This window comes from Hylobates moloch, unplaced genomic scaffold (assembly GCF_009828535.3).
Source record: "Hylobates moloch isolate HMO894 unplaced genomic scaffold, HMol_V3 SCAFFOLD_1, whole genome shotgun sequence".
In the NCBI taxonomy this organism is placed as follows: domain Eukaryota; kingdom Metazoa; phylum Chordata; class Mammalia; order Primates; family Hylobatidae; genus Hylobates; species Hylobates moloch.
The window spans coordinates 62,357,190-62,501,368 of NW_026652276.1; the positions used below are offsets into that span (position 1 = coordinate 62,357,190).

At 37.0% G+C, this 144,179-nt stretch overlaps 1 protein-coding gene and 1 non-coding gene across 5 annotated transcripts; both read left to right on the forward strand.

Annotated features, from left to right (window-relative positions):
* Nucleotides 1-10,095: 10,095 nt before the first annotated feature.
* On the forward strand, nt 10,096-73,760 carry CWC22 (CWC22 spliceosome associated protein homolog). 4 transcript variants are annotated; one of them, XM_032755251.2, is made up of 20 exons: nt 10,110-10,303; nt 24,047-24,186; nt 28,828-28,895; nt 30,640-30,750; nt 35,444-35,689; nt 39,116-39,244; nt 43,680-43,848; nt 44,233-44,286; nt 46,668-46,803; nt 46,899-47,105; nt 47,191-47,253; nt 51,787-51,891; nt 53,165-53,246; nt 58,691-58,751; nt 62,735-62,812; nt 63,412-63,564; nt 65,191-65,318; nt 66,849-66,950; nt 67,043-67,263; nt 72,071-73,760. In XM_032755251.2, exons 2-20 carry the CDS (start codon nt 24,160-24,162, stop codon nt 72,652-72,654), a joined length of 2,724 nt encoding a protein of 907 aa, XP_032611142.1. In that variant the 5' UTR covers nt 10,110-10,303; nt 24,047-24,159; the 3' UTR covers nt 72,655-73,760. The 4 variants fall into 4 exon arrangements, with proteins under 4 accessions (XP_058296577.1, XP_032611142.1, XP_058296573.1 ...); XM_058440590.1 differs by lacking the exon at nt 10,110-10,303 and adding an exon at nt 11,098-11,118; XM_058440587.1 differs by lacking the exon at nt 10,110-10,303 and adding an exon at nt 15,579-15,652.
* A 9,478-nt stretch (nt 73,761-83,238) lies between these two features.
* Nucleotides 83,239-83,376, forward strand: LOC116809915 (small nucleolar RNA SNORA43). The gene has a single exon (XR_004370079.1). It is a non-coding gene; the product is annotated as a small nucleolar RNA SNORA43 (small nucleolar RNA).
* The last annotated feature ends 60,803 nt before the right edge of the window (nt 83,377-144,179 follow it).

The following is a 144,179-nucleotide window of genomic DNA, read 5'->3' on the forward strand; positions in this document are numbered from 1 at the left end:
TACAGGAACTGTGAGATAATAAATGTTGTTTTAATGTGTTGTGCAGCAACCAATAACTAATACAGTTGACAAATTTAAACTTAGATAACCTGGCTTTGAACACCATGTTATAACCACCATGTTCCACTGGGAATCGGTCCCCTTGGCTTCCCTTACAGAGACTAACATTTACAGCCAGGCCTAGTGTGCTGCCTCTGCTTCCCAGGGGCCCAGGTGATGCTGGGAGTCTAGCACACAGCATACAACACAATCAACTGTAAGGTACTAAACAAAGATTCCTGTCTTCTTGCTTGCACCACAAGATTATTATTGATCATTCCTTTTGGATTGTGACTCAGAAATGTCAACTCTTCTTACCATTTCATTTTCCACTTTCTTTTTTTTCATTGCTTTCATACTTCGTTTTGCTCTTTTCTACCCTTAAATCTATTTTCCTCTTCATTTCTATCTTCTCTCTCCTGTAAACTGTTTTCTCCTACTTCTGCTTTCACTTACAGAAGAAGGCACTATTTACTTTCTGGAAATATTAACATTGGTCTGAGAAGGACTGTTTTTTTGGAAACAGCATCAGGAAGAAAAGCACAGGTGGGGGGTGGGCTAGGGGTGGGACAAGAGAACCCTCTTTAGTGGGTTTTTTGTTGTTGTTTTCGTTCCCACCCAACTCTCATATCAAAATATCCCTTATGGCAGTTAAAAACTGTTGGCTACCCCAATTAAAGTGTTTTTGTAGAAACTGTCAGAAATAGTTCCAAGAGCACTTTTAAGTTATTACATGTGGGTTGCATAAGCACTGCAGACTCATTAAAACATTCAACATATGATATGAATTAAGTGACAAATCAGTGAGTCAAAGCTTTAGCTTTTCAGTGTGACTAATGCGATCCTCTGAAATTTAGGTGCCCTGCAAAAAAACTTATCGTAAAAAAAAAAACAACAATTAAAGAGTATGTTTTGTTCCCTCTAGGAATCTATACTCCCAGCTTTAAAAAATATGGATGTAACTATTTTGCATTTGGATTAATCATGCTTTTAAATATATCTGTAACTAACAGAACCAGTCATATTACAAATTGGATCTGGGACACAAAGGTAATTATTTTGTTTAAACAAATCTTATCTTCCTTAAGAGCTCCACCCACTGGGTTGTGCAAAGGGGAGGAAAAGAAATCTATTAACCCATTTCCCTAAATCCAAAGGACTGTAAGATTTAACGGCACCTTTCCATATTCCTTATGATAACCCAAGGGGCATACTGGGTGGGACATTTCTTCCTAGAGCTGCACAGACATTTAGTACCTGTACTTTTTCCCTTACCCTACTTCCTTCCCCTACAAAATGGCAGCAGCTGCCTTTCCTGGCATGGGGGCAACCTTAACTGACCTTATACATTTCCAAACACCTGCTTGAGGGTAAGTACTGCCCTCCCCACTAAACAACAACAACAAAAACTCTAACTGATGCTGAGGTATTTCAGTAAAGCTTCTAGCGTGTCCAATCCATCCTTTCCTGCCTCCTCTCCAAAGTAGCATCTGAACTTTACAGGAAAAGGAAAAAAAAGTGAGAGTTCTTTGATGAGTTCAATGCCCCTGGGTGCTCTGGTCTCCAAGGAAATGGTCATTATTCAGCTTACTGACCTTCCCAGTAATGACAACAGCTGGTGTCATTTATGAGCTGGTCTCCACAGATAAAGTCAACTCTTGTTCATATATACTTAAATGAGAATTATTTTCAAATGTAACACTTCAAATATAGTCTCACTGAAAAATTGATTTGTCCAATTATACCCTGGTAAAAATGAAGACATATTCTTATTTATCCTATGCAAAAATTATATCGCTATGAAAAAGTAAAGAGACTTGTAAAAATAATTTTCTCAATTCTTATATGTCAGTGAAAATCAAACCCCAAAAGAAAGAGTCTACTTAATTGAGGATTTAAGATAGCTTCAGAAGAAAAAGAATCTGTTATGTATCTATGAAAAAATAGAACATAAAATTAATACCAAAAATATTCTGAATAAACCACATTAAAATTTCCCTCATTAGCTTAAGTATGCTGTAATTAATTCTTATTCCACTAGGCCTTGGATCAAGCAGTTGGATTTGATAAAGCATAACTGTTTCTGAACAGAAAGGGGTTCTGGAAATCCTGACTTTGTCCACTAGTACAGCCTGAAAGTTTTCTAAGCAATCTTATCTTGGAGGATTATACTCAAGACTATTCTTTGAAATATCCATAGTTCAGAGTACCTAGCACAGTCTTTTCTGAAGCACTCTGAGATTATATTCTCTGGAGAAACAAAGCCTAGCCTGTTGCCTAAACTAGGGTTTTTTAGGCAAGCTTCAGAGGGAAACAGAAATCTGCTTGAGAATTAGGCTGAACAGCTGTGATCGATTTATTATAATACCAATATTATCAGAATGAGTTGGAATAAAATTTTCCATTAGTATTTCATAAGTGTTTAATCAATGCTTCCTATAAAGTGAGAACTTAATATGAACAGTGAGGGCAGTGATAACTCTCCGGAGTCTTCCCTTAAAATCTAAAATCTCTGAAATGTTTATACTAACTGAACCTAGGGGAGGCTGAGTATCTCTTCCGATTTGACAGCTCTTCCCATGCAACTCTTATAATAGTGTTGAGCTAGTTTAAAAATATGGAGTATACCAAACTTATCTAATTACTTCTAGCATCTCCCTATGCTAATACCTATTGTGGCAGGCATAGAAATGCACCCTTCCGGTGATCAGACTTGTGGCCTCCAGCTGTTAACTCCTTCAGATCTGCCTCAGAGCCCGGGTCGTACTCTTCTTGGGGTATAATGATGTGTTAGTCTGTTTTGTATCACTATGAAGGAATACCTGAAACTGGTAATTTATAAAGAAAAGAAGTTTATTTGGCTCACAGCTCTGCAGGCTGTATAAGCAGGGGACCGGCATCTTCTTGACTTCCTGTGAGGCCTCAGGAAGCTTTTACGCATGGCAGAAAGCAAAGGGAGAGCAGGCGGGTTACATGGCAAGAGAGAGAGCAAAAGAGAGCAGGAGGGGGCACGCTCCTTTTTTTTTTTTTTAAACAACCAGCTGTCACATGAACTAATAGAGCAAGAACTCACTCATTTCTGTGGGGAGGGCACTAAGGCATTCATTTGGGATCTGCTGCCATAACCCAAACACCTCCCATCAGGCCCCACCTCCAACATTGGTGGGGGAAGGGGGGCCACATTTAAACCTGACATTTGGAGGGGACAAACATCCAAACTATATTAAATGGCCTAAAATTTCACCCAATGTAAGACTCTTCTAACAGGAAATCCTTGCTCTGGACATCTCTGTTGGGCTTTCAAAGACCTGTCAGATTTTCATCATGATCTGCTGAGTTTTTCTGCTCAATCTTGCTTTCTGTCTTTTCCTTTCACAGGTATTACTTTCTAATACACCTTTGACACCCCTGTTTCTATCTCAGTATCTGCTTCTTAGAGGATCCAATTGATACAGTGATTCCAGGAATGATTCAAAAAAATAAAAACAAGTGGTAAGTTGAGACTTTGACACTGGACCCCTCATTATCTGAATGACAAAAAAGAGCCCACTGCAGGTGGCATATGGGGCACAATTAGTCCCTGGCACAATATAGTAGCCCAGCTGCGAAAATACTTCACTGGTAAATAGTACTGGAACATAATACCAGATAAATAAGAATTTATTGACATTGGGGCACTCTCTTGGGATACAAGATTAAACTCCCTGGAAAGGATCTGAGGAGGTAGAGCAAATTTGCTGCTAGGATACCTCTAGACACCGGGAGAAAGTGATGGCCCATGCTGAGGAAAACTAAAATGCCTAAATTGTCACAGCAGACAATGGAGGAAGGCAGTAAGAGGACCAGGAAAGCGGACATGCTGGAGTGGATGTGAGATCAGAAAGCCTACTAGAAAAAATTATTTTCCACAGGAGGCCATGAGGACACATCATTCCCCAAGGTCATCAGGAATTTGCTAGTAAGCGGGGCACCAACATCACCAAGACATCCAGTGCTGGCTCTTCTCAACAGGTCAGTGCTGACTGTAGGAGAGGCTGTCATAGAACTTGGCTCCTTAGTAACAGTGAGGATCATGGAGCCCAAGAGCAAGAGAGGTTGAAGTAAAACTTAATCCTCAATGCTGGGGGTGGGGTGGGTCACAATTATCATTGTGCCCAACAATGTCAGAGCAGCAGCTAAAAGAGAATTGTGAAGACGGTTAATAAAACATAGTGTCACTAGGAGCAAAATACATGGGCTTCCAATGAGGATGCTGCTTGATACATGCAATTAAAGGAAAGAATGGATGAACAGGAGGCTGAGGGTGGTCACACCAATAAAAAGTCACAATATCTTGCCCACTTCCTGGATCTGTGCCTGTTGTCAAGCTATCAAGACTTGTCTGGGTCTCAGGAAGAAATATCCTGTGATATCAAGTCAAGTATGACATGTAATGATTCCCCTAGTCCTTCCCCAAAGAGATCCATTTCCACGTACTTGAATGTACATTCGGAAAAGGAGTACCCACACTTCCTGAGAACTATTGCACACAGGGTCAGAATTAACACTGATACCTAAAGATCTGAAGAAACATCATGACTCTCCTTTTGGAATGAAGGCATACGGAGGCCATGAGTCATGTCCATGAGTCTGTTGAGAGTCTGCTCACAATGAGTCCACTGGGTTCACAAATCAACCCAGTGGACATTTACCCCATCTTCAGGTGTATAATTGGGACTGACATATTTCACAGTTGGAGCAACTTCCATATATTGTTCTTGGCCTATGGAGTAAGAGCTATCATAGCGAGGAAGGCTAAAAAGAAGTCTTTAAAACTGCCTCTCTTGCCCAAGAGACAACATCTGAAACAATATAATGTGCCTAGAAAATGGTGCAGATTAATGATACCCATAAAAATAAAAAAGATGAAGGGTTGATAGTTTCCATTATATCTCCATTTATTTCAACAGTCTGGCCTTTGCAGAAACTAGATGAACTATAACAGAAGAATGATTGTAGACTACCAAAAGTTTAACAAAGTAGCAGCCCCAGTTGCGATTGACATGCCAAGCATAGTATCATTGATAAAGCAGGATAATATGGCTCCAGGTACATGGTATGCAGCTATCGGTTTGGAGAATTCATTCTTTTCTATCCCAATCAAGCAAGACAATTTAAAATAGTTCATTTCCATATGAAATAAATAGTTCATGTCCACATGAAATATAATATCAATATACATTGAAACTTTTCCCCAGGACTATATTAACTTTCCTACTCACACTTATAGTCCAAAGAGATAGGAATCATTTGGAAATCCTGTAGAATATTATATTGATTCATTATATCAATGACATCAATGCTGATCAAACAGGTTTAGCAAGAGGTTATTAGCACGCTCGAGGTTTGTGCTCCAGAGAGTGAGAAATGAACCCTTGGAAAAATCATGGAGGGACCTGGTTCTTTATTAAAGACATTAAGGGCCCATTGTTCAGAGGAGTGCTAGGATATCTCCTCCAAAATACATGACAAATGGCAGCATCTTACATCCAATATGAAAAAGCAAAAAGCACAACGCCTAGGAGGCTGCTTTGGGTTCTGTAAGCCACATACTCTACACCTAGAAATATTTTTCTCATCCATAAACCAGGTGACATAAAAAGCTGCCAACTTTGCAACCTGGCACAGGAAAGGGTTCTACAGCAGGACTGAGCTGTAGTGAAAATAGCCTCAACACTGGGCTATATGATCTGGCAGATCCTATGATGTTAGAGGTGTCCATGGTGGAAAAAGATGTAGTATGGAGTTTATAGAAATCTCAGTTGGAAAATCACAGTTCAGGTGCCTGGGGATCTAGATGAAGGCTGCAAGTCTTTCGAAAAATGGCCCTTATAATGCTACTGGTAAAGAGGAAATGCTTACTGTGGGACACTAAGTGACACAAAACAAAATGTACCTAGACTCCAGCCTGGGTGACAGAGCGAGACTCCATCTCAAAAAAAAAAAAAAAAAATTGGCTTGTTGGACACACCAGGTTATAAGTTCTGGGAAGCTGAACTGTAATCCATCGTAAGGTAAAAGAATTACATTTGGGATGAAGCACAAAGAAGACCACAATCAATCTATAGGATTAGATAGCATACACTCTGACATCACTGTTAGAGTTGCATCAATACTCCCTCAGCTCATATTGGTGACCATATGGAGCAGAGGTGTGGTCTTGATTAATAAGCTAAAGAAAGAAACAAAATGGGTGAGCTTAGTTTATGAATGGGTTGCCCAAGTATGTGGATGAAAGCTGAAATTGGGCAGCAGCTTATATTACAATCTCATTAAAGAATAGCCTTGAAGACAGTAGAGAGAAACAGTCTTCCTAGTGGGCAAAGCTTTGGATGGTGCACCTTGTCACCCACTTTCTGTAGAGGGAGAAGTAGCCTGGGGTTAGAATATAAATATACTTACAGGAAATGACAAACATCCTGGCTGGCTGGTCAGCGGCCTGAAAATGAGTTTAGAAGATCACAAATAAAGAGTCCTAAGGGTCTTAGAGGAACCTGGATATACAGATTGGTGTGAGCAAAAAGTGTGAAGATATTTTTATCACACATCAGTGTCCACAAGAAAGTATAATCTATGGAGTAAGCACAAAAAAAAGTAGGAAAATTACTCAGTTAGTTGATGTCAACCTGTCTTTATTAGTGGCCACCTCAGTGCTGGTACAATTGGCACATGAACAAAATGCCCAGGGTGGCAAAAATGGAATATATGCACAGGTCCATCAGCAGAAAGCCCTCTTACCACAGCTGATCTACCTACTTACTGCCTCATCTGAAAGCTTAACCTGTGAAACTGGTCCTTGATTTGATACCGTATCTTTAGGAGATCAAGTAGACACTTGGTGGTAAGTAGACTACATTGAGATCTTTCCATTCTAGCAGTTCAATTTTATGGGAATATTTATTTTAGGTATGCATTCGCATTTTATATTCACCAAGACTCATCCAGCCGCAGTATCTGTGGACGTCCACAATGCTTGATCCACAGGTATGGAATATAACACAACATAACATCCAAGCAAGACTTACTTTATAGCAAAGGTGGTGCAAGCCTGTGACCATGGGTTCCACTGGGTGTATCACATGCTGCATGCCCAGAAGCTGGTGGCCTAATAGAGCACTGGAATGACCTGCTGAAGGTTCAGTTAAAGTATCAGCTAGAAGACGATATTCTGCAAGAATGAGGTACTGTCTCTCAGGATGCAGGGTCCCTAGTAAGAACAATACTTGGGTCCAGGAAACAAGGGATGAAAACAGGAATGTAACCCAATTTACCATTTTTCCCAATGACCTGCTGTGGGACATAGTATTTCCCATTCCTGCAACTCTGAGCTCTGTGGAATTGGTGGTCCTAATCCCCAAAGGTGGTATATTCTTGTCCCACTGAACTAAGCTCAGCAGGTGCCTGGAAACACAGGACTTTTAGAGTTCAGGGGCTAGTAGGCAAGAAAGGAATCAATGCTTTGTCAGAGGTAGCTAAATCCAAACAGCATGAGGAGATAGGCTTGCTGTTACACAATGGGAACAAGTAAGAATATATGTGGTACTTAGGCGATCCACTTGAGCATCTCTTGGTAGGGTCCGTTACCTTATAGTGACCATCAGTGAAAAAATGCAGCAGCACCTGCCTGAAAAGAAGATCACTACCAGGCGCTCAGACTTCCCAGGAATTAGGATTTTTACACCACCAGTTTGACCACAGAGAGCAGTAGAGTAGTAGCTGACTGCAAGGGAAATTTAGAATGAATAGTGGAGAAGAGAGGCAATGGATTCAGTGTGGCCTCAGGGCCCAAAGATGGGGAGTGTAGTTTGTCTCACTAGCTTGCCACTTCTAAATTTTTTTTTAGGAAGAAATGTGCACTAGAACTCTGGAAAAGTTGTTCCTGAAAGGTGTATGGAGACTGGGTCCACATGGTGTAACGTGTGGACTGTGACAGGCACAGAGATATGCTGCTCAGATACCTCCTCAGGAAAGGACTTACGTGTAGCCTAGCTGCAAGAAGTGTGGTTAGGTGACAGCCTTCAACTGTTGACATCTTCATGTCCACCTCGGGTTTTTAGTTGAGGCCACGCTCTTCTTGGGGTGGCTCTAGCCAGCGACTGAGCAAAACTGTGGTACAAGGGCCTAGCCATTTCATCCCATTGTAGGCCTCTTCATCTTTATTCTGGAGCTACCCCTGCCCAGTACTATTTCCTCCCTTTTCCTTTCACCTTTTTTATTCATAACTCTTTCTCAGTGTCTGCTTCCTGAAGGACCCAACTGACAAATCCATTCTTTTCCAGCTCCATCTAGTTCTCCTCTGCTCAACCCTAACTTTCCTATTTCTGTTGATAATTGTAGAGGTAGTATATTCGTCAGGGTTCCCTAGAAGGACAGAACTAATAGGATATATATATATATACACACACACACACACACACACACGTATATATATCCTATTACATATATATCCTATTTTTATATATATCCTTATATATATATCCTAATATATATATCCATATATATATGTATATATATAAACGGGAGTTTATTAAGTATTAACTTACATAATCACAAGGTCCCACGATAGACTGTCTGCAAGCTTGAGGAGCAAGGAGAGCCAGTCTGAGTCTCACAGCTGAAGAATTTGGAGTCCAATGTTTGAGGGCAGGAAGCATCCAGCATGGGAGAAAGATATAGGCTGGGAGGCTAGGCCAGTCTCGCCTTTTCATGTTTTCCTGCCTGCTTTATATTCGCTGGTAGCAGATTAGATTGTTCCCAGCAGATTAAGGGTGGGTCCGTCTTCCCCAGTCCACTGACTCAACTGTTAATCTCCTTTGGCAACACCCTCACAGACACACCCAGGATCAATACTTTGCATCCTTCAATCCAATCAAGTTGACATTCAGAATTAACCATCACAGGTAGTATTGTGGGTTTTTAAATATATGAATACAAATGTTCATCTCCAGATCCATCTCCTGTGCCCTGTATTGGTGCACCAAAATGCACCATCAACAATGGCCAAATATCTTAAATATGAAATAAAATAGATAACACTATTGTATACTAGCAATTATCTTAAATGTATCTTGTGAAACAACTAGTTCAATTCTTAAAACTACTGCCCGGATGGATACTATTAGTATTTCCATTTAACAGATCAGGAAACAGTCACAGAATGTGAAGTTACTTGCCCCAATCATCCATAAATAATAAAAGGACTCAAGATTCAAAATAAGTAGCCCAACTGCAGTGTTTTTATTCTTAATTATCACACTCTGCCTCCAGAAAGGAGTGGAAGCACAGCACCCTAAAACTGTAATAGAGAAGTGTGTGGAGAAACCAGGCCTGGTTTATGAAAGATTTGATAACATAAAGATATTCTTGTTTTAGGAAGAGAGTTTCCAAAATAGCAAGTAGTTGAACTTTTACGTTTTGTTACTAGTGAAAAGAGAAGTTTAAAGAAAGTTTGTTTGATGCCCTAGTTCTGCACGCTGCACAAACTGCTACTTTCTACTCAGCCAGGCAATCTCCTTATTCTCAGGTCATACCAGTTGGTACCTTAACCTAAAAGAGAGGCAACACAGTCTCTATAGAATTAGTTTTTCCTCATTATTTCACTCTATTTATGATCTAATGTTCTTCCATTCTCTTGGCCTGGATATCTTGGAATTTATTAGGCACTTAACTCTGGGTCAAACTCTTATAAAGTCTCAGGAAAATCTCTCTCTTAAGATTTTTCTTTAAAAAAAAAAAGATTTTTCAGGGAAAGTGACAACTGACTGTTTTTTTAAAAAAAAATTCCCCAAAATGCAGTGAAATAGTTTTAAAGTAAATTCGGCTAGACCCTAAACACTACTAGGCTGCCAGTGAGCAGCGTGGATGTTAACTCGCTGGCACGCATCTGTATGAACTACAATTCCCATCGTACACCGCGCCATTTCACGCTAAACTACAATTATGCGTTCGTCATTTCCTTCAGCACAGGCGCTGGATTTCGGACCTTGTAGTTCATGCCAACTTCTCTTTTTTGTCGACATTTTGATAAGAAGACAGTGTGCCTGGATCGACTACTTTGACTCTGGTATTATGATATGGTATTTGAAATAAATTAAAAGGGTAACGTGTCAAGCCAATTGAGCGTCAAGTTTTTAAGTATTTCACTATTCGCCTTCTTCCTACCGTCGGTGCTCGGGAAGAGGAAGTGACGTACGTCCGGTGTAATGGCGGCGCGGTGGAGCTCTAGGTAATTATCGAACTCCTTGGAGTCCCCGCAGGCAGGGACTCGGAGTGGGAGTGGCGGGTCGCCGGCTCGGGTGGGAAGTAAAAGACCCCCAGGAGTGGGTGCGGGCTCACTGATACGGCTGTGAGCGGCATTGGAGTGTGCGTGGGTCTTCTAGCCACGCTCGGGCCCGCAAGAGGGGTGTGAGAGCGGCTAGGTCCAAGCAGGTGGGGAGGGAATGGGCTGCCGTGAACTAACTGACTGCCTGAGCGGACCGGCTGACCTTCTTTGTGAAGTTCCTGGAGCTGTCTGAAATGCTGCACCAACGCTGGTGCTCTGTTGTTTCTTGTGCAGTGTGTTTTATACTTAGAGCCTCTGTAGTCCATTGCGCTTGCCAAAGCCCCTTTCCTAGTGCCCGGGTCGTAGGGCCAGGGGAGTGGGATTAATGAGCTCTAGTTGGTTAAAAGTTAGTTGAATTACTTGCACTCTTATGCCTCTTTCCGGCATTATATCCCTTTGACTATTTGTTTTAAATTTCATTAGCGGCTTCTTTTTCATTTCTTTGCGCTGTAAATACTGATAGTGTCTAGTGTTTAGTCTTGAAAACACTTCGCTTCTCATGTGCCCGCTTCATCTGTCATTCTTGATCCTTCCATAACTTGAACTATCTCCAGTGAGGTAATAATTGCCGAACTTGGGTCTCCAGACTCCACCTCTGTAACGAGCTCTGGGTCCTACAACACAGCATTATATAACGGAAATATAATAGTTAATTTCACTGAGTTTAACTGCAAAAACCACGGTACCTGTTTCCACTTAATCCTAACAATTCTTTTGAGGTAAGTGGAGAAGGCAGGATTTGGAGAAAGGCTATTCTAGATGCAGGAATTAGGTAAGAGTTTCCTTTGCATTTTTAGATGTGCAGAGACTCGAAATAGCAGACAAGCAAGCAAACTTGGTCCTCAGCAGATCAGTTAACCTACTTCTTATCTGTATTTAGACTTAACTTGTTTTAGGATTGCTTGTGAATTCAGGAGTTAACATAAATTATCATCCTACTATGGAAGGGCAGATTTAAAATTGACATTAAAAGTGTGGTTTTGACCAGGAGAGGAGAAGCATTGTTACAGGCGTTATCAGTAGGTGGAGGAAAGCCACTTGTGTTGGGCCTGGGTGATGGACTAGTAAACCAAAGATTTCAGTTTTATCCAGCTATTATTAGGTCTATCACTTGGAGCAAGTTACCTAAAGTCGCTAGTGTCAGCTTCATCATCTGGAAACATGTAGGTAATAATACAATACCTGCCTCACTGTGTTGTCTTTTTTTGAGTATAAAGAAAAATAATGCAGATGAGGCACTGAGCACAGTGCCTGTTACACAGTGAAACTACTGTATTACTGTAAATTACTACTATGATACAGTTGATGAGTTCTCTCTGTTCCCCAATTCTTGTTCTCTGGTTCTGAATGTTGTCTTTCTACCTTTAAGTGTCCTTCTAGTTGTTTTTTGTTTTGTTTTGTTTTGTTTTTGAGACGGAGTCTCACTCTGTCGCCCAGGCTGGAGTGCTGTGGCGCTATCTCGGCTCACTGCAAGCTCCGCCTCCCTAGTTCATGCCATTCTCCTGCCTCAGCCTCCCGAGTAGCTGGGACTAAGGTGCCCGCCACCACGCCCGGCTAATTTTTTGCATTTTTAGTAGAGGCAGGGTTTCACCGTGTTAGCCAGGATGGTGTCTGTCTCCTGACCTCGTGATCCACCCGCCTCGGCCTCCCAAAGTGCTGGGATTACAGGCGTGAGCCACTGCCCCCAGCCAGTGTCCTAGTTTTAAGTGTCCATGCCACTTTTGTGGAGTCTTTCCCAACTCAGTTGACTGGGGCTCTGAGACTGTCTTGGTTATGTTAAAAGCCAAGAACTTTGATCTAATACCCTGGTCTATTGGTTCCAAAAATGTAGCCTCCTGAATCAGCAGCGTCATCTCCTTGAAGCTTGTTAGCAATGTAAATTACTGGGCTTCACCCAGTTCTGTTACTTCTGAAACGTGGAAATGGAGGTCTTTTTTTTTTTTCTTTTTCCAAAAGCATTCTAGTGATTCTCATGCCAATTAGTTTGAGAACTTCTGCTCTAGCTCATCCTTTAGGGGCATGCTATGGTTCATCCTCCCCCTGTCCTCAAAATCATGTTTGCTGCCCTCCTTGCTCCAAAGTACTTGATGCATGGCCAGCCAGTATTTATTATTATTCCACCACATCCTTCCCTGCTTTGGATAGGATACCTCCAATCACTTTTTGGAGTTCTGGCACTTCCTAGACTACCTAATTGTTTTTCTAAGCCAGCTTTCTTAGCTCTGTTAGCTTTCCCAGCTGCTGAATTTTTAGAAGTTAACTCTCCTGGGGGGAGCGGGGGGCGGAGGTGGCGATGGCTTATGCCTGCATTCCCAGCATTTTGGGAGGCCAAGGCGGGCGGATCACTTGAGATAGACCAGCCTGGCCAACATGGTGAAACCCCGTCTCTACTAAAAATACAAAAAAAATTAGCAGGGTGTGGTGCTGTGTGCTTGTAGCCCCAGCTACTCGGGTGGCTGAGGCACGAGAATCACTTGAACCTGGGAGGTGGAGGTTGCAGTGAGCCGAGATCTCTCCACTGCACTCCAGCTTGGGCGATAAAGTGAGCCTCTGTCTCAAGAAAAAAAAAAGAAGAAGAAAAAAAGAAGTTAACTGTCCTTCCCAATGATTGCACATTGTTAAGTGACCTACAGTGGCTTGTACCTGAGACCACCCAAAAGACAACACAGTGACGCATTTTGTATTTCAAATGCCCATGCCTTAACTTGAATAATATTTTAAATTTATTGTCCACTTTTATTTAAATGGAATTTTGTACTACTCATCATATCCCTAACTTGGTCATGGTTTGTTCATGGTGCCTGGAGCTAGTCCAAGAAAGAAGTGGCTATTGGTAATACATTCATGCATCCCACTTGTAACTTTGAAGGCTCCCTTGTTGAATTTCCCTACTTTTCTGTTTATCTGAGCATGGGAGGATGGTGGAACAATAAAGCCAGAGAGCATACTAGTTTCAGCAAACTCCCAGACTTACACTTTTTCTCAGTATATACATTTCCCAAGTGGACATTGGAAGAGACATTTGAATGCCTACAACAAAGTGCAAACTTTAAGCATGGATTAAAACCAGCCTTTATATAGTCAAGTTAATAAGTCTTTCCTAGTGAACAGATACCAAAAACGGGGTATGGGCTGCCTTGGCCTTGGGACGTATTAACTCCTGTAGAATGGGTTAGCTAGTGGGAAGGAGGAACTCAGTGGTGACTCATGTTTAACCTTTCAGCCTAACTTGTAAATGGGTGGCGCTAGACAGAGTTCAGCACTTCCACCTGAAAAGTTACCCTGTGAGTCCTTCCTGAAATAGTTTGTCAGGATAGCTTTATTTTAGACCTGGCTACAGGAGCCTCTGTAGTAGAATGCAGTGCTTACATGTCTAGGGGCTAAATTTCTCTGCGGAGGCCAACACCTCCAAGTTTTCTTTAAACCAGAATGTGGTTTACTACATGGCTCTCTAATTAAGTAATCAGGTGACTTTCAAAGCTGTGCCATGAAAATTGGCAGAATGTGTTCACCCATATACTTAATTAGGCAAGCTGAGGAACAGATTTGGTGCAGGAGAGAGTGGTTTGAATGTGTGATGAAGGCATATGGCATATTCAGTAATTAGGGTTGATTTTGTAAGTTAAAAGAACTGCACCTTCAGGGACAGATTTCCTTTTGCAGTGCCTACAGAGGAACTAGTATTTTTTTCATCTCACTCAATGAGGAAGTGTTTTCAAGCTGCTCCACAGGTTAACATGGAGTGAAGACTAATAGGGGGTGGCATCTGATAGTGCTGTCTTGATGCACTAAGACTTGGAAATCTTAGTATTTCCAAGAAGTAGGAGTTAATAGGTGAGACAAGGCTGCCGTTGTATTCCTTGATGAACAAGTTGACAAAATGGCATTATAGGAAGTTCTATGTGGGAAGAAATAGGAGTAATCAGCAGAAATCTACACTCCCCATTTTTTATTTAATTTTAGACTTAGAACTTATTAAGTAAGTAGCAGACACTGTCCTAGGTTCTGGATATGTAGCAGTGACCAAGAACCTTGAGGATCCAGTGTACTCATACAGAGCCTTTCATAGTTTAGCTTAATGAGTCTCTCATGTTCCATCTTATTCATGTTCAGTTTTTCATGTACACCTTGGAATCCCCAAATTCTCTGTCTCTGAGTCTTTACACATGCTTATCTTATTTCCTGAATGACCTTTTCCCCTTTCTATATGGATAATTCCTACTTGTTCTTTAAGATTCAGCTTCAAGACCTACTTCTTTCTGTATGTCCCAAACCCTCTTTTCCAGTAACACTTTGTTTATGACATTGTTGTAGCACTTAGACATTTCTTCTTTACCCAAGGACAGAGTCCTCAGTGCCTTGTCTGTTGCGTGATGTATATATCTCCCCACCATACATAGGCACTGCCTTTAGTAGAGACCATGACTGTACTTTCTTTCTCTTAGCTTCATACTTCCTCATTTTCTCTGTAAGCAGTTTTCTTTTTTCTTCTTTTACTAGTTTTTTTTGAGATGGGATCTCACTATGTTGCCCAGGCTGGGACTCTAGGCACATGCCCCTGCACCCAGCTTTTCTCAGCCACTGAATATAAATATCAATTATGGCCCTAGCCTGAATGGAACCTTCCCCCAGCCTCCTATATACAGTGACAGAATGAGGGGAAAACATGGGCAGATTTGGTAGAATCAGTAGGATTTGGTGACTTACGGGGAGTAAGGAAAAGGAAATTGCCACCGGGGAAGCTTTATAAGTCATATCTTAGAAGAAGAGCTGGTTTGAGATGGGGAGAAGGAAATAATTAGTTCCACTGTGGATTTCTTTAGTTCAGATGGCCTTTGGCACATCCACGTATAGCAAATTGGACATAATGATTTGGAAGTCTAGAGAAGATTGGCTGGAGTAAAAAGTTGTTTTCACATGTTAATTAAAGCCATGGGGATGAAGATGATCTTCCACAGGGAATATGGAGAAAGAAAAGATGGACTATTCATTCATGCATTTAACAAATATGTATTGAGAGCCTCTCGTGTTGGGAATGTAGCAATAAACAAAACATAAATTCATGAGCAAATATTAAACTCTCAGGCATAGTAAATATTAAAGGGATGGACAAATGAAGGTGGTGTCCCTGTAAGTTGACAAGTGAGAACTTCAAGAAGGGGATTAGGTGCCAAATGCTAGAGCAATGTCCCGTAAAAGAAGGAAGCTGCCCCTGGATTTAGCAACAGGAAAAAAAGTTACTGTGTAACATTGGTAAGTGCTGTGGAGTAGTGGGAAGGGAAAGCCGAATTACAGTGGGTAGGAGAGGTTAAGAATTAGAGACATCAGGCTGGACATGGTGGCTCACTCCTGGAATCCCAGCACTTTGGGAGGCCCAGGTGGGCAGATCACTTGAGGTCAGGAGTTTGAGACCAGCCTGGCCAACATGGCGAAACCCCATCTCTACTAAAAATACAAAAAATTAGCTGGGCATGGTGGCGCGCACCTGTAATCCCAGCTATTCAGGAGGAGGCTGAGGCACGAGAATCACTTGAACCTGGGTGGTGGAGGCTGTGGTGAGCTGAGATCATGCCACTGCACTCCAGCCTGGGTGACAGTCAGACTCTGTCTCAAGAAAAAAAAAAAAAAAAAATTAGAGGCATCAAGTGTGAACTTACATGTCAAAAAATAGCTGCGTAGGGATGAGACAGTAAAACTAGAGAGGGGACAGGATAAAGGGAATTTGCCCCGTAAATGTCATAATTTATTTTTAAATGAATCATTAAAAAGTTCAACATGTAGAATTTTTCTTTAAAACCAACTTAAATAGAAATCAATACTGTACTGTAAATCAAGAGACAGCTGATTGAAATGTTGAAACTAACAAAAATAGACAAATTCCTATTCTCATAGATCCTGCATTCTGTTGAAAAGAAGCACATTGGGGAATCTTCCTATGCATAAAAAAATTAATAGTATTTACAAATGATTGGATCACTTAACTCTTTATTTGGTTAAACAGCCTAAAATAGATTAGCTTCATGATATAGGAAATGAATGGGGGTAATACTACCTCCCAATTTATAATGTGAAGTTTTCAGTATAGATAATGGTGTCATTGGAGTCATTAAAATGTCTTAAATGTCTTTTTTTTTTTTTTTTCCACTCATTTGTGTCTTACTGTCTTAAAGTGTCTCAAAATTTGGGCTGTCTACTCTCCACACAGAGTTGCAGACCAGTCAAATGCTTTTATATTACTTACTTCTTACAGAAAACAATGTCCAGAACCATCTGCACAACTTCTAGCCCTGTACTTGAACCTGGCAATCTAGTCGTTCAGATGGTTATGAGTCAGCACACCTGGCATATGCAATGACTAGGAAGCAAAAGAGAGGACAGCTCTGCAACTCTTTATTTGTAATTCTTGGAGCCAGAAGTGTTTGGATTTCAGTATCTTGTAGATTTTAGAAAACTGCAGTGCCTATACTACATACTAAGTAATCCCCGCTTTTGGGGTCTGGAGCAACATTAATATTTCTGCACTGTATCAAGTCACATTATCAAGTCAGTATATGCTAAGTTTTGCTGTCAAGTGAGTTGCCACATGCTTAAGAATAATGTTTGTATTTTCAGAGCTTTACAGATTTTAGAACTGCAGATAAAGGATTTTCAACCTGTACCTGTTGACTTTTCTAGAAAGAGACAGAAGTATTTTGACCCTTTTATTTTCTTGAAACTGTGATTCTATGCTGACATCAAATTACAATTTTTTGGCCATATGAGGTATATCATGAGGCGAATTTTTCACTAATATGTAAATTAAGACGGGAAAAAATAGCAAGAAACAGTTTTTCTAAACAAGTAAGTTTTCCTTCAGTACAGATATGGAAAGTACATAGCAATCTTGTTTTATACTGTTCAAGAGCGAAGCCAATCTGTTACTCCTATTTGTTCCCTGAAAAGGAAAATCCGTTCTTTGGGGGCTTGGCTCTTGTTGAGGTATTTTCTGAGAATTCCATTATCTCCCCTCCCATTATATTTTGGCATTTAGAATACTTTTAAGACAGTTTTTATTTTGTATTGTATAATATTACCACTTTCCCCATTGGGCAACTAAGATTTTTGTTTTTGTTTTTGTTTTAAATATGAACTCTGTTAAAATGTTTGAAATTCACCAAACCTGTTGTTACTGTTTAGAAGCCAGAGGAGCCAACTAAAGGTGATTCACTGTTGATTTCCCTTTCCTTTAGCAATTTTACAACAGTATGTTTCAGCAAGTTCCTCTAACTTGGACTGAGGACACCGAAGTGACAATGGTAGAAGTGTTTTGCTACGGAAATCATCTGGAAAGCAGTGCATTTCAGCCATTAGTTCAATATTTTCTCATTTTCTTAATTTTTGAGATAATTGCAGAATTCACAGTTTTCTGGTTAACAGTCTGAAGTACTTATATATATTATTAAATATTTTGCTTTCTAATGCTTGATGAAACTGAGAGAAAAACTCTATCTTTTTTTTAATAGTGCTCTCGTGAATACTATTATCTCCTATTGGAAAATATCCTCTTTCTTCGGGAGAGCAAGTGTGGTTTTGTTGAGTTGCTTTCTTGTGAGAAGGGGAAAGAAATGTAATAATTCACCATAAAATTCACGTAGTGATGCTTAGAAGAGCAGAGAGTGCTATAAACTCTAGATAAATTGCTCTCATTTCAGGAATTTCCAATTAGTGTAAGTATTAGCATGCATATGTTGAACTCAGAATTTCCGAACAGGCATATTCTGTATAAATCTGGACAGTGACAATACTTTATTCATTTTTTGTTAGAACTATGATAGCAGTCTACTTTACCATATTGCCATTTTCACACGTTTTGAGACCTGGAAATGTAACAGATTGTACTTTATTGCCAGAAATTATTTGCTGATGAAAGTTGAAAGGGGAAAGATGATATCGATCAGAAAGAAAACTCATTAAATTTAAATATGTAAATTGAAATATGTAAATTTAAATAGAAATAAAATGCACAGAAATTGCTTGTTTTGAAATGTGTAAGTAGGTTGGGAAGAGGAACCGGGTGTAAGACCCCAGGAGAATAGCAAAGGAAAACGCTAAATCTTGTGCAATGGGGCCAAGTGATTTTTTATTTTTATTTTTTGCTCATAGTATACCTAGTCACAGTGAATTCTAGGTATGCTAAATTGAATAAAAAGGAATCCTTAAAATTACTATGAATGTTTGAAAAGAAGTAGTGCTTCATTATATTAAATCACAGTCTTTGGTATCTGGAACTTTGAACAAATGGATCAATTTAGGCTAGGATAATTTTCTGGATAGTAGAGTCTGTACTTGTTTACATTTTATAATTTACCATTTTGGCTTCAATTCATTAGTATTGGCGTTTTCATTGGGACACAATATATGGCTTTGGCATCAGATAAACCTGGCTTTGAAGTTTAGCTTCTGCCATTTACTAGGTGTAGTTTACTTGGACAAATTGCTTGAATTCTCTGTACTTCAGTTGTTTCACTGAAAAACATGGCCAAAAAAAAAAAAATCACCAGAACAGGGTAATTTTGAGGATTGAGTAAGATTGTATAAGTGATTATAAATTGTGGCCATAATTTCTCAGGTTTAAAAAACACTTCTTACCTGTGAATTATTAAGAATACATTTGGAATTTCTATTTCCCTTTCCAATTGATTTACAACTAAGTTCTTCACCATAAAGTAGGTAGGCTGTGGGGTCTCTATATTCTGCCTAAGTGGCTCATGGTTTGAGAACAAATTGAGAACCAAAGTTTCTTATGTAGAATTGAAAAGCTGAGGAGACTTGGGGAAAAGTTGGATTTTGGAATTACGTTGGGAATGCTTTCATAAAACAAGTATGCACGGGTTTCCCCTATACTTTCTGCCCATTATCTGATTTTGTAAGTCAGAGGTGGGCCCCAATATATGTACAAGTAATTCTCCTCTCATGCATTTTTTCTTGATTCAAGTTGTTTTTAATATAGTGACATCAAACTAGTTTTACACTGTTAAGTAGTGATTTAAAACTGACCTGTAGGAAAAAAGCCCAACCTGTCACCTTGCTTGAGTGGCTTAGTGTTTTGTTTATCATTATAGATTTGTTTCTTATACCTAGAATGTAAGCTTCACGTGAACAGGAGATTTTGTTAGGATAGTTCATTGCTGCCTATCCAATGCCTAGAAAGATGCTGGGCAAATAACAGAAGTGATGTATTATTTGTTGGGTAACAAATGTATGTATAAATAACACGGGGTTTACAGGTAATAAAGGATATGTTAGAAATGTTAAATGGTTGTGCTAGTAGAGGTAGGGAAAAAAATACCGGTATCTTTGAGCAAAAGTAAGTCGAGTAAAGTTTTGAGTTTTATGGCTCTCTAAACCTTTATAGCCATTAAAACCAGACTTTTGGAAAGAGTCATGCAATTTGGTTTCAACAGAGTCATCTTGTTGAGGCAAATGGTCCTGAAATCCAGCTGAGATAAGGGTTATCCCTACAGGGATCTCATCCCCAAGTGAGGGAGAGGGTAGCCTCTGTTTTTTAAAATTCTATTTTAATTTGTAGGCTTTTAAGCTATATTTTGTACTTTTTTTTTTTAGCGATTACTCCAGGGAACAGTATATATATATATCCTTAACTTTTCATGTGCTACTTAGAGTCGATATTGTATCACCTCACGAAAGATGTAGAAAACCTTGCATAGTGTAGATCCATTTTGGTCGCTAATTCTATATACTATACATATATATACTCTGGCTACATATGACCCCTCAAGATGTAATTTTTGCTGTGAAGAGTCCTATGTATTTTAGATAAAATAAAATAGTATTTTGTATTTCCTGAGAAAGTTACCATTTACAGTATTCTTCATTTCTTTCTGAAAAACAGTTTCCATCTAGTATCATTTCCCTTTAGCTTGAAGAACTCATTTTAGCATTTTTTGTAGTGCAGGTCTGCTGGTGATAAATTCTCTTAGTTTCTCTTAGTTGTTGTATTTTGTTTAATCAGTAAATGTCTTCATTTTGTCTTCCTTTAAAGATTGTTTTTGCTGGAATTCTAGGTTAACTTTTTTTTTTTTTATCTTTTAACACTTTTAAAAATTGTTTCACTATTTTCAAGTCTCTCGTTTCTTTTTCAAAAATTTTGATATAAAAATATATAGAGATGTAATTTACCATCTTTACCATGTTTAAGTGTACAGTTCAGCGGTAATAAATACATTTATACTCCTTTTTTTTTTCCTTCATCCTCCACACCCCACTCCCCTTTCCAGCCTCTGATAACCACCAGTCTGTTTTAACTTCATGAGATCCACTTTTTTAGCTTCTGCATGTAAGTGAGAACATGGTCTATTTAGTTTCTGATGAGAAGTCAACAGTAATTTGAATTGTTATTTTCTTATATATAGTATGTTGTTTTTTTCTTTTCTGCTCTCAGGATTTTTCTCTTGATCTTTGGCTTTAACCGTTAACCATTCTACTGTTAAGCATATTCAGTGAATTTTTTATTTCATACATTTTTCAGTTTTATAATTTCTGTTTGGTTCTATTTTATCGTTTCTCTTGGCTGAAATTTCCCAGGCATATTTTTCTTTGCATCATTCCATATGTTTTAAAAACCATGGTTTAAAAACCTTATATACCAATTCCAGGATCTGGATCATCTCAGCATTGATCTGTTTTGATTGTCTTTTCCCTTAAGATTGGGCCACATTTTTTAAATGTTATTTTTAATTGTCTCCTGGATATTATTTTTATGATATAGATACTTTGGTTTCCTTACATTCCTCTAAGGAGTGGTGACTTTTTAGGCAGTTAACTTGGTTGGACTTAAATTGCAAACTCTAGTCTCTTGAGCAGCAGTTCAAATCTTAGTTCAGTTCTTGGCAGGAATCTGTCTTGTACATGTGTTGGTTCAGAGGTAGTCAGAGATGTGGGAACAATTTATACCCAGCATGTGGGGTTCTCCTCCACTGACTCTCTCCCCTCCTGGATTCCCCCTCAGTTTCCAGCAGCTGTGGTTGCTTCAGACTCTGTCCTCTTGTTCTTCAAATGAGAGTGGCTGCTGTTTTTCATCAGTTTTAGCCACCCTTGCGTGGTACAGACTGCAGCCTGCCCTCAGACTAAAGCTATATTAAATGGGATAACTCACTCATGTTGCTCCTTTCTCAGGGCATCTACTCTCCTCTAGATTCAGCCTGCTTTTGTTCATTCTCCAGTGCCTTCAGGTGGTTGTTGTATGTTTTGTCAAGAGTTTATGGTTGTTATCTGTGAAAGGATTGGGTTCAGTGGGAGCTTCCGTAGCCATTTCAGAAGTGGAAGTTCAGTTACCATTTTAAAAAATTTGTTCAGAAGTGCCACATAAACTACCCAGTGGCCCTGGAATCAAAACACCCTTATTATTTAAGTTCTTAGAGGAAAATAGTGTAATTCTTTCTAGTCTCAAACCTCTCTTTCCCCTTTGAAACACGTTTTTTATTTGACTTTTGATAACATAGGCTTATTAAGACAGTAACTCTTGCATGATATCAGAATAGACTGTTTAAGGTAGAGGGGCATGCCTCTCTGCTACCATCACAGAGTCTGATTTTATGAAGTGTTTTACATAACTTATTCTGGATTTTCTCAATTATTTATCTAAGGTATAGCATCCAGTAGGAAAAGTTACTCCGAAACTAAGTTCAAACAATAATGTCATAGTTGTGGGCAGTGGCGCAGTCTCCACTCACTGCCCGCTCTGCCTTCTGGGTTCACACCATTCTCCTGCCTCAGCCTCCCGAGTAGCTGGGACTACAGGTGCCCGCCACCATGCCTGGCTAATTTTTTGTATTTTTTTAGTAGAGACGGGGTTTCACCGTGTTAGCCAGGATGGTGTCGATCTCCTGACCTTGTGATCTACCTGCCTCGGCCTCCCAAAGTGCTGATAAACTTTAAAAAGATACATAAAGAAAAGATCTGGGGACAACTTGCCAGCTAAAAACAAGGCTGAGCTTTCCAAACAACTGCAATAATAACTAATTGAAGAAGGAGCCTGTTAATAAGCATATTATGTAAAGTTATAAACATTTGTCTCTTTAACTGTAGGCCTCGTACATAAGCAGTGATGTGCTTTAGATTGTAGTTATATTTTATAGATTGATAAGTTTGCCTTTACTAACCTTGACACCATGCCAATCATTGTAATAGAAACATTTCTTGATTTAGTAATTCGTATACATCCCCATCTGCATTAAATGATAGCAGCTCTGTATCACTTCATAATGTCAAGACTATTTGTATGTGTGTGCCAGTGAAAGGAATACTTAACAGGGTGTCCTTATGGTAGGTTTCTAGTTGTAAGTCTAACTGGTATTATAATTTAGTTATTATAATTATAATTGAAATAGTGTATCTGGCTTTCAGTGTTCCCTTTTAAAAGAAGGAATTGGACCAGATAATCTGTTATACCCTTTCTGACACCCAAATTAATTTTTTTTTTTTTTTTTTTTTTTTTTGAGACAGTCTTGCTGTTGCCCAGGCTGGAGTGCCGTGGCGTGATCTCGGCTCACTGCAGGCTCCGCCCCCCGGGGTTCCCGCCATTCTCCTGCCTCAGCCTCCCGAGTAGCTGGGACTACAGGCGCCCACCACCTCGCCCGGCTAATTTTTTGTATTTTTAGTAGAGACGGGGTTTCACTGTGTTAGCCAGAATGGTCTCGATCTCCTGACCTCGTGATCTGCCTGCGTCGGCCTCCCAAAGTGCTGGGATTACAGGCGTGAGCCACCGCGCCCGGCCCACCCAAATTAATTTTTTTTCCAGTTGTATTCAGTTATTTTGCTACTAAGCACGTTGCTTTCTCTGTATTCTCTGTATCTTTTAATCCTTTTATTTTTTTTCTATTTTTGGGATTTCATTGCCTTATACTATAAACCATGTAGATATGTACTTCCAATAAAATATTTGAATGCAAGTTCTTTGTGAACATAAGTATCAATTTAGCATCTTGCAGAAATTGCTGAAATTTACTTAGAATATTAAAACACATCTGAAGATTTGAGATTTAATGCTGATGACTAGGTTTATTCTGAGCTAAATACTTAGTTCTCATATGTGCATATATCTGAAGTTTTGTGCCGTTAATAGATCACATTGAGACATAATTATTGTAGTTTAGCACCTTAAATTTTTATGTGGATTAAATTTATTTCTTAATGATCATTATTGCAAGGATATTGGGTATTTCATTCTTAGTCTATATAGAAACATTGGATTTTTATACTCAGTTTATATAGAGTTTCTCTTCTATCATTGTTTCCTCAGTTTTTTTTTAATATCACACTACTATTTTATGATGTAGGTATATATCTCTCTCACTGTGAGAACATTTTTTATAGGACATCTCTTTTTAAATTAACTTTTGTTCCCCTTGGTCCTTAGAATAAAACCTTCTATTTGCTCTCTTGTTCATGGATTTTTTTTTCTACTTGTATGTGTTAGGTATACATTATTATGTGTAACTACTTAACGATTTTTACAATTTTTATTTAGTTATTGTATTTGTTTATGGATTAAGAAAAATAAGGCGGTCAAATGTCCATTGTGTAGAAAAAATATCATTTTTCACACTTTATTAGTGTTAATAAAGCTTTCTTTGGTATATTTTATAGGTGATGTTTGCAGACAGAAAAAGTAAACTGTCAAGGAATTCAGAGCATTGGGTACTTGTTATTTGGACCAGTTTGAGGAGTCTTTGATTTATTGGACCAACTGGCAACAGAAAATGAAAAGTAGTGTGGCACAGATAAAAGTAAGTGTTTGAAACTTAAAATAGAGGATGTAAACTTATAGTCAATTACCTATTCTTTAAATATAAATGCATTTATGTAATTAGGACATTAGAGCCAGACAGTAGAGTGGCACTTAGGTTGGTGCAAAAGTAATTGCAGTTTTTGCAATTTTTAAAAACCACAATTACTGTTTGCACCAACCTAATACATCCATCTAACTTAAACAATTTTAAATGTAGATACTCAGCTATATGGAAGTATTAGTGTGTAAGAGCGCAGTTAAGAGAACATACAGAAATGTGTTGCGTGTGTGTGCGCGCATGTGTGTGTGTGTACGCATGGATGCATGCATCGGCCTGCATGTATCATGTGAGCATCACATGTAAAAGAAAAATAAGTTTAAACAGTGAGGGGAAGTTTCTGCATATCTGTTTACAATGTGAGCCTCTTGCATATTTCTTATGAATAAATGGTCTCTTTATTCTGTGCTGTACTTTAGACAGTGTGCATTCATTTATTTAACAAATGCATATTGAGTTATCTTGATTGTTCTAAGAACTTTGAACAAAATAGTGTTATGTGTTATATGTTATATTGATATATGTTATAGTGATTGTTCTAAGAACTTTGAACAAAATAGTGAATAAAACAAATCCTTGTTTTCATGGAGTTTACATTATAGTTGTTGTGGGGAGGAGACAAAATAAATTATAAACTTGATAAGTTATGTAGTATGTTAGAATGTTAAGTAATAGAATTGTCCTGTGGAGAAAAGAAGTAGAATAGGGTGCGGGGGGGGATTCAACATTGAGGGGTTGCAGTTTTTAATAGAGGGATGAGTAGGGCCCATTGAAAAGATAGCCATTTGAGCAGAGACTTGAAAATGTGAGAGTTAACTATGCCAATATCTGGGGAAAGAGTGGGCCTGGCGAAAGGAACAGCAAAGGCAAAGAATCTAGGGGGAGCAGGTATCAGAAGGGGAGAATTGTAGGAGGTGAGATCAGGGCAGTAATAGGGACCAGTAATTCCGTCTGCTTTCAAAACTATTCTGCCTGTGAGTGGACTTGGCAGGAGAGCAAACTACTCAACTTCCTTTTCTCTTCAACTGCATGGATTTAAAACCAGGACATCACTTTTTGGGCCTTGGAGTCAGTAAAGGGGGAACTGTATTTTTATTTGATTATAAATGTAGGCACTCCTCCCCTCCTCTCCTCTTACAGCTGTGCACACCTAAAGTTCCTTCTTTAAAGAGAAGCAGTAGATTGCAAGCTCCTTGACAGCAGGCCCTGTAGTAGGTGCTTATTAAGCTGAACTGATAGACTTGTAGAGTAAGGCAGCCTCTGCTGCAGTCTTTTCCAACCTCTGTCAAGTGTGAGAAGACACCCACCTCCCTGCTAGGTAGACATCCAGCCTTTGCTTGCATATATCTTTTGGCAAGGGGTTCACAGTTTCTTAAGGTAGTTCCATCTCTCAGTAACCCTATATATTGTTCTGAAATCAGCCTTTTTGTGACTTGTACTCACTGGTCCATTGTTACTTAAACAGTTAATTTATTGAGGACCTAGTAGGTGGCAGATTCTGGGTTAGGAGCTGGGGATGTAAAGGAGACTTTGTACAGAACTGGCTCTTGACAGAGCCGTGTTAGACAAGAGCGCTCAGATGTTTAGACTAATGCCTTTTACTCAAAAGGAGAAATGTTTAGCCTTTCTCAGACTCCTCTTTTGCTTCCTCTTAGCCTCTGCTTCTCCACACTTCCCTCTTGTGGCCCAGATGGGTCTCATGTACCATTTTCTCCCCCAGCCTGCCCGTGGGTGGCTTCATTTAGCATGCCCTTCACACTTAGTGGCTTGGCTCTACCAGCCAGCTCTCTTTGGTCTGCTTCCCTTTCTCTCCTTTCTGTTAGCCACAATGGGTCCACTAGCTGGACTGGTGCTGATTCTTTCTTTAGGTGAAGCTCAGCTCTTCCCTTGATGTTCTGAGGACTCACCTGTTAGGTTCATAAGGCTTAACTGAGAATCCCCTGTTTTTCTCTTGAACCTCACTGTAGCTTCCTTAGCAAGCTCCCTACCTCTTCCAGTCCCTACCCCCTCTTTCTTTTTAAGTCTAGTGGATCCTGAAAGCCGCTGGACTCAGGCCTCTTGTTCCCCTTGTCTCCTCATACTGCTCTCCCTATGTTGTTGGAGACTAAGAGTTGCTACATGATGTCACCGTATTTGTTTTGCTTCATGAACAATTTGGAAAAATTTTAAAGGTAATTCTGACTGTATAGTATTTTCAACTACTGCACTGACTTACAATCTAAACTCTGTGATAAAAGAAATAGGGAAATTCAGGTTCTTAATATTTGATTCATACCTGAAAGTGATTTTTAACTTGATGAAATCCTATTCATCTACCAAAGCCAAATTCAAGTCCCCGTTTTCCCACTTTCATCCCTTAGCACTCTATGCCACGGTGATTGTTTCCTACTCAAGATCTCCTGTTAGCACTTACTATGTGTGCCAGTCATTTGTTACTTGATCACATTTATGAAACCTTTCTTCTTCACAGCTTCAATATTTTTGGTCTCTTCCTCTTGCTCACAACAGATGTTGCGGAGATGTGTTAAAAATCATTAGCATAGAATTGGGGCCTTTTCCTTAATGTAATCAGAATAATTTCTTTGCCTTGTAAAAGAAAAAGGAGACAATGCAGTTTTATTGTTCTCTGTCTTCTCCCCTCTCCTCTTCCCCCCCTTCTTCTTCTTCTCTCTCTCTCTCTCTCTCTGTCTCACTCACTCTCTCTCATTCTGGGGAACATATAATCTAATGTGTTTAATTGTGGAAATCTGTATAAACCTCTCTGTCTCCTACAAGATCATAAGCTCCTTGGCCTTTCTTATCTATTGTATCCTTCAGAATCTCTACACAGGAAGGACTATGTCTTACAATAAATGATCAGTATAAATATTGTATTTTATGTTACCATTTGATTGAATGAATCTTGTGCTTTGTATTTGACCTAAGATCTTTATGTGAAGTTTTATAGAAACCAATGTCATATATATTGAACAGTTCTATTTCACTGTGTTGCTAAGTGAAATAATTTTTAAAACTTTCTTAGACACAGAATTTTAAAATGGTTTGAATTTAATGCAAAGTAACAGCTAAACTACGGTTACTTTAAGTTATCAATTTTGATTACATGCTTATTCACCTATATAGATTAGTTAGTGGGTACTATTCAAAAAATTCAATAGTTAATGAGACTATTTTGCATTGTACTTGTGATTATTGTTAGACTCAAACTGCTGTTAATTAGATAGTCATAAAATCAGAGGAAGTTGGATCTTATATTTCTACTCAGAATAATTTTCTTTTTAAAAATATATCCTTTCTTCATTAAAGAGGCAAGCATGTAAGTTTGCAGAACAGTTACTCATTGTTTGATTTAGTTTATCTTAGATCTCAAGATTAAGGTATGTTAAATGCTATTTTTCTTTACAGTATGGTTAATTAAAATTATTTTAATTCTTAAAAAAACGCTTGTCAATATTTGAATGTTGAACAGTTATATGAAAAATTTTACCTATATACAGAGGTAAACATTTTGGTTCCTTAATTTATTTGGATTTTTAAATTAGGATATAGTCTCAGACTGGATGGTTCACATCTCTGTCTCATGTCAATCTCATGTTACATGAAGTTACTTATTTGTATATTGATTGTTTTTCAAAAAATTTGGAATAGTGCTTATACCCTAAAAGTAATGTTGTTCGATTCCCTAGAGCCTACCACAGTATAATACATATGAGACACTCAATTGATGTTTGTTGAAAACAAAAATTAACTTTTATAAACATGTTAGAGTCAGTTTCTTCCAGCTATTTTACCCTGTACTAAAGTTGTGGTTTTCATAAGCCAAAGGAGATTGGAGGTAAGTACAATATCGTGGCTGAGGCAAGAGGATCACTTGAGCCTGAGTGGTTGAGTCTGCAGTGAGCCGTGATCATGCCACTGCACTCCAGCCTGGGCAACAGAGCAAGACCCTGTCTCAAAAAAAATAATGATAATAAAAATTATAACTTATCACATAGAAGTAAAATATAAACTAGGTGTCATCGAAAATTTGAGAATTATCTTTTTCTACCTTGATTTTTTTTGGCTAGAAAGAAGTATTTGGTCCATCAAAGGCGTAAGAATGATACAATGGATTTTAGGGACTCAGCGGAAAGGGTTGGGGAGAGTAGGGGGGCGGTTAGAGATAAAAGACTACACATTGGGGTACATGTACATTATTCATGTGATGGGTGCAGCACAGTCTCAGAAATCACCACTAAAGAACTTATCCATGTAACCAAACACCACCTGTTCCCCGTAAAACTATTGAAATAAAAAATAAAATAAAAAGAAATAAAAAATAAAAATAAACAGAAAAAAAGAAGTTTTTGGTCCGTAATGAAAACAGGTGCCTGCCACAAATAGGCCTATCTGGGATGATCTGAAGATTTTGTTTTGTCTTACAGACTGTTTAGGTTACACGAATTATTCTTAATGATTTAAGAAATGTTTTGCTACAATTTCTGAAGTACTTCCGACTTTCTAAGCCATGTATTTCAGTGTATGTTTTTAACATAAATAATTTTTGAAATGTTTTCTCCTTTTTTTCAAACTCTTTTAAAGCCTTCTTCTGGTCATGACAGAAGGGAAAACCTTAATTCATATCAGAGGAACTCCTCTCCAGAAGAGAGGTAAATAGTTTAATCTGCTCTGAATGCAATGTAAGTTTTTATGGTAAGGTTTATGTAATAATTTAGCTCTTAGATTTCTAATTTTAGGGTGGATAACTTCTTTTTAATGGTTTTATAACCAATATTACTTGAATGGGCTGTAGGAGGAATCATCCTTAAATGACTCTTCTAGGAGTTTCTAGTAAATAATTCCAGATATTATGTAATTTTTATGTGAAAGGGAGTAATTTTTAATGTTTCAAATACTAATGGAATCAAAGTGTAAAATGGAAAACTGAGTTGAAATTACACTATTTAGAAGTGCTGCTTTTGCTACTGTTAGTATTATCCCTTACACGTACATAGCTCTGTATTGTCTTTAAAATATTTTTATATAGATTATATCGGGGTCCCCAACCCCCAGAGCCATGGACCAGGCCGCACAGCAGGAGGTGAGCAGCAGGCCTGCCAGCGTTCCCACCTGAGCTCCGCCTCCTGTCAGATCACCTGTGGCATTCCATTCTCAGAGGAGCACAAACCCTATTGTGAACTGCGCATGCAAGGGATCTAGGTTGTGTGCTCCTTATTAGAATCTAACTAATGCCTGATGATCTGAGGTGGAACAGTTTCATCCTGAAACCATCCCCTCACCCCCCACCATTTGTGGAAAAATTGTCTTCCACAAAACAGGTCCCTGGTGCCAAAAAGGTTTGAGACCACTGGATTATATCATATTATAATTATGTTAAGATCAGCGATCCAAAAATGTTAACATTAATGTGCATTATGAATTCATACTAGCACTACAATTATTTCATTTATGATCATTGAAAGACCATTAAGCATATGGTCTATTAAAAAGTAATGACTGTAAAAAAAATTTTTTGTGCCCATTAAAAATAATTTATGAAGGAAGAAGCACCCATCAAGCTTTCTTTCAGTTGTCTAGGCTTCCTTACTCCATATGTACTTTCTTATTCTACTCTGCTAAATATCTCTAAAAACTTTGCTTTGTGAACATCAAGTTAATTGCCCTGATTCATTACTTACTCTTTCACCAGTTGTCTACTCCCTCTATATTTAAAAACAAAAAACAAACAAAAAAAACTCTTTACACACAGACACATACACACACAGGTATATGTGTGTATAACTTAATTGTAGATGTGTATATAAAATATGGATTATGTTACTGTGTATCTATTATGTATATATTTAACTTCTGTTAAGGTTCTCTGATTTTATTGATTTTTAAGATTCAAATAACAGATCTGATGCTATCCATCCTTGTTTGCTAATAATTTCAATCCATTCACATTGCTGTCCAGTAATGCATTTTCAAGAATAACAGCTGATGAATATGATCTTTTGGTATGGAATTAACCGATCCTTATGTACATTCAGTGTTTTGATAAACGAACCAACTAAGCAAAAGGAGTCATTTGTAGGATAGCCTTTTTTCATGCTAACTATATATGATATCCAGATATATGTCTCCTACTGGGAACGAAGTGAATCAGGATAATTCACTAAACAAGTAAGTTTGCTTAAGTGAATCCTAGGAGTTGTTTTGCTGTGTACAAACTGAAAGCTTTTGTAATTCCAATGGAATGAATGGGTGTTAGCAAAATGAGCTGTTAAGAACAGTTTGACGTGATGTTGTTTAGTCATAGAGTTGCTTTACCATTACCAATATATGACTTTCCTAAATATTTATAACATAGTTGTTTTTAATTTACAACTTGGTTTTCTTATTTTATGTTAGATATGAAGAACAAGAAAGATCCCCCCGGGATAGAGATTACTTTGATTACAGCAGATCAGACTATGAGCATTCAGGAAGAGGACATTCTTATGATAGTAGCATGGAGTCACGGTTAGTGTTGGGAATTTCTAACTTGTAGAAAATTATATTTGTTTAAACTTTCTTTATGCTATGTTTATAATAAAAACAAAAATAATAGTAGCTAACATTAATTGGATGTTCTTAGGTGCTAGGCTTTCTAATAAGGGCTTCATGTGAATTAACTTCTTATTGCAGTAAATATATGAAGTAGGTTCTAGTATTTCTGCTTTACAGCTGAGGAAAGCTAGAGAAGTTTAGTAATTTGTTCATGTTTTGAAACATAATAGTGAGAAGCCTAAGTCTGTCTGACTCTAAAGCCCAAGCTCATTCATTATATTGTACCGCAAGAGGGGTTGGCTTATGTGATTTTTTGAGATTCTTTACTAAATGAAAGAAATTTATATTGTATGATATAGAGTGGTCTAAATTTACTTTCCTGTGTAATGGCAGAGGGACATTGAGACTTAAGTTTCCAATTTGTAGTTTTTTTCTACATGTGAAGGATTCTTACTTGAGCTTTAGAGAACTTGGTTACCCACCTGTTCCTCTAGCTAACAAGACTTGCAAGATTTACTTGGTTGAGAAATGGGCAAGGGAACTGAATGGAAGGCAGATAGCAAGAAACATTGGAAGGAGAGTGTTTGGAGACTCCCAGGGGTAATATTTAAGAAGAGTCAGACATTAAGTGCCATTGATGTTTCATTGAAAACTAGGCAGAGTATTATAACCCCTTGTTATTGATTTGTATTTATTTTCAATTCTTTTTCTCCCTTGTAGAAATTAGTAATAGTTTTTATAGTGAGAATACATTAGTCCCCACTTATCCATGGGGAATGTGTTCTAGGACCCCAGTGGGTGCCTGAAACTGCAGATAATACCTGAACCATATATATATAAAACCATATATATATAAAAAACCATGTTTTTTCCAATACATACGTACTTATGATAAAGTTTAATTTATAAATTAGGCATAGTAAAAGATTAACAACAGTAACTAATACTAAAATAGAACGATTATAAGAATACACTCTAATAAAAGTTACGTGAATGTGGTCTTCCTCTCTCAAAATATCTTATTGTACTGTAGTCACTTATTTTTGGACTGTGGTTAATCACTGGTAGCCGAAGCCTCTGAAAGTGAAACCACAGATAAGGAGTGACTACTGTGTTAGAAAGATGCCGGCGTTTTAAAAATTCCTTTTAAAACTTCACTAAAGGGCCTCTGTATTTGCTCAGGAGAAAGTATAATAGAATTAAAAGTTACTTAGTACATGTGGGGAGAGACTCTCCAGGTAGACGTAATGGTAGTCTCAAAGAAAGTAGTGGGGCAGATACTTGAGATGCTCAATATAGGGAAGAGATGTTAACTAGCAGTCTGCAGATGGAAATACTCTCAACTACTTAAAACAGAACTCACTATATGGGCAGTATTTCCTTAACTTGCATGTATCTTTGCTTAGGAGAGGAGTAGTGATGCAGACAATTTCCAGGTCATTTGAAATGGACTTTGGAATGTCTATATTTTACACTTTTTAATGAGGCAGTGTTGCATAGTAGAAAGAGAATAGATTCCATATTCATGCAGATTAGAGTTCAAGTTTTAGTTACTAGTTACAGAAATTTGGTAAAATTTCTTAACAAATTTCTTCTGAGCCTCAGTTTCCTTATCTATAAGATGAGGATGATAACATGTATCTTGTCTGGTTGTTTAGGTTTAAAAATAATGTCTGTCGTACTACCATGTCTGAACATAGTAGTTACTAAGAAAATGACAACTTTTAAAATATTAGTTTCTTGAGCGTATCAGTTTGAGTAGTGAAAAGCAGTGAACCAGTGGCACTTTATGTAGAAAACAGTGGAAGAGTTCAGGTAAACTATTGTTGAACAACGTGGTTGATTCTGAATGTATTTCTAATTAATCTTACAAAACTAACATTATTTTAGTATTTTATAAAGGAACTGTGATTTGTCTCTGTAACAACCATTTTCATTATCCCTTCATAGACATCTTTCTGCCTTTGTCATTGTTTTCATAAAACCAGCTTTCTCCTGATTTTCCTGTATTCCCTTATTAGTCATCTAGTTTCCAAAACTTGACTTTCATGGTTTATTGTTCACTAAGATCAATATCTTTTTTTGATGTCTCTCAGATTATCCACCCCTTTACTACCAATATTATACCCCCTACAGGAATTTTGACCAAATTCCTCTGCAGTTTGGAGTTTGGAGCTAAGCACATTCTTTGATATCTACAGCCAAAAATTTCGTTCTCATCACTTTCTAGTATATACCTAATCCTATAATGTCAGATTATGTTAACCTTCAAAATTCAGGCTTGTCTACTGTCAACTTAATGAGAACGACTACTAGAACCATAATTGGTAAGCTAAGCTTTTTGTATATTTTCCCAAATACTGTTAAAACTCTTAGAAACTAGATACTATTTTTTCCAATTTACAGATAAGGAAATGGCTTTGAGTTTATTAAGTAGCTTACCCGAGGTTGCATTTAAACATCTGGTAAATGTTGAAACTGGAATTTGAACTCAGTTCTGGCTCCAAAGCCCCTGTATTTTTCACAATCCCTGACTGTAGTACTTCAGTATAACTCTACGTTAGGTCTAGTATATGAAAATGAAGTCTCATGTTATCCACACAGTCACACTGTGAAGTAAGCAGGCTAGGTATTATGCAGAACGTAAAGGCTAACAGTCCAAAAATGTTTCTATTTAGACTTTTAGAATATTTTGTTACTTCTGCACTATAAAGGAACAAACACAATAATGGTAAGGATCTGATTTTATCAGCCAGCTAGCTCTCTTACCTGGTGTTTCTCAGAAGAATCATAACCAATGTCAGGAAATCCCTGCTGTAGCTACTCGCTTGAAACATGTATATTCACAATAAGAAGCAACTCAGTTGCAAATTAGTGCAGAGAATTTAGAGCATCTGCCTTTGTGACTAATTGAGGTTTATATTTGAAATCACTCTTTCCCCCCATATGTTCACTCTTGGTGTATATAGATTGTCTATCCTCCCTAGGAGTCATTTAAGTCTCTTTTACCTCAGTTTCAAAACTGTTCATTCAGGCCAGCAATGTCATTACTGGGTATATACCCAAAAGAACATAAATAATTATATTATAAAGACACATGCATGTGTTTATTCATTGCAGCACTATTGACAATAGCAAAGCCATATAATCTACCTAAATGCCCATCAGTGATAGACTGGATAAGGGAAATGTGGTACTTAGACACCATGGAATACTATACAGCCATAAAAAAGAATGAGATTATGTTCTTTGCAGGGACATGGGTGGAGCTAGAGGCCGTTATCCTTCACAAACTAACACAGGAACTGAAAACCAAATACCACACGTTCTCATTTATAAGTGGGAGCTAAATTATGAGAACACATTAACACATGGAGAACAACACACACTGGGGCCTTATGGAGGGTGAAGGGAGAGTGGAGGGTGGGAGGAGGAAGAGGATCATGAAAAACAGCTAATGAATACTGGGTTTAATACGTGGGTGATAAAATAATCTATACAACAAACCCCCATGACACAAGTTTACCTATGTAATAAACCTGCACTTGTACCTCTGAACTTAAAGTAAACAAACAAACCAAAAAAACCTGTTCCTCCACAGCTACCTGGGAAGATGACTGCTTTTCAATCTCCATGTAGGTTTTATTACTATATATTTAAAAAGACCATCTCAAACATACTCCTTAGATTTAGCCAAAATCTATCTCACAGTTTCCTGGTAATGCAATGATAATATGAAATTTACTTTTATTTACTATATTATATATAACTCATGGTTACCCAAAACATGAACAGAATGATCTGAGTTTCCAAGGCAATATATGTAAAAAGCAGCTTAGTGGATAAACTTTGCTCTGGGGAAAGATAGCAAAAAGCAAGGATTTGCTCTTTTCCCGTTCTTGATGGTTTCAGAGATTGTTTTAAAAGCCTCAGCTTAAGAAAGGATAATCAGGTACGTTAGTAGGGAAGACTTATTGTGCCTAGAAAAATTTTTCCCCCCACATTGTCTCAAATAAGCAGAAGCTTCCAATATTCTGAGATTTCTAATAAAAATACTAGTTCTATCAAGAAACAATTTCAAATATTATATTCTGTAGCAGTCTTACAACTAAAGTAACCACTATTGGAGATTAACTCTGGTTTCTTCTCCTTTATACAATTTGTCATATACACTACAGGCTAATTTGTCTTCTTAAAACACTCTTTTCATGCCACTCTCCTACTCAGAAACTTTTAGTGATTCCCCATCACCTCCAGTATAAAAACCTTAAAGTCTTTACATATGTTTTAAGATTTTAGTCTAACTCTAACTCATCTTTCCAGCGACCATGACACATAATCCTTTATTTCCTGATTGTCCTACTCATTCTGACCTTAACACCCCTGTTCAGTCTTTCAATAATTATTCCCTCTTCTACTAGTTGCAAAATGTCATCCTTCGTCTCCCCTTCCTCCTGCCGACTTGCCCCCAATCTAAATCATGTCATGCCTTCAGGACCTGATTTGTTCAATTTTCTCTGTGAAACACTTGGTCACCATTCTAAACCACTTTTCCTAGTCTGAATTTGTGGGACCCACTTATGGTCTCACTCATTTGTGTGCAGTTAATTGTTAAGAGTGTATTTTATATTGTCTTCTCTGCTCTTAAAAAAAATTTATATTACAGAAACAGGGACCGAGAAAAACGCAGAGAAAGAGAAAGAGATACGGATCGGAAAAGGTCTCGGAAATCCCCATCTCCTGGGAGGAGAAACCAAGAAACATCAGTAACTCAGAGTTCCTCTGCTCAGGATGAACCTGCTACAAAGAAAAAGAAAGATGAGCTGGATCCTCTTCTTACTCGCACTGGTGGAGCATATATTCCCCCTGCAAAGCTCAGGATGATGCAGGAACAGATTACAGATAAAAACAGGCATGTTAATATCAATCAGTATATAAAGCCATGAAATTGTCATTAAAAAATAAGTCAACTATGGTTTAATTAACCCTGGCTCTTGAGAATTTACATCAGTCTATAGTGATAGAGACCTCAAATTAGAGACCTCTTTACTTCATAGCTCCATTGGAGAGCCACACACTACCTGCCCTTATATTAGCTCATTACTTCTTTTTTTTTTGCATGAATGAATTAAAAAGTTTGAGGAAAAGATTGCTTACCCTTTTTATAGTGTTTTCAAACTGTTGTTCCTTTCATAGCTTCATGGATGCATTCCTATTGTTAATGTCTATTTTTTGTAGAAAAGAGTAATATTGACATTTTAGTTCTAAAATTGACTTTTCCTGTTGTAAACCAGGAGTCAGCAAACTTTTTCTGTAAAAGCCCAGATAGTAAATATTTTACACTGTGAGTCATTTTGTCTCTGTTGTTGCTACTCAACTCCGCTCTTGAAATGTGAAAACAGTCATAGGCATTGTGTAGAAAATTATAAGCATGGCTGTGTTCCAATAAAGCATTATTTACAAAAGCAGGTGGTCAGCTGCATTTGGCTCATGGGTGTAGTTTGCCGACCTCTGTACTCATCTATAAAACTGCAGCTGGCATTTATCTCTTTTCGTACATTTTCTTCAGATCATGATATATTAGACTGTACATTTTTGCTACTCTAAGGCAGACAGACAAAATTTATATATGAACAGTCACACTTAAAACACTCCTTCCCTTTTCAGAATAATTGAGATGGTGAGGAGCTATTTAGCAAAGTACAGCTAAGTTTTTAAGATATTTTTCTCTAATAGGATGAGTTGATAACTAGGGAAAGTATGGTCCCAGATTGAAATGATTATTCAGTTGCCAGATAACTAGTTATCTATTGGGATAGAAGGTATTAATGGTTATAATTTAAGAAAAACAGATGCAAGGTGAGCCAGACAGGAATATTTCCACATCTTTTCATGAGTGTTTCAATAGCAATTTGAAAAGTGCTTGAGAACCTTATTTAAGTTAAATCTAAATTTGTTTCAAGGATTAGCTTGAAGTAGAAATGTCATGATCTGCCCACCTCAGCCTCCCAAAGTTCGAGACCAGCCTGGCCAATATAGTGAAACCCTGTCTCTACTAAAAATACAAAAATTAGCCTGGCGTGGTGGTGGGCACCTGTAGTCCCAGCTACTTGGGAGGCTGAGGCAGGAGAATGGCGTGAGCCGAGGAGGCGGAGCTTGCAGTGAGCCTAGATCGCACCACTGCACTCCAGCCTGGGCAACAGAGAGAGACACTGCCTCAAAAAAAAAAAAAAAAAAAAGAAATGTCATTTATCTAAAAGAAGCTATGAAGATTAAAATAAATTAAAACCGAATTTAAGAGCCAGAAAGGGGTATTTGATGACATTAAATTCAAAACTAGTAAGTTTTTCTTTATGTTTCATATTTTAGCACTTGGCAGTGATATTTGAAGTGTTAGGTTGAAAAGGAATTTGGAGATGGCGTCTGTGGTTAATAGGACCTTCATTATCATGTAAGCAAGCATTTTGCTCATGCACAAGGCAGTAGTGGCAGCATTACTGAAAAGTATTCATTTTCTCCAGTCCAGTCCAAAGCAATCCTGATTGTAAAAGACTAGAAACTTTGTCAGTCCAAGTCTTGCTTCCTTTTAAAGAAAGCAGACAGGAGAGTCAGCAATACATACAATTTAAAGCAGATTCCTTTAAGATAATTTTATATACAGTTAAAGTCTGTTCATAGGCTGTAAAGGGTACAAGGAGAAGTAGACATCTGTAAGAGAAGGCCATAGTCTTTGCTTTCAGTAGATACGTGAATTGTGGGCTTCCTAATTAGGGTGTATAATTGTAGTTGATGTAGCCATTTGATTAGTTCAATAAGATAGGTTGCGATTGTATATGAGCAACATCTTATTAATCAGGCCACTTGTTAAGCCATGCATCTTGTTTCTAGAGATAGTGGGATACCAAAAGGTTGGAGTTATGAAACAGTGGAATAGTCCACCTTGGGTACAGGTGGTAAGGGGGTACATAATTTATAGAGAATTTAGAAACAAAATAAAATTAACTGCAAAATGAGTCTGTTTTTTATCTTCACCATGCTAGCAATACTAAACAATGTCAGCGATATAATACTTGTTCCCACTAGGAACTGCTCTCACCAACCTTCCTTGTTGTGCCACTCCAGAACAGGGATTCTTAACCTACAAGCCCCTCAAGAGGTCCATGAATAGAATTCAAGCAATCAGTCCATAAATGTGTTTGGGAAAAAAATTGAATCTTTATTTTTACTCTTCTCTAAAGTTTAGCTTTTTTTTTTTTTCTTTTGAGAATGTAGGCAATAGATCAGAGTACTGACAGTCTGTTACAGATATTTCATGATACGGATTATGGCCATACTACTCAGAAATTTAAGTAGTTATTAAGCATACTGCCAGTTCTTGTTGTTTAATGTGTTATGAAGCACATAGAATATTATATCAAACTTTTGTTCTTTGCATGTTTCAAAAACTGAATTTTAGTATGATCAGTATCCTTTGTAATCCTATTCATTGTATATATCATTCCAAAAAGTCTACTGGTTTCACCAGACTTCCAGAGAGAGACGTGTATGGAAGAAAAAAGGTTAAGACTTCCTGCAGCTGAAATCAGATTCCACAGAAAAGCAGTTACAAAACCCATAGAATTGTAGAGCATTCAAAGATCTTAGACATTGTCCAGTTCAACCTAAAGAAACTCAGTGAGGCCAAGAAATTTCCCCAAAATCTAGGGTAAAAACCAGTACAGCTATCTAACATTCAACTGGTATAGCTGTAGGACTACTACATCAGCATAGAGATTGTCTTTAAAATACTCTGAACAATATTTCAGCCTCATGATTTCATGTGAATCCCTTTTCCTGTAGTTACCATTTCTTTGTGGCTTAAAACATTTAATTTTGTTGTCTCTGTCATCTTTTTATGAGAAGGGACATACAAATTTTTTTTTGTGGCTTATATTTGGGTATTTCATGTTACCATTTAAATTTTTGAATTGCATTTATTTTAAAGGTTTCCATTAAAGACAAGTTTAAATCATGCATTATATGTAAAATAAGCATGTATTGAATTTGACTAATAAATGTACTAGGCATAAGAACAAAACGTTATCTTTATATATCCTTACATAATCTTATTGTATTATTAAAGGAAAATGGTGTGTACTTAAGCATATGTACAGAAAATCAAATATGGTTCAGGATATAATCTATCCTGATAGGCATCATATATTTTACTGTACTTGGGGGTCGTTTCATGAAAATAATGTTAAAAATTAAGGAACACTATGTAGTTTTTATGTTCTTATAGCTTCTTCTTGTAATTATTGAAAAAGTTTTAATCTTCATTAAAATCACTTCTTTTTAGCTTAGCATACCAGAGGATGAGTTGGGAGGCCCTAAAGAAGTCAATTAATGGTCTTATCAACAAAGTCAACATTTCCAACATAAGTATTATTATTCAAGAGCTTCTTCAAGAAAATATAGTTAGAGGAAGGTAAGTATCAGCTATTTTATTTGTGGTATTTCTAAGTAATTTTTTCAAAGGAATATAATATCTACATGAACAATAATCATTGATTTATTGTGCTACTTCATTTCAAAGGTCATTGACAATATTTATTTAAAATGCAGTACTTATAAAAATATAGACTGCCAAGAAATAACTTGTGCCTTGCTGTTAGAGGTTGTATGGAATTTTTGCTTTTTGAGAAGCTTTGATTTCACATAATGGTTTTTGCAGACATTCACTTAATGCCTCCAATAATTTAAACTCATGAGGAATAGTGAATATTAAAATATAATACCTCAAACTAATTTAATTTTTTATTTCTTTTTTAAATTGACAAGTAAAAATTGTATATATATTTGTGGTATACATCGTGATGTTTTCATATATGTGTACTTTGTAGAATGGCTAAATCAAGCTGTTTAACATGTATTCACATACCTGTCATTTTTTGTGGTGAGAACACTTAAAATCTACTCTATTTTCAGCTTTCCAGTATATCATATATGGTTATTAACTATAGTCAAAATATTGTAGAATGGTTCTCTGGAACTTACTCCTCCTGTGTAACTGAAATTTTGTGTCCATTGACCAACATCTAAATTCCCCCAACCCCCAGCCTCTGGTAACCATCATTTTATACTCTGATTGTATGAGTTCAGTTTTCTTTTAGACTCTGCATATTAGCGAGGTCATGCATTATTTGTCTTTCTGTGCCTGGCTTATTTCACTTAGCATAATGTTTTCCAAGTTCATCTGTGTTTTCGCAAATGACAGAATTTCTTTTATGGTTGAATAGTATTCCATTATACATGTATACATTTTATTTATCCATTTATTCACAACAGACACTTTTGTTGTTTCCATATTTTGACCATTGTGAATAATGCTGCAATAAATGTGGGAGTGCAGATACCTCTTCAACATACTGATTTCATTTTCTTTGTATATATACCCAATAGTGGGATTGCTGGATCAAAGGGTAGTTATAATCAAAAAAATTTTTTTTGTAATGGTTTATTTTAGAGATGGGGGTCTTGCTTTATTGCCAGGCTGGAGTACAGTGCATGGTCATAGTTCACTGCCTCCCTTGAATTCCTGAGCTCAAGGAATTCTCTCACCTCAGCATCCTAAGTAGCTGGGACCGCAAGCACTCATCACCAAGCTGGGCTAATTTTTTAATATTTGTAGAGAATGAGGTCTTGCCGTCTTGCGCAGGCTCGTCTCGTACTCTTGAGCTCAAGCAGTCCTCCCCACTTGGCTTCCCAAAGTGTTGGTATGACAGGCGTGAGCCACCGCACCTGGCTAGTAATTCTGTTTTTAATATTTTAAGGAAGCTCTATACTATTTTCATAATGACTGTACTAATTTATATTTCTACCAACAGTGTACAAGCGTTCTCTTTTCTCCATGTCCTTGGCAACACTTGTTATTTTTCATCTTTTTTATTACAGCCATTGTAACAGTTGTGAGGAGATGTAACAGTTGTGAGGAGATGTCTCATTGTGGTTTTAATTTGCATTGCTTTGATAATTGGTGATGTTGAGCATTATATATATAATATATATTTATATGTAAATATACATATATTTATATATATAGCCTATATTTGTACATCTTTTGAAAAATGTCTGTTCTTGTCATTTGTTCATTTTTTAGATTGGGTTATTTGTTTTCTTACTATTGAGTTGAATGCCTAATGTATTTTGGATATTAACCCCTTATCAGGTATATGGTTTGCAAATGTTTTCTCCCATTCCGTAGGTTGTCTCTTCACTCTGTTGATATTTTCCTGTGCTGTGCAGAAGCATTCTAGTTTTATGTAATCCCATTTGTCTCTTTTTGCTTTTGTTGCCTGTGCTTTAGGGGTCATATCCAAAAAATCATTAACCATACCAATGTCTCGGAGCTTTTCCTTTGTGTTTTTCTTTTAGAAACTTATAGTAGTTTCACAGTTTCAGGTCTAATGTTTAAGTCTTTAATCTGTTTTGCATTGATGTTTGTATATGGTGTGGGACTAAGGGACCTATTTTCATTCTTCTGCATCTGGGTATTCAGTTTTCTTGGCACCATTTATTGAAGACACTGTCTTTTCCCTATTGTGTCTTCTTAGCATCTTTGTCGAAAATCAGTTGACTGCAAATGTCTGGATTTATCTCTGGTTTCTTTGTTCTCTGTAGCTCTATGTGTCTGTTTTTATACTATTGTCATGCTGTTTTGATTACTATAACTTTGTAGGAGATTCCAGGTCAGGAAGTGTGATGCCTCCAGCTTTGTTCTTTTTGTTCAAGATTGCTGTGGCTATTTGGAGTTTTTTGTGGTTCCGTGAGTTTTAGGATTGTTTTTTCTATTTCTGTGAAAAACATAACTGGAATTTTGATAGGGATTGAGTCCAGTCTGTATGTTGCTTTGGGTACTATGGACATTTTAATATGTTATTTCAGTCCATGGACATGGGATGTCATGCATGTTCTTCCATTTTTTCATGAGCAATTTGTAGTTTTTAGTGTACAGATCTTCCATCTCCATGGTTAGATTTATTCCTAAGTTTGTTTTTTTTTTCATAGCCATTGTAAATGGGATGTTTTCTTGATTTCTTTTTCAGAAAGATAGTTCATTGTAAGCATATGGAAGCACTACTGATTTTTGTATCTTGAGTTTGTGTCTGCAGCTTTACTAAATTAGTTTATTAGTTGTAACAATTTTTTGGTTAAGTCTTTAGGGTTTTCTATATTAAGATCCTGTTTACAGCAAACAGACTTCTCTATTTTTGATTTGGGTGCCTTTTATTTCTTTCTCTTGCCTAATGGCTCTGGCTAGGACTTCTAGTACTATGTTGAATAGAATCGGAAAGAATAGGCACCCTTTTCTTATTCCTGATCCTAGAGGAAAAGCTTTCAGCTTGTCACTGTTGAGTATATTAGCTATGGGTTCGTCGTATGTGGCCTTTATTCCAATTTAATTTCTAGTGAGAGTGAAGTGGGAATGTGAGAGAAATGGGAAAGATGAGCAATAAATTTTAGAAAAGCAGAAGGGAATCACCATATTCTATAATATGTGGCTTTAAGCAATTGGTGATATTTAAAAGGGTCAGAAAATAGAAGTACTCCATGTTCTATTTATTATTTTAAAATCTGAGGGCTATTTTCTCATGTCATTTTACATGACTATGATTCATCTTTTAAAAAATATGGAATGTAGTGGCCAGGCACGGTCGTTCAATGCCTGTAATCCTAGCATTTTGGGAGCCTGAGGCAAGAGGATCACTTGAGTCCAGGAGTTGCCTGGGCAACGTTGTGAAAACCTGTCTCTTCGAAAAATACAAAAATTAGCTGGGCATGGTGGCACACAGTAGTCCCAGCTCCTCTGGAGGCTGAGGTGGGAAGATTGCTTGAGCCCAGGAGGCAGAGCTTCCAGTGAGCCAAGATCGCGCCACTGCACTCCTGCCTGGGTGACAGAGTGAGACCCTGTCTCTCCCCAACCTCTCCAAAAAAGGTGGGGGTATAAAGTAGGTGCAGCAAGTTGTAGAGGCACAGAAAGTTGATCAAGAGACAGCCATTATCCTCAAAAGTGGGATGAGATCTCTCCAATTTACTTAGAAAAAAAGTAGACTTAGAAGAGTTATGGATTGCTAAAGATTTTATAATTTATAAGCTGCATCCTTTTTCCCATTTTCTACTCTAGTGATTCAGTTGTCATATCTAAAACTACCATTAAGACTTTTTTTCCTGACTTTTGGCAATCCAATAATTACTTGTCATTACATTGCTAAAAATAACTAGTTTGCCCAATTTGCCTTTCCCCTTCCTCATCAAATGCATATAGAAACATGACCATTTTCAAAATGAGTTACAAGTAGGTACCTTTTAATTTCTTCTTACTGTTTTAGCATTAATCTTGCATTGCTTTTAATTTCATGTCTTTATTTCTCACGGGAGTATTCCAAATCTTCATTTTATTCTACTAAAATTAGACTTAAAGATTTAAACGCAAATTTGTCTTTAATCACAAAATTAGTTTTATAAAAATGACAGATCTGTAGTAGAAACTTTATGTTGTCTAACTTTTGTACTTTTGAAGCAGGTCTGCTTTTGTTTACTTTTTTGAAAATGTTAAATTATAGGAACCTTAAGAACCTCAAATTCACGATCAGATATAACAGACTGGGAAAAGAGGAATTATATGTAGAGAGAAAAATTTGGGGGATAAATTGCAGTAAAATCTTCATTCTATTTTACAAAATCACAAATTTACATTTTGTTTTCTGAAAAACAATATTTATTAGTAAGACAAACTCCATTTAGTTCTGATTTAGATTTTGTGATTACTTATAGAGAAATCTTACTGAATTTTAATAGTTTTTGTTTCATTTAATTAATTTGGTGATTATTGTTGACTCCTTTTTAAATTCTGTTTTATACAGAGGACTGCTGTCCAGGTCTGTTTTGCAAGCACAGAGTGCTTCTCCAATCTTCACCCATGTTTATGCAGCATTAGTGGCAATTATCAACTCAAAATTTCCACAAATTGGAGAATTAATCCTCAAGAGGTTAATTCTTAATTTTCGAAAAGGCTATCGGAGAAATGACAAGGTATATATGAATGGCTTGAAAGTAGAATGATACATAGGAACAGACTAATAAACTAGTATCAACAAAAGTAAGCAAGGTTGATTTTGACACAGATACATAACATAATGCTTTTTAAAAACTGTCTTTCATGAGAACTTCTTTGTTCTGTTAAATATCCCTGGCCACTATTGATGAGCCACAAAAACGATGGCTGTAACTGTAGAACTATAACTAACCAGAAGGAATACTCTTTTCATGTGTTTTATCTTGTAACTTTCTTATAATGTAAAAATTATACTTGTGTGGTACGTGTTTTAAATAGATGATGTTAGTAGGCCATAGATTATGTAAATAAATGAAAATTGGGTTTAGTTTATGGATTAACTTTCCACCTTTATTTTTCAGCAACTCTGCCTGACTGCTTCAAAATTTGTGGCGCATCTTATTAACCAAAATGTGGTAAGTAATTAACTTCAATACTTGGTCCCATTCAGTGGCATTAGACCAGAGGGTTGATGCCACTTCACTGATACCTCTCTATTTTTGCTTTGCTTTATAGTCCTTGGGAGAAATATGTTGGATGATATTTTCATTTTAAAACTATAATAAATGTATTTAATATTCTTTTTTTTTTTTTTTCTTTTTTTGAGATGGAGTCTCGCTCTGTTGCCCAGGCTGGAGTGCAGTGGCACGATCTCAGCTCACTGCAAGCTCTGCCTCCTGGGTTCACACCATTCTCCTGCCTCAGCCTCCCGAGTAGCTGGGACTACGGGCGCCCGCCACCAAGCCCGGCTAGTTTTTTTGGAATTTTTAGTAGAGACAGGGTTTCACCATGTTAGCCAGGATGGTCTCGATCTCCTGAACTCATGATCCACCCGCCTCGGCCTCCCAAAGTGTGGGGATTACAGGCGTGAGCCATCGTGCCTGGCCGTATTTAATATTCTTTTTTTTTTTATTTTTTTTTTATTTTTTAATTATACTTTAGGTTTTAGGGTACATGTGCACAATGTGCAGGTTTGTTACATATCCATGTGCCATGTTGATTTCCTGCACCCATTAGCTCGTCATTTAGCATTAGGTATATCTCCTAATGCTGTCCCCGCCCCCCCCCACCCCCCACCCCACAACAGTACCCGGAACGTATTTAATATTCTTTAACATAACGCTTTGATGCTAATCAAAACACTTTTAGATATTTATGAAGTTAATCTGACTTAATACTATACATGGTTACTTGACTGTAAACCATTCCTTTGAAGAACCATTCCCTTCATTTTTATAAAACAATAAAATTGGTATCTCCTCCACTTCATTCCCTGCTGTTCATGAGAATCTAATAAATATCTGATATTCTACAAAAACCTCTATTTGTTGCAACCACATAGGTATAGTCATATATTTTTAGAATCACTTGATAGAATAGAGTTGATCAATTTTAATCTGTTTCAAATGCAAGTAATTTTATCATGCTATTATTCAGTTTGTGGTTATATTTTATATTATTTTATATTTACATATTTTATATATAAAAATATTTTATATTTTATTTGATGATTTTGATTTAGCTTTTGTTTAACCATGAAAGTGGTAAAATTGTTCTTGCTCATACTCAAAAGTTTCCTTCAGATATATAGTATCATTTCCAATTAGTATCATGTATAACAGGAAGAATTTTAAAGTCATGCTTAGTCTTATTTCACTGATATTAAATATTTTGATTCTTATTTACATGAAAATTCTTTCACTCTTAGAAATCTTTTAGATTTTGACCTAATTAGTCATCATATTATTACAGTGATAACTTGCTACTTAAGACCATGAAAACTTAATTTCACATCTGTAACCACAGAGATATATTTCCATTTTTAAATGTGTATTACACTTAGACTAGAGATTTTTGGCGTAGCAATAAAACACTCGATATGATAAATTTTTTGCGTCTTCCCAACCGTGGTACAGGGCAGTATTTTCTTGTCACTGATGTAAGACTGTTTGACACCCCTCCTCCCCTAGTAAAAAGAAGTAGTGGGTGTCTTTGATGTTGTGCACAATTGGAAGAGGATATCTCCTGAGTTGAGATTTAGACTTCTTTCCTCACCATCTCAAATCACTTTCTGACTTTAGAAAGGCATATATGTATGGTGTTTTAAACATTCTTTGTAGTTCATTTTCTTCTCATAGCAAAGCTTCTCCGTAGAATTTTATTCCCACTCTTCCTGGCATTGTTTATAAATGTCAGTTTTTTAACGTGACCGGTAGAAATAGTTTGATTTAATTTTTTTAAAAAAAGATAGAATATTCAAAACTGTTGTGTTCCAGAAGTTATTAAGATATTTTGTGATAAAATTAGTATTCATGTAACTTAAGGACTATTTGTGTCTAATAGAGTTGCTGATAGAATGAATTGGGAAATGTATATAAAGAATTGTGATCATGGAGAAGGGTATTATAAATCATATTACTATTTCTCAGGTAGTAATTATGAAAATAATTATCTTATTAGAAAGTAGTATATGATTTTAACATATTTTATCTATGACACTCTCCATACATAATGGCTAAGAATATTTCTTCTGAAGATAATTCAGATAGTTGTATTCAGCATAGAAAATTAAGATTTTTGGAACAGTCATCTGAAAATTCTTAGTAGCTAGATAATAAAAGTGACAGAAAAATTGTATCCCATATTTGGAGTATTTCCATGTGCTTTATAAAACTTTGCCCATCATATATGCAATATAATTATTGTGAACAGATTTACTAATTTTTAGAAATTATAAAAATATTTTAATGTATGTAAAAGCATTTTCGTTCTTCCTTGTATATGTATTCTATTTAAGGCACATGAAGTTTTATGCTTAGAGATGCTCACTTTGCTCCTGGAAAGACCAACAGATGATAGTGTTGAAGTAGCTATTGGTTTTCTTAAGGAATGTGGCCTCAAATTAACACAAGTGTCACCAAGAGGAATCAATGGTAAGTGTACATTCATAGTTTGATGTTAAGTTTTTGTTTGAGTATTATGATATTTATTGCTTATTTTACTGTCTTTTCTTTCTGTTAACCTTTAGCTATATTTGAACGCCTTCGAAACATTCTGCATGAGTCTGAAATTGACAAAAGAGTTCAATATATGATTGAAGTGATGTTTGCTGTACGGAAAGATGGATTTAAGGACCACCCCATTATCCTAGAAGGTCTTGATTTGGTGGAAGAAGATGATCAGTTCACCCATATGCTCCCTCTGGAGGATGACTATAATCCAGAAGATGTTCTTAGTAAGTCTGGGGCATGTTAGGTGGAAAGAGGTGTACCAACAAATGTAAATATAGAAAATAAACATTAACTTTTAAATTTTTTTAGATGTTTTCAAGATGGATCCTAATTTTATGGAGAATGAAGAGAAGTACAAAGCTATTAAGAAAGGTATGTAAAATTTTATAAAATAATTTTGGATAAGTAGAAGCAATTTAAGTAGTTATATAATACTGATAGGAAATATTTAGAGATCACTGATCCCCACCTAATGAAATCTCTGCTCTTACAAAGTTATTCTCTTAGCTGTTTCCTCAGGCATTTTTTTTTCCTGGTACTTGCCCATGGTTTTTTACTTCATTCTGAATTACTTACCCCATTATTCCTTTCCTCTTTCCCTCTAAACTGTGCTATCCTTATGTCTCACCCATCTTAAGAAATGTTCATAGATTAGTAGTGGCCTTTATTTAGCTTCTCTACCATTTACAGTCTGTGCCACCAACTTTAATATTTAATTAAGTGGTATACTTTATTGTAAAGTGCTATACTTTATTGTTTCTTGAGGTCAGGTTGATATCCTTCTGGTAAGATGAATCACAGTATTGGTGCCTCTCTGATAAAATAAATTGATCATTTTCATTTGTACATCATTGGTATATTGTAAGCACTAACTTTGGACAGGTTTTGATATGTAATTTGTCTTTGACTTATTAGCTGAGTGACCTGTAGCAAGTTACTTGTTTGATGGAAGACTAAATGTTACCTTTCTGTGGAAGGATATATAAAATACAGTGTTGTGTATTATCACAGACAATGATAGCTATTATTACTGTTACTATTTTCACATTTGTATTATTTTCCTCCTAAAGCTAACACTCAGGCCTACTTAGATAATAATTTTATGGGCCTATTTCTCTTGAGTTGTAATTTTACTAGAGAAGTATTTATTGCTGTGGAAGCAATAAATATTTACCTTTGTATTAAACCCCAAAAGTTTGTATTAAAAGCTCTCTGATTATAATAGAAATGCAAAGAGTTGGTTAGCTTTGCAAAATCTTTTATCAGGCTAACAGAGCACCATTGGGCAAAATATAATTTTAGTTTTTGTCATTTATTTGCTTTTAATATGAAGACCAGCCTTATGTAATCTCATATACAGAGAAAGCAGAAACCTAGAACTCTGTCTCTGTCTGCATTCCATTGTTCAGTAGTGCTTAGAAGTAGAAGGTTGAAAGGAAAAGGAAAAGTGGGAGAAATCTTCCATTCCTATGCATTATCCTAAAAATCTGTCATAATAATAATAATGGGTTTCTCTTCTTAGATGCTGATTTCCTAGGAGCTTTTCACTATAATATGCCAGATTCTTTTTTTCTGTTATAATTTCATTTCCAAACAGAGAACTCCATAGATACATTTTGCCTTCTTATGAACCTCTTTTCCTGCAGTCTCACTGAAAGATGCCAAATGTTTTTGTGAAATTCTTATATACACCTGATTTGATTTCTTTCTTTTTTAAACTTGAGAATTCTCTATCTGTTTCTTTAGCGTCTAGGCAGTTGGCCAATGCATGGAAAGTAGTACTTTCTTTTATTGTAGCAGTTCTCAAATTCTTTGGTCTCAGGATCCCTTTACATTCTTGAAAATTATTGACAACTCCAAAGAGCTTCTTTTTATGTGGGTTATATCTATTGCTATTTACTATATTAAAGGTTAAAACAGTATAAAAGAGTATTTATTAAATTATTTCAAAATGATAGCAAACCTAGTATATGTTAACATAAATTACGTATTTTTATGAAAATCGTTATTTTACAGGCTGGGCATGCGGTGGCCCACGCCTGTAATTCCAGCACTTTGGGAGGCTGAGGTGGGCGGATCACAAGGTCAGGAGTTTGAGACTAGTCTGACCAACATGGTGAAACCCTGTCTCTACTAAAAATATAAAAATTAGCCGGGTGTGGTGGTGCATGCCTATAATTCCAACTAGTCAGGAGGCTGAGGCAGGAGAATCGCTTGAAACCGGGAGGTGGAGGTTGCGGTGAGCCAAGATCGCACCACTGCACTCCAGCCTGGGTGACAGAGTGAGACTCTGTCTCAAAAAAAAAAAAAAGAAAAAGAAAATTGTTATTTTACAAAACAAATTTAGTGAGAATGATGTTTTATATATTTTGTATTATATATATTTTTTATAAAATTTTATTTATAAAGTTTACTGTCTGGCCTAATGGGAAGCAGCCGGACTCTCATATCTGTTTCTACATTCAATCTATTGCAGTAGGTTGTTTTAATTGAAGTACATGAAGAAAATCTAGCTCCAGATAGATATGTAGTTAGAAAAAGGGAGCAATATTTTAACAGCCTTTTCAGATAAATGCCAATATTTAAGAACTAGTAGTTTTAAGATTAATTGCAGTGTGAATTCTGAAACAATATCAATTAACTTTGATAGTGTTGCATTAGAATCCATTTGTCTGTCACTTTAAATAAATCTTTTACTCATGCATGATTTTGTAATGTTGCACTAGTCATTTAGAAAATACTAATTCACTGAGTTACGCACATTTTTTAAATGTTAATATTATCAAAACCAAATTAACATGTTGGTATAATATCTAGATAGCACATTTAATAATATTACCACTGCTCTCGTCCAAAAAAATCTAAGTATTGGGGAGCTCTCAAGCTCACAGAGACGGATATAGGTTTTTCAAAATTCTTGAAAACCCTAATGTTATCATTGTCGCAGATATTGTTAGTTGTTTTCCCCAAAGTGACAGTCTCAGTTTGTTTACATTTGAGAAATTGTTGGCCAAATATCTAACAACTATAGTTAGTTGGCCATTTTTTTCAAGTAAAAATGAAAAAAAATAGCTAATTCATCTTGCAAAGCAAGCAGTCACACAGCTGGTTTTCCTTGACATAACTGTCACCATTGTAGATCTGTCTTTAACAGAAGGGCTATGTATATAAACTTTATATTTCATTACTCAGATTAGGATAAAGTCTTATATTCAGGGCTGAGATTTAATAAAATTCATCAAGGACATTCTCAGATGAAACTGGCTTTCTACTTCAAGAGGGTGACAGTAAAGAATACATTGATTACTAGTGAAGTTTGATGCCTTGATTAGTGCTTGGGTTACAGAAGTTTTAACCCCCATTGCTTTTGGATCATCATCACAGATGTCAGCACAGTGAAAGGGCAGATACTGTGTTGGTATTATTATGACAATAGTTTTGACCTGCAGACCACTTGACAGGTCTCAGTAGTCCCCCATGGACTCCTAGACCATGCTTTGAAACCACTACTTTATTCAGTTAATGAAATCCAATTGTCCTTGCCTAAGTGATTCTAATAAGTACAGTCTAAAGTGGAGAGATGAGAAGAGGATGATGTAAATGATTAGACAATTCATTTGACCTTCATTGTTTTGTAAAACATTCTTCTAGAGCTGGCATAAAAAAATGGCCCCAGCAGGAAGTAGGCACAGCTTTAGTAATTAGCACCTTCGACTGACCCAGGTGTACTTGTGTTTTAGATCTTAACAGCATTTGGGAAAACAGCAGGAATGCCTGTCTTCCTACTACTGAATACTAAATAGTTTCTTTTAAAAGTCTGTCTAAACCATGTTGCATAGTAATAAACTAGATACTTCAGATTATCTCTTGAATTCACATTTGTTTGAAATATTCTTGAGATTTGTACGTCAGATAAGGGCCGAATGACTACTCTTCATTTTTGTAAAATGATTTGTTTCTCATAATGTGAAGCTCTCTGCTAACTTTCATTATGTGTCTCCTGATTTATACTGCTTAAATATAAAGAAATTAGAATTTTTCTTAAAGTGAATTGATCCCAGAACTTTGTATTAAAAGCCCTCTGATTATAATAGAAATGCGAAAGTAAAGAGTTGGTCAGGTTTGCAAAGTCTTTTATCAGGCTAACAGAGCACCATTGGGCAAAGTATAATTTCAGTTTTTGTCATTTGTTTGCTTTTAACATAATGACTGGCCTTGTGTAGTCTCATATACATCAGTGTTTTCATCCAGTTTTGAATATATCATTTGTATTTTTAAAAGTGATAATCTAATACAGTGCTTGTCTTACCAGTTGTCTTAAAGGCTTTTAAACTTGTTTCTGTTTTATATATGAAAAGTCTTTGAATTTATTGTAATGTTCAATTTAGTAGGTATATATTTTAATAAAAATCTCATTACTATTTATTTCAAGTGAACACTAAATTATGCAATTATTTTCTCTCCCTTCTTTGTCTTTCCAAGTACATTCTTAGCCTAAATTCTTGTTTTCTGTATCTAGCCTTAACTTTTTATAATGGACTGTCTTCTTTCTGATGATGAAACAATATTTTGACTCCCATATACCAACTTCTATTCCTAATATTTGCCAGTGCTCTTGCTTTTTTCAAAAACCATCATCTACTTTTTCTTCGTTTTTCTCATCTCCTTGTTTCATGGGCACTTTTTATGTGGCAGAAGAGTGATACATACAGCTCTCTTTAGTCAAATCAGTTATAATGCTTTTTGACAACCTAGGCAATAACGCGAGGCTTGGTGGTTATCTTTGTTGGCTAGTAAACTGTTACACCACAGTGGATTTCAACGAACTGAGAATTATCTTCTTAGAATGAAATATATGTATATGACTTGCACATTTTTTTCCTAAACTTACTTTGTACTTTACAGAAATTCTTGATGAGGGAGATACTGACTCAAACACAGACCAAGATGCTGGGAGTAGTGAAGAGGACGAGGAAGAAGAAGAGGAAGAGGGAGAAGAAGATGAAGAAGGTAAACATATAGCATATTCAAATAATATTATAAGATACTCTAAAATTAATTCTAATGTAATCTTCTAAAACAATAGTTCTCAATCTTTGGGGAGAGCGAGGAGGGCTGCTGATGGCATCTAGTGGGTGAAGACTAGGGCTGCTGTCAAACAGCCTACAAACCACAAGACTGCCCCTACAACAAGATATGATCTAGCCCAAAATGCCAGTATTGCCAAGATTGAGAAACTGCTCAAAAAGTATTAAACAAATTCATTTTTTAACATCAACACAATTTTAATTTAGTATATTATGCCTTTGATTATATTCTGGACAATGAAAAACATGTTTTCTTATTGAGTTCATGTGATTTATGTAGCCCTGGCAGGAATGTGACGAATGAGAGTGACTGCATATTTGCTGTTCATTTTGGCAAAATAGAGTGAAGAGGCCAAAAGCTATATTTACACAGAAGTAGTGTGTTCTTCCTCTTCAGCTTTGATTACATTGTTTCACAGAAATAAGCTCAGAACTTTACTTTGGTTAAGGCACAGTTAATACATCAGAACATAAATAAACTGGTCATTATTTACATGTATTGCATGTGTGAAGATATTAAAAGTATACATTTGCCTTTTAGGGCATAATAAATACTTCTGTCTTATGGTACAATTGTTCTTCTGTAACGTATTTTGTAAAAATAGATTTAATTTCTTCCAACTTTTTAAATTAAAATTATCTTCTATCCATGTACTACATTTTACTTTAGAATTTCCTTGTTTTATGTGAAAATACTGTTCAAATGAAAACTATTAAATGTTTATAAGGAAAGTTTTCATGCATTAAATAAGAGAAAATTTTAACAAATATATGTATTTATGTTGGACTCATCCAGCCTGTTGTGATGATCCAGTGTTCTCTGAAACTGAAGTTTTACCCATGAGTTATATAGTGCGTCTAAATTATCAAGATATTGTTTATAACTCTAGAAATAATATTTTACCAGACAACAGCATGAGTGCAGCCTTTTATAGTATCTAAATGAGCAGATAACAGATAAACGAAAATAGTTTTCTTGGCTTGGTTCTGGACTTCTTTGAGCTAACATTGTGATATAGCAAAAGACTTGAAATAGTTACTTTCAATTCTATAAATACTAATTTACACAGTAAAAAGAGAATATTATTAAATTTGTATTGATTCTAAATAGATTTTTGAAGAAAATGCTATACAGAGATACATTTTAACTTCACATTTATTTTTGCAGTTTTGTAATTTTGTTATGTTTCTTTCAGGACAAAAAGTAACTATTCATGACAAAACAGAAATTAACCTGGTCTCATTTCGTCGTACAATTTATCTTGCTATTCAGTCAAGGTAAGGCATCATATCTCAGTTCATCCTTTTTTTGTTTTTGATAAGGGATGGGTAAAGAGATCAGGGATACATTTTAGGGTCTCATAACAGAAAACTGGACACCATTTCAGCATTCTTAGACTACCTACCTCTGTCCCCCATCCCATGCCCAAGCTCATAGTACCCTTCTGTTGATTCTTTGCTTTACAGGCAAATTGTTTTTACTTAATTGGAAGGTCTAATTGTGTTACCTAATTAAATGGTTTTTTAGTTATATCATTTCTTATAGTTAAGTGCCACTAATAAAAACCTGAAAATAATTCTGTTTTACAAGACAGCAGAGTACCTAATTTTATAATGAAAATGTAATATTTAATATTTTTAAAATTTGGTTTCTAGTTCTGATTCGAGGCAAAGAAGCACTGTTGTGATGACTGTTGGACAGTGATTTGCTCTGCAGATGTAAATGAGTATAAACAGAAATAGGAATTAGACTTAGGAAGATTTTGAAGACTCTTTGAAGTAATGCTAAGTAAGAAGTGGTGTGATGTGATGTCATGAAAACAAAACCTATTCGCTTTGAAGGCTGTGAATTTGGTTTTGAAGAGAAATAAATGAGGATGTTAAATCTTAGTGCATCTGGTACTTTGTATGTGAATCAACCTATTGATTTAATAGGCACAGTGTTTACATTTTACACTGGAGGAGAAATATTTCCTCAGTTTTGTTTCATTACTAGGCTTAGTATATTCCATTTAGTATGATGTAATAGCAATAATGATTCATAAGTAGGAGTCATCCTGTTTTCAGTCTGAACAGTTTTTGCCTTTAGAAGAAGATTCCTCTATCTTCAAATAGAGGAATGTTAAACAGCAAAACATTGGTTGGGAATTTTTTTGCTTTATCCTTACCTATTTTCTCTTCACATAAAAAGTATTAAATATTTTTTCATATAAACTTGAAGTGAAAGGTGAGAAATATTTTGTCAGAGGTAAATAGTCTTGGGGTTTGACCTTTCATTTGTTTGTCCTTTTAGAAATCCAACAGTCATCAGTTGTGAGCAGCAGATTTACTGTGTTAGTGTTGCAGTTAACATTAACTTTGAAGAGTTACAGTGGAGCTCTTTGAATAATTATTTGAAAGAAACGTAACCTTGATAATCTCTGAATCACACAAAAGACTTGAAAAATTAAAGCATTAAAAAACAAGTAATAGCCACTATTATATAGTGGTATCAGTCCTAGTAGCAGTAATTCCTGTCTTATATGTTGAGTTTCTGTGGGGATTTTTTGTTATTTTTTTAAACATTATTAATTTTAATTAGTTAATTTTTATTTATAATTGGCACATAATAATTGTACATATTTATACCCTAAGGGTGATTATACATTGTATAATCAAATCAGGGTAATTACCGTATCTATCTCTTTAAACATTCATCATTTCTTTATGGTAACAACATTCAAAATCTGGCTACATTGGTATTTGCTATAGCCACCCTGCTATGTAATGTGAATCAAGGGCTTTTTGTTCATGCTATTTGACCCTTGTTTTTCATTACTGTATTTCCTAAAGATGTAAATGTGGATACATAATTATATACAGAATTGTTTGGTGCAAAAAAAAAAATGGAGACAATCTTATTTTCTACCACAAATAATCAAAATGTCCAGTCTACGCCACCACTGAAAATTAGCTTAATAGAGAATTGTTTTAAATGTGAGCAGACAGCTTGATGTAATATTAAGTGGGATAAAAACTGTGTAACTGTATAGAATTGTGCTTATAGTATTTTCTTAACTGTAAAAATAGGCAGATTCTAGAAATAATATGTAACATATCAACAGTGATTATCTTAAGGGGAGGTTTATGTTTATTATATACCAGGCTAAAAATCAGGAATAGGATGTAATCATCAAGCCAGGTGGCTATGAGGTCATCTTAAACCGTCCACTTTTGAAAATCTTGTGAACAAAAACCAAGTTCTGGCAACGGAACTATGTGGAAATTTTATTTTTTATATTTGTTTTTGTTGACTAATCTGACCAGTAGTCTTATCTTCCTTCTGTTATGGCTCCTTAAATACCCTTTTTTATATGCATAAAACATTAAACTACACAATTGCCTTTGCTATTTAAAAATAAAGCATTCCTGTTTGTTCTTGCCTTTAAACGATATTCCAGTCTGATTTTATTTTATTGAAGTTGTAACATGAGAGAGAAATGTTCTACCATGTCCCCACCTGTTTAAAGTTTTTGATATTGGACACATCAACATAACCATTTGTAAACACAACTTGAAATCTGGCATCATGTAAAGAAGACAGTAATTCAGTAAATGTCTTCTTTTTTCTTTACCCTCTCTTCAGTTGCTATTAATTTGTGTTAAACCTGAAACCCATTTGGTTTAGCAACCTAAGATGAGAACTAAAATATCAAGAAAATTTAATTCATTTAATATTTATAATTAGTACAACCTAGAAACTATCTTGGTGTAGGGAGTCATTAAATACTTTCAAAATAAAACAAGAACAAGAAAAACAGACTCATATAGCTAACTTTCTCCCTGATACTTCACTTAGTAGATAAAAGGAAAGTAGTAACATTTCTTTATCAACTACTTGACTGTTTTTCAGAAATTTCAGGATTTTGTCTCAGTACTAATTTCATTTTTTGAAAAAGCTGGAAAAGAAAAAGTCACATCTGTTTTAAATGTTTTTGGTTTTGCTCTATTATTAAAAGGTATCAATTACCATTTAGTATTTTAATCTTAATGTTAGATACTGTTTAATATTATCTGTTATATAATCCTGGATTATCACTCTGTTGTGCTTAGGAAACCCTCTAAGTAATAGAAGCTGAGGAATATAGATGAACTGCAAAACTAAGTCCATAATCATTACTTAGTGATGATTTTATGCTGTGTTATCAAAAGTAAGGGTGTGGGCATTCCACAGAAATGCAAATATAGTAGCATTATTTCTGAATCAATAAACAATTAACAAATTGAGTTTGCTGATTCTCTTAGGTGAACTATACTGACGATATTTTAAATTCTGTTCATATGAATACTGGGTAAAAGCATGTTTTTTTCTTGCAAGCTATTTCACATTTACTATTTTTATATGTGGTATTTATAAAATGTGGATGCCCTGTGTTTAGGATGAACCAAGCTAACTTGTAAAAGTACTGATTAAGCACTAACGTCATGCTGAGCTCCTGGTACGCCTTTCACCTCTTGGAAGCAGTGTAGAAAAATATAAGAAATTGGCAGTGTCTAGTAAAAGTAGATAGAGTTATGATAGAATAATATATCATTTACTCTTCTACACTGAGATTTTAATATAAGCAGAGAAACTTGACCTGTGCTTGCTCCCGTCTTAATGAGGACTTTTCCTGGCTTCTCTAAACACGTGATACACATTTCAAGAAATGACTTTTCGAATTAAGTATTAATTACAGCCTTTTCTTATCAAATATTGGGTGAGAAAGTGTAAATATTCCTGTGTTCAAGTTCTACTTCTGGGACTATGTGGCCAGGAGCAAGTTTCGAATACTAATACCTAAGTCTCATTTTTCTCATCTATAAAAATGAGAGTCAAATTAGATTGTCTCTAAATCCTTCTGAAATCCTATGTATAAACCTAAATCAGTATAGTATCCTATAGGTGTTTTTACCTCCAGTTGTTTCCAATTTAGGTATACATTTGTGAAGAAGAATGTATTTCTTAAAAATTTTAGGTAGTTGTAATTTTTTTTAAAGTATTAACTTTTAAAAGCTTTTATTTCTTTGTCCTCATTGTTAACTATTCTACCTATTGTTTTATCTAAGCTTTTGAATAGAGTTATTGCTCTTTTTCTTTCTTAGATTTATTTAACAACTAAATGTAGAACAGAACAGCTAGATGTCTTGAAAACCTTGAGCGCTGGGAAGCACTCTTTGAGATCTGGACCTGATTACCCAGATTTAGAGTACTTAGATTTGTCCTGTAACATGGGATTATCAAGTCAGAACATTTAATAAATTCTTTATGTACAGTTATTATCCTCCAATGCTTGAAGGAAAAGATATTGCTAACACTTAAGAATTTACTACCATCATACTTGAGTGACGAGTTTGTAGTGGGAAAACATTCGATAAGCATTACATGATTGCAGAAATGAGAGACACTTACACATCATGTGTTTTGTTTCTTAAAATGAAGAAAATCACATAGAATAGAAACCCTTTTATCTGATTAGTTATGGCTTGAAGTTGGTTGGTTTGAGAGAGTAATACAATTCAGTGCATATACCTCTTTTTTATTTTTATTTTTGCTTTTTTAAGATTGAGATTTTATTCACATGCTATGATACTCACCCATTTAAAGTGTACATTTACAGTCATGCGCCATATAACGACTTTTCAGTCAACAATAGACCACATAGGCAATGGTGGTCCCATAAGATTATAATACCATATTTTTACTAAACCTTTTCTATGTTTAGGTGTGTTTAGATACATAAATACTTACCATTGTGTTAACAGTTGCCTACAGTATTCAGAAGTACAGGAACATGCTGAACAGGTTTGTAGCGTAGGGGCAACAGCCATAGCATGTAGCCTAGGTATATTAGGTTGTACGATCTAGGTTTGTGTAAATACACTCTATGATGTTCTCACATGAAAAAATTTCCTGGCCAGGCGCGGTGGCTCAAGCCTGTAATCCTAGCACTTTGGGAGGCTGAGGTGGGCGGATCACGAGGTCAGGAGTTCGAGACCATCCTGGCCAACATAGTGAAACCCTGTCTCTACTAAAAATACAAAAAAATTAGCAGGACCTGGTGGCGGGCACCTGTAGTCCCAGCTACTCGAGAGGCTGAGGCAGGAGAATGGCATGAACCCGGGAGGCGGAGCTTGCAGTGAGCCAAGATGGTGCCACTGCACTCCAGCCTGGGGGACAGAGCTAGACTCTGTCTCAAAAAAAAAAAAAAAAAGAAAAAAAAAATTTCCTAAGAATGCATTTCTCGTTAGATAACCGTGTCATTAAGCGATGCATGAGTGCAGGTGGTTTTATTATATTTACAAAGTTGTACAACCATCATCATTGTCTAATTCCAGAACATTTTTATTACTCTAAACTAAACCCTGAGCCTATTAGCAGTCGCTTTCTACTCATTTAATCTACTTTTGTGTCCATAGATTTGTTACTTCTGAACATTTTGTATAAATGGAATCATACTATATGTAGTGTTTTGTGTCGGGATTCTTTCACTTAGCATAATTCGAGGATTCATCCATGTTTTATGTATTGGCACTTCATTCTCTGTAGAGTTAAGAGCTATATTTTCCTTATATACACAGTACAACAATATGAAATTACAGTTAAAAAAGATGATTTAAAACCATTTTTAAAGTAAGATTCTTGTATATAAGAGTGTACAGTCTGTGTTGCAAGCTTTTAACCTTTGTGATCATTTCTGCAGTTTAGATTTTGAAGAATGTGCTCACAAATTGCTGAAAATGGAGTTTCCTGAAAGCCAAACAGTATGTTACTACTTTTTCTATTAGGAAATGTATATATTGGTTTTAAAAATGCTTAAGGCTGTTAATGGGTAAGTTTTGTGGATTGAAGCAATACCTCAGTACTAAATATTTTTTAATGTAGGTTTTATATCATTTTAAGATAACACAAAGCTTAGGGTGTTTCAGATATATTGCTCACTCCAGTGAATTAAATTTTCTGCTCAAATGAGATATGGTAAAAAGAGAGTCTCTGAAACACTACACTTTACGTAGAATTTCTGAGTTGTTGCTTATACATCAAATTTTGACTTAAATATAATAGGAAATTTGTTCTTTAATGGATTATGTGGTCCATCTTCTGGATACACTGCAGGGGTATCCAATCTTTTGGTTTCTCTGGGCTACATTGGAAGAAAAATTGTCTTGGGCCACACATAAAATACACTAACACTAAAAATAGCTGATGAGCTAAAAAAAAAATTTTTTTTGCAAAAAGATAACATAATGTTTTAGAAAGTTTATGAATTTGTGTTGGGCCTCATTCTAAGCTGTCCTGGACTGCATGCAGCCTGTTGGCCACAGGTTGGACAAGCTTGCAACTAATGCATTCTTTGCAGTAGAAATGATAAAGATCACAGCACATATTACATTGCTCTAGTTGGATATAGAAGAATTTATATAATTTTTTCATTCTTTTTTTTTTTTAGCCAGAGTCTCACTCTGTCGCCCAGTCTAGAGTGCAGTGGCATGATCCCGGCTCACTGCAACCTCTGCCTCCCAGGTTCAAGCAATTCTCCTGCCTCAACCTCCCTAGTAGCTGGGATTACAGGCACCCTCTACCACACCCAGCTAGTTTTTGTATTTTTAATAGAGACGGTGTTTCACCATGCTGGCCAGGCTGGTCTCAAACTCCTGACCTCAGGTGATCGACCTGCCTCGGCCTCCCAAAGCAGTGGGATTACAGGTGTGAGCCACCACTCCCAGCCTTCATTCATTCATTCCTTTAATGAAAATATATTCAGTAGATACTATATGTCAGGCACACCACAAGATAGCTCCACCTGGGCTCCATGGGACTCACTGTCTTACAGCTTGGTATACTTCACTTTTCAAAGTATCAGAACCCTAATGCCAAGGATAATGAAAATCAGATTAAGTAGATAAAGTTGCTCTTTCTTCTGTTTTTTTTTTTTCTAATGTATGTTATATATATTGCTTCCTTCCCATCTAGATATTACATCCTTAGAAACTGAGCCAAAGCTTTGGTGATTGTATTTTTCTCACTTTGCTTTATATGTGGTAAACCAGGCACAGATGCCAGAGTGAATGTATCAGCTCTGATGGGCTGTTCAGTTTCTAGTTCTTCTAGGTCTTCTTGATTATCGGAGCTAAGTTACTGTTAGATATAAATTCTTTGTCCTAAGCCTTTAAAAATGTTTATGTGTTACAGAGGTTGGCAGCCTGCGGTGGAGGCCTGCTGCGGAGGCCTGCTGCCTGTTTTTATGAATAAAGTATTATTGGAATATAGCAAGACTTATTCATTGATATATTGTCAATGGCTGTTTTCACACCACAGCCGCAGAATAAGTAGTTTTGACAGAGACCATATGGACTCTAAAGCCTAAAATATTTATTGTCTGGCCCTCTATAGAAAAGGTTTGCCGGTCTTTGTTCTAGAATATAGATTAATTCTTGAAATATAATGATATGGAATTTTGACAAAAAATTATCTTTTTAAATGTAAAAGATTCCTTTTTTTCCCTTTCAAAGTTTTGTTATTGGTATATTAGTAATAGTGTGCTTGTTTGTACACTGGCCACGCTTGATATGCCATCATTGGAAGGAAATAAATTAATACATTAAAACCTTTAAAATTATAATTGTAACTGAAATTACTGTATGATCTTGTCATGTTATTTGAGGAAGATAATTAAGCCATTATAAATTGTATTAATATTCATTGAGAAGATAGTTATTCCAGAAATAACCTCAGTATATTTTGATAATATTTGGAAACGTATCTTAGTGCATTTATTTTCATGTACTCAAAAGACTCCTAAAATTGCTGTAATACTTAATTAAAATGTTAAAATATTTAATTATTATAAGCTAGAGGGAATAACTCTTATAATTGCGTTTAGTCTAGGGAAGAAGGTAATTTGTTTTGCAAGTAGTGCATAGCAGTGCTATCAGCATATTACCATGTTTTATGGTAACTGTTATATTATAAAATGTAATGTTGGTAAAAAAAAAGTTGAAAGTGAATTTTCATATATGAAGTTAACATAATTTGGTAGAATTTAGAAAAGCCTTTTTTTTTTAGTTTTTAGTACTTCATGAAATTTTGATACAGTACCCCTTTTCAGAACTTACACATTTATAAACATTTAGTTGAGATAACTTGAGAAAACTTGAGACTTATCTTTATTTTTATATATATTTATATATATATATATAGCACAATATAATGGCATCTGAAAGTAGCCAGCCCTATGTTGTAAAGTGAGGCCTTTGAGCTTTGAGTAGATTGTTCTTTGAGTATCAGTATCTAAAGCAGTGCTGTCCAGTACAACTTCCTGTACTGATGGAAGTATTTATATTCTGTACTTTCTAGTACAGTAGTCACTAGTCACATGTGGCTTTTGAGTACTTGAAATATGACTAGTAATGTGGCTGAAGAACTAAAATTTTAATTTTATGTATAATTTAACATAATTTAAATTTAAATAGCCACTAGCCATAATGGCTAGCGGCTACCATGTTGAACAGCATAATTCTGGAGTATCTGTTCTGTGCTTCTCCAAGGTTCCCTTCCTACTTCTTGCTCTAAGTCCTCCTCTGGAGTCTCTGACAATACTGTTAACATATGCAGTAAATACTTAATTATATAATTTTTTAAAATATTTACTATTTTTAGTTAGGTTGTATCCTGTGTCAGTAAATATGACAAAATGTCAAAATTGTTCATTGAAAATCTAAAGGTAAAAATTAAAAAGCAACACGTTTTTATATGCTTGCTTTCTGTTTGCACAAAGCAAGTATATTACAGTTACTCTATTTGGAAAATTATTTTAAGTTTCTGGTAAATCTTTATAGAAAAGATTACACTGATCGTAGATGAATTAACACCTTTTTTCATTTTGTCTCTATTCACCTTATGTTGCTTGAGTTTTTTCGTCTATGACATTGCTATAATCAATACATATTTCATTTGAATTATTTCAGGAATTAATATATTAATTAAAAAACTAATTTGTTAAGTAGAAATCATCTGTGATGATAGTATTTCTTGACTGGGCATTTATTCATTAGCTTAACAATTTTCAGAGAGGTTTACATGGCACTTGAATAGCTAATTGGAACAATATACTAGCAGTTATGGAATGATTCCTTTTATTTGTATAGATCCATATAGGTAGGTCTATATGAATAACATTTATTTTGAGGTGAGAAAATTCATCCACAGAGGTGTTTTTTGATGTTTCTTTATCAACGTTAACGTTATGTTAACGTTGAAGTTGTACCCACTTATGCCTCTGTAAAGACTAATAATGATCTGCCTTTTCCATACTAAATATATTCCTTAGCAATTGAGTTCGTATCCTTGGGACATATGTAACTGAATTGTTAGATGTTGTGTTGGTGAGTCTATATTTAAAAGAAGTCTGCATAGAATCCTTTAAGAATGCAGTGTATTAAATCTCTCCCTCATATGTCTGTTTCCTATACTAGGTTTTCTTGATGTGGTTCATACTTATCATGAATTTAGAATTTTATAATTAATGTAATTAGCATAAGTGACTGTGGAAGCTGTCAGGCAGACCCAAGCCTTTAAAAAATTATGAGTTTAACATAGATTGAGGTTTTTATTTTATTTATAAAATTTTTAAACTGTTTTAAACCCTTATTTAAAAATGCAGGCAGTCACTATCATACTGGTAAATTATACAATATTTAGTTGCTTTGTGTTTTGAATCATTAATGTATTTTTTTTTCCCAAATAGAAAGAACTCTGCAACATGATACTTGATTGCTGTGCCCAACAGAGGACATATGAAAAATTTTTTGGCTTATTAGCTGGGGTGAGTTCCAGCCTCTACTGAGGGAATTCTTAAAACGAATATTGTAAATTAATGATTTCTGCTTTATGGTCTGGTCTCATATAACAACATATTACCATTTTTGCTAAAAGCATATTATTCTCTCCTTCCTCAGGTTTCCCACTCTCTTCACCTTCCTCTTTTTCTACTTCATTTTTGCAGTGCTTTAACTTTGCATATCACTTTTCCAGAGCTTTTTGGAATTTTCCATGATTTGTAATAATTTTCCAATAGACGACAAGTAAATGCTGCCTTTTCAAAATCTCAAAGCCATGTCTAAAGTCAAGTACATGTTCAGGCAGCACAATTAAAGCATGATCTAAAATATTTCTTTAAGCCCTACCCACATGTGATCAGCTACATGTATGATTTTGTTTTAACACGTAAATCTCAGGTAATTAGAAACCATATATATTAACTTCTTTTTTGAGCATCATATGGCACAGAAGGATTTAGTGATATATGCTCTTTGAAAATATAAAACATATTTATTAAGTTTTGATTCAGTAAATTTAGGATTTAATATGCTCATAATTGTATTAACATTCAATTTTTAATGGTACTGATTTTTTATTTATTAGCGATTTTGCATGCTAAAGAAAGAGTACATGGAATCCTTTGAAAGTATATTCAAAGAACAGTATGATACCATCCATCGCTTGGAAACAAACAAATTGAGAAATGTTGCTAAGATGTTTGCTCACCTTTTATACACTGATTCACTTCCATGGAGTGTAAGTACATGGGTCAATATTTATACTTCCTTCCTAATTCCCTGTTCTCAAATAGATTTTGGTATAAGCTAGCCATATTTATCCTATTATGAAATGTGCTTTAAAATGAAATGTGTAGAACTGCTGTCTTTGAGATAATCGTCATGTAATAAGGAATCAGAAAGCTAGGTAAATAATATACAAGAAATACTATCTTTGTATTAACAGTCCAAACATGCCAGTGTTTCAATAGTGATGGCTAAGAGTGTCTTCAGGAAAAATACTGCAGCTTTTCGTCTTCTCTGTGTACACAGACATGCATGCACACTCACATCCACATATGCCACTATTTTGGTGGTAAATGTGTCTCTGAATTACTCTCCCTTGATTCCTGAGGAAATAACTCTCCATGGGTCCTCTTGTTGGATTTAAGAAAAATGACTGTTCTAGAAGGATGTGTTCTTTTTAGCAGACACTGAAGTTGGGTAAGCTATAGAGAGGATATCCTATAGTCATAGAACAAAGAAAGATACATTCTTGATGGGGAAATGTGCACTGGATTGAAATTTGAAATGCGTTCATTAAGCTGGCATTTATTTTACAGCTGTTAGTCAACCAGTGTTAGTTAGCCACCACTTACATACTGAGTCATTGAGAGAGGTGCTGGGTATTCAAAGTGAATTATTCATGGCCCCTCCTTTCAAGAGGCTTACGGTATAAGACCAGAGGTAAGATATGCCCATAGCAATGATACAAAATAAAAAGTCTTAGATTCTAAGAAAAGCAAAATTGCTAAAGGAATTGAAAGAAAGAAAGAGAGAAGAGAAAGAGAAGAAAAGAGAAGAGAAATTACATCCAGGAGGAAAGAACAGGATTATCTTGTAGAATGCCATCCTGCTAATGGTAGAATGAGGCAATATCTCAAACTTACAAACATTGGTTAGATTTTTATAGTACTTTAAGTACCAAGTATGTCCAGCTACATTAATAGGCATTTGTAATCTAACCTAGGAGACTAATTGTAATAATTTTTGACTTCGTTTTTTCCCCTCTTTGAGAAAATGAAGAATTTTAAACAATTAACTAACTAATGGGTCCCCCAAACACATAACCCATAAAAACTAGAGGTTACTTTTATTTTTATTTGCCCTAAAAATATTTCTTTAGTCATTTCAATTTTTAAATTGCTTAAAGCAATTAAAGTCTTAATATTCAGAATAAACCATTATACTTTCTTTTTTTTTTTTATCATATATTATATGTGCTAAACAAAATTGTAGCCTAATGTGCTAAGTGGCATTTTGCCCCAAACCCTCATATACACCACATTTTGATGAATAAGGTTTAGGAGCTAGTAATCTTTACCATTATATACTCAAGAGAGGATATCTTCCCTGCTATAAAAAGCACATTACTCAAAACAGAGAATGAAATCTATTTCTGTAGTATCTTAACAGTTTGAAAGTTAGTATAGAGAAGTAGTTTTAAACTTTATGTCAGCATAAGGGGAGATATTCAGAGATAACTCTGGTTGAAGATGAGAATAAATAGTAATTTTGAGAAACACTTAAACCTACAAATATTGGTCACTCTGTCCTGTGTTTTATAAATTAAAATATACTTGTCTTTTTTGATTTTAATTTTCAGGTTCTTGAATGTATAAAACTGAGTGAAGAAACCACCACATCATCCAGTAGAATTTTTGTCAAAATATTTTTCCAGGAACTGTGTGAATACATGGGTCTTCCTAAACTTAATGCAAGATTAAAGGATGAGTAAGTTTGCCGTTAAGCACTTTTTATTCTTATTGACCTCTGGTTTTCTCCCATTGTAGCAGACATAAGCCCATCCGAGATTGAAAAACGAGCTAAGCAGCCTGAGACAATCTTCATCCATTAATCACTATGAATCTCATGTTATGTCACACAGGACAACATGCAACTTTTAGTGGTGGTTTTTGGTTTAAGTGCAGTTCAAATTAATGCCTTTTTAAATTTTCTTAGAAAATACAGAATGATTTTTGTATGCTCACTTGAATTCTCCAGTGATATTTATAATTTTATTTTCTTTTTACCCTAATTTTAAGCCTTAGAATGATAACTAATATTATCAGTGGACAGTTTTGAGTATATATTTCATCTATTAATAATTGTTCGAATTATTACATGGAACTAGAGCCTTATTTCAGGACTATTATGTAATCCTCTCTCACCTTTCTTATTTCCTATTTATTCAGATTGCCACTTAGATTGACTTCTACTCCATTGACACTACTGAAATCATCCTTTCAGATTTCTCAGTGACCACCTGCCATATTTGGTTGTCTTTCTCAGGCTGCATGCCTCTTCACTTCTCTGCCTTACTTATGCAGTTGACCACCTACTCACTGTGGCTCCACGCTTTCTTCTCACCCCCTCTCTCAGTCTCCTCCTCAGCCTGCCCCTTCAGTGTTCCTCGGTTCCACACACTATCTCTGGACTATTCCATCCACTTCTGTTGGCTTCACATACTTACTTATTTGGTCCCTGTCTGCTTGACCAGGCTCATCTTCTCTCTCTTCAGCAAGCTGCACTCCAGCCATACCAACACTGCCAAGCTTGTTAAACACATCTGGCTCTTTCATGCTTCCTTACCTCAGTTTCCACTGCTGGCATTTTCCTGTCTTCTTGATCTATCTGGCAAACTCTTAATCATTCTTCTTATATTTTACCTTTTTCTGTGAGAAAGTTTTTTCTGACTCCACTGAGTAGTCACTAAGTGTGGTGCTGAAAACCAAATGTCCAAAACTACCTTGTATTGTTAGTGTCTTTCTGGTTGTCTCACTCCATATATATTGTAATTATATGGTCTTCATCCTTGATTTCTCCCTTTTGTTGACGACTTCCACCTCTCCCCCAGTACTTGGCACAGTTCTATGTATGTGTGTGTACGTGTACATACAACAGAGGTTTTTAAAATTTTTTGTACATATACTCACTATATATACAATGTGTGTATATATATATACACACTATATATATTCACACGTGTATATATGTGTATATATTTATCTTTATGTGTGTGTGTAAAAAAAGTTTTTTAAAAACCTCCTACATTGTATAATGATAGAAATTGAATTTGGTACATATCGCTTGACCCTACTCATTTCATTTAGATAGCACGTAGCCTAACCTAATAAATGACATCAACTAGTTACTTGGTTGTATTTCATTTAGTAATTTAATATATGAAAAATCTGAAAAATGACTAAGGATTTTGCCTTTTTAAGCAATGTGTTCTCTTTTGTTTATTTTTTTCCTTTTTAGAACTCTACAGCCATTCTTTGAAGGATTATTACCCCGAGATAATCCAAGAAACACTCGGTTTGCCATCAACTTCTTTACTTCTATAGGTCTTGGAGGTTTAACGTAAGGATTATTCTCAGAATTTATGTTCAGATTATAAAATTATCTCATAATTGTCTTTGAAATAGAATCTAACAGATTATATTTTAAATTAGGGATGAACTGCGTGAGCATCTCAAAAATACACCGAAGGTCATCGTGGCACAGAAACCAGATGTTGAGCAAAATAAATCCTCCCCATCCTCTTCCTCTTCAGCGTCCTCCTCTTCAGAGTCTGACTCATCTGACTCTGATTCTGACAGCAGTGATAGCAGTTCAGAGTCTTCCAGTGAAGAGAGCGACTCTTCATCCATCAGTAGTCATAGCTCTGCCTCAGGTATTGAAGCTCATTTGTAATTTGGCTTGCTCTTTTCTAATAAATATATTGCTGATCTATATGAAGGAAGAAAATAATTTGATTGCTTATTTGTTTTAGAGATCAGTTGTTTAAAAGCCACAATTAATACAAATGGTCCCATCTATCATTCTTGCAGTCTGTAGTACAACATTTATAATGCTGGGATTACCTTTTGACATCCTCATCATAGAAATGAAAATATTTCATTCTCAAATACTTATTTGAGTGATGACTGATATGAACCATCCATTCATAATGTTTGTAATCTAGTTTATAGGAGCTATCCTGATGTTTTTATTTTAAATAAATTTTAGTTTTTTACTTTTAATATTAAAGCTGTTTGTAATTGACATATACATTCAATGTGGATCTCAGATGCTATATGAATTTTTATAAAGGGAACACATCCTCATAGCTAGTACACAGATCAAGATATACTGGTACCCCAGAAGTTCTGTGTGTTTCCTCTCCCAGTTACTACTCCTTCCATCCTCACGGCAGCTACTATTCTGATGTGTAATTTCATAAATTAATTTTGCCTGTTTTTACCTTTAGCATTATGTATTATGGACTCCTTTTTATGTCTGGCTTATTTTTTTACCATTATGTTTGTGAGATTTAGGTGCATTACTGCATTTAGTTATAGTTAATTCAGTAATATTGCTGTGTAGTTTCCTACTATATGAATATACCACAATATATATTTATCATTTTTGCTCAACAGACTTTAGATTTACAAGTGATATTTCCATGTATATTCTTGTACATTATCTTTTGATGACCTTATTTATTTATTCACATTTCTACTGGATATGTACCTATAGGTGGAGTCGCTGTGTCGTAAGATGTGCATATATTTAGCTTTAGTGAATACTGTCAGTTTTTCAAGTGGTTATTCCAATTTGCACACCCACCGGCCATGTATGAGAGTTTCAGTAGCTCCCATTCTCATTAATACTTCAAATTGACCGTCTTTTTCATTTCAGCCATTCTGGTGGATGTGTAATGGTACTGCATTGTGGTTTTAGTTTTAATTTGCATTTCAACTAAGGAAGTTAAATGCCATTTTATACATTATTGGCCATTTGGATTTTTGTTGTCAAGTGGCTGTTCAAGTATTTTACCAATTTTTTTTAATTAAGTTGTTTTCTCTGTTGATTTGTAGGTTTTCTTTACATATTCCAGATATGATATCTTTTGTACATATATGTATTGCAAATAACCAGTCCCATTCTTGTCTCTCTAGCCCTGCAAGGCTACCAGACCTGTGGTGTCTTCTGTCCCTCAGTAGCATCACTGAATCAGCAGATGCTCCCAGGGAGAAAGTGGCTGTAGAACATCGCTTACTTCTCAATGTTTCTGCTTTCTCCTGCATCTTGGCCCCTGTGGTCCTTGTTTTTCCACTAGCTCTCTGATGCCTTTATATTTTTTACTTTGTAACTGTAACCTTTTATTTTGAGCTAATTTTAGACTTAGGAAATTGCAAAAACGGTACAGAGAATTTCCATATACTCTTCATCCAACTTCCCCTAATGGTAGCATCTTACATAACCCTGGTTCATTTATCAAACTAGGAAATTAGCATTGGAACAGCATTATTGACTAGACTACAGATGTGATTTGAAAACCAGTTTTACCACTAATGTCGTTTTTCTTATATCAGGATTCTGCTAGCATTTAATTGTATTCTCAGTTTTCTGCATTCTATGATAGTTCCTCTCGGGCTTTCCTTGTTCTTAATAGCCTTAACACTTTTGAAGTCCTCTGGTCACTTATTTTGTAAACTGTCCCTCAGTATGGAGTTTCATCTGATGTTTTCTCATTATTAGAATGAGATTAGACATTTTTGGCAAGAGTACATTAGAAACAATGTGTTGTTCTTAGTGCATCTTATCAAGAGGTTCATAATTTTATTTTAGGTGACAACCTTGATCACTTGAGTAAGGTGGTGTCCACTGGATGTCTTCAGGGAAACTATTTTTCTCTGTGAAAATATCTTGTAGGGAGATAACTTGATACTATGCAAATCTCTTTTTCCTCCAGCTTTTACTCACTAATTTTAACATCCATCTTTGGATCTTGTCTGCAACGCTTATTTTTACTATGGTGTTTTCCTAATGGTGATTTTTTATTTGTTTGTTTTCTTCTACATCTAGTAATTGAATTTCTTCTGTAAGAAAGTGTTGTCCCTCTTCCCTCATTTATTTATTTAGTCAACTGTATATATCAATATAGACTCATAGTTATTTATCTTATCCTGTGGGTTAAAGTCCAATACTGTCATTTATTTTCTTCAAATCATCTTAGCTTTGGCAATTAGGAGTTCCTTCAACTTGATTTCTGTGTGCTTTTCATCGTTTTTCAATGCAACATTTTAAAATTGTATCTGGCATTTCTAGTTATTTTCAGCAGGAGCACAGGTTTTCCACAGTCTTCTCTATCCAACCTAGAAGTGGAAAGGCTGTAGTAAAAGATGTTTTCAAAGTTTGATCTGGTTCACAGTTTCTGAAAAGATCTGTGTTGTTTTACCCAAGGTCAGCTCTGCTTTCTTTCATTACAGTATCTTGGTCCAAATAAGGGATTGTCTGCTTGTCCTACATGCATGTCATTTCTCATTTTGTTTTGTTTGGATGCAATATTTCATCAAATATGGCATCAGTACTTTCCTCTGTAGCCTTAAATTGAAAGGCTAATCTTTACACCTTTGTTCCATAGCTTGTTATGTTTCAAAGTGTTTTACATACTGTGTGACATCCAGAATTGTGGGGCTGTTTTTTATATTATCAGAGAAAGATTGTTTGCTTACAGGAACTTTTATTCATGAATTGAAGTGTACAAACATTGTTCATTTAACATTCGCCATTTTTATATTCTACAGAATTTGTTATTTCATGGTGTCCATTTTGAGAACAGATGACAACACAGCATGAATTGCTGCAATAAGGGAGCTTGCTGATTCAAAATTAATTTGCCTTCTCATACAATTTCAGTAGAGAACTTTGTTTTATTAATAAAATATTAAATAGCATAAAAGCAGTATGGACTGCCCCAAAATTAGGAAACTGTAATGCAAACATAGCAAAGGGAGAAGAGATTGCCTGTTGTTATATGGCTGGGTTTTAATATCAGTAAAGCCTGACAGTGGTGTACAGTAGGATCAGGGGGACGCTGGTTTAGCACAGAGCCAGATGGTTTCTGCTTGGGTAGCTGCAGCTCAGCTGAGCTGTTTGATAGGAACCAGAGAAATAGGTCCTTAGTGGCAAGCCAACTGACTGTACCGTGTGCCAAAGATATGCATTTAGCAGAAGAAATAGAGGCTGGTACGGTGAGATTTAGGTAGAGTTAGGGTGACAAGAGGCACTTTTCTATCATATTTTCTCTTTCTTGCCTATGTATGAATTTGACAGAAATTTTTGTTATCTTAGCATCTTTGATTTATGCACCCAAATTAAATAACAGATAAACTGATTAAATTTGTTTTCTTGCTTAAATTGGTTATTTCAGTATGACCATTTTGTATTTATAGTTGTGATTATATCAGCAAAATCAAATTGTTTGAGGTCTTTTCAGAAGAGTTTATCCAGAAACTAAGCCTTTGTGGCTCTAATAAAGCCTATGACTGTACATCTTAACATATCTGCTCTTATTGGTGCAGTTAGTGCCTCTCTGATAGTAACAGAGGGGAGAACTATTGTTTTTGCAGGAAGAGGCCTTTCATTGAGAAATACATGTTCATGCTGTTAAGCAAACCCAGTTCTACTCCTCCTATGTTTAGGAAGTGAATGCTAGTTTGGGTGATCATTGTATTTTGATCTGACATAATATTCCTATGAATAACACTCTGTGGGCTGGAATTTTAGCTTTTGGGTTCAATTTGTTAAGTAGAAATGTACCATTTGAGTCGCTTTCTAAAATTTTTACATTTGCTATAAAATTTCTGTTTACTGTCTTAAATCTAAAGATCAAAACAGTACTTTGGTAACTAATGTTGGGATATTATATATTCCCCTTCCTCCCTCCCCCGCTTCCCTTTTTTTTTTTTTTTTTTTGGACAGAGTCCCACTTTGTTACCCAGGCTGGAGTGTAGTGGTGCATTCTTGGCGTACTGCAACCTCTGCCTCCCAGGCTCAATTGATCCTCCCACTCAGGCTCCTGAGCAGCTGAGACTACAGGCTCACGCCACCACAGCTGGCTAATTTTTGAATTTTTTGTAGAGAAGGGGTTTCACTACGTTACCCAGGCTGGTCTCCAACTTCTGGGCTCAAGCAATCTGTCCCCCACCCCCTCTGCTTCCCAAAGTGCTGGGATTATAGGCATGAGCCACTGCACCTGGCCTGAAATGTTGTATATTCTTAAAACGCCGAGGCGGGCAGATCACGTGAGGTCGGGAGTTCGAGACCAGCCTGACCAACAGGGAGAAACCCTGTCTCTACTAAAAATAGAAAAATTAGCCAGACATGGTGGCAGATGCCTGTAATCTCAGCTATTCGGGAGGCTGAGGCAGGAGAATCACTTGAACCCAGGAGGCGGAGGTTGCGATGAGCCAAGATTGCGCCACTGCACTCCAGCCTGGACAACAAGAGCAAAACTGTCTCAAAAAATAAAATTAAATTAAATTAAGCATTTGGTAAGACTCTGTGTCATCAGACTTTCTATTCAGTCAATTTGGCTTTGCACCTAGTTTATTTGAGTTAGTAAACCTACACTGTATCAGTAAATGTGATTGTTATAATTATGAAATTAAGGTTGAAATGAAAGCTAACTGTCTTTTATTTTACACATGCAGCTAATGATGTAAGAAAGAAGAGACATGGGAAGACCAGAAGTAAAGAGGTAGATAAATTGATCAGAAACCAGCAAACAAATGATAGGAAACAAAAAGAAAGAAGACAAGAACATGGGCACCAGGAAACAAGGACTGAGAGAGAAAGGTCAGAAAAACACAGAGATCAAAATTCAAGAGATTCAAATTGGAGAGATCTTATAACAAAGTACACATCAGACAAAGATGTTCCTTCTGAACGAAATAACTACAGTAGAGTTGCGAATGACAGAGACCAAGAAATGCATATAGATTTGGAAAATAAGCATGGTGATCCCAAAAAGAAGAGAGGAGAGAGAAGAAATTCTTTTTCTGAAAATGAGAAGCATACACACCGAAATAAAGACAGTGAAAATTTCAGAAGAAAAGATAGATCAAAGTCAAGGGAAATAAATAGAAAACACTCAGGCTCAAGAAGCGATGAAGATAGATATCAAAATGGTGCCGAGAGACGATGGGAAAAATCTAGCAGATACTCTGAACAATCCGGAGAATCAACGAAAAGTCAGGACCGGCAAAGAGAAAAGTCTCCAACAAAACAAAAATAATTCTACAAAATGACATAAACTGGACATGCCTTATATTCAGTTGAAACAAATTATTTTTTACTTTGACGAACTTTATAGAGAATTCTTGTATAAAGTACTGGTTTGTATTTGTAACTTTAAAAAAGTTTTCATTTTAACATATTTTATAATTGGTAAGTCTCAAGGCCCTACACGTAAAATTATTTGAAAAGTTTCACCAGAAAGGGATGTAAGTCTTGCTTATATTTTGTGAATAAAATGATCAAAAGCTCATTGATTCAGTGATGTTTTTTCAATTGACACAATATTTTTTTTGAATTGTTTAGGAAGCTGTTATAGTGAATTATCAGTGCTTTTTTGTTTGTAACTGAAGACCAAAACAGGTGAACCTTTTCAGTTTAACATTTTTGCTTTGTTAATGAGATGTTATGAATCTTTTTCAGGTAGTCACTTTTTTTTTTAATAGAGGATTTGTTACAATTTTCATATTAGGCTTTGAACAAAGTATGTAATGTGTAATTTTTTTCACAAGTGTTGGTAAAGCTAGGTGTATGTTAGTCTTTAAACCAATACACAGGTATTTATAATCAGAACTTCTCCCACAGGAAATATTTCTTCTCTCTGGACTCCTGGGTATCATTTAATTGAAATTCTTTGTGATTAGTGCATTTTTCTCAGCCTTGAAGTTATATCACTGTTGATGAGTTAATGTGTATTTAATTTTTAGTTTAGGTTAATAGATCATTGGAAAACATATAGTTGTGAAATATGCAAGCAGCCTAACTGTAATTTCAGTTTTTTATACGAATTTTAAGGGTTTCCATCATTGTAACTGTTAACCGATTAATTAATATGACTGCATTAGTTATTACTTTTGAAATAAATATTTCCTCTAAGATATTAGACTTGCTGACAAACATTTGACCTTCCTTGCTAAATATAGACTTCTTGTGTTTGCTCACCTTAAAGGTGCATATAGTTCATTTTAGCCAATGTTTGGTTTCAGAAATAGTGGGACCACCATTTTAATGTTTAGTTTTGGGGCATATGCTGATTCAAAATGTTTCCTATTTTTGTTGTTTAACTTGAGTATAAATAACAATAAAATTCATGTAAAGAAATATCCGCTCCTTCTCCCCACCAACTCACAAGTATTCATTCGAATGAGACAGCTTGGATAAATTCCTTTTAGTGTTTTCTCCCTTTGTGGTGGTTAAAATTTGGTGTCATTGGAAGGGACTATCATGGACGGTGCATTCCGCAGAACTGCAAGCTGAGCAAATCGGATTTAACAAACATGTAGGCCATGAGCCCTAAGGGAAATAGTTTATTTTTTTACCTGAGCCCTCATCTTCAGGGTTGGTAAAAAGGAAAAAACAGTAGACTAGAAATTTTAGTTTATTTTCTACACTTTAACCTTAGTTCATGACTTTTACATGTAAAAATGGGAACCCATTCATTTTATTAAGTGCTTAAGACCTTAGAGTTATTAGATTATTTTCAAAATGTTATTAATATGTATTAATCTTCTGCTGTTTGCCCAGGTTTGTTTTAGGTACTAGAGATAAAACAGTGAACGGAGTCTCTACTCGTTGAGACTTATAGTTCAGGGGAGGGAGATGGTAAACAAAGACAATAAATAAATAAATATGTGATATATCCAGTAGTGATAAGTGCTATGAAGAAAAGTAAAGCAGAGAAAGGCAAGACTGAGTGATTGGGGGACGGGGTGTATAGACAGAGCAGTTCTTTGATGAGGTGATGCTTGCTCAGATATCTGAACAGTGAGGGCTTGAGACGTGGATTCCTTGGGAAGAACCTTGTAGGCAGAAGGAACAGCTGAAATACAGATGTTTTTTGATAGCAAATATTGCCTGGAAATTTTCGTTAACATTTCCTATTCTACTTAATTTGTGTTTTGTCTTGTGTGTGTGTGCACCTCACTATGTTATATACTCTTATACAAGCAATTAATACCTAACTACCTCTAGCAGAAGTATTTTGAGTATAAGTGAGCTATGTCAGAAGCAGAGACTAGAAGCTGGATTGAGGAACTATCCTGTTCTGCCTTCAAAATGCATTTCTACAGCATCAACTATGATGTATTCATATGTACTGTCTGCCACTCAGGCAGATTTTTCACCTTCATCCTTTTAACGTGTAAACAAGAAACATGTTGCCTATGTTTGCTATTTCTATATTTTTACACTATTTCAGAGTTAGTATTTTTTAAGGATCAACTGAATTCTAGATACTTTGCATGCTCATTCCTTTTTAGCTTCTCAATTTCCTTGCTTCCAAAGTTCTAATTCTACATCCCTAGCTACCTACTCCCATTGTCATCCCCGTTAGGTTGGCTTTCAAATCGTACCACCTCTGAAATCCCTCCTTGAAGCATCATACTTTGGCCACTTCCCAACCAGTTCACCTGCTTTAGTACCACTATTCTAGAAATCCTTTCACCTCAGCAAGCCTTTTGATCCATTGACTTAGTTATGATCAGTTACCAATCTCTACCCCAGCATTTTTTACTTCCCTCATTCTATGATCTATCATTTGGATAGATAAACGAACAAATAATGAATTTAATTCTTTGAAAACAACCCCATGAGAATTGGTATTGTCTTACCACATCACAGAAGAGGAGACTGGAGTCCAAAGAGACTAATTAGGCTCAGGTCACAAAGTTGGTAAGTAGCAGGATTTAACTCAGATCATCTTCGTTCCAAAGCACAACTGGAGGATGAATAAAAGCCAGAGAGAAGGAATTGAGAATCAGCTCTATCTCCTAGCAGCTGTGTGAACTTAGGCAAATTATTTCACTTTTCTGACCTTCTGATTCACTTTTAAAATACTTTTGTTTACTTTACACAGTTGTAGTGTAATGAAATAATGAAGTCAAAGGCCCTAGAGTAGCATGTAACACAGTGGGCATTCAGCAGAGTTTTCTTTTTGCATAGCATACGGCAAAGATTTGGAAGAAAATTCAGGCTCATCAACTGGTTCATTGATTGCTTCATTCTGTCTGTAATGCCATTTATAGTTTTAAAAAAAACAGAATCGTGTTAAAGTAGCAGCACAGCAAAATGAATTGATTGTTTTGGAGTCAAGGTGTGACAGAGTAATTATCCATCACTTATATCATAGTACCTGTTTCCCAGATGTACATATCCTGTTAGCTCAAGCAACCTACTTCCTGTGTCTTATACCACTACTTCACATTTCTCAAACGTATTATCAGAAACAAAGGTTTTGGCTATCCATGATAGTTATGAGTGAGGTTTTTATTCTTGACTGGCTTTGTTTACACCACTTTGATTTTGACTTCACTGACATGTAATCCCCCCACCCGAAAAAATTCATAGATTAGCAGATTAAAATCTTCCCCATAGATTTTTTTTAGAATCCTGATGCCTTTGTTTTCCAATCCAATTCTCACTTTTTCCAATGTAGTGAAATGTCTTTTCTGTCTGATCTTTCAAGTTCTTTCATTCTGTTCTGTGTATATTCCATGGAATATTTCTTCAGCCAAGCAAACTTTAACACCCATGATACTTTAGGAGAGAGCTCAGAGTGCCCAGTGTGACATCTCGGAAACCTATTCCCTTAACATGGACATTTTCACATTATACACTTTGAAACACTTACTGAAACATCTCCAAATGGTGTTCCTGGCTCTCATTGTGATCTCTTGTGTCCCCTCAACCTTGAATATGCTCTACAACTTCCATTTATACTCACCCACATATTACTAAACCTCATTAAAAACCTCTGAGTCTGTTGCATATCTCCAATTAGAACTTCAGTTTCTTGAAGCTGGTTAATTATATCTATGCATTTTATGTTTACTAGACATAAAAATGAAGACAAGCCTCTACCACTCCCACCTTCCCCTCCCGCCACCCAAAGTTCATGATTTATGGTGAGAAACTAAGCTATTGAGTTCATCTCAGATCATCTTAGGCACAGGTAAGAGGCAATGAGATAACGACCCAAAGTCACACAGAGGTGTGCATGTCTGCATATATACTGCAGAAAAGAGCACAAGTTCCTGTGGCTGAAATGGAGGTATCTGCTTTTAGGAAAAGGCTCAGATTTCATATAGAGTAACTTAGTACCATTTAATTTGAATACTATTTGGCAACTGCAAATTAAGTCTGACGGGATTTTTAATCTCACCATTACCACTTCCTGGCTGTTGACATTTAGGCAGGTCTTTGAACCTCTTAGTTCTTTCACCTGTACAATGGTACAATTATAGCACCTCCCTCAAATGGTGGGTGATCTCTGTGGCACACTTAGAACAGTGCCTGCAACTAAGCGCTCAGTGTGCTATTATTGCTGTTACCGGTTTTATTCTTAACCATTTTCATTAAAGCTGACATAATACCATTAGACCAGGAATTGCAAACTCTAATACCTACAGGGGCCAGGTGAATATCACAAATGAGACAAATTGGGTAGTGAATTGGAGTCATTTAAAGCCAGCACCATTTACTCAGCTTCATACAATTCTGCCTGTTAAAATGAAGACAAGGTTGACTATCTCCGTGGTATTTGAAATAACTAAAGAATTAGAATTTTTATGGAGCTTCTGATTTTTAAACGTTGACTATTAAATAGGCCAGAATTAAGCTGTCCAAACGAAATGATTACAGGCAAACTACAACAGCTAATTTGTGACTCCACTCTAGACCCTCAAAAACTATTAATTTTGGAATGGCACTGTTATACATAGAAGGTCATTTTTCAGTTTCTGCTCCTCATAGAGTGGGAAGATAAGGTCCTTCATCTTTCTTGAAACACCTTTTACTTTGCTAACCTCAGTAATCCCTGCTAGCTAAATTGCTCTAAAACTTTTGTCAAGTTTTAGTTCTGCACTTCATTGGCCTGCTCCCTCCCTGTAATCCAGGGATGTAAAATACAATTCGTTTTTCCTAAAATCTGCATATTTTATAATCTCCTGCAATTGGTTCCACCAATCTCCCATCACCTGAGTTTTCGTTGCTAGTCTATATCCAAATCACCAAATTGCTTTGGAAAAACTTTGGCATGCACCCCTATCTTCCCACACAAACTGCTGTCACCATAGTTCTGGCCCTTTTTACTTTTTCTTTACTTTTTCAACTGTTAGACAATAGTTTATTGGTTCTCTCTGCTGTGTGTCATGTACTGTGCTAGTTGCTGAGGATATAGCCATGAGCAATGGGGACCTCTTCTCAGTTGAGCCTAAATTATTACAGGAGGAAGCAGAAAATAATCAAGTTTTTTAAAAAATAAAAACTTATACTTTGAAAAATGTTAGCCATTCAGAAAAGCTGAGAGACCACTTACGTATCATCCACCTAGATTCAGATTAATCAAAAGCATTATTTTCATCTTGTCACTGCCTTATACATTGAAGCAATGACTTCCAGCCCATAGGATAAATGTAAATTTTCACTCTGTTACTTTAGTTTCTTTAAAGTCCAAGTTCAACCTGTCTTTTCTTAATGTTTGCTCTAGGAGCTGCCATCCTTTAAGCAAGACGATGTGACAGGCGTGTCAGTGTCTGATTTTTACAGGAACAACTGTAAGGTAAGAGATATCCCAATTTTACAGCTTGCACGCTGGTGTTTACCCAGCTAAGACATGGCAGAGCAAGGACTGCATCAGCCATGTGATCCCGCTTGACAAGTGAAAACGTTTTTTGCTGATTGCCTTGCTGCACAAACACTGCTGGACAGGGCTGGTTATTTACTGTCCTGAAAAGACATTGTTCTTTCTCATCTCTGGATGTCTGCCTCCAATGTACCCTCCACTTGAAATATCCTTTTCTGTTTGCCTATCCAAATCTTTCAAAATTCAGCACATCTACCTTGCTACTCTCATAAAAGTATGCAATTCAAGCCCTATGTGTTAAAAGACCCTGTAATCAGTACTTAATGCATTGTGCATTGAGATCATTTTTATCATTTATCCTTTTTTTTAAATTTCAGCTTTTATTTTTTTCGAGACAGAGTCTCACTCTATCACCCAAGCTGGAGTGCAGTGGTATGATCTTGGCTCACTGCAACCTCCGCCTCCCAGGTTCAAATGGTTCTCCTGCCTCAGCCTCCTGAGTAGCTGAGATTACAGGCGTCTGCCACCATGTCTGGCTAATTTTTGTATTTTTACTAGAGGTGGGGTTTCACCATGTTGGTGAGGCTGGTCTCAAACTCCTGACCTCATGATCTGCCTGCCTTGGCCTCCCAAACTGCTGGGATTACAGGTGTGAGCCACCCTGACTGGCCTCAGCTTTTATTTTAGATACGGGGATACATGTGTAGGACTGTTAAATGGGTATGTGAGACCCAGGTAATGAGCTAGTACCCAATAGGTAGTTTTTCGACTCATGCCCCCATCCCCATCCCCTCTCTCCCCTCTTTAGTAGTCTGTGGTGTCTATTGTTCCAATGTTTATTTCCATATTAGCTCCCACTTATGACTGAGAAACGTGGTACTTGGTTTCTGTTCCTGTTATCTGCTTTGGATAATGGCCACTGGCTGCATCCATGTTGCGACAAAGGACATAATTTCATTTTTTATGGCTGTGTAATATTCCATGGTGTATGTGTATCATGTTTGTTTTATCCAATCCACCATTGATGGACACCTAGGTTGATTCCACGTCTTTGCTGTTGTGAATAGCATGGTGATGATGATAGGAGTGTGTGTGTCTTTTTGGTATAATAATCTGCATTATTTTGGGCATATATACCCAGTCATGGGATTGCTGGGTCAAATGATAGCTCTGTTTTATGTTCTCTGAGAAATCTCCAAACTGCTTTCCACAGTGGCTGAAGTAATTTACATTCCCACCAACAGTGTGTAAGTGTTCTGTTTTCTCCTCAGCCTCGTCAGCACCTGTTTTTTTTTTTTTTTTTTTTTAACTTTTAATAATAGCCATTCTAACTGGTATGACATGGTATCTCATTGTGGTTTTGATTTGCATTTCTTTGATGATTAGTGATATTGAGCATTTTTTTCATGTTTGTTGGTCACTTGAATGTCTTCTTTTGAGAAGTACCTGTCCATGTCATTTGCCCATTTTTTAATGGGGTTATTTATTTTTTGCTTGTTGATTTGTTTAAATTCCTTATAGATTCTGGATATTAGACCTCTGTCAGATGCATAATTTGTGAATATTTTCTCCCATTCTATAGGTTATCTGTTTACTCTGTTGATGATTTATTTTGTTCAATAAATGGTGCTGGGATAACTAGCTAGCATATTCAGAGGAATGAAATGAAACCCTTACCTTTTACAAACATTTTTACAAAAATTTTGCAAAAATTACCTCAAGATGGATTAAAGATTTAAGTGTAAGACCTGAATTTATAAACATCCTAGAAGAAAACCTAGGAAATACCCTTATCATTTATCTTACCCCCTCAAGCAGATTATACAATCATTGGGGGCAGGGGTTTTGTCTTAAACATTGCCTTTCCCTCTGCATCTTGCGATAGGCCAGAGTTTCTTAACCTCAGCACTGTTGACATTTTGCACCAGCTGATTATTTGTTGTATGGCGCTATCCTATGCAACATGGGATATTCAGCAGTGTTCCTGGCATTACCTGCTAGATGCCAAGAGTACAAATCTCCCAGTCCTGTAGTACATCTCCAGACACTGCCAGTTATGCCCTGGGAGGAAAGATTGTCCCAGTTCATTACCATTGTCACAGACCTAACATTTAGGAATTAACTCCAGTGGATGGCAATGGTGGTGCTTGTCCTACACAGCATCACTTTGGTCTACTCAAATAAAGCTCTGTAGACTTACATTGCCCTCTTGTTTTTGTGAGGACAAAATTTGTTTTAAATGAGGAACTCTTTTAATAGAGTGGTGTACAGCAATGTTCCAATTGTTTTTATTTGTCAAGATACTTTAATATTTTAGGGAAATAAGTAGGTTTTCTGCAAATATAAGCATTATTATTAGCCTGTTAATATGATTGTCCCATACAGGTTCTGGTTTCTTACTGTAGCTGTAACCAACTTTTATCTGAGGGACAACTGGCTGTGACTATTGAATTATTTTAATGCTATGTTAGGGAATTAGATAATTAGGTTATCTAATACCTGAATACCTTCATTTTGTTATGTCTGTATTTTTTAATGTTTTAATAGACTTAATTTTTTAAATCAATTTTAGGTTCACAGCAATATTGAGCAAAAGGTACAGAGATTTCCCAGGTACTCTTTGCCCTTACATGTGCATAGCCTCCCCATTATCAACAACCCCCACCAGGGGGTGCATTTACTACAATTGACAAACCTACATTGACACATCATCACCCGAAGTCCATAGGTTACCTTGGAGGGTTCACTCTTGCAAGAACCTTAATTTTCTTTAACCATCTTTTTATTTGTAGAGACAGGGTTTTGCTATGTTGCCCAGGCTGGTCTCAAACTCCTGGGCTCAAACTCCTGGGCTCAAGTGTTCCCCCCGCCTCAGCCTCCCAAGTAGCTGGAACTGCAGGCACACACCACCTCACACAGCTAACACCTTAAATTTTTGATCAGACACTTCAGTGACAGTCAAGTGGTTGTTAAAGTGAATTACCTAGTTGTTTTATCAGTAATTTCATGCATTACGATACCTAAAAGATTGAGCAAATGAGATTGAATCGGCTGCAAGTCAGCTTCCCTCCTGGTAACAGGAAATCCTGGAATGAGTATCTTTGGTATGAGTTAGGAGTCATTGTGAGTTCCATTCTTTATATAGCACCCTGTTTTGTTTAACCATAGATCTTCCCTGCCCTAAGACTATTTTTGTGACTAATATATGTGAAGCCCCTGTGAGAGCTGTACTGAACATTTGCTGCTTTTTTGTCTGAGGATTGTTCCTCTCTGATGAAATGATTCTAGTGAACCAGCTAACAAAATAACTTCCTGGCCTGGCCACTCCTAGTACCCCATTCCCCTGGGCACTGTAATTGGTTCAGGAAGGAGCATATGACCTAAGCTGGGCCACAAGGAGTTCTTCTCTTGTAGTTTTTCAATTTGGCCATGAAACACATGGCCATGTCTAAAGGCATAGCAGAGCAGGAAGGGTGTTTATTGCAGCTGGAGTATTCACTGACCCAAGGAAAAGGTAGGGTGCAGTAGGAGAGGATTAGTGCAGCTCAAAAGGAAACAGAGCCCAGAGAGAGGAGCAGAATCTGAACAATTTTGTTTGAGTCCCTGAATTGAGTTGTGGCTGAAGTTAGCCTCCCAGTTATATGAGCCAGTGAATCCTCTTTCTACCTAAGCTACTTTGATTTGGTTTGGTACCACTTGCACTAAAAGTATCTGTATTAATTCAAGGATTTTCCTGTTGATGGATAGTTTGAATCATTTGGTACAATCAGCTATTCCCACCATACTATACTTTTGCTTGCATACTTTTGCTTGCAGCTCTTTAACTATAGATGGTAATAAGTACAGACTCAATAAAGATGCCTATGGAAAAAATACAGTAAAGGACCTTTGGGTGTCTCTTAATACTTTATGGAAACATCTAAATGAGAAATTTTTAGATGAGGCTGATTGTTTCACTAGAAATCACTGCTCCATTTTTATAAATTACAGAGAATCTCTCCTTTAACAGCACCCTTCCTAGGCTTTGAAATGTACTGCACAGGTGCAACAATTCAATTCACAAACAAAAATTGGTTTTATATTACCAGTGAGAAGGACTAACCATAGCTATTTTGGGAGTTGTAATACCTCCTTTAAGCCACAAAGATACTTGAGCACATTACCTTAACAACCAATGTATTCTGGAGATCATTTTAGAATGTGAAATACTGAACAGCAAGAACATTGTGAACATTTTGAATCTTCTTACACAATATAAATGTAGTCTGAAAATCCCAGTATACACAAATACAACAAATACATACAGACTCTTAAAATACAGGAAAGAATGTGAAAAATAAGTATTACCACCATTCCTCAAGTTTCTAGAACAATTTTACTTTTCTCCTTAATATAATTTTTTGTCCAGAAAAGGGAAATACTAAACTCATGGATAGTTATCCAAAGAGGTAAAGGAGAGAAGAGAAAATTGTTTGTGGTGAATGAAAGATGCTGCCTACGGTAGCACAAATAATCCCATTCACACCTGCCAGCTTGCTACGCATTGCTTACTTATGCTGCGGGCAACTATTGTGAAAATGACAGGAGGACAGGAAGGCACGAGAAAGGGGCAGACAGCTACTGATGAAAGAGTCATCAACTACTGTAGATGCTTTTTGGAGATTGGAAGTTGAATTTTACATTTCTTTATATCCCCAGGTTTAATAAAATTGCTTGTAGGTGTTCAATAAACATTTGATAAATGAATGGGAAACAGTTCAGTTATTTTCCTTGAATCCTAGGCAGGATGATTTGATACACTTTGGATTCTTGAGGTTTTATGAAATTTTAAATGCAGGGCAAACTACTATTTACCCAATTGAAGTCCAAATATAAGCATCTTATGGCAAACTAGGAGAAAGTAGAAGGCAAAAATGCATTAGCTTAAAACCTAGGACACCAAAATGAAGATAAAATGTATGCATGAAAGTGTGTTAAAGAAAATCATTGCCCTGCCCTGCAGATGCTATCCTGGACTTGCCAGCCCCATAGACGCAGTTGCTCTGCTGTGCCTGTACTGTTGGAGCAAAGAAAAAGTGGCTATTTCTATGCTCAGTGTTCACAAACCAGTGAGCACTAAGAATGGTTTATAGCCTGACATTTCTTAGAAAAGAAGAAGAAGAAAACTGTTGCATAATATCAGCTAAATTTGGACATACATGTTTCCTATGATTCAGTAATTCTTTTCTTTCTTTTTCTTTTCTTTTTTTTTTTGAGGCACCATCTCAGCTCACTGCAACCTCCACCTCCTGGGTTCAAACACTTCTCCTTCCTCAGCCTCCTGAGTAGCTGAGATTACAGGCATCTGTCATCACACCTGGCTAATTTTTGTATTTCTTGTAGATACGGGGTTTTACCATTTTGGCCCAGCTGGTCTCAAACTCCTGACCTCGTGATCCACCCGCTTCAGCCTTCCAAAGTGCTGGGATTACAGGCGTGAGCCACTGCGCTCGACCTGATTCAGCAATTCTACTCTTAGATATTTATTCAATAAAAATGTGCACACAGGTGCAACAAAAGAAATGCACAACAGCCAAAATTGAAAATAACCCAAACATTAAAATTTGTGTTATATTCATGCAATGGAATACTATACAGTAATGAAAGTGATAAAATCACAGCTACATTCAATAACATGAATGTGTCTAACAAGCATATATGCTGAATACAGAAGCCAGACAAAGGAATGCACATTATATTATCCCATCTACATGAAGTTGTAAAACAGGCAAAACTAATTGAGTCAGAATAGTGATTACCTTTGAGAAGGAGAGTGGGGTAATGTTGAAGAAGGGATAAATGTTGGGAAAAAACTACTGGGGTGTTAGTAATATTCTCTTCTCAGACATAAGTGTTAGTTACACAAGTGTATTCATTTTACATTGAATTGTAAATCCTTAGGATTTGTACACCTTCTGTTCAGTAGAAATAGCAAAAGAAGCTATGTAAAAGTCTCCTAGAATAACCTTTGCTTTTGACCTTTTCAACTCAAATACAGCTGAAATTATTGCCTCATCTTAACTGTAGACAAAGATGCACGAAGTGGGAGATTATAAGATGGCCACAAATTTCTCTAATCCCTCTTCTCATCAAGAGATATACTCCTTATCATCAAGAGATATACTCCTTCACTTCACCCTTAGGACCAAAATAGATACCCAATACCAAATCTGAGTTTTTATCTGAACCATAATTAGAATTTCAACTTTTTTACCCCAGGAATATTTTTTCACACCTCTGTGAGAGGTTTAAATCCAGCATATGACTTAATTTGACCAATGGAACATTAGCAAGTATGATGCATGCAGAAGCTCAAATAGTTCTTGTGCATAGAGGATTGGCCTCTCCTGATGCTGGATATCCTTTCATCACCAAGAGAATGAGCCGCAGTTAGCTTGCTGGATAATGAGAGATCGTGGCCATTTCTCTAACCAGCATTGGGCCAACTGCCACACATAGTAGTAAGCCCACTTCAGACCAGTCAGCCTGCCAAGTGCCAGAAATGTGAGTAAGCCTTGAGCTGTCTGGCACTGACCAGAAGGACACCCAGCCAACTCTCAGAACTTCAAGAACTAATAAATGTTTGCTCTTTTAAGCCACTAGTTTTAGAGTATTTATTAATAGTGTGCTACACAACAAAAGCTGTCTGATACAAAAAATAATCCCGAACTTTTTGCACAGCAACTAGTGTAACACCGCATAATGTTATAAACTTTATTTAATCATGAGAGAGATTTCTTCTTCTGGTCTTTTCTCCTAAGTAGTCAGTTTTGGAACCTAAAACCTCAATATTTAGCTTTACAAATGTTAAATGTTTAAAATGCCTGTTTCCTTGGTTTTGTCATTGTCAGTTTTGTTTTGTTTTATATACTAGCCTCTTTGAAGGCTTCAGGAATGACCTTCAGATATGTTAAGGTTTTCCCCGAAAGCCATGGTATTACTTTTTCCATCACCATGGTTTAGAAAATAACCGCCAAAACTTGTTCATCAGCTGCATGATTTCTTTTTAATGGATACATTTTCTGTCAGAGAAATGTTGAACAAATTTACTATGGAGGGTTGTGGAATCTCCTATAAGCCTTTGAAAGAAAGAATTATCTCCTATTTCAGCATATAAGGCATCTCCTGTTTGATCGCTTGGTCCCTACTGACCCTATGGTTTTAGCGTATGCCAAAATGCAACATAAAGAAGAAGGCCAAGGCCGGGCACAGTGGCTCATGTCTGTAATCCCACCACTTTGGGAGGCCGAGGCAGGCAGATCACCTGAGGTCAGGAGTTCGAGACCAGCCTGGCCAACATGGTGAAACCCCATCTCTACTAAAAATACCAAAAATTAGCCAGGCATAGTGGTGGGCACCTGTAATCCCAGCTACTCAGGAGGCTGAGACAGGAGAATCGCTTGAACCCATGACGTGGAGGTGCAGTGAGCCGAGATCATGCCAGCCTGGGCAACAAGAGCAAAACTCTGTCTCCAAAAAAAAAAAAAAAAAGAAGAAGAAGAAGAGCATCTCTGCAGTGTAGTAGGACTGCTGTCCTACCAATTAAGAACATTAATTTTTATAATGTTCTTAACTCCAAGAGACTTGTGGTTCATAATCTGGGTTTTTAGGAGAATCCTATGTATAATCAGTCAGCTCTGTTGGCTGTGCCATTGTAGGCGATGCCCCTATCTCTTGGTTACTGTTCATCTGGCGTGTGTTACTGATCAGAAGTGTAGGGTGGAGGAGATTCTGGTGAATGGTTAACATACTATATGGACACAATAAAAAACCCAACCCAAGTATATGCTCTACTGATAGAGGCGCAATAGTATCACCTTTAAAAAACAGCTAGGAGTAGTGTAGGGAATGCTGCTATCTTGCTTTTCTGTTGGTCTCAAGTACTTTAATTTGAAAAGGGTAAAAACAAGTTTATGTGGTGGATGTTTTGAAATATTATGTGATACAGTTCTCTTTCTCCTTCCATCTCCCCATTATTTTCTATTACCCAGTACTCCCTTTCTGCTTTTAAGTCATTAGACAGGGGGCCACATTGTGCTCATTGGGAGATTTCCCTATAGAACCAGAGAACAAAGATGTCAAGTCTTGGCTTTTGAGTTTCAAAAGCTGTAGTACAAGAGTTAAGTCAGAGATACCTGGAGAAGAATGTGATGAGGCAGAATTCGTTTTTATAACTCCAATTTAAGATAAGGTTTCTCTAAACTTAAAGGGAGAACAGATGACCCCCTGTAAATTTGAAGTTGTCAAAGTTAATGCTATGGTTTGGCTGTGTCCCTACCCAAATCTCAAATTGAATTGTATCTCCCAAAATTGCCACATGTTATGCAAGGGACCCAGGGGGAGGTAACTGAATCATGGGGTCCAGTCTTTCCCCTGCTATTCTCGTGATAGTGAATGTGTCTCACCAAGATCTGATGGGTTTATCAGGAGTTTCTGCTTTTGCCTCTTCCTTATTTTTCTCTTGCTGCCACCATGTATGAAGTGTTTTCACCTCCTGCCATGATTCTGAGGCCTCCCCAGCCATGTGGAACTGTAAGTCCAATTAAAGCTCTTTTTATTCCCAATTTTGGGTATGTCTTTATCAGCAGCGTGAAAACAAACTAATATAGTAAATTGATATCAGTAGAGTGGGGCACATTGCTGAAAAGACACCTGAAAATGTGGAAGCGACTTTGGAACTGGGTATCAGGTAGAGGCTGGAACAGTTTGGAGGGCTCAGAAGAAGTTAGGAAAATGTAAGAAAGTTTGAAACTCCCTAGAGACTTGTTGAATGGCTTTGACCAAAAGCCTGATAATGATATGGACAATAAGGTCCAGGGTGAGGTAGTCTCAGATGGAGATAAGGAACTTGTTAGGTACTGGAGCAAAGGTGACTCTTGACTTTTGTTATGTTTTAGTGCAAAGAGACTGGTGGCATTTTGCCCCTGCCCTAGAGATCTGTGGAACTTTGAACTTCAGAGAGATGATTTAGGGTATCTGGCGGAAGAAATTTCTAAGGAGCAAAGCATTCAAAAGGTGACTTGGGTGCTGCTAAAGCATTCCATTTTAAAAGGGAAACAGAGCATAAAAGTTCAGAAAATGTGTAGCCTGATGATGCAGTAGAAAAGAAAAACTTATTTTTTGAGAAGAAATTTAAGCCAGCTCTAGAAATTTGCATAAGTAGCAAGGAGCCTTATCCCCAAGACCATGGGGAAAATGTCTCCAGGCCATGTCAGACAACTTCCTAGAAGCCCCTCCCACACAGGCCCAGAGGCTCAGGAGGAAAAAGTGGTTTTGTGGGCTGGGCCTGGGGTCCCCATGCTGTGTGTAGGCTAGGGACCTGGTGCCCTGTGTTCCAGCCATTTCAGCCATGGCTGAAAGGGGCCAATGTAGAGCTCAGGCTGTGGCTTCAGAGGGTGGAAGCCCCAAGCCTTGGCAGCTTCCATGTGATGTTGAGCCTGTGGGTGCATGGAAGTCAAGAATTGAGGTTTGAGAACCTCCACCTAGATTTCAGAAGATGTATGGAAATGCCTGGATGCACAGACAGAAGTTTGCTATAGGGGCAGGGCACTCATGGAGAACCTCTTCTAGGGCAGTGAGGAAAGGAAATGTGGGGTTGGAGCCCCCACACAGAGTCCCTACTGGGGCACTACCTAGTAGAGCTGTGAGAAGAGGGCAACCATCCTCCAGACCCCAAAATGGTAGATTCACTGGCAGCTTGCACCATGCACCTGGAAAAGCCACAATCAGTGCCAGCCCATGAAAGCAGCCAGGAAGGAGGCTGTACCCTGAAAAGCCACAGGGGAGGAGCTGCCCAAGACCATAGGAACCCACCTGTTGCATCAGCGTGACCCAGATGCAAGACATGGCATCAAAGGAGATCATTTTGGAGCTTAAAGGTTTGACTGCCCTGCTGGAATTTGGACTTACATTGGCCCTGTAACCCCTTTGTTTTGGCCAATTTATCCCATTTGGAATGGCTGTATTTACCCAATACCTGTACCCCCATTGTATCTAGGAAGTAACTTGTTTGCTTTTGATTTTACAAGCTCATAGGTGGAAGAGACTTGCCTTGTCTTGGATGAGACTTTGGACTGTGGACTTTTAGGTTAATGCTGAAATGAGTTAAGACTTTGGGGGACTATTGGGAAGGCATGATTGGTTTTGAAATATGAGGACATGAGATCTGACAGGGCCAAGGATGGAATGATGTGCTTTGCCTGTGTCCCCACCCAAATCTCAACTTGAATTGTATCTCCCAGAATTCCCACATGTTGTGGGAGGGACCCAGGGGGAGGTAATTGAATCATGGGGGCTGGTCTTTTCTGTGCTGTTCTCATGATAGTGAATAAGTCTCACGAGATCTGATGAGTTTATCAGGGGTTTCCACTTTTGCTTCTTCCTCATTTTTCTCTTGCCACCACCATGTAAGAAGTGCCTTTTGGCAGAGCGCAGTGGCTCACACCTATAATCCCAGCACTTTGGGAGGCCAAAGTGAGTGGATCACAAGGTCAGGAGATCGAGACCATCTTGGCCAACATGATGAAACATCATCTCTACTAAAAATACAAAAATTAGCTGAGCATGGTGGCACATGCCTGTAATCCCAGCTACTCGGGAGGCTGAGGCAGGAAAATCACTTGAACCTGGGAGATGGTGAGCCAAGATCGTGCCACTGCACTCTTGCCTGGTAACAGAGCTAGACTCTGTCTCAAAAAAAAAAAAAAAAAAAAAAGTGCCTTTTGCTTCCCAACATGATTCTGAGGCCTCCCCAGTATGTGGAACTGTAAGTCCAATTCAACCTCTTTTTGTTCCCAGTTTTTGGTATGTCTTTATCAGCTGCATGAAAACAAACTAATACAGTTAAGGAGGCTTGTATTCTGCTGCCCTTCTTGGTTGCCTGGAAAAGAGCAAGCCCCACAGAATTCTTTTTTTTTTTTTTTTTTTTTTTTTTTTTTTTAGTATTCTTTATACCACCATAGCACTAGAGAGTAGATTAGAAATTTCTGAATATAATGAATAGACAGAAGAATCATAGGAAGCCTTAGAGTCCTTGTAAGACTCAACCAGGACAGGGAAGTAGCCAAAAGACTTTTCTGTGAAGATGACACTGAGAACCTGTGAATTTGTGATGCTGGGCTTCATAACAAGGAGGAAAAAAACACAGCAGCAGATACAATGTGGAACCCATGACTAGAGGACTAATGGAAACTCAGACACCGCTGGATTTTCCAGTGTAGAAGAGTGATGATAACTGAAATATTTCAAGATAGGCCCATGACAATCAGGAATGAGACACTCAACCTAGGGGAGAAAATGAGGAGCAAGAAAATAACAAATTCACTGGATTTACCCAAAATTGACTAGATTAACTTTTCTACTACTAAACAGAAAAAACTCAAAATAGGTGTTGAATGCAAATAAAATTGTATACCTTATGATCTAGAGTAGAGGGGTTGTAACAATAATGCAGGGCCAGATCATGAAGAGCATCGTTAACTATGCTATGGGGAGTCATTGAAGGGCTTCAAAGACAGGGACTTACAGGATCAGCTCTGTGATTTACAGTTTCTCTCTAAGCAATGTGCAGGCTGGATTAAGGAACAGGCATATTAGAGGAAGGTGCCTAAGTGACAGAGTAGGTGGTGGGGAGTCATTGGGAGAGAGATGATTCATTGTTGAGGGACTTGCTCAGGATAAAGTTTAATTACACTAGATATAATTTCTATGATAGGACACAAAACTTCTATCATATTGAAAGTAACTTTATCAAGAAAAGATTGAGAATCTCTAGGATCAAATCTAAGTTAATGTAATCATAATCCTGCCTGGATATAGGAGAAATAACATAAACTTATCTGAAGAACTTAATTTTGTATAGGAAGATTTAAGAGATAGTCTTATGTTATTTGAATATGTATACTAGCTCCTTTGCATCCACTTAGGGTGTAGAATATAGAAAGTCACAAGGAAACATTGCTTCTACCCTAACAAGAATGAAAGGGGATAACAAATTCATAGGTTTGGTTCAACAAAAGAGAGCTGAGGATGCAAAAAAGACTAGTGAACTAAATCAAAGTGAGAGAAGAAATCCTCAGCTACTCTATCCTTCTAGAAAAGCTGGAGGAGGAGGAAGCTGCCACAAAAGCAAATAAGAAGAAAATGGCTGAGCTTTTTAACATATTTTTAAAGGCCAAATAAAGGCTGGTATGATGATTCAGAAACCCTAAGTGGCCCATACACAAAGACAGTTTGCTCTTTTCAAATCTTTTCCAAAGGCCTCCACTGAGTCATTGCTGGCAAGATTGGGGAAGGACAGAGAAGTGGAGAGATTTATCCTCCAGAAGCACAGGCTAAAGTACGAAGGAAGACAAGAGAATGGAGGGAATTCCATAAAGCACTATGGGCCTGAGAATGGGGAGCTTTCTATGGTTGGGTGAGGGGTAGGACACTTGTGAGAGATGTCACTGCTCTTCTTAGATACAGGTGTGCTGGGCCTGCTGAAACCTGAGGGTAAAGCAGGACAACTGCAAGAAAACCTCCAGGCATTTCAGGCCTCACAAGTTTAAAGCAGCAGCCTACTGGAGCTGAGAGATAAATTAAAGAGCTGACAGATAATCCCCTGAAAAACAGGTGCACCAGGCATACCAAAGGCTAAAGTCAGGGAAAGAGAACTTAGGCGAACTCTCCAATTACTCAGATCTCAAGCTATGCTAAAGGGAATATTCTAATCCTACCCTCAAACCTTTGAAGTCTGTGCTGAACTAAATCTAAAGCATCAGAAAGTCTATACTCATCTCAATTACAGATAGTATAACCTCCTCTCGTTAACAGCCTGACTGAAAAGAGGGTACCTTTTTCTGAGTGAAAGTTTTATTTGCTTTCATCTCTATTCCTTTATACACAATGTTAGCATTTAATAAAAATTATGAGATACACAAAGAAGCAAGCAAAATGACTCATAATCAAGAAAGAACATAGCCACTTGAATAAGACCCAAAGATGACAGAAATGTTGAACATATCAAAGTATTTAAAATAATCATGATAAACTAGCTAATGGTACTAGTAGAAAAGGTGGACAGTATTTGTGAAAAGATAGGAAATAACAGAAAAGCTGTAAAAACTATTTTTAAAAGAGCCTACATATGAAAAAATATGATGACAAAGATGAAGAATTCTTTTGTGGGCTTACAAGCCCAGAGTACATACCACAAGAATGATTTTGTGTACTTGAAGATAGGTCAATAGGAATTATATAAACTGATACAAAGTGAAAGATGAGAGAGGAAAAAGTGGAACACATGTCTGAGGTAAGTGAAACAATATAAAATGATCAATCATACATGTAATTTGAGTTATAGAAAGAGAACAAAGAGAATGAGGTCAAAAATCCTAAATTGATGAAAATCCTCAGTGCACGTATTCAAGAAACTCAGCAAACTCTAAGCTGAATAAATACAAATTAAATTACACATAGGCACATCATAGTCAAACTGCTAAAAGAATCCAAGATAAAATGAACATCTTAAAAGCAGCCAGAGAATAGAAAACACATTGCATACAGATGAATGACAATAAGAATGTTGACAGACTACTCATTAGAAACAACTGAAGGCTAGAAGACAATGGAACAATAGCTTCTAAGTGCTGAAAGAGTAAAACTACAATCTAGTATTCTATACCCAGCAAAAGAATCTTCAAGCATGAAGGTGAAATAAAGACATTTGCACATGTAGAAAATATGGAACGATATTCCTCTTTATCAGACCTGCAATTAAATTAATCCTAAGATAATTTCTTAAGACTGAAGAAAAAATATTCCAGAGAGGAAAGGTACCAGACAAAAATTACCAAATAGAAATATATGTATATTCAAATTTCATTTAAAAACTATTGGTTGTTTAAATAAAAATTAATAGCAGTATATTATGGGATTCATAGCATAAATATCAGTTGAATGTATGAAAAGAATAGCACAAAGTGAGGGAGGGCAGTAATTAGAAGTTCTTTGTTGTAAGATGATTATGCTATCAATGAAGTCATAAATTAATTGTGAAGATATACTATGAAAGATAAAGATGCAGTCAGTCTTAGTAGACTCAGGCTGCCATAACAAAATATAGTAGACTGGATGGCTTAAACAACTGACATTTATTTCTTATAGTTCTGGGGGTTGAGAAGTTCAAGATCAAGGTGCCAGCCAATTTTGTTCCTGGTGAAGGCTCTCTTCCTGGCTACTTTCTCACTATGTCTCCATACGGTGGAGAGAGAAAGCAAGCAAGTTCTCTGGTCTCTTCTTATAATGGTAATAACTATATCACGAGGACCCCACCCTCATGACCTCATTTAAGCCTAATTACCTTTCAAAAGCCTCATCTCCGAATACTAACACATTGGGAGTTAGAGTTTCAACATATGAATTTTGAGGGAACACAATTCAGTCCACATAGTTTTGTATTGTAATCTCCACAAAGAGGTGCAACTAAAAAGTCAATTGAGAAGCTAAAATAGAATATATTTTAAAAGACTTGATTCACTCAAGAGATGATAGGGAGAAACAGATATAAAGAGGAAATGGGACAGATAGAAAAAAAATCACAAACATGATAGAATTAAACACAAACACGTCAATAATTGCATGAAAGATAAATGGAGTAGCAAGCTTTTCAGTTAAGTGAAAGCCAGTCTAGATAATTCAGACTCAATTATGCTATTTATCAGTAATAAATTTTAACTGTAAAGACACAAACAGAAAGTAAAAGAATGGAAAAGATACATAATGCATATACTAAACATAAAGAAACTGGTATGGCTATCTAAATATCAGACTCTGTAAAACAGAGTATTCCTAGATAAAAGAGGAACATTTCATAATAATAAAAGAGAAGATAATGTCTACGCACCTAATATAAAGCTCCTAAATGCTTGAAGTAATAGTGTGAAATAGATGCAAAAATATAGTTGGAGATTTTAATACCTCAGTAATCCATAGAGCAATTAGATCAAAAAATTAATAAAGATATAGAAGATTAGAGAAACTCTATGAACTAAATTCACCTAATTTAGTTATAAAATAACCAAACCAAAACAGTACAATTATTCTCAATTGCACATGGAAAATGTATCAAGATAAACCATACTGGGCCACAAAACAAGTTGTAATAAATTTCAGTGATTAAAATAATACAGAATGTATTTCTCTGACCACAATAGTATTAAGCTAGATTAATAACAGTAAAATACCTAGAGAATCTTCAAATATTTGGAAAATAAATTTTTAAATAACTCATGGATCAAAGAAGAAATCACAAGAGAAGTAAAAAAATATTTAGCAATGAAATGGCAATTAGAATATAGCATTTGAAAAATTTGTGGCATACATACTAAAGCTGAACTTAGAGAATAATCAATGGCTTTAAATGCTTATATTAGAAAAAAATATATACATTAAATGATTTATGCTTTCAATTTGAGAAGCTAGAAAAATCAGAACAAATTAACACAATATAAGTAAAAGAAGTAATTTGAAATTAGTAAAGTAGAAAATGGACACAAACAAAAAAATGAACAAAATAAAAAATTGGTTCTTTGAAAAGATTAGTGGACATTACAAATTATACAGATGTTAAAGCACAAAAAGGGACATTATAAACAATTTTACACCAATAATTTAAACAACCTCAGTACATAGACAAATTTCAAATGTCAAATTACAAAAACGAACATGACAGTGTATTGAAAACCTCCACAGCCTTATACCTATCAAAGAAATTAAAACCTTCATTTGAAATAGAATATAAAACTTGCCACAGTTTCAGAAAATACAGGAAGAAGAGATGCTTCCCAAATTGCTTTAGGAGGCCAGATTGCCCCTGTATCAAGACCATACTAGGAAATTCAAGGAGAGAAAATTTCAGCCCACTACATATACAAGAATGTTTAAAATGAAAGACTAACCAACCATACCAAATGTTGGCAAAGAGTGAATCAGCCAAAACTATCATACAGTCATGGTAGAAATATAATTGATAATATGATATAACCACTTTAAGAAATTTATAGCAGTTATTTTAAAAGCTAAATATACATTTACTTTATGATCCTGTAATTCCACACCTATGTAATTCAAAAGGATTTAAAATATATTGTTCACCAAGCTTCATACAAAAATGCCTATAGTAGCTTTATAATAGCTAAAACCTGGAATCGTCCCCAAGTAGTCATCAACATAAAAATGAATATGCAAATAGTGGTGTAAAATAGAATATTTTAAAAACACTATGTTCAATGAAAGAAGCTAGACATAAGAATAAATATTCTTGATAAATATTCATGATTCTAGAAAAATCAAATCTAGTCAATGGTAACAGAAATCAGGACAGTAGTTGGATGGCGTTAAGGGTTGAGGGGCAGGGCCACAAGGGAAATTGCTGAGGTGATGGAAATAATTTATATCTTTATAGGTATTTGAATTACATAGTTGCATGAATTTGTCAAAATCAAACTTTGTACTTAATAACTGCATTTTACTATATATCAATTATAGCTCAATAAATATGGCTGGAAACAAAAAATATACTTATGACAATTTATTTATTATTAGTATTATTATTTTGAGACATGGTCTAGCTCTGTCACTCAGGTTGAAGTGTAGTGGTGTGATCTCTACTCACTGCAGCCTGGACCTCGCAGGCTCAGTGATCCTCCCACCTCAGCCCCCTGGATTGCTGAGACTAAAGGTGTGTACCACCATACCCGGCTAATTTTTTATTTTTTGTGGAGATGGGGTTTCGCCATTTTGTCCAGGCTGGTGTCAAACTCCTGAGCTCAAGAGATCCACGGGCGCGGTGGCTCAAGCTTGTAATCCCAGCACTTTGGGAGGCCGAGGCGGGCGGATCACAAGGTCAAGAGATCGAGACCACGGTGAAACCCCGTCTCTACTAAAAATACCAAAAAATTAGCCGGGCGTGGTGGCGGGCGCCTGTAGTCCCAGCTACTCGGAGAGGCTGAGGCAGGAGAATGGCGTGAACCCGGGAGGCGGAGCTTGCAGTGAGCCGAGATTGCGCCACTGCACTCCAGCTGGGTGATAGAGCGAGACTCCGTCTCAAAAAAAAAAAAAAAAAAAAAAAAAAGAGATCCACCTGCCTCAAGCTCCTAAAGTGCTGGGATTACAGTTGTGAACCACTGCGCCCAGCCTGACAATTTATTTTCAATAAGTAAAATTTACTAATAAAGGTACATTTTTCAAATAGAAAGTATTCAGCCTTAAATATATTACAAAATAGCCTATTGTTTGTGTTAGAAAAATTGAAGCAACTTTCAATAAGATTATTTTAAAATTTTTATCTTTTTGTTTCCATTAAATGATTTTGCAAACTGTCATTTTGTAGCAGGTCAAATTTGGGACTTTAAAAAGGCTTTTTTCTGTCTTTAAGATTTGATTAATTACCTAGTTATTTAAAATGCTATGGGCCAGGCTCAGTGGCTCATGCCCGTAATCTCAGCACTTTGGGAGGCTGAGGCGGGCAGATTGCTTGAGCTCAGGAGTTCAAGACCAATCTGGGCAACATGGAAAATCTCATCTCTACCAAAAATACAAAAATGAGCTGGGTATGGTGGTGCACGCCTGTAATTCCAGTTCCTCAGGAGGCTGAGGTGGGAGAATAACTTGAGTCAGGGGAGGTCGAGGCTGCAGTGAAACAAGATTGCGCTACTGCATTCCAGCCTAGGTGACCGAGCGAGACCCTGTCTCAAAAAATAAAATAAAATGCTTTGAAGCCTAAACAAATTCTTTAAAAACCTACCAGTGTCAGTGCCTCTCTTACCAATGGGCCTCATTCTAACCTTTCTATACACACAGTAAGTAGAAAATTAAATCAATCTTGTCTCTGCCACAGACACTGTTTGAAACAAGTTTAAGCCTCAGCAGTCTTACTATAATTTTACCAGTCCCAGACCTCTAATTAATTTGTCATTAAATAAAATTAAGAAACTGAAGTAATTCAGTTTAAGAATCTGCATAGGTTTTAAAGAGTAATTAAAAGCCTCCCTTAATTCATTAGAAACCAGAGAAAAATTGGAACCCAAAGGAGCCTTCTCACTTTGGTATGTAATATTTTAAAAATATATCTATTTATAGGCCGGGCGTGGTGGCTCACGCTTGTAATCCCAGCACTTTGGGAGGCCGAGGCGGGCGGATCACGAGGTCAGGAGATCGAGACCACGGTGAAACCCCGTCTCTACTAAAAATACAAAAAATTAGCCGGGCGTGGTGGCGGGCGCCTGTAGTCCCAGCTACTCGGAGAGGCTGAGGCAGGAGAATGGCATGAACCCGGGAGGCGGAGCTTGCAGTGAGCCGAGATTGTGCCACCGCACTCCAGCCTGGGTGACAGAGCAAGACTCCGTCTCAAAAAAAAAAAAAAAAAAAAATATATATCTATTTATCTGTAAATAAAAGAGAAGTTCCGAGATAATAGCATCATCCGAGTTTGCTATTTTATGCAAAGATATTTATCATGTTGGAAAAAGATATGCTTCTTTTTTAAGTGTGTTTATCATTATATTTTTATTATAAATTTAATAGTCTCATGAAGTAATATTTGAGTATGAGAAAAGATGGGAAAATAAAATAGCCATAATCTCATGAGTCAAATGCAATTATAGTTAACACTATGGAGTATTTCCTTTCCAGCTACTTTAAAAATGGTTTTTATTCAATATTGACAACATAAAAAGGAGTATTTCTAATGTACTTTAAGGCCTAAGAACAATAAAAAGCATTTGTGCCCATCACCAATCTTAAGAAATAGAATGTTCTAGTATCTTTGAAGCCCTAAGTACCCCCACTTTATCCATGCCTCAATTTATCTCATAGGTAACCATTATCCTAAATTTGATATTTATATTCTCGTGTTTTTATTTATGGATTTACCACACATCTATTCCCTCTTTCTACTATACTTCTTAATATTGCTTACATATTTGTGACCTCTTTGTCTCATTTTTGCTGCATTCTAGAGACTTGTATTAAATCTGCCTTCTGATATTTCTAATTATCTCTTCAGCTGTGTCTAATATTCTGTTTAACCTGTCCACTGAATTTTAAATTTTTATTATTTTATTCTTATTTCTAGAATTTCCATTTGTTTTCCTTGAGTCTCTTTCTTTATTATTTTAATATACTCTCATTTCCTTCTCAGATTTACAATTCTCTTTTATTTCTGTAAGTATTGAATATATTGTTTATTTTTAATTTTGTGCCTAGATTATATTTAAAATTTTTGCATGACTGATTTTGCTGTTTGTTTTTTTCTTAACTCAAGCTGCCATATTTTCATGAGTGTTATTTTTATTTGTTAATGTGAGCTAATATTTATTTCTGCTAATTTTTGAGGCCAAATTGTAGATGCGTTTCCACAGAAAGAATGTATGTTTGACAGAATTGCCATTTGACCCAGCAATCTCATTATTGGGTATATACCCAAGGGAAAATAAACTATTCTACCATAAAGACACATGCACACGTATGTTTATTGCAGGACTATTCACAATAGCAAAGACATGGAATCAACCTAAATGCCCATCAACAGTAGACTGGATAAAGAAAATGTGGTACATACACACCATGGAATATTATGCAGCCATAAAAAAGAACGAGATCATGTCCTTTGCAGCAACATGGATGGAGCTGGATGCCATTATCCTAGGCAAATTAACATAGGAAGAGAAAGCCAAATACTACATGTTCTTACTTATAAGTGGGAGCTGAACAATGAGAACACATGAACACAGGGAGGGGAACAATACACACTGGAGCCTATTTGAGTGTGGAGGGTGGGAGGAGTGGGAGTACCTATTGGGTACTATGCTTATTACCCCAGTGATGAAATTATCTGTACACCAAACCCCTGTGACACACAGTTTACCTATATAACAAACCTGTATAGGTACTTATATAAGAAACCTGTACATGTAAATAAAAGTTTAAAATAAAATAAAACAAAAAATAAATTCAAAGGAACTTAAAAAATGTATGTTTGAATCATCCAGACACCTGGGGATACTATCAACTTGGACACTTTCAAATTTTGGCTTAAAGTTTTGTGGACCACACTGGTAGTATGAATTTCAGGTCCTAAAATGTTTATGAGGGTGAGCTTGTGGTTTAATTTTCAAGAAGGCTGTTTTGCTCTCCACTCAGCATCAATTTGTTTCCTTGATGATTCCTTCTGTGGAGCAGGCTTATCTCTGCTCTTCTCTCATACCAAGTATGCAGCTCTTTGGGGTCCAGCTTTATATGGGATCTACAATTAGACTCTCTATCTTCTACAGGATCCTATGACTTTTTTTCCCCTAAACTTTGCTCAGTAATGTGTTGGTAAATGCTTAAGGGCTACCTGTCTGATAAAAACATCCTGATTTGTAGTATTTGCCAATTTCTGTGTTGTAAATACATGCCAATTTCAAGCTACCAAAGTGATGTCACTGAATGTGAAGATGGGAAGAGATGAGTACAGTCAGTTCTTGCAGCCAGTAATAAGCAGCTCCACCACACCACTGCTTACACTTGGCATAGCTATGAAAAATGAAGCTACATTCACCACGACTTGGCATATCTCTCTGATATGGTTTGGCTGTGTCCCCACCCAAATCTCATCTTGAATTATAGCTCCCATAATTCCCATGTGTCCTGGGAGGGACCCCGTGGGAGGTAATTGAATCATGGGGGTGGGTCTTTCCCGTGCCTTTCTTGTGATAGTAAGTCTCACGAGATCTGATGGTTTTATAAATGGGAGCTCCCCTTCACAAGCCCTCTTGCCTGATGCCCATGTAAGACTTATCTTTGCACCTCATTCACCTTCAGCCATGATTGTGAGGCCTCACCAGCCATATAGAACCGTGATTCAATTAAACCTCTTTCCTTTATAAATTACCCAGTCTTGGGTATGTCTTTGTTAGCAGTGTGAGAACAAACTAATACACTCTCAGAGTAGAAGACATTTGAGTAATTGTTTATCTACCTGAATTTCCATTTTGACTTTGTTTTAGGCTTCTGTATATCTCTACCAGTTTGACAATATGTCTTAAAAGGAGAAGCTTACTTTGATTATTCTATTTGTTTAGCCCAAAATTTCTTGTTTTCAGCAAAAGGGCCGGTTAGGGTACCTAGTCAGCCTTATTGCCAAAAATGGAAGTTCTATTCCTGACCATCTTCTTCTCTTTTAAAAATTCAATTTATTGCTTTTGTGTCCATAAAGATAATACATGTTAATTATAGAACACTTGAGAAATATGCAAAGCACATAGAATAATATTAAAACTATCCGTAAGTTCATAACTGAGAGCGAAGTACTGATGACATTTGGGTGCTTATCTTTCTAATCTTTATAATATGTGTGTTCACTTAAATATTTCTGTGTGTTTTTAGCTAATGTGCATCATGGTGTATCTACTATTTTGAAATCTGGTTTTCTTTTTTGAGACGGAGTCTTGCTTTGTTGCCCAGGCTAGAGTGCAGTGGCATGATCTCTGGCTCACTGCAACCTCTGCCTGCCGGGTTCAAGTGATTCTCCTGCCTCAGCATCCTGAGTAGCTGGGATTACAGGCGTGTACCACCACACCTGGCTAATTTATATATATATATATATTTTTTTTTTTTTTGAGAAGGAGTTTTGCTCTTGTTGCCCAGGCTGGAGTGCAGTAGCACAATCTCTGGCTCACTGCAACCTCCGCCTTGCAAGTTCAAGCGATTCTCCCGCCCCAGCCTCCTGAGTAGCTGGGACTACAGGTGTACGCCACCACGCCTGGCTAATTTTTGTATTTTTAGTAGAGACAAGGTTTCACCATATTGGCCAGGCTGGTCTCGAACTCCTGAGCCCAAGTGATCCACTCGTCTCGGCCTCCCAAAGTGCTGGGATTACAGGCATGAGCCACCGCACCTGGCCAAAATCTGGTTTTTATTTCTTTATACGATTTATTTGATTTTTCTCACCTTTAAATATTTCTCTTCAACTCATTTTTATGGCTGCATTATGTTCTCTCACATGCATTAGCCAGAATGGCTGATCGTGTATATTGTTTCTGTGTTTTCACCATAAAAATAATGCTGAAATGAACATAAAAGATGTATTTCTGGTCATTTTTCTGGGGCAATACATTTTTTTCCTCCCACCTTGGAATTGAGACAATCTTCCTATGTGGTGTTAGACTATTTTCTCCCTTTCTTATTTCTGCCTTACTCAGCTGTATCTCATTCTGCAACAATTCACTTTTCTCCTATTGTATCTCCAATTCCTCATCATTAATAATGCTATTTATAGAAACATATTTGGCTTTGTCAGCCAAATACATTAGCCATTTAAGAAATGGTGTCATAAAAAGATATATAGTTAAACGAGAGTTTTAAAAGGCCAAAGAAAAAAAAAATCTGTTGTCTTTTTTTTTTCCAATTTGGTATTTACTAAAATCAATTTTGACCCTAGATATTTATGACTCTATTAGATATGGCCACCTTGTAAACTATCAAAAGTATTGCTTCTCAGCAAATAAAGATATTGCCAATCCACTGTGGCCACTTTTGGCAAAGGTATAGAGACAGCAGAACGTCTACCCTCAGTGAAGCCAGTGTTTGTAACAGGAGTGAGTCATCAGTTTATGAGAAAGTCCAACGGGCAGTCAGTTCTTTCTTCATGAGCGCTCTTTGTCTCTCCTGTTGCCCTGTGACTTGTTTTGATTCAGTCTCTTTTGCGGCAAATCATCTATCAGGAAAGAAAAAAACAAGAAGTGAAATAATGACTATAGGTTGACCCCGAGAAAGAATAAAATATATATTTTAATATACTACAAACTTGAGGTAGGAAGACTAGGTGATGCTTCCCAAGAAATTGGTGGTCAAAAGAGAACATTCAAGCTGTCATTTTTAATAATGTAATAATAATGGACTATGGAATATCTCATATTAAAACTCAGTCATCTCAACAAGTTAAGCTATAGAAATAAAAGTAACTTCACTTCTCCAAAAGAAATGATTGTTAATCTCATATGAAATCATAGTTTATTTAAATGTCAAGCTTTAGTTGTAGAAGGATTACAGATCATATTCTTGTTGAACTCAATTTTCTTTCTCCCAAGTAACTGATGTATCTAGAAAGACTCCCTTCAACCCATTTCCTTCTTCTCTACTCCAAAGCAAGTATCAAATTATCAGTCATATCCCTCATATTCAGTTTCATGTATTCAGACACACAGTACTCAGATACTCGAACATATAACAATGATAAATAATGTTTCTGTTTAACCAATTCTTGTTTACTCTTTACCCAACAGCAAAAATAATTTTGTTAATATCAATTGTCCTACAAAGTCCTAATGTAACAGGATTATAGATGATAAGAGCACAGATATTTTTAAGAAAATTTTGATTTGAATTCCAGACTTTCACTAGTTATCTGGGTGACCTTGGTGAAATTGTTTAACATTTATTCAAGTTCTTCATTTGTAAAATGGACATGATGAAGCCAACTTCACAGGTCACCTCCAAAATTAAATGAAGTAATATATGAAAGTACTTGGCACATTATGAGGATAAGTGTGCTAAATACTTTATTAACTATCGACACCTGTTATACATAGTAACACCCAAATTCAATTCATCTAATATTCACTGAATGCTTATGTTTGAGATAATGGTTTGGTAAACTGGAAGAGTATATACCACATGTTAGACATGAAGCTACCTTCATAAAGTTTATAGTCTAGTTGAGGAACAAGTTTTACACATTTTAAACATGTGCCTAACAATATAAGGCTGTATATAATCAAAATACAATATGTGACAAAAGCTTTGATTTAGAAAAGTGAGTGAGATCTGTGTGGAAATCTCACTGGAGATCTGAAGAAGTGAGCAGATCTTTATTTTAAATTTCCAACTTTTATTTTAAGTTCAGGAGTACATGTGTAGGATGTGCAGGTTTGTTACATAGGTAAATGTGTGCCATGGTGGTCTGCTGCGCAGATCGTCCCATCACCCAGATATTAAGCCCATCCACTAGCTAGTCTTCCTGACCCTATCCTATCTTTCTGCTCCTCTCCCTCCTGCCAACCCCCACCCCCAACAGGCCCCAGTGTGTGTTGTTCCCCTCTGTGTGTCCATGTGCTCTCATCATTCAGCTCCCACTTATAAGTGAGAACATTTGGTATTTGGTTTTCTGTTCCTGCGTTCATTTGCTGAGGATAATGGCCTCCAGCTTTACTCATGTCCCTGCAAAGGACATGATCTCATTCCTTTTATGGCTGTGAGCAGATCTTTTGAAGCAGATGGACTTAAGACTCTGAAAGACATAGTAGAGAGAGTAACAGCTCAGGTGCTAGAGTCAAATAGAACTGATGTGAATTCTAGCTTCTCCACCTCCAGCTGTGTGATCTAGGACACATTATTTAACCTCCCTATTCCTCAGTTTTCCCATCAGCAGCATGGCAGGTACCCCTAGCCATAGATTACTTTGGAATGTTAAGTGAGATTATGCATTAGTTAGTAGAGTTCTTGACCTATGGTGAGTGCTCTATAAATATTGTGGTGGTAGTGGTAGTAAATACTGTAAATGAGAACGAGGAGGAAAATGAACATAGAAGCAACAGAAGGATCAATTTTTAATACACCCTTATGTTGTTATTTATGTACTTGATATAGTTTTAAAGGAAGCAGATAGGAACTTAATAAATACAACTCAAAGACTGTGATACTTTATTTGCTATTTTTTAAATCAAACTGTAAAAACGGACTAAAAATTTTTCAGGCTATTTAAATTACTCAATTTAAGTAAGTTTCAGAGCCAAAAGATATTCATGAATCATTTTAATTCTTTTTTGGGTATACAATTTTTTGAAAACCTTCTGTACCATAATGTTAATGTTTAAATCCATTTGTTTTCTAAAGTTATGTTTCTATTAATAATTTTTACTTTATTCCATTCCTCTTAAATATTTTCATTTTATGTAATTTTGTCTTTTTCTTTTAAAAATTATATTTATTGTTCTCATAATAACAAACACAGAGTTGAATACAAAACACAAAAGCCATCAACAGTGAAATTACTAATACACCTTCAAGATAAACATGATTGGATACCAGGCATTTACATTTCTGATGGATAAACTAGATGCAAGTATGTTGAATAATAAAAATGTGTTTTGGTTCTCCATTAAATTATTGAAAATCCAAATGCTAAATGTTAGTATATTATAAGGCTTGAATATTCATTATATGCCTTCTACGTTTGTGTTTTTCTCTCACTTGACAAAAATATTACCATTTCCATAACGCTGAATATACCAAATATCATAAAGAAATATTTTTGAAGAATAATTTCATCATTAGCACTCGGCTGCTTTCTTTTAAAACCCAGCCAATTCTTCTTTTAAAAGTTTGGCCCAGGTGCAGTAGCTCATGCCTGTAATTCCAGCATTTTGAGAGGCCAAGGCAGAAGGATCTCTTGAGTCCAGGAGTTTGAGACCAGCTTGGGCAGCATAGTGAGACCTTGTCTCTACAAAATAAAAAAAAATTAGCCAGGCATGGTGGTGCATGTCTGTAATCCCAGCTACTTGGGAGGCTGATAAAGGAGGATCACTGGAGCCCAGGAGTTCAAGGTTACAGTGATGTATGATTACACAACTGTGCTCCAGGCTGTGTCACAGAAAGAGGAACCATTTCTCAAAAAAAAAAAAAAAAAAAAAAAAAAAAAAAGAAGAAGCTTGGATAACATCAGCATTTATTCCCCAATTAGTAAAACTCCAATTTTGGAAGCTGAGAAGGAATTATTCAATCCTAAGTTCATAAGAGGTACTTGAGCAGATGAAAGGAAATTCATCTAGAAGATATAAGCAACGAGTCAAGGTTAGAACACAGCATGAACAGAAGAAAAAGAGAAATAACCAGTCACAGGCGGGGCTAGAGGTAAGGAGTTTGTACACTAGAGTGTAAAAGGTGAAGAGGGGCACAGCGTGCACAGGGGCAGCACCAGGAGCAAGATGCATGGAGCCTTCTTGGTGAGCAGAGTCAGTACCAAGCCATGAAGTCGACTGCCACTGGACCCAGTTCAAATGTTTCTTAGCCTCATCACTAATATTGACTTTTAGGCTTTGTCTGATCCCTGACCTTGGATGAAATATTCACCCTCCTAGAAGAAAATCTGATTTTGAGGTGAGCGTAGCAGTTAGGAGTTTTTTATATCTAAGGAGTCTAGGTTTCTATGGACTGAGTGCAGGCTGATTTGTCAGCTCTTTATTCTCCAGTGGTAATTTTCTTTCTCTGGGGCAAGCCCTTTCAGGTGATAGTTTTGTCCTTGAGTTTGACATTGATAGTTGTTTCTAAAATCCTGGCTCTAAAGATACTCCTTGGTAATTCATTAGACACACAAGGAGAAGCATTACTCTTTCAGGTCACTGGGACTACATTTTTTGAATTTCTGTTTTAAGGTATTAAATGCTTAGTCAGTCAACATTTATTGAGCACACACGGAGTATCCAGCACTATGTTAGAATCCATAGGCAGACAGAAAAGACGTAATAGATGAGATTCATGCCCTAGAGTAATTTTGATACAGAACAATAAATGTAAAAAACAAAAGAGCTCTTGAAACATATAAATGTAAAAATTAATGTAGCACATTCTTGTGTATGTACCACAGTCTACCATTTGTCACTGATATTATGTATTTAATATTTGTCATACACATACAATGTCTAAGACCCTAGGCTGGTGCCATGATGTTGTAAACTTTGAATGTAACACAGCCTGCCCATAAATTGCTCATAATCCAAAAATCGTGGTGACAAATAGACAAGTAATTATGATACTTGTGATGTGCCAAGTAACTGGATCAGATCTCATATTGGTATATTTAAGAAAAATAGTATTAGAATAGATAATATTTGTATTGTGCCTTAAAAGGTAAGAAAGAGGAAATGAGAAAACATATACAGAGGGATTCTAGGTAGAACAAAAACTCAATAGAAGACAAAAACGTAACTTATCTGTGTTATCTAATGCTGTGTAACAAATTTCCCAAAACTTATTTGCTTAGAATATATAATCATTTGCTATATCTCATAGTGTCTAAAAGTGAGGAATTTATGATTGGCTTGTCTGGCTGGTTCTGGTTTGGGGTCCTTAATGAGGTTGTAGTCACATGTCTGCCAGGGCTGCACCCATCTGAAGGTTTGAATGGGCTGGAGGATTTTCTTCCATGATAGCCAACTCATGAGACTGGTAAGTTGGTGCTGGGTATGGCCAGGGGCTTCAATTCTTCTTTAAGTGGTCTATGCATGGGTCACTTTAGTGTCCTCATAGTCTGTGGCTGGCTGGTTAGGAATTCAAGAGACCAATGTGTAAACTGTGACGCCTTTTATCACCACAGAAGTCACTTCTGTATTTTATTGGTCACACAGGCTAGCACTGATTTAATGTGGAAAGGAGCTTTAGATGAGGATAAAGACCAGGAGGTGAGGTTCACTGGAGACCATATTGGAGACTGGATACAACACCATCTGAAATTGGGATGATTTTAAAATATATATAATAGGGTTGGTTTAGGAAGCACTTACAGCCCTTTACTGGGAGTTTGCTCATCTACCTTCTCAACTAGAATCTGAGTGCCTTGAAGGCAGAATGGTGACATTCATTTGTGTTGTTTTTCTCAGTACATAGAATACTGCTTGGTAAATAAAAGACACTTCATATGTGATTCTTGAAGAAGTGAATGAATGAATAAATATGAATGAATATGATCTGAGAGATAAATTAAAAATATCAAAATTACAGGGTGAAGTGTTGATTCAGAAAAGTGTGGGAAGCTACATAAATGAGTCAGGGTCTGCACGGAATCTAGAAAAGGAGGCAGATAATTGGAATTGTAGGTGTTAGCCAGTATTAGCCTAAACTTTGTCTGGCAGACATGATAATTCCTATCACTCAGAAAGTCTACTTTATGGTGTAGATGGGGGAGTGTACAGAGGAAATATTACTCAGAAAAACCAGAGAGTTCAGATTATTAACTCTCTGAATCTGATCTATCACCTCTCTGATAGGTCACTCTAAATTAGCCATCAAACACGCTTGACCTCTAAACATTGTCAAAGGGGTCACTGCACTATGTTTACCGTGACAGATTGCCACTCTTCACGCTAGAATTTCTTTGGTGAAAATGGCAGAGAGTTTGAAGTCAATTATTTGTTGAGTTATCTCTTCTTTACAACCATGATAGGCCAAGGCCAGGCCAGTTGCACTGAAGTCTCAAGTAGATTCTATGGCTCAGCCAGAATCAAAGGAAGACACAGGAGATAATATCATTATGATGCATCAAGGAATCCTGAAACTGGAACCTGGAGTGATCACCTGACTGTGTTGTAGACTGCTGGGCCCCTGTAACCCTTACCCAGCCTACCCCCTTTTATATAAAGTGTTTAATACAAAGGACAGTGAGCACATACATGGGCTTTTTGGACCTGGTGAATTCCTCATTCTGCATAGCTGCCAGGGCATCACAAAGAGCAAAGGAACCCTGAGAACCACATCCACTCATACCAGTGTGTATCTTTCACCTTGCATAGCTTGTTTGCTGGTTCTGCACTAAACAAGGAGAAAGCAGTCTTACTTGGGATTGAGGATTCACTGAGTCCTTGAACTTGGATGAGACTTTGTGTTCTGCCCTCGCTTCACCCCTGAGCACAGGACTAACTAAATCAAACCCCATTTATGTACAAACATAACTGTAAAGGTACAGAAAATGCAGACTGTTCTTATGTTCCCATAACAAGACTCTTAGAGTTGTAGATCATCATTTTTTTCTTTCTCTCTCTTAGTTTATTTAAAGGAAATATTACAGTTGCTCCTAATAACTCCATTAAAATAGGAGAGGTGAAATATGTTTTCTTAATGCATAGTCTGCTTCTGGCAGGGATGGCATTTTAAGGTAATACCACACTTCTCACTTACATGCTGCCCTCATGAGGTGTGCTAAGAAGCTACCACCTCTCACAGGCAGCAAGTGATTTGAGGCAAGGCCAGAGAGGACAGGGTATGCAGCCCCTCTGCTGGGGAGTCAGGGCCCCAGGTGAGACTAAATGCTTACAGGAGGTAAAACGGAAGCTCTGTATTTTCTTTTTCCTTTTTTGAAACATGGCGATTCATGGATGCAGGAGAACTTTGTATGAGTATTTTCTTTCATTGCTAACAAGGTTACTGAAATATTTTCAAATGAAAGGGCTAGAATTTGCTTTTGACATTATCATTACTTTTTAAAAGAAGGGAGCAACAAGGTCAGCAATGATTCCCTCTGAAATGAAAATGAAGAGAATCAGCGTCTATTCACATACGCCCTCACCCCTCACCCACGCACCCTTGCTCAACTTTTCCCTGCAACCCACACTGCGCTGGAAATAGATCGATAGACTGCTTGTCAGACTTATGCAAGGCTTACAGGCTCTAAACCTCTCTCAGACTGATTATCAGAGTGGGAGTCTACCCAAGGGGTTAAGAGTTGAGGTTTCACGGGGTTTCTTAGTACACAAAGAAAATATATGGAGTTGAGATGTTAATCAAACAAAGCAGACTTGGGGCCATAACAGTTTTGGGGTCCTCCATTTCCTGAGTCACCTGTCAGGTGTGCTCTCCTACCCTCTCCCTACAGCAAGTTTAGCTTTGTCCCATAGTAAGACAAAGCTATAAAAGCGATTCTGTCCTATCCAGAGTGTTGCAAATGAACACCGATAACTGATTCAGCACCATGTCAGTGCTGCTCTTGGTCTCTGACTTTGGTAACCCAGGCTTTCAGTGACTACTTCGCTGTCACTGACTCCAGCATCTATGTCCAAGGCATGAGTCCCTGTCCTGGATCTCCCTGAGTTTCCTGCCTGAACGCTGACAAGGTTGTCTCTTTCATGGCTTGCCTGACCTGGCTTTGCTTGGTCTGACCTCTGGCGTTGCTTGTCCTTGTTTCTCAACCTGTTTGCATATCACCATTGCCTAGAGAGGGTGGCAGGTTTTGTTTTGTTGTTGTGGTTAAATATACATAAGGTAAAATTCACCATTTTGACCATTTTCAAGTATACAATTCAGTGGCATTAATTACATTGATGTTGTTGTGCAACCGTCACCACTATCCGTTGCCAGAATTTTATTTTTTCTCACTTGAAACTCATTACTCATTAAACACTAATCTCCCTTTCCCCCCTTCATATTCTCTGGAAAACACACCTTTACTCTCTGTCTCCATGAAATTGACTACTCTAGGTATCTCAGCTAAGTGATCATACAATATTAGTCCTTTTGCATTTGGTATTATTTCACTTAATATTTTCAAGCTTTATTCATGTCATAGCATGTATCAGAACTTAATTCCCTTTTATTGCTGAATAATACTCCTTTGTATGTATATACCACATTTTGTTTAACCATTCACCACTGATGGACATTTGGGTTCTGACCTTTTCACTATTGTGAATAATGCTGCTATGAACATTGGCATAAGATAACCATTTGAGTACCTGCTTTTAATTCTTTTGACTATATACCCAGTAGTGAAATTGCTGGTTCATCTGGTAATTCTGTGTTTAATTTTTGGAAGAACTGCCATATCATTTTTCATAGCAGCTGCACCATTTTACATTCCCCACCAGCAATGCACAAGTGTTCCAATTTCTCCACCTCCTTGCCAACACTTATTTTCTGTTTTTTATTTGTTTGCTTGTTTTTCTAATAGCCATCCTAATGGGTGTGAAATGGTACCCAGGGAGTTACAAAATTGCCAGTGCTCAGAGACGCTGATTTAATTGTTCAGAGAGAAGGCCTTGTCAATAACTTTTTAAAAAAACTTCCCCAGGTGATGTTAATGTGCAGCCAGCATTGATAACCTCTAATACATTCTTGACTTATGCTACCTGCCTACTGTCCCATATTCCCACACTGCTTTCCTGGTCTCACAAAAAGAAAGCTTAGAGAAGGACTTACCAAGTATAGACAGCAGTAACTAAGAAGATCTGTCTGCTCCAAGCCCTGTGTTCTGTCTATTGTATTCCACTGTGCCCTAAAGTGTGATTTTATAGGGTTCCTGATGCACACTGCCAGCACAGAGCACACTAAATTCTTGTATCTGAATCGTGGGGGTAAATTACTTTCCCAGGGCTTCCATAACAAATTACCACAAACTGGATGGCTTAAAACAATGGAGATTTAGACACTTGGAGTTCTGGATGCCAGAAGTCCAAAATCAAGGCAGGGCTGGGTCCTCCTGGAGGCTCTGAGAAATAATTCCTTTCATGATTTTCTCTTAGGTCTTGGTGACTTCTGGTCATTCTTGGTGTTCTTTGGCTCAAAGATGCATCACTCCAAATTCTGCCTCCATCTGCATGTGGTCCTTCCCTCTCTTTGTGTCTTCTCTTCTTCCGTCTCAGAAAGATACCATTCAATTTAGGATCTCCCCTAAGTCCACGATGATCTCATCTTGAGATGCTTAACTTTATTATGCAAAGATCTTTCTTCCAAAATAAGGTCACATAGACATGCACCAGAGGTTAGAACTTGGACAATTTTTGAGGGGAGCCCCAGTTCAATCTACTACAGGGAGTTTTCTGTTAGTCTTCCAAATTGTAATCAGTTACATTGTGATTCAAGAGTTCAACATATACCAAAACTCAGTCTGATATAATCAAGGCTGGAATAGGACTTGCATTAAAATCAGAGGGCCAAAGTGATCTGTAATCCCCACGTTCATTGCAGCCTTATTCACAATAGCAAAGTATGAAAATAACCCAACTGTCTATCAACAGATGAATGAGTAACACACACACACACACACACACACACACACACACACACACACACACACACACAGGAGTATTATTCAGCCTTAAAAAAGAAGGAAATTCTGCCATTTGCAACAACATGGATGGACCTGGAAGACATTAAGCTAACTGAGATAAGCCAGTCACAGAAGACATCTAAAATAGTCAAACATATGCACAGAGACAGATAATAGAATAGTGGTTCAAGGGAATGAAGTGAGGAAGATATGAAGACTTGTTGTTCAGTGGCATAAAGTTATAATTATACAAGATGAATGAGTTCCAGAGATCTGCTGTACAACACATTAATACAGTTAGCAAGAAGATATTGTACACTTAAAAATTTAAGAGAGTATATATCAAGTTAAGTGTTTTTACCACAAAAAAGGCAGGGCACAAAGAATCCTTTGGACGTGATGGGTGATGGATATATTTATTATCTTGATGGTGGTGATGACAGCATGAGTGCATTCATGTGTCCAAACTCACCAAATTCTATACATTAATTATGTGAAGTTTTTGTATACTAATTATACAATAAAGGCAGGGAAAAAAGAAAGCTGAAGTGGTCACATAAATCTTTGCCTCAGGCCAAATAACCTGCTTGACATTTTTATTCTGGCTATCACGGGCTCTGACACAAGTCAAGTCCCTAAGATAGTTTGAGACTGCCTTGGAGCCAACAAGGTAGTGCTGAGACCCGAACTCAGGATGCCACAGGAGTGCCCAGATTAGAGTTCATATCCTGCTTTCCCTCCCACTTAAAAGCACCTGCCAGAGCATAGGGTGTTGGAAGTATCTCGGGCAAAAATCTCCAATCAGTAGAAGGAACTACTGATAGTGTCTCCTGGCTCAAACTTATTCCATCTATTCTACTGCCACCTGATGATTTCAAGGCTTCTTGGAAACTTAAAAGAAAAGAAAATATGGAAAAGGACATGGCTGCCTATTCTGTAGAGAGATGGGAGGACTCCTTACTCATCTATCCCACTCATCAGCGAATTTAACTGTCCTGTTTGGACCTGGAAGATTTATCCAGGCCCATTTAGCTAAACCTTTCATGATCTGGGGCAGTTTTAGGGGAGGAAAGTTGCATTTAACCTCATAAATACTTCCACCCTGGACCAGAATCAGGGCAGCTTCACTCTTCCAATGGCGCAGGCATCTGGCATCCCAGATGTTCTGAACTGAATTATTTTCAGTTTTGCAGTGCTTGATAAGGTGTCTGAAGTGAGAGCATTTTGCTTCTCAGCTTTGCGGAGAATTGCACACATTGTTCTCACTCTCATTTTCTTTTGATATTTGAAATGATTTTATTACAAACTATAACTTTTTTATGAGTGACTACGTCTGAGAAACTAATCACAGCCTCCCAGTGGACTCAGCCATTTGTTAAACCATCACAGAATCTCCACGCAGAGGTTTTAAGAAGTGAGAGAGGCAATTTATCAACTCTTCATGCATATTCTCCTGACTGCTGAGGAAATTAAATTTGTTTTCACCTACTAAAACCTCAACACATTTTTATTATACAAATCTAATACGTGTTTAATGCTAACCTGCAATCAATTTACCCATTATGGTGAAATCCTAGTCCTACATTTTTTTCTCATTGGAAGTTTTGTTTTAGCATATTCATTGATCCAGTTTATGAGTCTGTATCCAATGTTTTTGTAAGTTTACTTTTTTTTTTACATAACCTTCTAATCTGGTCATTTTTATATTTTAATTTCCTATCTTAAGATATTAAATTCGATGGAAAACCTCCAAGCTCAGGAACAATGTCACATTAATCACTGCCTCCAAGGGCCAAAGGAAGTGCCTGGTTCATAGTAAGTATCCCATAAATGTTTATTGAAATGCACATATTTAAAGTGCATTTGTGCCTTATATACAACACAGAAGCCTAATCTATTCTGCATTTTATCAATTTTTAATAGTTCTAATATGTGCTCTATTATAAGCTATCTCAGATATCAGCAGGATATTTTAGTTATCTATACATTAAAAAAGAATACCAAAGTTCTCTACATATAAGTGGCCAGTGGATTCATGTGAAGGTGTTCTACTTAATTCAGAATTTAAAAAATGCAAATTAAAACATCAAGATAATTTTGTCCATCAGCTTGATACAAATGTAAAAGCCTAATAATATTTTGTGCATTTTGATCTGATGAGGGCAATGCCATAAATTGTTGATAGGAATTGAAATAGAAACATAAATTTGGGAGGAAAATGTTCATTCTACTTAAAAGAGCCATCTAAATGTTGGAAATGAAACCTAGGAAAATAACGATACAAGTCTGTAAACACATATGTACAAACAGCTTTGAACTAAGTAATTTGACACAACAATAAATAATTAAAGCAATTGATAAATCATTTCAATGCCCATCAGTAGAGGCATGAATAAAATCAGTGGTTCATGCAATGGAATATAACACAACCTTTTCAAAAAGCAAGGTAGATCTGCATGGTCTGAAAAGACGATCAGGATATATTGTTAAATCACAAAATGAGTTGTGAAACAATGTGGATATAGAAAAATCCTGTTTTTCATTAGAAAAAAGTGGGCATTTGTGTTTGTGTGTGTACGTGTGTGTGTGCACAAACAGGAAAAGTAGGGAAAGGTAAATATCAAAGTGTTAATAGAGGAAGTCCTTGCTAGAGAAATCAGGCAAGAGTAAGAACTAAAAGATATCCAAATAGTAAAAGAAGTCAAACACTCTCTCTTCACTAACTATAGGATTTTATACTTAGAAAGCCCTAAAGACTCCTCCAAAAGGCTCCTGGAACTGATAAACAACTTCAGTAAAGTTTCAGGACACAAAAATCAATGTACAAAAATCAGCAACATTTCTATACATCAACATTAAAACAGCCAAATCAAGAACACAATCCCATTTACAATAGCTACAAAAAATAAATACCTTGGAATACATATAACCAAGGAGGTGAAAGATTTCTACAAAAAGAACTGCAAAATACTGCTGAAAGACATTATATAGATTACATAAACAAATGGAAAAATATGCCATGCTCATAGATTGAAAGAATCAACATCATTAGAATGGCCAAATTGCCCAAAGTAATCTACAGATTTAAAAATGTTTCTACCAAGCTACCAACACTATTTTTACAGAGCTAGGAAAAGCTATTCTAAAATTCATATGGAGGCAAAAAAAAAAAAGCCCAAATATTGAAAGCAATCCTAAGCAAAAGGAACAAAGCTGGAAGCATTACACTACCTGACTTCAAACTATACTATAAGGCTACAATAACCAAAAAAGCATGGTACAAAACAGACACATAGACCAGTGGAACAGAATAGAGAACGCAGAAATAAACCACACACCTATGGCCATTTGATCACTGATAAAATAAGCAATGGGAAAGGACCCCTTATTTAATAAATGGTTCTGTGAAAGCTGGCTAGCCATACGCAGAAGAATGAAACTGGACCCCTATCTTTCACTAAATATAAAAATTAACTCAACATGGATTAAAGACTTGTATGTAAGAGCTCAAAACTGTAAGAATCTTGGAAGAAAACCTAGGAAACATCATTCTGGACATCAGCCTTGGGGAAAAGTTGATGACTAAGTCCTCAAAAGCAATTGCAACAAAAACAAAAATTGACAAATGAAATCTAATTAAACTAAAGAGCTTCTGCACAGCAAAAGAAACTATCAACGAGTAAACAGAATGGGAAAAATATTTGCAAACTATGCATCCATCAGAGGTCTAATTATCCAGAATCTATAAGGAAATTAAACCAATCAACAAGCAAAAGACAAATAACCCCATTCAAAAGTGGGCAAAAGACATGAACAGACACTTCTCAGAAGAGGACATGCAAGTTGCCAACAAACATGGGAAAAAAATGTTCACATCACTGATCATCAGAGAAATGCAAATTAAAACCACAATGAGATACCATCTCATACCAGTCAGAATGGCTATTACTAAAAATTCAAAAGATAACAGGTGCTGGCAAGGCTGCAGAGATAAGGGAATGCTTATACACTGTTGGTGGGAATGTAAATTAGTTCAGCCACTGTGGAAAGCGGTGTGGAGATTTCCCAAAGAACTTAAAACAGAGTATCATTTGATCTGGCGATCCCATTACTGGATATATATCCAAAATCATTCTACCAAAAAGATACATGCACTTGCATGTTCATCACAGTACTGTTTATAATAGCAAAAACATGGAATCGACCTATGTGCCTGTCAACAGTGGATTGGAGGAAGAAAACGTGGTACATATGCACTATGGAATACTATGCAGCCATAAAAATAATACAATCATGTCATTTTCAGTAACATGGATGCAGCTGGAGGCCATTATCCTAAGCAGATTAACAAAGAAACAGAAAACCAACTACAGTGGGGAAAAAGCCTCAAAGGCATTTCAGAGACCTTTGCAGCAGCCTCTCCCATCATAGACCCAGAGGCTTAGGAGAACAGAATGGTTTTGAGGGCCAGGATCAGAGCCCCACTGCCTTTCACAGCCTCACCTCAGGACACTGCTCCATACATCCCAGTTGCTCCCACTCCAGCCATGACTCAAAGGAGCCGAGGTGCAGCTCAGTTTGCTACATCAGAAGGTACAAGCCATAAGCCTTAGTGGCTTCCATGTAATGTTAAGCCTTCAGTGCATGGAGTACAAGAGTTGAGGCTTGGGAGCCTCCATCTAGATTTCAGAGGGTGTATGGAAAAACCTGGATGTCCAGGCAGAAACCTGCTGCAGGGGCAGAGCCCTCATACAGAATCTCTACTAGGGCAATGTGGAGGGGAAATATGGGGTTGGACCACATGGAATCCCCACTGGGGCACTGCCTAGTGGAGCTGTGAGAAGAGGGCTACTGTCCTCTAGACCCCAGAATGGCAGATCCACTGACAGCTTGCACCCTGCACCTGAAAAGCCATAAACATTCAATGCCAGTCCGTGAGACCAGCCACGGGGCCTGAAGCCTAAAAAGCCACATAGGTGGAGCTGCCTAAGGCCTTGGGAGCCCACCCCTTGCATCAGTCTACCCTGGATATGAGACATGGAGTCAAAGAAGATTGTTTTGGAGCTTTAAGATTTAATGACTGCCCTGCTGTGTTTCAGACTTGTGAAGGCCCTGCAGCCCCTTTGTTTTGGCTGATTTCTCCCTTTTGGAATGGCAATGTTTATCCAATGCCTGTATCCCCATTGTATCTTGGAAGTAACTAAATTGTTTTTTATTTTACAGGCTCATAGATAGAAGGGACTTGCCTTGTCTCAGATGAGGCTTGAGATTTTAGACCTTTGAGTTAATGCTGGAATGAATTAAGACGCTGGGGAACTGTTGGGAAGGCATGATTGTGTTTTGAAATATGTGAAGGACATGAGATTTGGGAGGGGCCATGGGCAAAATGACATGGTTTGGATCTGTGTCCTCACCAAATCTCATGTTGAATTGTAATCCTCAGCGTTGGAGGTGGGGCCTGATGGGAGGTGACTGGATCATGGGGGAAGAGTTCTCATGAATGGTTTAATGCCATCCTCTTTGGTACTGTATAGTGAGTGGGTTATCAAAAGATCTGGCTGTTTTACCATTGTGGAAGACAGTGTGGCAGTTCCTCAAGGATCTGGAACCAGAAATACCGTTTGACCCAACAATCCCATTACCGGGCATATACCCAAAGGATTATAAAACATTCTACTATAAAGACACATGTACACGTATGTTTATTTCAGTGCTATTCACAATAGCAAAGACTTGGAACCAACCCAAATGCCTATCAATGATAGGCCAGATAAAGAAAATGTGGCACATATATACCATGGAGTACTATGCAGCCATAAAAAAGAATGAGTTCATGTCCTTTGCAGGGACATGGATGAAGCTGGAAGCCATAATTCTCAGCAAACTAACACAGGAACGGAAAACCAAACACCATACGTTCTCACTTATAAGTGGGAGTTGAAAAATGAGAACATGTGGACACAAGGAAGGAAACATCACACACTGGGGCCTGTCAGGCGGTGGGGGGCAAGGGGAGGGAGAGCATTAGGACAAATAGCTAATGCATGCAGGGCTTAAAAACTAGATGATGGGTTGTTAGGTGCAGTAAACCACCATGGCACATGTATACCTATGTAACAAACCTGCACGTTCTGCACATGTATCCCAGAACTTAAAGTAAGATAAATAATAATAATAATATACTAGAGAAAAACAACTGATAGTTTTAAAAGTGCGTAGCATGTCCTCCACCCTGCACTTGCTCCTGCTTCCACCGTGTGAGGTACTCAGCTCCCCTTTGCCTTCTGCCATGATTGTAAGTTTCCTGAGTCCTACCTCCCTAGAAACCAAGCAGATGCCAGCATCATGCTTCCTGTACAGCCTGTGGAACTGTGAGCCAATTAAATCTCTTTTCTTTATAAATTACTCAGTTTCAGATATTTCTTTATAGCAGCATGAGAACAGACTGATACACTACGAATTATTATAGATCATACAAACATTGGAGGATTGGTATAGAATAACTCCTTTTAATTTTTCTTTTGTTAGAAATATATATTCCCTTTTCAACCTTAGTGTTAGAGAAATAGAAATAATTCAGAGCATGTGGCTAAATTGGACACAGGGATTACTAGAAGATCATTATTTTCTTACGCTTTTTGCCATGGTTTGAATGTGTCCCCCAACATTTATATGTTAGAAATTTAATCTCCAGTGTAACAGTGTTGAGAGGTGGGACCTCTAAGAGGTAGTTAGAGCCCTCATGAATGGCTTAATGCTGTTATATTGGGAGTAGATTTCTGATAAAAGGATGAGTTTGGTTTTCTTTCTCACTCTCTCTCATCTTCTCTTGCCCTTCCACCATGGGATGATGCAGCATGAAGACCCTCACCAGATGCTGGCACCGTGCTCCTGGACTTTCTAGCCTCCAGAACTGTGAGCCAAATAGATTTCTGTTCATTATAAATTACTAGTCTGTGATATTCTGTTATTGCATCATAAAACAGACTAAGACACGTTTAATATAAATTTCTTGTCACTTATTCTTTAAATCATCTTTAGAAACATTGAGAAGATGCAGGAATCTGGAAGTTATGAAGTCATTAAAAATGGAAGAAGAAAAAATAGGTACAGTCATACACCGCATAACATCTCAGTCAACAATGGACTGCAGATGAGATGGTGGTCCCATAAGATTATAATGGAACTGAAAAATTTTTATTGCCTGGTGATGTCATAGCCATCAAAACTTCCTAGTGCAACACATTAGTCATGTGTTTGTGGTGATCCTCATATAAACAAATCAGCTGTGCTGTGCTGCCAGTTGTACAGAAGTATGTACACATATGATTATGTACAGTACATAATACTTGATAATGATAATAAATGGTTGATGTACTTACTATACTATACTTTTTATCATTATTTTACAGTGTTGAACTTCTACTTACAAAAAAAGTTAACGTGTAAAACAACCTCTGGCAGGTTCATCAGGAGGTATTGCGGAAGGAGGCATTGATATAAGGGACAACAGCTCCATGTGGGGTATTGCCCCTGAAAGTCTTCCAGTGGGACAAGGTGAGGTGGAAGACAGTGATATTGATGATTCTGACCCTGTGTTGGCCTAGGGAAATGAATGTGTTTGCAGCTCAGTTTTTAACAAAAAGTTTAAAAATTAAAAATTAAAATAGGTAAAAGCTCATAGAATAAGGATATAAACATTGAAATATTTTTGTACAGCTGTACAATGTTTTTGTGTTTTAAGCTGTTATTACAAAAGAGTGAAAAAGTTAAAAACAATTAAAAAGTTTATAAAATAAAATAGTTACAGTGATATAAGGTCAATTTAATATTAAAGAAAGTTTTAAAAATAAATTTAGTGTAGCCTAAGTATGCTTTGTTCATAGTCTACAGTAGTGTACAGTAATGTCCTAGGCCTTCAGTCAACACTCACTCATGGACTCACCCAGATCAATTTCCAATTCTGCAAGCTCCATTCTTGGCAAATGCCCTATACAGATGTGCTGTTTGTTTTTATTTTTAATCTTTCATACCATGTATTTGTTGTCTCTCTTCTATGTTTAAATACCAAATACTTCTCAGTGTGTCACAATTGCTTACAGTGTTCTGTACAGTAATTATGTGTATAGGTTTGTTGCCTAGGAGCAACAGGCTATACCATAGAGCCTAGGTGTATGGTAAGCTATACCATCTAGGTTTGTGTAAGTACACTCTATGATACTCACACAATGATGACATCACCTAACAATGCATTTCTCCAATTGTATCCCATTGTTAAGGGATGCATGACTCTATTTTAGTGACAGCTGTACAAATCTCAAGGAAAATTGGAGAAGACTAGGGCCAAGATGGAAGGGCTAGTAAGTTACAATTTGAGGATGCTTACACTCATTCATTCATTTAATCAGTAATTTTTTATTCAGCATCTAGTGTGTCTAATAATGTAGGCACTCTGGCTCAGTGATGGCAAAACAGGCAGGGTCTTGCTGTTAAGTGCCTCGAGCACTGTGGGGGCATCATGATCCACTTGTTCACCACTTCCTGTCAACCACCCTCCTGCTTCACAAGGTCCCTGCTCCTGTGAAGCTAGTGAGAATAGTCACGATACAGTTGATGAGAAAATAACTATATGGTATTTTAGGTAGTGGTCAGAATTATAAAGAAAATAAAGCAGAGGCAATGATGGGAGTGACTGGGATGAGTTGGGTTTATGTGGGTACTTTAGACAGAGGGTTCAGGGAAGGGCTTTCTGGGAAGGGACGTTTGCCCTGAGATCCAAATGTTGGAAAGATGATAGCCCTGAGATTGGAGAAAATATTCTAGGCAGAAGGAAAAATATAAGAGCTCTGAAATAACTGTGCTCAGGTGCTGTGGACTGAATTGTGTCCTTCCCCAAAATTCACATGTTGAGGCGTGAGAGGCCAACGTGACAGTATTTTGGCAACAGGGCCTACAAAGTTAAATGAGGTTGTAAGGCTGAGGCCCTGGTACAATAGGGTTAGTGTCCTTATAAGAAGTGACACCAGGGCACTCTCTCTCTCTCTCTCTCTCTCTCTCTGCCATGTGAGGACACAGCAATGAAGCAGCCATCTGCAAACCAGGAAGAGAGGCCTCACAGAGAATGGAACCAGTTGGCATTTTAATTTGGGGGGAAGCCTCCAGAACCATGAGAAAATAAATTTCTGTTGTAAACAGAAAGCCACCCAGCCTGTGGTATTTTGTTATGGTAGTCTGACTGGACTAAAACATCAGTTTTAGAATATATTTAAGCTAGAGCTTACAGGACTTCCTCACAAATTAAATGTGCAGAGTATGGAAAAAAAGGTCAAAGATAACTTTAAGGTTTTTTTTTTTTTTTTGCCTGAGTTACTGGGAAGATGTTGATGCGTGCATTATTAAGATGGGGGATACCAGGGTGGGGAGAGAGAATATATGAAGGCGGAGGAAGCAGGATCAGGAGTCTCATTGCTCATTCATTAATGTTAAGATTTCTGCCTGCTACTCATTGCCATGCCATTGGACATATGAGTTAAGGCTCAGGGATGAGAATGGAAAGTTGGGAACCATCAGCATTCCCACCAGGTCTAAAGCTGTGGAACTGGGAGACATTACCTAGTGACATGTATCCATAGGGAGTCAGTGGCATTCCAGCATTCTGAGAGAAACCAAAGGGGTAGCCGGTGAAATTAGAAGCTTGTGAGGCAAGGACAGCACAAAAACCAAGAATGGTCAATTGATGCCAATGTTCTAAGAGGCTGAGTGAGATGAGGAAAGAGATTGAGGGCTGGATTTGGCCTAGAGATCACAGGACAACTGGATAACAAAAGTTTCACTGGAATAAGGGGAAGCAAAAAGTCTGTTTGGAAAGAGTGAAAATGGAAGATGAAAAAGTGGAGACAGGTTTTGTGTAGAATTTTGTTCCAATAGGGAGCAGAAAAATGAAGCTGTAGACAAAGAGTGCAGGATCAAGAGACAAATTTAAAAAATATTTTTATGATGGAGAGTTTAAAACACGTACAAAAATAGACCTACCAGTACAGAATCACCAAGAGTTTTTTTTTGTTTTTGTTTTTGTTTTTGTTTTGAGACGGAGTCTCTCTCTGTCACTCAGGCTGGAGTGCAATTGTGCGGTCTCTGCTCACTTCAACCTCCGTCTCCCGAGTTCATGTGACTCTCCTGCCTCAGCCTCCCGAGTAGCTGGGATTACAGGCATGTGTCACCATGCCCAGCTAATTTTTGTATTTTTAGTAGAGACAAGTTTCACCATGTTGGCCAGGGTGGTCTCAAACTCCTGACCTCAGGTAATCTGCCTGCATTGGCCTCCCAAAATGCTGGGATTACAGGTGTGGGCCACCGTGCCTGGCCCACCAATAGTTTTAAGAGTTAACACTCTTCTCCACATGGAGAAATAGGAACACTTTTACAATGTTGGTGGGACTGTAAACTAGTTCAACCATTGTGGAAGTCAGTGTGGCGATTCCTCAGGGATCTAGAACTAGAAATACCATTTGACCCAGCCATCCCATTACTGGGTATATACCCAAAGGACTATAAATCGTGCTGCCATAAAGACACATGCACACGTATGTTTATTGCGGCACTATTCACAATAGCAAAGAGTTGGAACCAACCCAAATGTCCAACAACGATAGACTGGATTAAGAAAATGTGGCACATATACACCATGGAATACTATGCAGCCATAAAAAATGATGAGTTCGTGTCCTTTGTAGGGACGTGGATGAAACTGGAAAACATCATTCTCAGTAAACTATCGCAAGGACAAAAAACCAAACACCGCATGTTCTCACTCATAGGTGGGAATTGAACAATGAGAACTCATGGACACAGGAAGGGGAACATCACACTCCGGGGACTGTTGTGGGGTGGGGGGAGGGGGGAGGGATAGCATTAGGAGATATACCTAATGCTAAATGACAAGTTAATGGGTACAGGAAATCAACATGGCACATGGATACATATGTAACAAACCTGCACATTGTGCACATGTACCCTAAAACCTAAATTATAATTAAAAAAAAAAAAGAAAAAAAAACTCAATAAATGATAATTTGGTATATTGTTATAATAACTGGGGATGTTAATAAGTAGCATTGTCTATTGTCATTCCAGTTATAAATGCATTTTATCAAAATTTGTTCCTTATATATTAAAATATTTTAGCAATGGAAAAAAAAAAGAGTTAACACTCTTGTTAATCCATACTGGTATGCACTTAGCTACTTCCACATTTTTGGGGGGTAGGGGAGGTATATGATGTCTCACTATGTTGCCAAGGCTAGACTCACACTCCTGGGCTCAAGCAGTTCTCCCACCTCAGCCTCCTGAGTAGCTGGAATCAAAGACACACACCACTGCACCTGGCTGTATTCCTATATTATTTTGAAGCAAATCCTAAATATCACTAATTTTTCTAGAAACATTTGAAGGCTGTATCTCTAAAAGATGAGGACTTTTTGCAGTAAATATAATCGTAATACCCTTATGACACCTAAAAACAACTAATAATTCCTTACTATCAAATGTCCAAGAAAGGGTTTAAAGTTCTAATTGGCTCATAAATTTTATAATTCTGTATGATTTGTTTGAATTTTCAAACAAAATTCCACCATTGAAATCCCTTTTGGCTTTCATTGCTGTGTCTTCTACAACTTTGTTAGTCTATAAATTCTCTCCATCTTTTCTCCCCCCTTGCAATTTATTTTTGAAGAGACTAGGTTGTTTATTGGTAGTCTAGGTATACCTATAGTCTAGGTATTTGTCTTAGCCTGTTTTTGTTGCTATAACAGAATATCTGAGACTGGGTAACTTATTAAAAACAGAAATTTATTTCTCACAATTCTGGAGGCTGAGAAGTCCAAGATCAAGGCACTGGTAGGTTAGATCTCTGGTTTCAACATGGCGCCTTCTGTATTCTCTGGAGAGGAGGAATGCTATGTCCTCACGTGGCAGAAAGGCAGCAAGAAGAGAACCTGTGTCCCTCAGAATTCATGTTTCAAAAACTTAATACCCAGTGCAGCATTAATTCACTTCCCAACACTTGTGCACTGGGTATTAAGTTTTCAAAACATGAATTCTGGGGGACACAGTCAGACTGTAGCAGAATTTCTTATTAAACTTCTATGGTTTTGTTTAACATGTTCCTCTTCTTTTGTATTTCCCCAGCATAAACAGTTGGATGAAAAAGCTGGATCAGATTCAGGTTTAATTTTTTTGGGGGGGCGAGATTGTCTCATGGGTGGTGATATGTTTATCCATCAAGAAGAATATAATGTCTGGTTGCCGCTCTTTCTGTGATGTTAGCAGCCACTGACGCTCAATGCTCCAATATATTCATTAACTAAATATTTCAAAATTGTGACATTCTAATTCTATCCTTCCTTTATCATTTATTAATTTGAATACTTCATCATTTATTCGCTTAGAGTTTGTTTAAGAAAGGCAGAATAAACATTGAATTCTTTCTCTTTAACAGTTTTATGGTAGTAAATAAGTTATGTAGTATCCTCTAACAATTAAAAATTTTTAAAATATTGAACTCATGAATTTAAATATATTTAATGTGTTTCAATGTGTTGAAGTTATTATCCTTATTGACACTGAAATCATTCCTGTTTGTGTGCAGGAAAGCTTCTTCAATTTACCATCCTTTGCCATGCCCTCATAGTTTATTACAGCTTTCTTGCTATCTGGTATAACAAGCTGTTCTTGGCTCACCTTGTAGAATTATTATCTTACATCTGAAATCATCTATTTCTCCAAGGAGAAGAATCTTTATTTTAAATGAGAGAGGTGGAAGCATATTTGTATATTGATGGAAATAATTCAATTGAGAGGAGATAATTGCAGGAGCAAATTCCTTGAGAAAGGGAGAGAGAATAGGGTAAATGGAAGTCGTGGCCTTAGGTTGGAACAGAGACAGCTCATTATTGTAATAGTGCATTGGGCAGAGCAAAATGCTATAGAAATATACGAGCCATATGGATGATTAGGCAATAAAACTTTGCCTATAATTCTGTGTTAAATCATCACATTTCCCACTTACAAATTCTCTTTTGTTTTTCTATAAACTCCACAATCAAGAAATCACAAAATGTATGAATATCAGTGCACTGAATTTTCTAGTTTGTCCCTAGATTGTCAAGAATTATTTAAAACTCAAAAGAAAAATACTTAAACATTAAGACTAAAAATTGTTTATATCTAATTATTTTTCTTTTAATGTGCAAACTGGATATTTATTGTTGATATATTTGAAAAACTGAAAAATACGGATGTCATGATTTATTTGCTTTTGCTAGTTTGAATCATGACCATAGAAGGATCTTGCTTTAAGCCACAGAGTTCCCAACTAATGAATGTCCTTGACATACAAATGGCAATCCCACCTTGTCAGACTTGACTAAAGAGTTCTCCCCTTCTTTTTCTTTATAATCATCCCTCTCTTTGCAGAACCTATAGCATTTCCCCTTTTCATCACTTCTTTCTCTCATCCATAATGTCCGTTCCACTACATTACTAATGCTGTTAAAGATTGCCTAGATATAAAATGTGTGAACTCTCTTCTCTCATCCTTATGCCTGTTACAGATGTACTAAATGAGATTGCTACTCTCTCTCTTCTCCCCACCAGAGTCCTTGTTCCCTACATTTTTGTCCAGCTGGATGGGAAGGCAATTTTGAAGAGACAGGATGGCTTTAAGTAATATCAAAACCTGAAATACATTCTTTAGTGCATTTCAAGCAGGGGACTAAAAAAGAGGCCTTTAGGGCAAGACCCTGATGATGGAACTGGATAGGAAAGAAAGAGAAATATAGGGAGTAGAAGAGTTCTGCTGGCAAAATTTGCAGTATTGAAATATTGCTTATTACCAACCAGCAAAGATTGCAAGAGGAAACCATTCTCCTTTCTCTTCTTTCTTCCTTTAACATCGAAGGCACTCTGGTCCCAGGATCCTGAAATTGATCTACTTATTAATGGTACTAATATATTGCAGGTCACCAGCATTAGAGTTTAAAAGAATCAGTTTGGAAAACTTGACTAAAACGATTTTGATGGAAACATTTCATTCCAATTTTTCAGTAATCAATTTTCAACTTGTCTTTGGAACCCTTGCAGAAGTATTGACCCTGATATTCCTTTAAAACAAGAACTTTGGTATTTGTTTCCAGACCATTAACTACTTGATAGAGGATCTAGAGGTAGGTTAAGCAGTCTAATGCACAAAAGTTGAAAATTGTTAGACAAAGATGAGTGAAAAATAAGTGTTAAATAGATTATAAGGAGATATGAAAATAGAATTGATTTATTGATCTATATATCTTAGAAAGAAATCTATTTGTGAAAGTGAGGTAGAGCATTAATTGCTCACCAGGCACATAGTATAATTTTGTTGTTTTTTGTGACAGAGAGTAACCAAGTATTTTCCTCTTACAACGTGAAATACTCACCAATATTTTCTTATCCCACTGTACAGATTTGCATATTATTTCATACACTTAATTGAAATGTTTATATATATATATATATATGCATGCTAGTTACGAAAGAAGTTTAGTGTCACTCTATCACATATATCCCAGAGGGTTATTAAAATTTAATGAGCATCGGTTGGTGATAAATACTAGAGTGATAATTTAAAACAAGATGGCAAAGTAAGGCAGTTAAGCAGGTACTTCGGGAAAATGCAGAGTTGTTTCGCTTGATGCTTCTACATTTTTTAAATTTCCTCTTAGATTTAATCTAATATTTATACCACTGAGTGATTTGAGTGAGACAGAATGATTGGCATTCTGGGAAAAGTCACAGGGAAAAGTTTTTGAGCATAGACCACTCTGTTTAGTGAAGGTAACTTCTATACCGGTTTGTAGGATTGAAAGAGGAAGAAACTGGAGTGTTGGAGATGAAATAGAAGACTCTTGCATTTGCCTAATGAGGAGGAGATGAGGCTCAGAATTAGTGTAGGAGCAATGGAAATGGAAAGAGGGGGTGGTTTCTAGATTTTTATGGGGGTAGGATTGTGATAGCCTAGTGACAGACTGAGGAACACAGGATGGGGGGTGATGCAGAAGCCTCCCACATTTATGCAGAGAAAGAGAAAGGAGAGTTAGAGAAAGGTATTGGGAAGGAGAAAGTTTGAAGAAAGCTACACAATGTCTCAGAAGTCAAAGGAGGAGAGAGCTTCAAGAAGAGGTCAACAGAAACAAATGATTCAGATAAATACTGTTAGAGGAGGACGAAGAAGACACATGGATTTAACAAGTAGAAAGTTGATGTTAGTTTTTAATAATGTGATGAGACTGGAAGCCAGCTTGTAGCAGGATGAGGAGTAAAAGAAGTGTTAGCTTGGAGGAAACAAGAGTAAAGAATGATTTTTGAGAAGTGGTGATGAAGTGTAAATGAGAGTAGGTTATAACTCTTTAGGAAGAATAAGGTTGGGAAGATAGTTTTATTAGGATAATGGAAGTGGATTCTAAAAATACAACGAAGAGGTGGGGTGGTAGTCTCTTACATTGGTGACCCCCAATGAACTATATCTCCTGGGATTCATTCCCTGTGTACTCCACTCTCCTTGACTTTGGGATGGCCCTGTGACCAAGAGAATGCAATGCTCTTAGACAGGCTTCCAAGCCAAGGTATTAAGAAGACCTGGCAGCTTCTGCTTCTTTTGCTCTTGTACTCTGGAAGAAGGCAGCTGCCATAGAAGAAGTCTGACTACCTGACACCACCCTGCTGTGGGGAAAACCTATGCTATCCATGTGGAATCACCATATGGAGAGACAGAAAAATGTCCAGCCACCCCCCAGTTGTTCAAGGCATCCCAGCTCAGGCACCAGACACAAGTGAAGAAGCCATTTTGGATTTTCCAGCTACAAACGATGCCACTTGATCACAGAGGAGCCCCCACCCTACCTAAATTGCAGACTTATGAGCAAATAAATGTTGTTTTCAGCACTGATGGTTTTGGGTGATTGATATGCAGCAATATGTGACTGTAACAGGTGACTTTTTAAAATATGGATGGAGAGGTGTGAGGGATGGAAGAAAGCCCCAAAGAAGGTGAGTGGGGCATAGGGTCCAGTGGAAGAACTGGTCATCTTGGAAGCGAGTAAGGACACTGCTTTTTCTGAAGCATAAATAATTGAGGGTAGGGAAAGTAAAATGAAATTAGAATTAAATATGGATGGGAGGAAATTGGACCCATCCAAGTTAGACAGTGAGGTATTATGTTGAGAATGAAGGCTGCACAAAGAAGCTGAGAGCTGCAGAGGAGAAAAAAGATTGTGAGTGGAATAGAGATTCATTCTGAGATGAGTAAATGGATGGATGGAGGCTGTTAGAGCCCCAGTGAGTGTGATAGTCATGAATTTGTGATCAGACCAATCAACAAGCCTTGATGATTATTTGTGCCCATCCTTACTGAGATTGGCTTCCTTCAGTGATTAAGACTAGTTAGTTAGGTTACCAGTCATTCCACTTGGTTTAGGGGATTTGGATGCCAGTTATATTAACAAGTAGGAAAAATATATAGCCCAACTGAAACTTTTGAGTATTTCAGTTTTTTCAGAGACTCTTCCCAGTTTTGTATTTTAAAAAGCATGGCCCTGTTTCTTGCCCATTTGCAATACTAAAAATGATTTTCATTAGCAATTGCTGAATCATATACCTGAGATTACAGACAATGCTATTTATACTAAAGAAATTGAGTGCACATCTATTTTAGCTTCCTGCCCTATTTTCATACTTTTATCCATTTGGATTTTTGTCCCATATGTTGTCCTTAGCACCGTCTTAAGCTGCTGTCTAGTTATAGCTCAAAAAAACTTCCGTTCCAAATGGGGCTTTATTTCAGTGGGATGGTAGGGGGTGGCGGTGTACTTTCTTTCAATCTATTACTTAACTGACAGATATTGTGAAGATTAATTAGTCAATTATGAAAAGTTCTCTGTGGCAGCAAAACAAGAGTTAGTTTTTATACCCGGGAATTGTAGAGCAACTGGTTTTTTTAGCTCCTTATATGAAAAATAAACTCCTGGAGGGCTTTGGAATGCAGAAATCCAAGGCTGAGGTGATCCAATGACTTTGAGACACTGATAGGAGTTCATGATATCCCCATATCACTACTGAATAAAATCCAGTAGCTTCTATCTGAGCCATTGCCTCATCTTGACCTCCAGAGGCTCCCTGCTCCTCCACCTCTTACTTTTCTCAGCCTCAAATTCATGATTAGCTTGATGGCTGGCTTTGAATACTGGGTCCTACTTATTTTTGTGCCAGGACCTAACTGTGTTGGTTCTCTCAGTTCTGGCTGCTCAGTCTGACTTTATGATAGACTGCAATCAATGGATCTGAAGTTTCACCCTTTGATACACCTCTCACCAACTAGAGTGTGGCCCCACAATAAGGAAAGAACTTGCTAAGATGCAATATCCATTGACCTGTGCCATGCAATGCCTAGTTCTGTGGCTAACCATAGGGAGTACTCAGTGACATTCAGGTAAGTTTAGCAGCTACTAATTAGGTTTGTTCACCAGAAAATCCCAACAGGCCATTTAAATGCGACAAGGCAACACAGGTTGTCATGTTAGGGTTGATGAGTAATGTTCCAATTGCATTCAGTGAGGAAATCTAGGTTAGAATTCATTACTGGTTCTTTCATTCATTAGCTAGTAACTGATTTAGGACTTCTTTAGGTTCATACCTATTTGCTGTTAAGTTAATATACATTAAGACAAGCATAGAGTCACTATCAACTTAAAGAAATGACAGCCTAAAGGAAATTGAAGTTATACATCATGTTATTTTCTGTGGATAAATAAGCTAAGCATTTCAATGGAAACAAAAGCACATTTTTTGCAATCCCAGTCAAACTACATGTTAGATACACTGGGAAGGAGAAAATAGAATCAAACAGATCTATGGCTTGGAAACTGGATTGGCATCAACATAGCTGGAAAATTCAGGCCAAGTTTGAGATGTGCTAAAAACCAAATTTCCTAAAGGGCTGGGAGACTTTGGCATGCAGTGTTAAGCAGTTAAATTCTAGAGCTGTTTCATTTGTGCCAGGTACTTACCATCAGCGACATCAAACTTGCATAACTACACTGCAGTTTTACTACTGAAAATAAACTTTTCTCGGCCTGAAAATGTGTAGAAGGTAAATAGCAAGAAGATGTCAAAACTGCTGTGCAAAAAGCTTAAGGGAAACATTCATAGGACGAAGCTTGAACATAAAGAACTCCTCAAAGACATCTGGCAAAACAATTTTCCTGTAAGAGGTAGCCATTACCTGGTTTGAAACAACAAACCAAGCAAACTTACTTCATGTGAGGCCTTCCAGAACGATAACTAGCAACAAGGATGCCCCAGAGATCATAAAGTGAAAAATGATAGTCATCAGTACCAACATGGGAACATTTAATTCCTATTATGGTATGAAAAGACAACTTTTAATATGCTTAGAGTGGATGCTTTTATGCCCCATGTATACACCCCATTCTGGGCAAGGGTGCTCTTTCTCTCAGCTGCCTAGGACACGGGCTGCTGGCAACTCAGAGCTGATTCTCTCACTCTCTGTTGAAAAGAGCTGCTTTGCCCAAGGTTATGCCCCCTCCACAGCCCATATCCAGTGACTGGTACAAAGGCCTGCCCTCCTTTTCTTGATTCAGGACAACTCTGAAGGGCCATCCCAGCTTCATATTTTCCCTCCAATACTGTGGAGGCCTCTGTTGCAACTGCCTGGAACTTCTCACTCTGTCCTATTATCCTGCTTTTCTCATGCTCAAAAAGGTGTTGTTCCTGAGAGCTAATGCAATAAACCACTCACGGGCAAATCTCTCTCAGCGTCTCTTTCCCTGGAGCTCAATCTAAGACAATGTTAATCTGATACTAACACTGTGTAATGGGACAGAAATGGCCAATGTACACTTTCTCCCAGCCTTCCTTTCCTCTACTCCTCTAAAGAGGAGTCATACTTTGCCTGCTTCATTTCTTCTCCTGAACCAACCTTCTAGGAGCAGCATACTACATTGTAGAGATTTTATAAAAGGAGAAAGGTGGTAGGGAGAAGGATTATAGGGCCGATGGGATGAGATGCAGGAGAAGCTGTGGCAAATAATAAAAGTATTTGGGATTAAAAGGAGATTTAATGAGAAATATCATTGTGTACAGCGTATGAATTGAATTGTTGAGAAATTAATTTTTGTGGCTTTACTGTCATTCCATTCTGAGGTTGGATTACATGGGTCACAACTTTTAAGCTTTATATTTGAATATGAGTAACTTCAGCTTTGGGTGTGAACAATTACACCAGCAAAGCCAATATTTTAGGAGTGTTTAAAAATAGGGCAAAATTTTATATAGTCTCACCTATATTCTTTTAATCCTATGAATTTAAATCAACAAAATATAGATTTGTAGGGTTCAGGATTTTAAACAATAGGGTTCATAATAAGATAAAAATAATTAAATAATGTTTTCAATCCTAAAAATGATAGACATCTGTCAGGGGAACCCACCCCCAATATTTCAAGGTAGGTTCTTTCTATTTTCCCTAAGTGTTGCCCAGTCTGAGAAATGAAGAGAAAGAGTACAAAGAGAGGAATTTTACAGCCAGGCTGCCAGGGGTGACATCACATATTGGTAGGTCTGTAATGCCCCACCTGAGCCACAAAACCAGCAAGTTTTTATTAAGGATTTCAAAAGGGGAGGGAGTGTACAAACAGGGAGGAGGTCACAAAGATCACATGCTTCTGAGGCCAATAAAGATCACAAGGTGAAGGCCAAAGCAAAGATCACAGGCAAAGGGCAAAATTAGAATTACTGATGAGGGTCTATGTTCAGCCATGCACGTATTGTCTTGATAAACATCTTAACAGAAAACGGGGTTCGAAAGCAGAGAACTGGTCTGACCAAAATTTACCAGGCTGGAATTTCCCAATCCTAGTAAGCCAGAGGGTACTGCAGGAGACCAGGGCGTATTTCAGTCCTTATCTCAACTGCATAAGATGGACACTCCCAGAGCGGCCATTTATAGACCTCCTCCCAGGAATGCAATTCTTTTCCTAGGGTCTTAATATTTAATATTCCTTGCTAGGAGAAGAATTAGGTGATATCTTGCCTACTTGCACGTCCATTTATAGGCTCTCTGCAAGAAGAAAAATATAGCTCTTTTTGCCCGACCCCACAGGCAGTCAGACCTTATGGTTATCTTCCCTTGTTCCCTAAAATCGCTGTTATTCTGTTCTTTTTTAAGGTGCACTGATTTCATATTGTTCAAACACACATTTTACAATCAGATTTCATATGGTTCAAACATACGTTTTACAATCAATTTGTACAGTTAACGCAATCATCACAGGGTCCTGAGGCGACGTACAATCTCAGTTTATGACGATAACAGGATTAAGAGATTAAAGAAAAGACAGGCATAAGAAATTATAGGAGTATTATTTGGGAACTGATAAATGTCCATGAAATCTTCACAATTTATGTTCAGAGATTGCAGTAAAGGCAGGCATAAGAAATTATAAAAGTATTAATTTTGGGAACTGATAAATGTCTATGAAATCTTCACAATTTATGTTCCTCTGCCATGGCTCCAGCCGGTCCCTCCGTTCAGAGTTCCTGACTTCCTGCAACAGACATCTAAACCACTATTAAAACATCCTTCAAAAACATCTACAAGTGTCAGCCACATACATATGGGAGCTTGAATACCAGTATAATGGTCTATGGGGATTTAGGGACAGGAGGATTGAGACACTCCAGAAATCAGCATTTTAGATATTCAGTAAGTTACAATTATTCTAATGTCTAATACCAATGGCACATAAGTATAATTGTTCAGGCTGGAGTAAGATGCAAGAGTGTGTGAAGATAAGTAGAAGTCCCTTTCCTATTAGACTCACAGCCCAAGGACCATGTCCTTATTGGACTGTCTTGAATTGGTTTTGGGTTGGTTGTGAATCAGAGCATCCTGAGTTACAAGACAAATCTTTTTTTTTTTTTTTTGGCTATTCAACAAAATAGGGGTAGTTAAGAATTATTAGCCAATTTTTCTCAAGACTAAATATTTCTCAAGAATAAGTCTTAAAAATATAGATAAGTACCTTTAGTGTTACACATAGGACAAGTATTCCAAGTATATCTGATTTCAAGGAACTGGTAGTCATCATGAGCTTCAAGTAAATCTACCAAGATGCTCCAATTTGTCATCTTTCAAGGCCTAATAGACAAGCTTTCCTCTTAAAGATCTCTGTCTCTTTGATTCGGTCGCAAAGACTCCAAATTCAGGGTTGCAGAGCTTATTGGAGGAACTTAGGACAAGAAAACTAAACACCTTTTTCAGAGCAAAGGATAGAGAGTGGTGGGTTGCCCATGTCCCCTGTATCTTCAAACCCACACAGAGATCTATTAGGTTATTCTTGAAACTGGTCCCATTTCTGTCCTATGCTCATACCTCTGGCCACCTGTGAAGTTGACCTCCAGAAATCAATACCTATAACTTTAAATTTTATTTAAAAATTTATTTTGGAATCCCAAATTTAAAAAATTGTATCAGAAACATTGACATAGACTTTTTATAATGTTATTTGGTATATGATAGGTTGTTTATCATTCAGAACAGAAATATGTAGAGGGTTAGTCCTTTGAATCTTACCATTCTTTAAAAAATATATTGAAATACAGCATATATAACCACAAGTAAGTACTTTATAAGTGTATAATGCAAGGAATTTTCACAAAAGAAACACACTTGGTTAAAGAAACAGAACATTATCAGCACCCAGAAGCCCCTTGTGCCTCCTTGTAGTCACTGCCCTGCACCAAAGATACTGCTACCTTGACTTTTTACTCCTTAGGTTGGTTTTGAGTGTTTTGTTTTTGCATTGCACATAATTGGATGCAAAAAAGATGTACTTTTTGAGTCTAGTTTCTTTCTTCACTCAGTATTATTATATTTGTAAGATTTATCCTTATTGCTGCATGTTGCTGTAGATCATTCATTCTTATTGCAAGTATTCCATTGTATGCGAATGCATATTTACACCTTCTTCTAGAAACATTGTCCCTACAACCAGCCACAAAAATCTAATTTTCTACACATGGATATAGAGCGTGAACTAATATATAAGGAAGGGTGAGAGAGTGGGAGGGAGAGAATGAGAAACTAACTAATGGGTACAATGTACATTATTTGGATGATGACTTCACCAAAAGCCCAGACTTCACCACTAGGCAATATATCCATGTAACAAAGCTGCACTTGTATTCTTTAAATTTACACAATTTAAAAAAAAATCTAATTCTCATTGTTTTGTCTGAATCTCTGCAGCCACTCAATGCTCTGGGGTGGGGACATTAACCTTCCCCAGGCTTTTGATCCCTTTATGACCAAAAAGGCATTCCAGCCCACTTTAAAAACCTAGAGTTGCACTTTCAAAACAGAAGTCCCTACCCATATGTGACTATTGAACACTTGAAATGGGGGGGCTACTATTATACTATGATTTCAGATGTGCTGCATATGTAAAATACACACTGAATTTCAAAAACTTGCTATGAAAAAATAATTCAATAATTTTTATATTGATTACTTGTTGAAATAATGATTTGGCTATGTTTGACTAAATAAAATATATTCTAGCATTAATTTCACTTTTTTTTACTTTCAAAATGTGGCTACTAGAAAATTTAAAATTAGATAGATGATATTCATTATTTTTTGTAGGGGGTAGTGTTGATCTAGATCCCTATCTTATATAGGTGGCTTAGTTATTATTATTTTGCTAAAAGCTAGAATGTTAGACCAGGGGATCTCCCAAGTTTTTTTGTCCAAAAAATTATCTGAAGGTATACTTGTCCACTGGAGCAAATACACGTACTGCCCGATTACCCCTTCCGCAACTGAAGTTGGTCCAAGTGAGAACCAATGCATACCTGCGTAGGATGTGGGTGCTACACATATGCCTCGGGTAGCAAACGAGCATGGGTATTACATTAAGCACTGATATCACTTTAATTAAAACTGTGAAAAGAGATGTTGATTATAGAAGTATATGAGGCTAAAATTCGTAAGAGGCTTCACGTTTCGAGCCTCCATAGGGAAACCAGTTTTCGCTTCACTTAACACTGTTTATAGCTGCTGTTTGTTTATATGGAACGTGGCAGCTAAAGTTCAAACAATTTACATATAGCAATGTAATTTATATGGAGTCATTTTGCAGGCCAGCTGAATAAAGAAAGTGTCAATTAATTTTAAAGTTTTAGGACACGTGTTTAGATTTTATCATTTACAGACTGCGTCTCAGATCAATTCCAAACATTCAAATTAAAGTAGTCTCACAAGTCCCACATCCATAAAGAAATTAAGATAATCCTAGTAAAATAGAAATATATATGTAAGAATTCTTTAAAGTGAAGATATGATTCCTAACAACATAGCTGAATTCCATATTCCACTCATATGAGAGGTTTTATTCTGATATATTGCTTTTAATCTGGTAGAATTGAGGACTGTTGAGCGTTTCACTGGGCAGGTTAAGTTTTTAATCTTTTGGTACATCTGAGTTTTTATATTTTTTTACTCATTTTTGCATTCTTCTCCAGTGTCATTATTACTTGTGGGTGACAAATGCACACGCATGCCTCTTATCTTTAAAGTCAGAAAGCCTTTAATTTATTAACAACCCACAGAAATATGGCCTCTTCATTGTGCATTATATTATGTTTCAGATTCCCCATTGCCCTGATCCTTTAATCAAAACTGGTGCAATTTAAATAATTGCGATGATGTTTTCATAATTTTATATTTTAATTGCATTTAAATGATGAATATTTGATGCCGTATATTTGTCAGACAAATAGGAATAAGAATCCTAGTTCACCAAAAGACAGTTACCACGATTTAAACTAGGGAGGCCTGATTAAAAGAATTAGGAAATTAGGCACAACATAACATGTAAATGTGTCCAAGGGGCAAATTCAAGGACTTCATTATAAATACCTTTGTGGGAAAAAGAAAAACCATGCTGATTTCAGAAAGGATTAAATATTGAACAGGCCTCGTGTTTTCATCAGGAAATGATCTGGTTTTAGAATCTCCATTATTTTTTAAGCTACTTTGGGGACTGTTTTAGAAACAGCCTCAGCTTCTGTAGAATGACCCTCTAAGTAATGCACTGACTAGAATTTGTTTTTCTATCATTGGATCTTCACATAAAATCAGCCCATTAAAGTCCTTCTCATCATCTTGAGAAGGAATAGAAAGCATTACTTCAAAGCAAGAATGGGATGAGAGAAACGGATGGCCTGGGTGCTCCTCTGTCCCTGTCCTTGTCACACACAGAGCAGCCTGCCGAGCGAGCAGGTGAAGTTCCCACAAGGCCACTGAAGACAGGAAGCAGAGGACACAGCCATTTGGCATTCTTCTGCAGGCAGGAAATGATTGCCTACATAGAACCCAGAAGTGGTACAGCTGGAAAGGCCCTAGAGGTCATCAGCTCCTACTCTTCTCCTTATGGGGGTGCTGAGGTGGCACTCTCGTTACTGGCACAGCATGATCTGCTTGTAAAGTACATAAAGTCACAGGAAGTAAAATGCGCACACACACTCCACACATACGTGCGCACTCCCAACCCCCACACTCCCACCCCTGCCCTCTGTTATCAGTAAATTCTCCCAGGGTGGTATGTAGAGAAGAGGGGAGGGGGCTCTTTACATGGACCTGGGCCTGTCCTTTGAAAAGCAACTCCTGAGAATTCCTCCTAAGGAAATTTTTCAGACCCAGTGTTGCAGTCTGGAGGGGCGGGAGACAGTTCATCTATCTTTTTTTAAATTTTATTTTATTATTTTTTTTATTATTATACTTTAGGTTTTAGGGTACATGTGCACAATGTGCAGGTTTGTTACATATGTATCCATGTGCCATGTTGATTTCCTGCACCCATTAACTCGTCATTTAGCATTAGGTATATCTCCTAATGCTGTCCCTCCCCCCTCCCCCAACCCCACAACAGTCCCCGGAGTGTGATGTTCCCCTTCCTGTGTCCATGAGTTCTCATTGTTCAATTCCCACCTATGAGTGAGAACATGCGGTGTTTGGTTTTTTGTCCTTGTGATAGTTTACTGAGAATGATGTTTTCCAGTTTCATCCATGTCCCTACAAAGGACATGAGCTCATCATTTTTTATGGCTGCATAGTATTCCATGGTGTATATGTGCCACATTTTCTTAATCCAGGATCTAGAACTAAAAATTGGGACCAACCCAAATGTCCGACAGTTCATCTATCTTAAGCCCACAGTTGTCAATAATGTGTTTTACGCAAAGAAGGATGTGTATCCTTTTTTATCAGCGTTGTCTGTGGCACAAAGGACCCAGGCTTTATTATTTTGCAATTTATACGCTGCCTACTTCCAGAAAGACCACGTGTTTGGATTTATGTTGCCCTTCTCTTTAGTACCCACACACGTGCGGGAAAGGAAAGACTCACCTGGACAGCGCAGTCGTTAACTTCCAGCTGCCCTAGGATACGACTCCAATTTTTAACAGCAAATTGATACTATTGTCTGATTCAGGAATGAAATTCTCAATCAAAAATATCCCCACCCTATTTTGAGATCACCCTCTAAGTAATGAGCCTTCGAGGTTTGACTGAAAAGGCCAAACTTTTGGGCCACCTCTACAGCCTTCTGCTGTATGTTGTTCTCCCACTTCTGCTTTTCTCATCTCCCAAATCTCCACCCCTTCATTCCCTCTAACACAGGATTTTCCAGCCTCTGTACTACTGGGGCTGGATAATTCTTTCTTGTGGGAGATGTCCTGTGCAATGTGGGATGTTTAGCCACAACCCTAGCCCCTACCCACTGGATTCCAGTAGCACCCCCGTCTCCAGTCATGATAATAAAAAATGTCTCCAGGCATTGTTCTCACTCAGAGCCACTGCTCATTGTGTGGGGAGGGGCTGACTGTATAATCCATGATGCTGCATAGGCATAACCTGTGCAGGACCTGCACCACACCCCACAGACTCTTTGGGGATGTCCAGTAAGAAACTCACCAAGTTATTTTCCTGGTTTCTATGGCTGGGGTGTTTTTCTGTAGCATGCTAAGCATTTCTCTCATGAGGTTGTCCTCATTAAGAACAAGAAGGATCTCCAGAGAGCAGCTGTAGATTACTAAAGGAAGTAGAGCATAGGCACCCTTATCAGAAGATTCCCCCCTCTCCCTTCTGCCAGTGACAGAGCACTTCTTAAGCTGGCTGAGCCCTGAGTCACATCAGAGGAGAGGAAGACTGCTTTGTGCCTAGGGGCCTAGTTCTTGGTTCTAGGGGCTGACCCACTTCCCTGATGGTATCTCGGTTCACTCTTAAAGGCACTGGGGATACATTTGTTGGGAAAAAAACTGTTCACCCCTCTAATCCCATGGATTACAAATGTGTCACATCCCAATGAGTAGAAGCTATGAGTACTGGTTTGTCAAACCAACTGATTGTTGATTTCTATCAGCCTAAACACATTACCATTTCCTTCCTAGCTAACTCCTTTGGCGAGAACAAGGAGTTCACAAACCAGTGCAGCTAGAGAAGAGGGTGTGTGGGAACAGGAAAAGAGTGGGAGAAGCATTTTGCAGTTTATTAAAATATCAGCACCTGTTTTTTTTTCCTGATACAAAAACAAAAAGCAATGCATATATGCATATGTAAATTCTTCTGTCTTCTGGACCATTTCCCAGTAGTGAAGATGTATATTTTATGAGAATATATATATGTAAATCTATATTATATATGTAAATATATATAGTTCAGTGTTTAAGCTCAAATTCACAGGGCTGTTGGTAGATTAGCAGGTACACAGATGAGAAAAATATCAGCAGACAGAATCATTTTCTTCCTTCTCTCCTTAATTTCCTTCTTTACATGCTGGAACAGAGCTTCAGTGCTTACAAAGAGATTTTAGAGGCCATTCCAGGTGAGTGCAATGAATAAATGGTAGGACAGAAGAACACCCACTGATACAAAGAGGGGAAAAAAAGCTTCTTTTTAAAATGGCTAGATCTGTTTGTATAACTCAGCATTTCTCCTCCTGGGGCCAGGGCTTCTAGCAGGGTCACAGAGATGCTGGTGAGGGGTCATGGAGACTGTGCCCAAAGGGGACCTCCTGCAGCTGTTTGATGGCAACATCTCCAAAGGCAGAGAATCTGAACTGAATTCCATCACTGGCTCCTTTTCCCAGCTCCAGCCTTCTGCTTTCTCTGATGTCAGGAGGGGCATTAGATTCTGATTACTGAATTGTAAATTACAGTATGTTTATAGTAAATGGAGACAGTAAAGCTGTACCTTCGAAGTTTGATAAGATGTTAACAAATCTAAATATGAGAAATTTTTTGCTCTTTCAAAAAAGGAGGGAATTTTTCTTTTAAATTAGGTATTATGAATCCCAATTCCATGGAGCCATCCTGTTTCATGGGATTATATAACCCCCTTGAAATTCAAAATATGCGCTTTCCTGAACCAGGTACTATATCTTTTATTCAATTCTCTAAGGGGTCTGTAATTGTTGAAAGGTTCAGAACCACTGCCTCAGAGGCAGCTATGAGGGTGCCGTCTTTTGTCTACGATTTTGGCTTGTTTCTTATCCTGTGTGTGTGTGTGCACGTGTGTGTTTGATTTTGAGTTTCCTTAGATTTTCATTGGTATTCCTCTATGAGATGTTTTCTTAGATGATGAGCCAATTTGAGGTTAAAGATCCCTGGGGACTGAATTCTTAACTCTAATTGTTTTAGGTCCTGTAGAAAGTTTTTCCATTGAAATTCCACGGTGACTTCCTGTGCAAGGCAATGTTGGACTGAGAAAGAACCTTGGGGGAGGTGGGAAGAAGAGATAGAAAATTAAATACATAGGGTATACAATCACTTTTGTATCTTTCGTTAAATGTGCCTGAAGTAATTGATTTTCTTCTGGTTTTCTGTTAAGATGCTGCCTTCATGGAAGAGGTATGCAGATCAAATGATACCCAGAGTAAAGATTCGAGACTGAAGATGACTAACTGAGGCCAGGACTGGGAAACAGGGCTTTGCTCTCCCACACTGCTGTCCCTGATCACAGCATCTCTATTCCCTTGGATGCTGAAGTCCTGAAACTGGATAGGGAAGAGAATGCACCTCCTCTTCTTCAAGAGGAAAATGATTTTTCACCAACTCATTCTCTGAAGCCAAAGGCCTCACTATTTTTTGACACTCCAGGCTCTGTCCTGCTATGGGACCTCTTGCACTTATTCCCTTTGTCTGGAACACTTATCCCTCAGAAAGTAGCACAGCTCATTCACATCTTTCAAATAATGACACAGAAGTCACTTGCTGAGGGAGTTCTTCCCTGGATGTCCTGGTATGTTGAAGTTTCTCTTACATTTTATATTCCTCTTCCCTGATGTATTTTTTCTTTAGCATATATCATTATTTTCTCTATTCTATATTTCACTTGTTCATGTGTTATCTAGTAGAACTTTGCTCCATTAGAATGTAAACTCCATGAAGCCATGAATGTTTTGTTCAATACTAAACTAATAGAACATAGAACACTGTCTGGCTCATTGTAGACGATCAATCAGTAGTCTTTGAATGAATAATACCAAGAGATCTAGAGATAAAACTTGCTTATAAAAAGAGTACTACATGACCTTTAACTCTGCTAATCAGGCAGGCTGGTTTAAGTGGTCCCATAGCCCCTCTGTCTATATCTATCAAAGCACTTGTTACTCACATACCATAATCTTTAGGTTGGCTGTTTGTCTCACCAGGTTAAATTCTGCCAGAGAATGTGGATTATGTCTTTAACTCTGAGAGGAAGCCTAGAGCATATAGCAGATACTCAGTAAATATGAAAAAGAATGAGTGAATGAAAAAAATACAAAAACATGCTAAGAACAGCCATTGAGGCAGATGTGAATATCCCATCAAAGGATAGAGAAGTCCTTGGTAAAATACATCCCCGTTTGTTTTGATTTAAGAAATTCCTTGGAGAGGAGCTATACAGAGTAGGGAAGAAACTGTGGTCTCTGAAAAAATCTCTGGAAGCACAATTAGGCAGGACAGACAAATCACCTTGGATCAGGCTCAGACTGAAGTGCCCAGGGTGCAGAATGAGGGTGGGGGCCATGAGAGGAGTGCGTGAGAGGTAGAAATAAAAGTTCAGGTGATTTGATGGGTGTAAACCATCAAATCATTTGGAGCAGTTTTCTGAGCTGTGGTAAGTGACAAGGGTAAGAATCTTAAGACAGACAGTGGGGGTGATTGCAGGGTGGTTTCCCGACAGGTCCTGGTTTCCACAGTGGTTTTAACCTTTAACATAAAGGTTTGGATATTCCATCTTTCACATCCACGAAGTGATCACAACCCCAGTAGTATATAACTTCCAGGTCTGAATCCATTGCTTTGGGTTAATGAGACATACAGACAAGAGACAAATGAAGGTTAATTTTTCAGATTTTTCAGTCTCATCTCCAACACACCTTGAGCCCTGATACATTGTGGTTGGTACATTTACTCAAACTAGTGTATTCTGTAGCCTTAGCCATCATCTAACCCAGCCTTACAAACAGTCTTGCAAAACTGATATTTTTTAACCAAAATTACATGGTGATTTTATCATAAAAGTACACCCATAATTAGCACATCTACTTTCCCCTAATCTCCCCAGCATTATTATTTATATCTTTGCAAATGGCATTTCCATTAGAAAATATGAAGCTGTACATCACTTTCCTTCTATAAAATTGTCACTTGTGTTTTAAAAACCTAACACCTTTTATCCTGCTATCTTGGAAAGAAAATATCCACATAACCAAAGCTGATCAAGATTTAGAAATCAGAAGCTGGGCACATCAATCAAGAAGTTTCTGATCCAATACAGAAGGGTTTGTGTTTCTTTTCCTTCATTGTTTTCTTCTAAGCTTTCTCTTTTCATTAAATCACAATGCCAGACAAAGTCAGGGGCATGCTGTGCCCATCACTGTGGCTGACAGATCAAACGAAGCTGGTATTAATCATCTTGCTTGATTTTGGAACTTATTAATTTCCAAGAAGAGAACCACAATGACACAAGTCTTTTATTCTGTGATCTTATGCAGTGTCATTTCTCTTTTCTTCTCTTAGAGCAAACCTTAGAAAATGTTAGTTATGTAAAACCATTTTAAAGTCGACCATTATCTTTTCACTGGCCAATTAGATATAAGTTTTGTTTAAGAAAACTGTACTTCGCTTCTATTTTCCTTAGGAATCTTTAAAATATACTTGGTGGCCAGACGTGGTGGCTCACGCCTGTAATCCCAGCAATTTGGGAGGCCAAGGCGGGTGGATCACGAGGTCAGGGGATCCAGACCATCCTGGCTAACATGGTGAAACCCCCTCTCTACTAAAAATACAAACACGAAATTAGCCGGGCATGGTGGCGGGCGCCTGTACTCCCAGCTACTCGGGAGGCTGAGGCGGGAGAATGACGTCAACCTGGGAGGCAGAGCTTGCTGTGAGCCGAGATCATGCACTCCAGCCTGAGCGACAGAGAGAGACTCCATCTCAAAAAAAACAAAACAAAACAAACAAATATATATATATATATATATATATATGGTACTCCAGGTCTAGGCCTACAATGAGAGGTCAACTTCAGTCTATTTTCTCCTTATTATGAAGAATAAACTAAGATCTATTCTCAAGTCTGAAATTCACAATCTTTTGGTAAGATAACTTTTTTTTCAAAGTCCTTCATGATCTTGAAGTCATGAAAAGAAAGTGATGCAGAAAATAAAATCTCTGAGATACCAAAGTCCTTAGGAGAAATTCTATACATGATGGACTCTCCATAAATATTGTTCAGTGAATCAGTGAAGCTGAGAATGGGGCATACTCTACATCCTCGGCCTTTTCCTAAAGAGGATGGTGTAGCAACTGGGGAATGCTACCAGATATGGCCTCACTACCTCCTGATTGGAACCACTGTGTGGGTAGCTTAATACTGGGTTCTTCTGTTAAAGCTTTATTTCTGGGTAGTATATAGTCAGTGTATTCTTTGGTAATGAAATCTGTACCCTTTTACTTGGTTCCAGATAACATTGTTAAGTTAAATACTGAGTCAGAAAATATGACTCAAATGTTTTTTCATTATGAGGTTAATACAACTCTTAAGTTATAAACAGAACTAAATAAGGACTGGAAAAAGAGATCAGACGTTTTCACCTAGGATTTTAAGCCTGACAGCGATCCTCTGCGCATATGATACTATATAAATTCTAATTTATGAAAGAATTGATTTCTCTTTCGGAGTTATCTATGAAAAAAATTAGCTTTGTCCTCACTGCAAGTTTATTGTTCGTTGAGGTAAGCAAGTGGTAGAAGGACAACGTTAATCTTATTTTGCACCTGATTTTCACTTCAGCTTTTCTCTGCTTCTTCATTTACTGTTATGTTTAATACTAGGTTCTGTTTTTAGCCTGTGGGAGAGGGGAGAAGTGTAAAAGATACTTATAACATCTGTAGCAATGGACAGAAGAATGAATAATAATAGGAAATGTCTACAACATACCATCTGGTATAAACACAGATGTGTGTTTTCTTTAAATATAAGAATCGTGTACCCTAAAAAGGGAAGATTTACAACACTCTACAGAAAGTCAAGAGCCCATTCTTCAGTGGTTCTTAATTAACAAGAAGCAATGCTCCCTGTTAGTTGCCAATTTATTTTTACTATAGTGGTAGGTACTGCTCATTTCTCCTATAAATTATGAATGTAGAGGTCAAAGTGCTCTCCAAGAACAAAGGAGACACTGGATGAATTCTTTCCTATCAAATATTACACTTTTTATACCTAGTACAGTAAATTCAAAATTAGAATATTCTGTATTTCCTCCAAAATCTTGTCATGGAGTTTGAAACCTTCAAAGAAAGTTTAATACAGAATAAATGAAGGACATTAGTCAGTTTTTATAAAGTTATATAATTTTAATCCTTAACTACACAATAACCTCTACATAATAAGAGAAGAAGACTATCTGTAAAACCAACAAATAACTTATAGAGAAGATTGCCTTTTTTTGTAAGCATTTATATATTTAGTCCCAATAATGAATTTACCAGACCTACTTAGTTTGTGGAGAATAATTCATATTTTCTTATTAGGCAACCCACATTTCCTAAATTCAGAGAGATCATGGTGCATCTTAACAGAATAAAAGGCTCTGATGATGTACCTACCACATTTTTGAGAGGAGGTTGCCATCCAAGTTAAATTATTGCAGAGATGAAAATGAAGACATTATTGTGAATATTGGTATTATTGTGAATATTGGTATGTTGAAACTATCTCAAGGACAATCTGGAGGACATTCATGGGCCACTCAGTATGATGAAATGTCTCACGAGCATGGAAAACAATAAAAAAGAATTATGAAATACTTTCTGTTATGAATGTTCATGAGCTCTACCTAGAAAAGGGAAGAAAAGGCTTGGTCTTTTATGAATAGAATATATGCTTAGGAAGATGCCTATTTTTTAATCACCTCAGAACTTTACCTTTCAGTATAATAAAATGCATTTGGCTTGTTTGTCCAGAATAAATTTCATGTTATTTTCAAGATCTCCTTATTTTCTACCTCTCTTTCTATGGAAAATAAATAATAAAATTGCAAAGCACTTTCTAGTTACTCAAGTATATTAGCTTTCCTTAAGAGCCATTATCCCATGTACTATTTGCTTCTGCCATTCTCCCCTATAACAGAGAATAGACATAATTGGAGCTTCATGTTCTGCTCGCCACCTACAGGAGCAATTTCCTGCTCACATGGGCACACATGAAGTCTGGTGACACAGAGAGTTCTCACTGAAGTTAGAGATGTCCAACAATGGTAACAATCAGGCACTAGGCCTCTAACCTATTGGCCTCCTGCTTTTTGTTGGCTCTGTGCTCGAACTCTTTGTCATCAAGGTTGTGCCTCATTTGGCAGATACCTGCTAACTATGTGCTCATTTGAAATATTCAGGATTAATCTGTAAAACTGACTTTACGTAGGTTGTTGAATTGTCTTGTTTTGCTCTCAGTGAAAAAAAAGATACTGAAACAAAATCCAACACAACTGGGCTTCATACATAGAATCCATTTCTCCTGTTTCTGCAAAGATTTATTTTTCGTTGTTTCAATAACTTTTGACAAATGAGCACTGGAGGAAAAGTGCTGACAATTTCAACTTTATTAGTTCAAATGTTTTCTCAATTTTGAAAACTTACAAAGCATATCTAGAAAAGAAACGATGCAAGACAGTTGTTACAGAATAATTACAGATTTACTCTTAGAGGATAGCAAAATTGCTTATGCACAACATTTAATGAATGTAAGCTCCTTCTACATAGTATAGTTAAAATAAACCATACACATCTCAGAAATGACAGGATGAGATACACTTGTGCCTACAGGGCTCATCATAACACTGCTCTGCTAGACGAAATGACAGAACAGGCAAGGATAAGAGGATCCCCACATTGTTGCTGAAGAAGGTTGCTTTAACTTGAGTAGGTAGAATTCAGACTTAAAAAGATGGGACAACAACTTCTAAACTGGTGGAGGAGCTATAAATATTTGGGAAGCCACGTGCAGAAACTCCCAGCTTTGCAAATAGCTATAAGAAATGGGGCAAGTTGTTTTAAACAAAGATTGTCATCTGACTGCATATCTGAAAAGACAAGGCAACAAAATATGTGCTTATCAGAGAGTGACTACTGCCTGGCCTTGAAGAGTTATCACTGTATGTGTGCAGGACAGAAAGGAGGCGGGGAGGTTCTTGTTCCAGCCTCCTCTTCAGCTGGCCATGCAGACCCTTTAGTTTCTCAATTTACTGTGGCTTTCAAACATGTTGGACCAACTGACAGAAATACAGTTTCGGCCGGGCGCGGTGGCTCACGCTTGTAATCCTAGCACTTTGGGAGGCTGAGGCGGGCGGATCACGAGGTCAGGAGATCGAGACCACTGTGAAACTCCGTCTCTACTAAAAATACAAAAAAAAAA

Coding starts and splice junctions, on each gene's coding strand:
- CWC22 (XM_032755251.2), top strand. CDS start 24,160: ATGAAAAGTAGTGTGGCACAGATAAAA. Junction 30,751..35,443: donor GATAGTAGCATGGAGTCACG/GTTAGTGTTGGG, acceptor TTTATATTACAG/AAACAGGGACCGAGAAAAAC. Junction 51,892..53,164: donor GGGAGAAGAAGATGAAGAAG/GTAAACATATAG, acceptor TGTTTCTTTCAG/GACAAAAAGTAACTATTCAT.